The sequence below is a fragment of the Drosophila teissieri genome, chromosome X (assembly GCF_016746235.2).
Source record: "Drosophila teissieri strain GT53w chromosome X, Prin_Dtei_1.1, whole genome shotgun sequence".
Classification (NCBI taxonomy): domain Eukaryota; kingdom Metazoa; phylum Arthropoda; class Insecta; order Diptera; family Drosophilidae; genus Drosophila; species Drosophila teissieri.
Window position 1 is genome coordinate 10,171,083 of NC_053034.1, and position 121,095 is coordinate 10,292,177.

A 121,095-nucleotide genomic window follows, 5' to 3' on the forward strand; every position below is an offset into this window, starting at 1 on the left:
CGGAGACCATGAATCAGTTTCGCTTAGACACACACCAATGCTAATTGTCCCGGCTTCTGAGCCCCAACAATCGGCGAAAGGCGCAAAGATACCGCGACACACAATCACCAAAACACCAAATCGTCACTAGAACACACCAATTGATTTGAATTGAATTGAATAGTAGCATAATATCAGCGCGGATTCAACTCCACTGACTACTGATCTGATCTCCGATCTCCCAGCTATCACTGGTATCACTGGTATCATTGGTATCACTGGTATCACCACTGGTATTACCACCGCACGCAGTATTATGGATGGTGCCAAAATAGAACGTGATTCGGCCCCGAAAATGCGACTTCACAGTGAGTATTACTTGGTTTTTTGGGCTGGTGGCAAAGTCCCTGCGAAATTAGATCACCGCTCTCCCAGTTGGAAGATAACTTTCCCCGACCGCTTGGCAATTGTTTATAAAAAGATGATTTGCTAGCCGGAATTACGGAATACCTTTCGATCGGTTCCCATGATTAATGCTGTGTATTCAAGTTGGCCAGTTTGCCAGTTGGCCAGTTTGCCAGTTGGCCAGTTTGCCAGTTGGCCTGTTTGCCAGTTTGGCAATGTGCTAGTGTACTAGTGCCTGTTGCTTTCTGGGCTTTCTGGGGTGAATCCCCCTTTCCGGACGGCGAGTGATCGAACTGTTAATAATCGGCTTCGACGCTAATGCCAATGCTCGTGAATGGCAAGGTGGAATGTGTTGTTACCTCCAAAAGGGGCTCAATTAGAGACAAGTTAATTATAAACAAAGTGTGTAAAAATAGCTGCTTAAATTCGATAAAAAAAGTGCTCATGTTCCAGCCATATAGACTACCATTACCAATACCATTATCACGTATAGATAGATAGTTGCAAATAGTAGCAGTGAAATCCCCTCAATCAATTGGCACTCGCCACTTGAATGCCGTTTTCCCCCTTGTAAAACAATTGCAATATTTCTATTGCAAATATGACTTTGTAGATGCCTCACATGAGCAAGCGCCATCCTCGAAACTATGGCAGTGATAACAGATAAGGACATTCACTGGTTGAGATCGTCGTAAAGTAGCGATGATTAATACATCGCGTCGCGTTCAATCAGAACTCTTTTCAATATCTCGATTACCGCCCAATTAGTGTTTACGGCCTTGGCCAGCTGATCGACTTGGCCAAACGGCGACGACAGCAACAACAACAGCTAGTACTGCAGGCAGCACGTGCCTTATCGCAGTCGCAGAACCGCCGGCAGCGCAGTCGGCAGCTCGGTCGGCAGCGCAGTCGACGTCGTTATCAAGTCGCTGACCTACGACAACAGCGCCGTCGAGCGGCTGGCTGGCGATTGTTATTGGTCGCGAGCGAGCGAGTGAGCGAGCGGTCCGCTCGGCGGCACTTCCAATTATTCAAAGGTCGAGCGCGCTGCTAAAGTGCTGCTTGCTGTGGGCGGTGGGCGGTTGGTGTGTGTGTGTGGTGCTACGTCACCGTTTGCCGCCGCCGCCGCCGCCGGCGCGCAACGTCTGGGGCGCGTCTGGTCGGTCGGGTTTTGGTGCTGGTGCTGGTGCTGTTGCTGTTGCTGTTGTTGGTGAGGTCGGAAATCGTGAATCGAAATCCGAAATCCGAAAAAAACCCAAATACCTATGAGTAATCTTTCTGGTGAAATTCAGCCAAAAGGCGGCCGAGAGAGCGAGCGACGTGGGCCAGTGTGCGACTTTGAGAGCATGACAAATGCTCGAAATGCTCGAAAAAAAAACAACCATATCAGAAAATTGCTCAAGGCCTCGAACGTTGGGCTGCTGTAATTGCACTCACTCGCTCACTCACTTGCCACGCTCTCGCTCGCACGCGCACACACTCGCACACACTGGCACACACTCGCACACACTCGCACAGCAGCACTCTCGATCGATTGGGATTGGGAGATCGGCATGGAGAATGAGTCGAGTCGTCGAGTTGTCGAGTTGTCGAGTGGAAGTGGAATGCGTGAGCGACGCCAGGCGGCTGGCGGCTGGCGGCTTACAAATCTTCGAGCGCCGTTGCAGCGGCAGTCACTTAGCCATCAGCCGTCGAGCGGGAGAGACCGTGGAGCGACCAGCAGCAGCAGCAGCAAGCGATTGTGATAGTTGGCCAGCGAGCTAGCCAGCCAGCCAGTTAGCCAAGTTAGCCAAGTTAGCCCAGTTAGTGTAGTGTTAGTGTTAGGCGCAATGCCAGCCTTTACCATAAACGGTACGCCCGCTTTACCACCACCCAACACCCAACACCCACTTGCCACCACCCACTTGCCACAGAAATGATGAGCAACCAACTAACGCATCTCTCTGCCACTTGCAGTTAGCCAACAGAGCCAAAGCAGCCGGAACAGCCGGAACAGCGGGAACAGCAGGAGCACACACAGCAGCTGGAGCTGCCACAGCCGGCAGGTGACGGTGGTGATCATGATCCTCACGATCAAGATGCTGATGCCACTTACCCAGGCGCGTCACTTGCGCGACCAGGTGGCACTGGACTACGCCTACGACGAGGCATCATCATCCTCATCATCATCCTCATCGTCGGGTGGCGACATTCTGCCCGCCTTCGATGTGAATCCGTATCGCGGACTGGCCGAGAGCTTCGGCGAGGGCAGCTACGACAGCGATATGAGTCTCAGCGAGAGCAGCTACGAGGAGATCGCCCAGGCGGCCATCCGGGCTGCCAGGCGGGAGATGCGCCGCCAGAGGACGCGGCACGCCCGCAGCCACAACCTGCGGCTCTTCTCCGGCAAGTCAGAGATCCCGGAGTGGGAGAACCCCTGCGGAGGCACCTACACCGCCGACGAGAGTCTCAGCGACAGCAGCGCCGGCCAAGGACGTGTGATCAAGCGCAAGGTGAGCAGGGGATCTGATATAGATGGTGGATGGAAGATGGATGACCTACCTCAAAGCTAGCTATCTTAAGCTAACTTGAGAGCAAGGGAAGGAGGCAACCTACCCCAAACTTATCCAACTTATCTATATCTAGATAGTTGCAAGGCAACTTCAAAGATACTGAGATACTTAGTTGGGTGGGTCCTGTTAATATGTTTAGCAGCACAGCTTTTTAGGCAGTTAATTGAGCAAGAAACATTCGAGAAACCGCGTATTCTGTATTTTGTATGCATTACTCATCGATTCCCCCCTCCTTCCTCCTCCACTTGCAGCACCTCGAAAACTTGCGGAACATCACGATGAGCGAGTACCAAGACATAACCCACCGCGCCACCCTGGAGTACGGCAATCTGCAGCACTGGCAGCGCGAGTACAAGTTCCTGCCGAACATGACGAAGCCCACAAAAGCGGTAAGTTGCAGAGATCCAAACGGAGGCGGCAGCGACCGAGTGGAGCGGACCTGCTCCGCCCTGGGCGGCGCAGACCAGTTTCCCAGTTGCTCAGTCTCGGCCCGCCTCATTTGCATGCCCTTCCCAGCAGTGACCAGCAGTCAGCAGCAGTCAGCAGCAGTAACTGACGAGCACTCTTCTCCTCTTCAATTTGCAGGTGAAGCTGAAGACCTGGTACCGCCACATGCAGACCTTCGTGGGCAGCTTCTCGTATCTGGGGCGGGCGCAGTACAAGTTCCGCAAGGATCAGCAGAAGAGCCTCAACGAGGCGGTCACCAAGGAGCTGCACGACCTGCTGGTCAGCGCGCGCTACATGCTCTGCGAGATCGAGACGACCATCAACGCCTCCTTCCCCAACAGCAATGGGGCGAAGCTGAGTCGCGTCAGCCGGCAGGCGATGGAGGAGCGCCTGGACTTTCACACGCCCGCCAACGGCTCCATGGAGGCGGACCAGCGCGACCTGAAGGTCAGTAAGGAGCTGTACTTCCAGTATCTGGACAATGTGTGGAAGACACTGCATCGCGTCCTGCGACGGCCACGACGCAACAGTGGCGAGCGGCGCCACCTGGCGGCGCTACACGGAACTGCGGCGAGTGGCCTGCGGGCGGGCAGCTCGGAAATGCTCGACGTGGGCTCCTCGAACGGCTCCTCCGGTGGCAGTTCCGCCTCCTCCTCCGACGGCGGCTCCAATGAGTCCTGAGTAATGAGTCCCCAGCCCCTGAGGATGAGTGAGGACATCACGCCCTTGCAGTATTACAGCGAGTACTTACAGCTGCACATTCCCAAGCTTAGCAGCTTCCCAGCTCTGCAGCTTCCAAGCCAAATAGAGGACCACCCAACCGACCAATCGAGCGGGCGAGAACGAAGAATTTTTGTCGAATGCCATTTAGACACGTACTTTTAGTATTTATTTATTTATTGAGACATTGAGTATTGAATATTGAGTATTGAATATTGAGTATTGAGTATTGAGTATTGAGTATTAGAGCGCCTTCCATTCCAGTTGCCAAACCAAACCAATCTAATCCACTCCATTTAACCCCATTTTCCACTTTCCATTTCCACTTCCAATTCCATTTACACTTCCATTCAACGCGACTATTTATTTACCATTTAGGATATGGACCCTTTTTTTTCTCTATGTATAGTAACTTATTTATTTATTTATGTATATCAATATTGTATTTATACCTATTTATTTGTGCAACGGCGAGATAAACTAGCCAGCAAAAGCCCAACAAAAAACCAGCCACAAACAAAAAAAATGCTTAAATCTACTGTGATTTATTTTAAGTACTTTTTTTGAATAGTTCTTAGTGATTGTGAAAAAGAACACGAAACGATTGTGAATGAAAACGAAGCGAAGTATTGTACAGACATTCTTGTGCTTAGTTGTAAGTTTGTGCAAAATAAACTTAGAAAAGACAAAAAAAAAAAATGCTACAAATTCTTCTGGGGGTCTGTTAAAGTATTTTATTACTTCCTTGAAAAAATATAATGATTTTTGGAATACAAACGGAACAAGAGTATTCCTGTTCGTTTTGCCGAGGCATTTATCTACAAAGTTATGAGTTTATAAGCCCACCAATAAATAGCTTTCGATTACTCACCAGCAAAGAGGTTTACCTGCAACATGACGAAATTCATGTATATTCTTCGCTATAAAATCAATCAGTTTAATACAATCTTTACGTAATTGAAACATATTTAGAGTGTGTTCTTTGTGAGCTTCTGTTATTCAGATAGCTTAAAGAAATGTTTGTATATATGTACATATGTATGTATATTGGCAAAGTAAACTTAGTTGATACCTTATGCCATTGCTGAAATTTCTACCACTCTGCAAGTTGTCATTGTAGTTGTGTAAAGAACTATATTCTGGGTTTATTGATAACTGGAGTTATAAGTATATGACTAAGTTCAGTATAGTACAAATTCAAGTGTAGCATGCTATGTACCAACTTGCAAATATACCTTTAGACCAGGTAACTAAAAGGTCATAAAATAATCAGTCAGCTTGTTTCCACCATCGACGATAGCGAGCTGATAGCCCAGCCGATCGGTTCGATGAGAGCTCTTCACACTTCCGATCGGAAGCTGCTTATCGGCCAATTATTGAGCCTATCTGCGCCTTATGGCCCCATAAGCCCGCCACTTGGGCCACCCATCGGCTGCTAACCCAGATAAACGCTTTTCGAGTGCTGCCCCTCGAAGTGGCCATGAGTGGAGGCGTTATGGTTTCCGTTTGCACTCCATGGAGGAATCAGCACGTCCGCTGCCCGCATTCCTTATCGAGGACGCTCATCTTATCGGGCTACGGGCTACGTTCAATGCAGTCCGAGATCTTTTAATTAACGATAATCTGACAATCGGCCATTGGCTAGTCATAGTCGCACTGTCTGGCTGGCAGGCTGCAGTTGCATTCCGGGGGATTTTCACCGTCTCAATGGCTCACAATCGCTATCTCATGCAACGCATTACTCATACGACCCGTGGCCACTGGCGCACGATAGCGCCACCTAGCGGCGCTAGTGAGCTTTTGTCAGTCAGCACTTGGCGCACAAAAGTATGCAATAGCCATTTGAGGCATCTGCAGAAGGATGCTATAAAAAATGTTTGCCCACATAATGTCCTGCGTGAAATGGAAATCCAATTATCCATTTAATTAGCTTCTAAAAGTAGGTCAAAAATCTGATTCGCAATGTTAACACCATTCGGCAGCCAAATTCACTTTAATTCAATTGCATTCATTGCGGCTTAAATGCGGCAGCTACCTAAGTGAATTTACATGCACTCAATAGGTTAATTAAAACTTTTCCGTTGCATTTCAACAGATAGAAGGACAATAATCCCATATTGTTCAGGTTTTTTAACAATAAATGATGAACACATTGCCATGGGTGAAGTTACGTGACATGGACAATGAAGTGGAGTGCATAAGGTTGATTAAATTAAATTATTTGGTGGACTGTAAAATTAATTTTCCTTCCTTAATTATCAGAATATTTTAGCTCGTTAAAATGTGTATTGTTTGTTGCTTATTGGTAGCAGCGGAAAACAGAAGAGCTTAAAAATGAAATGCAGTTCTTAATAATTAGGTTACCATTCCATTTCAAATCAATTCCAAATCAAAATATAAAATTAAATAATGCACTATATATAGAAATACGCAGCATGACCGACTAAAATCTGTTAAAGTCTAACAGCATAAAATGTAAAATTCTTATAAAAGAATATGAAATAATTGAGTAATATTCATAAGTTTACACCCAAGTTCTTTCTAAAGCTTTCAGGCGAAAGCGAAATAGTTATATTTGTGTATTCAAACTGCAAAGGACATGTAAACATTTTACTAGTAATTTCTACATACTCCTTGCTGGCGCCACCTATATGCCATTTCCCACTATTACTGCAAATACAGGCTCTTTATAGCAGCTGCCCTTCAACCTGCGTTCAATCAGCTTCAACTGCCGTGCGTTGAACGCGATTGAACGGAATTCCCCAAGTTCTGATTGACCGAATTGAAGCGTTTTGTGTGCGAGGAACGTGTTATTTCGGCGCCGCAGGAGTGAGGGCACCATTCCCTTTGGTTTTTGGCGTTTAAGCCCGGCTTAGGAACCTCTTGGGGATGGTGGATTGTGGGAAGGGGGTTGGGGGGGGGAGGGGAGGTGGCAGCCAAATCAACCGCATGATGCGATGACAACGAATCTTCATTGCCCGCATTCGAGCGCAAAGTGTTCGCAAATCGTCCATTAATAATTTGAATTAACTTTTGTTGCCTACCCAAACACTCGACATATCGAATCAGACGGCTATATATATATATATATAAGAGGAAACCCACCCACACACACTTACACACACACTTAGACACCCATACACACCAGAGAACTGCAGCAAGCCACCGGCACCCTAAGTGCACCCGGTAACACCGGTATTTCAGCACCGGGTGTTTGTAGACACTCTATTTTCAGCAATGACAACACCCGGTGTTTGCCACCCGGTGTCTTTGCTACTTGCACAAAAACACCGGGTGCTGTGCAACAAAGTTTAGGGTGAGTGACGCGCAAGCAACGATCGGCCGCAGGTACTTTCTGTATGCATAAATTGTATGGGGAAGCGAGACGGTCTCAGAAATGAAGGGTGAAAGGGAACACCCAAGAAAAAGGTCGAGCACATGTTTTTGCGTTTTGATGTCTCTAATATCTTAAGAAAAAACAATCTTATATATTATTAAATAATATTTATACATTATTAACACTATTCTATTTCTATTGTTTTTTCGCTTGTTTTCTTATTATAAAATTTTATTTATTATAAAATTTTTTTATTATTATTTTAAAATTATACATTTATAAAGTTAAATATGGGAAGCCGATATTAAAAATTTTAACAAAACATATAATATAATATATAAACAAGAGAGAATGCTATAGTCGAGTTCCCCGACTATCTGATACCCGTTACTCAGCTAGTGGAAGTGCGAAGGAGAGTCTTCAGCACTGACAGTTTTTGGCGGTTTGTGGGCGCAAGAGTGGGCGTGGCAAAAATTTTTTTGGAAAATCGTTAGAAATTTACAAGACTAATACAAAAATTAAAAAATATCGAAACATTTTTCAAAAGTGTGGGCGTGGCAGTTTTGGGCGGTTTGTGGGCGTTAGAGTGGGCGTGGCAAAAAGTTGTTTGGCAAATCGATAGAAATGTACAAGACTAATACAAAAATGAAAAAATATTAGAACCTTTTTCAAAAGTGTGGGCGTGGCAGTTTTTGGCGGTCTGTGGGCGTTAGAGTGGGCGTGGCAAAAAGTTTTTTGACAAATCGATAGAAATTTACAAGACTAATACAAAAATTAAAAAATATCAAAACCTTTTTCAAAAGTGTGGGCGTGGCAGTTTTTGGCGGTTTGTGGGCGTTAGAGTGGGCGTGGCAACATGAATCGACAAACTTGCGCTGCGTCTATGTCCCTGGAGTCTGTATTCTTAATCTCAACTTTCTACCTTTTGTAGTTCCTGAGATCTCGACGTTCATACGGACAGACGGACAGACGGACAGACGGACAGACGGACAGACGGACAGACAGACGGACGGACAGACGGACATGGCCAGATCGACTCGGCTACTGATCCTGATCAAGAATATATATACTTTATATGGTCGGAAACGCTTCCTTCTGCCTGTTACATACTTTTCAACGAATCTAGTATACCCTTTTACTCTACGAGTAACGGGTATAAAAAGAAAAGTATATTTTGCGTTGTTTAAATTTCTGTAAAAAGAGGCTATCTTCAGATTTTGGGCATAATATATTTAGTTTTTCAGGAATTATGCTACCACAGTCATTCGAGTGTCTAGTAGACACCCGGGTGTTTGGCGAGACACCCGGGTGTTTCCGAGACAAAAATGAGTGTTTTTGCCACTCATCCCTTTTTGGGCACTTGCCTTTTTCTGCATGTTTGCCTTCTCTACCCTTCGTTATGAGTGGCGAGTGTGATCGGTACCCGCTACCTAGAGTGCCGCATTGATTCGGGTGCGCGCACACCAGGGTGCCTGCAGACACCCGAATATTTTGAGCGGGTGTTTGCAAGTCCCCGCCGTGACCGGCGTGAGTGGCACCCGATACCCAATTGTTGATGTATTAAGGTGCAAAAAGCTACCACACTTGATACACACACTCAGGGGGGACGCATTAAATTCAATTAACAAGACATTGTAAATATTGTCACACCTTTCACAAAAGTCAACACGAGGCCAACACTCGAAACTTGTCGTTGTTGCCACTTTATTCTTTGTGCATGCTGTGTTGTCGCTGCTGTTTGCATATGGATAAAGGCGGCCCAAAAGGTTCGGGCCGCGGGCGGGCTACACTGCGCGAAAAAAATGGGTTACAAACAAATAAACAAGAGCCCCGGCCTGAATAATTGAAATGGTATCTTTGCCACAAATAAACGCGGAGATAACAAACCCAATTAGTCTAGGAGTCGCATTTAAAAGCAGAAAGGGTTTGACTTCAACCACAAATCAAATTGTAAGCAGATGGAATCTTTCAGGAAGAGAGAAAAATATGAGTACAACAACTCAGCTGATGATGACCCATCCACGTTTATTTGATGACATTTCGATCATGATTTTCCAAATAGTAAATCGGATAAACCTTTGAGGCCTTATCTAAGTATCCAATTATTTCTGAATCGCATATCCCAACAGCCGCTTTTTCTCACTGCAGATAGCGTGGTAAGCAGCTAGGTAATGGATCAATTCGCGTCTGACAACTTGCCAATTTTTGATTCCAGTCCCTTTGCATTCGCTTAGGTGCCTATAGGTGGCCAGGTGCCTATGGGTGCTAAGGTTAGAGGTCACGCGGCTGTAGCATATTACGTACGTGAGCTGAGCCCAGACTTTTCGCGGGCTGCAAGTGTGTGCGTAATTGTGTCTATTTGATATGTTTGGCTTGTCTGCCACCCATTTCGATGATTGTCGCGACCAGATGGAGTGGGGTGTGCTGGCTGGTGGGTGCTGGCTGGTGGGTGGTGGGTGGTCTGGGGCAAGGAGGTGGTGCAAGTGGATTAGCGGTGCTATGGATGCATTCTGGAGGCGACAGGACTCCAGGATCGGGGATGCTTGACCTACATAGCAGGAGGGGCACAGCACAGAAGCAGACATCCAAAGCCACCCATAGCCACCCTTCATCCTACCCCCCTCCATATCCATCCACCCCCTTGAGCCGCACAACCTCCGCCCATGTAATTACGGAGCGCTTGGCGACCGACTGGGGGCCACTGGCGCCATTAACCCTAACGAGGCGGCGTCGTTTTAATGAATATCGGGTTAATGAATATTTTATAGAAAAATGTGCAATGCCCGCAAGGCCACAGATACTCAATCCTACCTGCACCGGTCACTATGCTCTGCTTTGCAACATCGTTTTTTTTTTGTCTTACTAGTTTTTCTACATTTTCTATTTTTATATACATATTATTTTTGTTGTTTTTTTTCTTGTTTTTTGTCAGCTGCACTTTGTGTGCCCTTTGTCGGCGGCACTCAATAAAAATTGCAGCGCATAGCAAAAGGGTCACGTACTTTAATTTTGCTTACTCCGTGAATGAGTGCAATTGAAATGAATAGAAGTGTGCAGCCGTTCGGTCGACGAAATGGAAAATGGGGAAATGGTAAATGGGAAATGGGCCGTCGCCTCCTGGATGCCCCTGAATCCCTCGCAATCCCCATGGAGTCCGCCGTGACCCGGCTGCATGTGAACTTTGGACAAATTGAGCGTGGGCGACGTAGTGACGATGCCTGAAATATTTGCCAAATGCCAGCGAAAAGGGTTTCCTGCTGGCCCATTTGCATTTGCATGCTGGCAGCCCATCGATTTCAAACCTGCCCACCGCCACTCAGCACATTGTCCAATAAAAAATGAAAAACTGGAAAAATGAATAACAAAAAACAAGCGACATTTAAATTATATGGGGCAATTAAGCTGGCAAGCAACGAGACTGACATATATCTATAATATATAGTAGATGTACATCTATTTATATCTATTTTTACAGCTCTAATGGAACCGTGACACATTTCTATTGCACTTTTATTATTTGTTCTTTTTTATTTGTAGCTCCGACAGCTCGACTTTCATTTTTGTGCATTTGCTTGGCAGCCTGGTGAATATTTAAAATGGAATTATCGCAAGAAAGTCCACTGGGGCAGCTCAGTTTCAAGGCTGGGCTCTGGCTATAAATACCTTGAATGTATTATTAATTGGCAAACGCATTAAAACCTTTAAAACCCCTGAGTTATTGCAATGGCGATTTTATTTTATTTTCTTTTCTGATTTCTAATTTCTGATTTTATGATTTTCGACTAAATATGAAGGGGACTAGCACATAAATTGAACATAATCGGTTTATAAGCAACCCTTTGATTTGGTTTTCACTTGGTTTTAACTTGGTTTTGACTTGGTTTGACTTCTCCTTTTGGGTGGCGGTGCCTTGGCTACGAGTGGATTGCTCTGTCCGGGACAATCGCTGGGCTTTGGGCAATTAGGCATTAATTTTCATTGGCGATTTGTCGATTTGGCCATTTTGGAGCCGCACTGTTTTGGGCAATTAGCCGAGTGCACAACGAAGTCGTCCTTCCAGTCAATAATAACTAAGGACGTGGCATGCAGGATGCCAGGATACAGCCGCTTGGCCACCGAGGTCTTAGGCCTCTAATTCGGTGGGGTTTTAAGTCATGCCATTGATTTGCTGCCAGGGATTTTGGCCAACGGGGAATCGAAGTTTATGCCGTATTCTCAGTGTTTCGTTAAGTTTCTTGCTTTTCCTGCTCAACCCTGAGAAAAGTCGCTGGAAAGAAAAGAGCTGGACAACATTTCCCTAAGCGGGCGAGAATCAATACAGCAGGTGAGCCACCAGCAACGCAACATAAATTATTCAGCTCGGCCACTTTCTGGCCGGGAATGGGCATGGCTCATGGCAGCCAGATGTGGCGCGGCTTTCAAACAGGACTCAAGGGCAGCTGCTGCCAGGATAATAAACGGGGGGTGGTCCTTTTGCGGAGACGGGCACTGAAACGGGAACTGAAACTGAAACTGGGCTCCAATCGCTCACGTGAATGCGTTTTGAGTTGACTCAATAGTCGGTGGTAAGCGACGACGACGACGCACATAAAGCCAAAAAAATACGACGAGCGAAATTGGGTCAACTTGGATTGGCGTTTGATGAATACGTTACGAGCCGAGGGAAAAGGAAAGTTGGCGGGGGGAGTTGCTCGCTTTTCTTGTCTGTCGACCGAGGCGACAGGAAGTTTTACTATTTTTGGCCCCTCTTATTCCTGCCTGTGTGTGGGTGCCTGCTTCTATTGCTGTATTGCTGTATTGCTGTATTGTTGTGTGTGTGTGGCCCCAATAGCCGGGGGAGAAAGCGGAACGAAGCACAAAGTACCCTATCTATCCTGGCCAGAGGATTCGGCTTTGCAACTAAAACTGCGTTTATGTACAAGTTGTATTTTGCAACTGGAAGTGTTTCTATGGGAAAATACAGTTTGCTAATCATGAATTCTTGTTTAGAGTAGGAATCAGCATCAAATCACGTAAACTTAGCTTGTTCATAATATGAATATTTCATGAATATTTCATTGAATGATTCAGAAACTTCAGAAAATCGATGAAATTACCAAGATCTTGCTTGAAAGTTGCTGAATATTTCATTGAATGCTTAAGAAACTTTAGAAGATTGATGAAATGACCAAGAACTTGAGAATATTAAAGCATAATTGCAAGAATTTCGTTTATCTGGAATTGACACACGCATGAACCCGAGTATACGAAAGATGGCAATGCAGTTTGGTTCATCAAAACTTAATTGAAAAATTCGCCTGCGAAGAGATTAACTCTAATGCTGCAGTTCCATTGTCCTGCTGCTAATTCAAACTGCCCATGGTATCACAGCATAACAGCACTTGCTTTGTTATGTAACCGAGAAAATTTCGCCCAGTTTTTGCCACGGTTGACTTGACTATTTCTCTAAAACGTAAGCTTTCCATTCAATTCTTGTTAGAAAAATAAATAATAAAAATCTAAGCATGCAGTTTTCAAAACTTAATTGAAAAATTCCCATGGAAAGAGATTAACTCCAGTGATGCAATTCCATTGTCCTGTACTTATTCAAACTGCCCAGTGCATCGAAGCATTTGCTTTGTTTTTGTCACGGTTCGCTTGACTATTTTTCCAAAAACCTAAGCTTCCCATTCAGTGCTTGATCCTGTTAAAAATAAATATCCAGCATACCCCACAGGTCCAGGGTATTAAGGTCCGAGAAATAAAGACAGAGAGAGAGCGCGCGTAAAGTCTGGAAGTTAGTCAACTCGCCTGAAGTCCTGTCACGCACGTGAGCCTTGAAAGCCGCGACCCAGGATCCAAGGATGAGAAGAAGGAGCAGGAGGAGGAGGAGGAGAAGGAGAAGGAGGAGGAGCAGGTCGTGGAGGCCCAGACATGGCTGCTGACCGCGAACAGACTGCCTCCACCTGGCAAGGACTCAATATCTCTCGCTCGCCGTCGCCCAGAAACCAGCTGCGAAACTGATTTATCAGGCAGGACGAGTTCGCAGCCGCTCGCCAGCTGCATTCTGATTAGGCCAGCAAGGTTAATTGGATGCGATGGCAGTTCGATTGAAGGCCAAAATGCCTCCGTCATCCCAAACCCAATCCTCATTCCCAATCCCCATTCCCAAACCCAAACCCCATTTCCCATTCCCATCGCCAGTGTCTCCTCCACTCTCTCTGTACTTTAGGTGTAGTGTCCCATTACCGAATCTCCCCTTCGGGCCAAACAAATTGCTGTCAACGACAAAAGAAGCCCATAAAAGTAACGCAAATAAACAATTTCACTTAAATATAAAACACGGAAGTAACCGCAGGGGTCGCCGCCGGCGGAGGAACAACAGAGCTCCATGTCGATGTCGATGTCGCTTAGACGCTTGATCGATTCGACTTTGGGCGGCCATGTAGTCCACCTCCTACTCCAATCCCAGTTCCCGGTTCCAATGTCGAGACGTGGGCAATTAGTTGGCAAGCAAATTGCCCGCAACGCCGAAAGTACCGCAATGTGGTTTCTCGATTGAGGGGCATTTGGAATGGGGGTGGGGAGGGGAAAACCACACTCAAATTAAGTGACAATGGCAAGCAAATACATAATGAATTATTCCATAAGCTGCTAAACTGGGTCAACTGCTCCTTAGTCACCGTTCTGGGCTCTGCTTCTGGTTCTACTTCTGTTTCTGGGTTCTGGTTTTGGGCTCTGCTTCCTGGCTGCTCCCAAATCGGCGGTGGTGGCTCCAGGGCTCCAGTGGCTCCACTGCTCCTTGGAGTACTCTGCGTACTGCCCCGCGGGCAATTGTGTTTGATATTTATCGCCCTGCAGTTATGGCAAAATAAAGCAGAACAGCACAGAACAGCCAGCGGCCAACGGGAATTGTTTGCGATTTGTGGAGAAATAAAAAAATGTGACAGCCGAATGGCAGAACAATGGCACTGCCAGACGCTCCTTGGGAAAGTGCACATATGTATGTAGTAGTGGAAAAAATCATATCCTGGTAGAAAATTCGAAGAAATCCTTCAGGTGGCTACAACATCTACAGCTCCATAGGCATGGCTTCCTTTCCCTTTCACATTTGCTATATTTATATACATTGTTAACCCATAATAGCACAGCAAATTGTCACTTTTATTATATATTCCACTCTATACCCTTTACAGATATTTGATATCTGCGATAAAAACGCCCCCGCCAAATGCACTTATAAATCGCTTTCGCACAAATCGACTGATTAATAGCCCAGATCCCGCATACTGATTACTCACTCGCACAATAGATGTTAATACCTACAGCGTCGCCATTAGGTGGCTCCACTCCACTCCACTCCATTCTGATCTCCGGTTTCGTGGCAGCCCCCATAGCCATCTCCATCTCCATTCCAAATCCCATTCCCATTCCCATTGGGGAACTTGGGGTGTCATAATTAGCCATTGTTCAGCTGAACATCAGTGCAAAAGCGCGCTGGCAGCGTTTTGCTCTGGATTCGGTTACAGATTGAGCTCTGGTTTCACTACCCCACCCATTCCTGCAATCCTGCCCAGCGCCAACAATCTCCCTCCTCCTGCCTTTCCACTGCCAGCTGGGGGCTGTCACGGGCTCGACAACAGCTGTTCCCGGCACCCGGGGCGTATGAGTGATAGGCGAGTGCAGGCGAGGGGCAGGAACGGGAGGCAGGAACGGGGGGCAGGAACGAGGGGCAGGAACGGGGGGCAGCAACTGGGGGCGTCTGAATAAATCATCCCTATTCCCATCCACCATCTTCCATCTCCATGCGCCCAACGACCCGCGGCTGCTGTACCGCTTCACGCCGAACGGCCCAATCCAATCCTATTCCCATTGCCATCGCATCCAAACCCATGCCATCCTAGTCCATCCCATCCAAACCCATGCCATCCCATCCAAACCCATCCAAACCCATCCCATCCAAACCCATCCCATTCAAACCCATCCCATCCAGTCGAGTCTCAGTCCAGAGGCTGAGACTGAGGCTGAGCATATGCACTTCTGGTGTATCTTGCCAGGACCTTAGGCCAATCCCCGACTAATGGGTTTTATCATCGCAGTGCATTAGCTAATGCCGGCCACTGGTTAAATCGCATAATTGATGGTGGCTGAGTGACAGGCGGCGCGAATTACGCTAATGGAACTGGACATTCGACATTGCCCATTGCAAATTGGACATGGGGCAAATTTACAGCGGCAATCGAAGCGCTGATTAATGACACGCTGCATTGTGAAGTTGTAAATTCCACAAAAAAAAAAAAAACAGAAAACAGAAAACAGAAAAAAACGTAATCCCTGCATGGGGAAAGTAATGGAACATGGCAATGTTTCACAATCAGCTAAAAGTGCTTAATCCAATTACTTCAGGCGAACATACTACTACTCCACGTACTTCACGTGGCACAGGCGAAAGTTCGATTTGAATAGTGAGATAATTGGAGTGCGTTATGAACAACATGATCTAGTTTAGTTTAATTAGGATCCTTTGAGCTTTCAGCTTCTGGGTCCCACATTGCCAGGCACCCAATTTGCTATTCGCAGCTCCTCCGCTGAATGGCTTCCGCGTCAGCAGTCCTCCTCATCCTCCTCCTACTTGGCCTTCCTTCCATCCATTCCGCCAGCGGGTCGATGTCAATGAACTTGGTAAACAATTTTTAATCACATGCCTCGACACCAGCGCCCGACTTGACGCCGATGCCAAATTAAATTGAATAAATCTCAGCACGCCCACGCGCCGCCAGCTCAACGGTAATGAAGTTGTGCCTGCTGTTCCCAAAGTCAGCTGCTGCTGCTTTTCGAGCGCTCTGCCAGTTTTCCGTTTTCCACTGCCACTCGGGTTTTCCCGCCATTTTTTTCCTTCTGTGTGCTGTTTTTTTCCTTCTCCGCGTGGCAGCGAGGCAAACAAAGGGCTGCGTGAATTGTGCCACGGAGGCGGAGCCGCAGGACGAGCCGCGAGTTCAAAGGGCGTCCTGCGTCAACACGCAATTGTTGACGATTTGCCAAAAGATTTGCCTCCGATTTGTGCTGGGCCTTTTGCTTTCCACCCACAAGTGGGAAAAACCGCGTGCTGGGAGAGCAGCATGTTGGACTCCACCTGCGTGCATGTGGGCTCAAGGTATTGGACTCCGATCTCCGAGCTCCGAACTCGGGACACCGGGCACTTGGCACTTGCCTCTGGGTGGCAAGCTCTGGACTGCGGGGTCAATGGACGAGCGATTGGCGTTGCGTTGCGTGTTACGTGTTGTTTTTAATTGGCAAAACAAACGTAATTAAAGCATTTAGCAGCCAGATTGAATAATGAGTAATCGCCGGCGAAGCGCCCGACAGCCACAACACGGCGAGAGCCAGCGAAACGGTAATTAGTGGTCACTGCGAGTTCTGCGAGGAGCGATAGCCACCAGCAGCACACCAACTACTACCACTACCGCCCAACTGGGAAACAACTGGACTAACAAGCTAACTGGCTTACTGGCTTACTGGCCAACTGCCTAACTGGCTAACTGGCATACTGCCTAACTGGCATACTGGCTAACTGGCTAAATGAGTGACTGACAGCGCTAGGACCTTCTCGGCCCACCCGGCGTATGAGTGATATAATGGTAATTGAAAGAAACCGAAACCATGCAGTGCCAGAAAATCTCGAAATTAAATTGAAATAATTAAACACGTCCCTCAACGAGAACAAGCTTAAATGTCATGCTACGAGTATGGGAAATAATCAAATTTGCAACTAATTAAATCTAGCAATGCTGGTGCAATTAAATCAAGCCGAGTATGACAAATGACAGTTGTCCGAGTTTTCTGTCACTGCACTTTGAGCTCGGCCATTATCTTCAACTGGCAAAAAATGTGATTATTATCGCAGATGCAATCCGCTTTTTAGCAGCACAAAGCGAAAGTTTAGCGAGATTTTTGGGGGATTTGGGGGGAATTTGGGGGAAACCCTTACCATAATTAGTTGACAATTGTCTTGGCCTTGAAGTCATATTGGCTTATTTCACTGCGATATAAGAATAGATGAGTGTAGCTAAGCGAGCGAAAGGCAGCCTTGAATTTGGAGGGAAATGGATGGGGGGGGGGGGAAATGCATTTACATTTTGGCTGCTCAACACGCTCGATTAACAATTCCAGCAAAGCACAAATCCTGATCAGGAATGCAGTGCCAAGGCTGCTCGCTTGCTCCTTTCGGGGCATTTGGAAAACTTTTGAATGCATTTCAATTATTTTGCATGTTCATCAGATATGCAAACTGGGATTCCAGCCCGGCGACAGCAACAGCGACAGCGACGCGGGGAGCATCTCAAAAATGCCAGTCACCAGGCAAAAGTGCATTAAACAACTCAAGTTACGAAACATGACGATGATGGGGATGGGCAGGGGCATGGTGATGGGGATGGGCATGGGGATGACGACGACGATGACTACGCCGAGGACATTGACAATGCCAGCACCGAACTCAGCTGAACTGAAGTGAACCTCGCAAAAGGATATGCGATGGGCGATGGGCGACGGATGGATGGATGGGCGAGGATGAGGACGGGGATGAGGACGAGGATGAGGACAGGGACGAGGAAGAGCCGTGGGAGTGGGTGCACCGGATTGGCCCGGAATGAATGTCAGCACACCGCATCGCACACTATTGATTTAATCATTCAAGCCAGCAGAAAAGGCCTCACTGAACTGAAATCGAATACCCTTTGCAAGTTATGCCCTATGATTTGTATAACGAAACTTTGGTTACTGGCTTTGAAAACGCACTGCTGCCGAATTTCGCTATTGATATGCTTGCAAATCATTTAATGTGATACTACAGTTGCCAGCATAGAACAAGGTCCTTTTCCAAAGCTGCCATATAGAGTGTATCGATGTGGATGGAGCTGGGGCAGGGCTAATCTAGAGTCCACTCCCAGAACGTAGGGCCCAGAGCACAGTGGCCAGCAGCCGTGGCAGGCAGCAGCACTCGGGAGGCAAGCAGCAATGCCAAATGTGGAACATGCTGCGTCAAGGCATTTTTGTGGCCAAAGTCACAAAGTCTGTGCACTGCGAGCAGTGAACGTAGCAAAAACGGGTGACTGAGCGCAACTCGGGCGACAATGGCTTGAGGCTTGAGGCTGGGGAGGATTGGCAGGACCTGAACTGAACTGGTGCTGTGCCACTACAACAATAAGCAGCAGCAAGCAGCAGCAAGCAGCAGCAAGCAGCAGAGGACAAGCAACAACAATAACTAACAACAAGAGCAATAACAACAGCCATCGGAGAAATGGGCATGTGGGGCGAAAGCGACACGGGTGGCGGTGTATATGGCACGGCGCACAGAAATTCTTTTGAAAACTCTTTCACGGCAATTTCGCCAATCTTTTCCCTCTTCTTGTCTTTTTTTTTCCCCCCTAGTTTTTCCTATTTTTTCCCATTTTTTTTCTATTCTTTCCTTTACGCTTTTGCAGCCCCATATTACATGTCTCGAGCTCCACGGCAGGAGCATCCAATTAAGGGGCATCCCAAGGATTCAGGAGCTAGTTTCCCAAGTGAGCAAGCTGCAAAACTAAGAAAATGCCATAATACGCTTAATATAAAACTTTAATCAGGCTATCGTTTACTTTCTTAAAGCAACGAGACTTGTTAACTCATGCAGACCAAGTTGCAAATGTAATCTATATAAATATCGAAAAGGATGCATTACTTTATTTACTACTAACGAGGCCCTATGTTGCATTTCGTGTAATTACGTGCCAAAAACGAAACTCTAGCTAAAATGGTAAACAAAAACGGAGTAACAACACTAATTGGACTTGGCTTAGGTATTTCAAGAAAAGAGAGAGAAATGCGTTGAGTGAAATTTCCCATCGGCTTGTTAACTGGGCCTACAACAATGACTGCTTATGAGCACTTGCGATACCCCATCGCCAATTTGTGTGGCGACCCTCGTGTCGCGAGCTTTGCCACTGACCTACTTACCAAAAAATGGCTGACTCGGCGGGGGCATGGAAATGGTGGTGGTTGGCAAAGGAGGCAAAGGGAGGGAAAAGGGGGAAAGGCGAATGGCAAAGGAAAGGCGGCGGAAAAGCGAGTCTGTCTGCTGAGCCAAAGGAGAGTACAGCACAGAGCACAATGCGCTTGTTTGATCTGGCTGGACGTGGAACGTGGACCAGGACTCATCGCAGGCATTTGGCCGATGCCAAAAGCTGAAAAGTCGCGTCGCAAGGCGACAATAATTGGCGCAAGGTGCCCCAGTCAAGGAAAAACACGCAGCCACACACACAGACAGTAAGACAGCCAGCCAGCCAGACAGACAGACAAACAGACAGACAGACATACAGACAGATAGAAAGATAGAAAGACAGACAAATAGAGAGACAGACACTTAAGGCGGCTCACGGCTCACTGGGGCAAAAAGGACGTGGCAGGGTGGCGGGGTGAAGGGTGAAGGGGTTCCGAGTGACAGAGATGACAATCAACAAAAGGACCCTCACACACTCATACACCAGCACACCATACACACAAGCACACACAAGCACACACAATCACACACATGGAAAAAATGACAGGAAGCAGCGACGACAGCGCTGACTGCAACCGAAATCAAAATCAAAATGAGAATCGCAAAATGCAAAATGTAAAACGCCGCAAATTGCTTGTAGGCAACACGGGCAACAACAACAACATCGCTGGCGACGGATGGCAAAATGGAAATAGAAGATGAGCGGAAAAGCTGAGCGGTACAAAACCACGATGAAAAGCGGTTACTCTAGGCAAACCGAGTGCCGCCACTGCAACTTTACTCATGTCCTAAAATATACATAAAATTTAAAAAGATTTTTGAACATCATTTAATGGATAACGGATAAATGCAGGATTACATGGATTTTTTAATCAGTAAAGCTTGAAATATGTATTTCAAGGCATACTCTTTCGATATTTAGGTTTTTGAAAAAAAACATTTCAAGCTTTCAACCTAGTGACTGCATTTTTGCTCTTCTTTCGTTGGCGGAAAGGTTTGGGGAAGGGCAAAAGGAAGGGGAAACTGCAGCGAGGTGGCGACCACATACACAGACACACACACAGAGCCAGGCACACACACACAGACACACATATACAGTGACAGTGGAGAAAACAGGGTGAAGGACAATGCGTGCATAACGCTTATTGAAATAGTTCTCAAGTGAGTTCGACGCTGGCGTCGACGTCGTCCTCATCGTCAACGTGGGCTTGCCAAATGGGCCGAAAAGGGGGGGAAATGGGGTCGGGGGTTTTGGGTGGGGGGGCAGGTGGGTGGTCTGTGCTAACTAGGAGGCTGCCATTTAATGCCCAGCGCCGAGAATCGAGTGCTGAGAACCCAGAGCCCACAATCAAAACCAAAACCAGAAGCAGAACCAGAACCAGAACCGGTTGAGACAGCTGATATTTGCAGGCTGTGCCCGCCTGCCACTGTCTGGGTATTACACGACTGTCTCCCGCACACTTCCACTTCCACTTCCCCTTTCACTTCCACTATCACTACCAATACCAATACCCAGACCACTACCACTACCACCAGCACTACCACTACCAGCAACACTACCTCTATCACTGCCACTACTTCCACTTTCTATTTTCCACTTTCGCCAGCCGCCTTTCGCTATATATCTGTTATATATCTGGGATCTGGTATCTGGTAGCTGGTAACTGGTATCTGGTATCTGGCTGCCATTGCCGTGATTGTCAATACGCAATCCGTAATCCGGCGAAGGCTTAGGAAACCGAAGGAAGATAAGCAGCAGCTTACCAGCAGCACGGCTGCTCCAGCTGCCTTCAGCTGCCAACTTTTCTGGGTGCTGGCCAAAGTGGGTGGCCATGGTTCTGATTCTGCTACTGACTCTGGTACCGATTCTGCTACTGATGCCGATTCTGAATATGATTCTGCAGCTGGGGCCAACGCCATCTCGTTGTGGTATTTATATTTGTTTTGATTTCATGCGCTGCTGGCTGAGCAACCTGGCTCACATTGTTTGCCTACGCCCCCATTCCTGGCTTACATCACAACACAAAAAAAAAGAAAAAAAATCAAACAAAACAATAAAAAAAAGAAGGCAAGGAACAGCAAACAAGCAGCTGCTGCAGCCATCCTGTTGATCAACCAGCTTGCACAAAAAGCTGGGAAATTTCAGCCCCACAAATTGTTCCCACTTTCCGATTGAAAGCCAACGAATGTGCCCGCTTTCAATCGGCTTTCAACTTCGATAAGAGGAGGTGCGCCAGCCAGCTGCCACTCAGTTGCTCGTGGGCAGTCGAACGGCATGGATGTGTCGCAGCAGCAGCAGCAGCAACAGCAGCAGCAACCGCAACAGCAACAGCAGCCGCAGTAGTTCTTGAACTGGCCAACAGTCCGCCAACCAGCAGCAACAGATCACACTGCCAAAGTCTTCTGTTTTTTTTTTGCATTTTTTTTATTTTTTTTTTCCTGGTTGCTGGAGGGCTTGCGAAAAGGAAATAGAAATTCAAAGTGTGCTTAAAGTTTGAGTGGATTGCATAGTACCGAACTTGTTAGTGGTATAAAAAATTTCCAAAAAAATCTATATATATATATATTATTCTAAAAACAAAAAAAGTGCGTGAGCTCAGTTGCATTGGCGACGAGAAAAGGGGATTAAAAGGCGAAGAAACTTTTTGGCGCACAAAAGTAGGCAACAGAAAGGCCAACTTTCCTTGCTGGGTGAGTCTATGTGTTTGTGTGTGCCTGTGTGTGTGAGTGTTTATGTGTGTGCGTGGCAATGCCTTAAGCCCTTTGCCAAACTGCAACCGCTGAACGCATTTAAGTGCAGATTTATGTTTTGCCTCTCTCACACAGATCCTCGCACTTCGTGCACCACCACCACCACCACCACCATCAAAGTCGCCCACCGACGCAACACTGCCAATTAAAGTTGCCACAGCAGCTGCCACACACACACAGAGTCACTGCCAAAAACGACAAAAAAAAAGAACGAAGTAAATCGAAATAAGAAGGAAACTAAAGTAGCTAAGGAGGAGGAAAAGACTTTGGCCAGCAGCTGAGTTATATTCACTAGTAGCGAATAAGTTTTCCAAGTTCCACTGCCACAGTAACAACTATAGACCAGCTTCAGCTACAGCAACACTACCAGCAACGACAACAACGACAACTACGACGACAACGACAGCAACAAAAGCAACAGCAAAAGCAAACGAAACAGCAACAACAACGTGTTGCTGCCACAAAACGCAGCAGCCGCAACGAGAGCGTCATCTCTGCCCTTCGCACGCCTCTGCGGGTAAGTTGACATTTCATTTTCATTTTGAGTGCATTTTCCCGCCAACGACGACCAGCCACCTTCACCCCGTAACCCCATGCCACGCCCCCCGCTTCGAGGGCGTTTATGTGTGCGTGCTAGTGCCGTTCTTAGTGTTTCTGTGTGTGTGCCGGGGTCAGCGCGTTATTACAAGTTATGTGCTGTGCCAGCAGCAACTCGTTGCTCGCAGCTCGCAGCTCGTAGCTCGATTCAGATTCAGATAGAACAACAATGGCCCTGGGGCGCCCTTTTTTTCCAGTTTCCAGTTGAGGAGCGAAAAACGAACCCAATCCACATACCAATCTCAAAGCAAAGTGGCGGCTAAAGTCACGTTTTTCGAGTGGCAACACAACATTATTCAGATGCCAGTTCCCAAGTCCCCGCGACCAGTTCAAGCTGACAAACTCCGGCTGGCAGCTCACAACTCACAGCTCACAGTTCTCAGTTCTCAGTTCCCAGTTCTCAGTTCTGAGTTCTCAGTTCTGAGTTCTCAGTTCTCAGTTCTGAGTTCTCATAAAATGTGTGTGGGTCAAATGTTAAACGGCCATCAGCGGCATCAGCTGGCAGCAGTTAACAGCGCTCCCCCGGGAAGCACCCATCGAAATATGGACTCCAAGTCGCCCGGGGACACAGAGAAAAAGGAGTCCCTGATCCTTGAAATGTGTTAAAAAGAAGAAGAAGCAATTAGGGCAGGGAACTGCAGAAAATGTGAGAGATGATTGTAATATAAATTCTCTCCTTCAAAAGTGATTATAGGTTAATAAAAGACGTCACGAGATTAACACTAATTTTTTATTAATATTTATTAAGTCACGAAATTAACACTTATTTATATATATATATTTATTAAGTCACGAGATGAACACTTATTTATTTTATTAATATTTATTAAGTCACGAGTTTAACACTTATTTATTTTATTAATATTTATTAAGTCACGAGTTTAACACTTATTTTTGTATTAATATTTATTAAGTGAAGAGTCCGTATTAACACTTATTAAATCAATTAAGAGTTTGGCTCCTTGAGACTATCTACATACATATGTTTTTCATGTGCGGAAAACTATCGACTCTTTGCCTACATTAATAAAGATATCCCAATGAGAGCTCAATAAGCAGCTGGGCCAGCAGTTTCTCCCCGTGATTGTGCATGTCCCTGCGACAGGACTATCCCCGCGACAGGACACTAAGGACACACACTTTGCATGTTTATCTCGCTGCGGGTGGCAGTCCCAGCGGAACAACGGCCATCGCCGTTAAGCAATTTCGATAACTGCCGAGCGACAACGTCAACTGGTCATGCCAATTTATGGCCCAAGTTGCTGTGCGCCGTGCTGTGCATACAAATGTAAATTTAAATTGAAAATTAATCGGGCAGCGCAGGCGCTGCGCGCTCAGCGATAAGTTTTCGATTAAAAACTCACAAGAAATAGAAGTGCCAAAAAAAAAAAAGAAGAAAATATGGCCCAAAGCAGCGAATTTTCGTGGAGTTCGAGAAGTTTCACTTTCGCTGGCCCGGGGGTTTTAATTAAAAGCTTAATTGGAGGGCGGAAAAAATTAAATAAAACGATTGCGTAATTAAAAGCAAACAAAGCCGAAAAAATGCCAGTCGCCAAAAGGTGGTCAGCAAACAGGAGCAGCAGCAATGGCTACAGCAGCAGCAATGGCCATGTCCTGCCAAGGAAATTAAAAACTTAATGGTCAGAAAGGACACACATGGGAGGCTGTCAACGCTCAACGACTTTGGCCAACAAATGGCGCAAGTTTATCGTGTCCAAGTGTGTGTCCTAGTGTGTGTCCAAGTGTGTGTGTCCAAGTGTGTGTATCCAAGTGTGTGTGCACACTTCATGGGGCCAGGATTGGTGATTAGGCGGCAGCTCCGCCAGATTGGGCAACTTTTCCATGATCGAAGTGGGAAAAGCGTGATTTAAAATTAACAATGAATATAAATGAGCGGTGGGTGACAAGGCGTAAACTCACAAAAGATTAAATTCATTTTGTTTGCTTCAAAAAATAAAACATAGCTTATACGTTTTTAAACTCCGCCTAAAGAAGTTGCATATAAGTGTGTAGTAATATATTTGCTATAGACAGGCAGCTCCTTCTTGCACCTGCAACACTTATTTTTTTCAGCACTTCTTTCCCATTTGAAGCCCACTGTACTTGGATACTCGCCTGCTCCCGGATTCTGGGAATCTACTTAAACTTTGTCTTGAGTTGATTTCCTTTTACAGTCTGCTCATTCTTGTTGCTGGAAAAACTTAATTTGCTCTCTTGCCCGAGTGTGAGTGTCCACATATCTGTAGCTGTATCTGTACTGTATGTGTATCTGTATCTGTGTGCGTGTGCACTCACACGAGTGTGTGTGTATTCCGGCTGACAGGGCTTGTCCTGCCTGCTAGCTTGTCACTAGGGCCACATCATTTTGTGTGTAAATTAAAGACCCGGTAGTCCAGAACCGCCCAGCAAGTAGACAAACTGTCCACACGCACACAGCGACATATGGCAGCGCACACACACAGATACACCGTTACACACAGATACACCGATACACAGATACACCGCTACACCGATAGACACAGTCACATGCACACATGCAGGGATATTCATCTATGTCGCACATCGTTAAGCGCTGCCAGTTTGACTTAATTTGCGTTAAACTTTTTTGTTAAACATATCATTCGCCTGCCAGGCCCCGGCCGCAGATCGCAAATATAGAGGAAATGGGCGGCCCCCTTTCCCGCCTTCCCCCCTCTGCTCCTGCCCCTGCCCCTCCCCCAAAAGAAAATAAGCAAACGTGAAGCGGGAAATGTAAACAAAGGCATTAATCATGCCAGCACACATGCGGCAGCAGACAGGGATAGAGATAGATGGATCGCTGTGGAAAAAAGGATACGAGAGAAGGCGGGAAAGCCGGAAAAGCGGGAAAAGCCCTAGCAGGTCCATTAAGCTACGCTTCGGTTTTGCCTTCTGCCATGGCTTTCCCTGATTTTTTGTCCTGCGTTTCGTTTCGGTGGCAAGATAAACAGGCCAAGTCACTCTCACATGGCGTTCCCACTTCCCCGAGCTCTTCCCCGAGCTACCCCCATGTTTGTTTAAATGACAAACTGCTGTTTGTTAACCGAATAAAATGGAAAGCCAAGCAGAAACTACCAAAAAAAGCAGCGTAAAATGTAAAACAAATCCAGGGTAGGGTAGGGGTGGATACGACCTGCCCACAAGCGAACCCAAACGAACCGAACCGATCCGGGCTTCTATTTATTCGCCAGGCAAACTAAACCGCAATAACTGTAAGTGCTCGGCAAACAGCAGCAGCGAAAGCGAAGAGCTCGAAAACCAAAACCTAACAAGCGACAGTTGACAGTCGACGCCCACGCACACTGAGCCACCCTAGAGCCACCCTAGAGCCACCTTAGTGCCACCCTGGAGCCACCCTAGAGCCACCCTAGAGCCACCTTAGTGCCAGTCGGCGGCAGTCGTGTGTGTCGCACTGGTCTGGCGAATTATTATGATAATCGCAGGCATAAATTATGCCTGAATCCGACTTCAGCATCCACAGCATACTCGGTGCAGGTGTGTCGCTGGTACAGTGAGCACTCAGCACTCTCGCACTCTCGCACTGGCTGGCAAATCCCCCAGCTGCTGCTTGCTTGCGATGGCTTTTATGTTGTGCCTTGGGGAAATTAAGTTTGTGTCATGTTTTGTGTCACACCACACACTCGCCACACACTCGCCACACACCGCAGCTCAAAGCCAGGTGTTCGTTTCGAGTGCTCAGCGCTCAGCGCTCCACAGTGCGTATGCGTGATATGCAAATATGCGCTGGTCCACAGTCCGCCGTCCGCCGTCCAACGCCCACTGTGCAGCCCACTGTGCAGCCGGCGCAAAAAGTGCTGCATACTTGCGGGCTGCAGCCCGAGGCTTACAACAACACGCTTTTTACCATTGCCATTCCATGCTGACACAAAGCCATTAACGGAGCACGCTGTTTGCCCTCAAAGCTCACTTTTTGTTGCCTACACTTGTGTGTGTGTGTATCTGCCCTCTACTTTATACCCCCCGACTCGGGGGCAATTTATCAAGTATTTTATACGAATTTCAGCTGCCTGTCAACGTTGATTTTAGCGCTTAGCCGCCGGCGTTCGCGGGGAAGGGGGGAAAGAGGGGTAAGGGGGGGGGGGGGGTAAGGGGGAGTGGTGCTTGTGGGAGTGGCGAGGCGCAAATAAAACACACCTGTTGCCGCAGCCCACACGTCAATAATAATACACAAACACATATGCGCGCGCGACGCAGACACATGAGTGTTCTGAATGTCCTGGGTGTCCTGAGTGTCCTGGGTGTCCTGGGTGTCCTGGGTGTCCTGGGTGTCCTGTGTGTCCTAAGTGTCCTGTCGCATAATAAAACACCGCCTGGCGAGAACAGAAGTGTGTGGTGTGTTGGCTGGGGGAGCAGACTTGTAACCTCATAACTCAGCATTGTTCTCGGCTCTCTTCTACTCTTTTCTACCCAGCAGATTCTCTGCAAGATGCAGCAGCATGCCAGGATTGCCAGGATCGCAACCAACTCTGCCCGGGCTTGTCACCGGCAAAGATTTTACGAACCCAATGCCGAAGTACGCTGGCAGCACTCCGAGCACTAAACAGGCTGAGCGGAGCCACTAGCACCCCGGATCCGACCAGGTGAACATCTCCGTCTATGCAGTACATACTTATATCTAGATATATATATGTTGATATATATATATAGTGTATCCTGATTTCCCCTGCTCAGCGCCTTTTTTTATGTTCCCATTCAACTGCCAACTTATTTACGGGCCGCAATTATTTCCAGCATTTTATTTTTACGTCTCCCTGGCAGTTGCTTTTCAATTTTTCGTTGATTTGTTTGTGCTGCGCGTCGGCAATCAAAGTCCCAATTGTTACGCCAACTGCCCCGCCCCCTTATCTCGTTCCCCTTAGTCAGTGTGTGTGTGTGTGTGTGTGTTTGTGTTTTGTGTTTCTTTTGCTCTTTGTTTTTATCGCACTGTGTACAAGTGAACGCTTCCGTTTCCGCTAGTCGCGTCACAGTCCGTTTGCGTTTGCGTTTGCCCAGCCACCCACTCTTCCTATTTAAATTACATGGCAATCGGCATGCCAGAGCCATTCATTCATGAGCCTGAAAGACTGAGCACCCCCCCCCCCCCCCCCCGACTATTTTTACACGCAATTTCTTTACTTACACAAATTAAACTCGCTTCGTAGCGGCGGCAACAGCAGAGGAGGAACTATGATAACGAGGCTCTACAACACCGAAGAGGATCCCGCCTACTGCTCGTTCATCTGGGGCTCGAATCTCACCAGCAGCGCCGATGTCCTGGCTGCCAATGCCACGTCCGTCTTCAGCAGCGACCTGAGGGACGACTTCTATCGGGTGAGTGCGTTTTTCCCCATTCCAATAGTCAATATTCAATAGTGCTGCTATTCCGTGATTCCGGCCCCGATTGTGTGCCCATTCTGGTCCGGAATAACTCGCCACCTTGGGCCAGTTAGTTGCGTTGGCCTTCGCAAAGGATGCCTGCTGCGCAGAAAAACTGTTGCCTACTTTCGGGCGCCGCGGGTAGTGCCATTCTGGAATGTTTTTAACCAAAAAAAAAGAAGAAACCAGGGCCAAATGGTAGCGAGTAGCTCATTTCAGGACACAGCAGGCTCCGCTGTTGTTGCCAGGTTGCCTTAACTCTTAACTCTTTAAAGTCGAGCCAACGCTTGGCCAACAAAATTAGGTTTAAAATTAAACGCTTTATGTTGACTTGGTTGCCTAAACTTTTCAGACAGAGAGTTGTGAGCATCAGCAGGATAGAAAGCATGAGCCACGAACTAATAGGAAATCCCCTTTGAATGGCATTTTAAAACTTCAAATGTTTTAGGCTGTAAATGCCGTAAAATTGCTACTAAGTGTAACACAGCATTTTTATTGTAGAAAATATATATAATTTATTTAAAAATTCTTGGACACAATTTTGCTAGTTCTGTTAACAACAACAAGCGTTGGTTTTTAATTTTCCAGCATGGTAACTTGAATATCATGTCATAACAAAACGCAGAGCGTTTTCTTGTCAGCTCGTGAAGGCCAAAAGCCTTCATCTCACTAATGCGGGGTACTAAAAGTTGACCTGGCTGACTGACTGACAGCCAAAAGCTGCTTTGTTCGCAACTCTGGCTCAAGGCTCAAGGCGAGCAGCTTGGCAAATGGGCGAATGCAAAAATAGAAAACAAAGCCTGCCACTGTGTGGCACATTGGGGTGGCACACACATGTGGCGGCAGCAAAGGAGCAAGTGACTCAGGAGCCAGAAGAATGCGAGGCATGCGGCATGCGGCATGCGGCATGCGTATGTACATATAGTATGTGTGTGCATAAAAAGTCACAAAATAAAAGTGTCAAGTTGACTATTGAATTTTTATCTGCGCCAGCCCATCCGAGTGCCAACAAAACGGGCGAAGCCACAAAGAGATGATTTACGAGCTGTTCCCATTTCCATTCCCACACCCCACACACACACACACACACACACACATGAAGAGAGCAATGCTTACACCCACTTGTTTACTATCCTTGCAGGATGTGGAGGATCCGCGGACGGAATCGCTGAGGGAATACTGCTATGGCCTGGTGCTGCCCATCATCTGCGCCATGGGCATCATAGGCAACGTGCTCAACCTGATTGTGCTCACCAGGCGCAACATGCGTGGCACCGCCTACATTTACATGAGGGGTAAGTACAAAAGCACACACATATGTATGTGTACTTCCTTCAGGGAGTCATCGACCACACCCACTCGAAACCAAAAAAGAGGCAAGTGCCTTGTGCCAAAGGAGCAATCATATCGGCTGGCAGCGTTCCTCTATTTCTATTTTCTAATTTGAGTGACTGATTTGAATTTGCAAACTCAGTGGTTGCAAATAACTCATTGGCAGGCATTTTCTTACACTAATTACTGCATTTATGATTGCGAGCCTTCACAGGTAATATTCCACACGAAAATGCAATGTGCCAATTATACCTGCATCCTTGTCGATAAACATCATGGCATCACTCATTTGACGAGCAATTAAAATGTTATTCAGTTTCAACTAATCAAAAAGCAGCATATTAGCTTCGCAATTAGCAATCCGATTTCTGCCATAAGTAAGGTGCTTTAACTATAATTTGGTAACTATTATTCGGTAGTCAGGTGTCCGTTTATTGTATAACCTTACTGCATTTGATTAGACCGTGAAAGCACAATTACATTTTCTGCAATGTGAGCAGTAGCAATTTTGGCTGTTAGCTCATTAAGCAACTGGCTGCATTGAATTTCGTTTGGCATTCTTGATTGCATTGATATGTGATTTATTGAACAATGGGCATGCCCATCAAATCTATACGGTATTCCATTTCCAATTAGTGCAGGCTTAAATATCCAGCATAATTCCACTGCTTGCCACATGTGCAACACAGTCAAATAAATTTAGGTTGCCTCTTCCCTGCTTTCCTCAACTCAAAAGAAAAGAGATCTTTTCACTTTGCAGAAAAAATGAAGAACAACCTAAATACCATGCTCATTTCCCATTTCGAGTGTGATTGGCGATAACCCATATTGGATTTTTGCCCAAAAAGAGACACACTCGTACGTCTTCGCCCACGCAAACATGGGATTTCCTCAGCTTCATTGGCATTCCGCATAAGATGGAGATGGATGTGGAAATGGATGTGGATCTGGATGCGGAGATGGAGGACAGGGAATTGGGCTCGACTCTTGACTGATTGCCAAATTGAGTTTCGCTTTAGAACATATGTATTTCGTATTCCCCATCGCCAACGCCATCGTCTCATTGGCCATTGTGCGTCAGAATTTATTCATTAACCTCGCCGATTTCTGCCAAAATTGAAGCTGCCACAATGCGGCTAATGTATGCGTACCGTCGTACTCGTGTGTATTTGTATTCCTGTGTGTGTGTGTGTGTTTGGAGCTTCATTGAAAGTTATTTCATTAGATGAGACCGGTTAACCCCGTGGAAATTTATGCAGAGCCACTAAGCCCCAGCCACGCCCATCCCCCGCCCATCCTCCGCCAACTTTCTGCTGTATTAGGCAGCATGTCAACTCTATTAGGCACTCGTTTGCTTTATGGCGCTTTAATTGATTAATGAGCACCACTTCCGCCACTTTTCGGTCGGGGGCGGGAAAAAAGGCAACTTTGTCAACGCCGCCACTTGCTGGTAATTTTTTAGCCTCGACTATCACTCATGGCGTAGGAATAGGAGGCTCATTCCCACACCTCTTCCCACCCACTCCAAAAAAAGAAATAGAAAAGTAAAGGCAACGCACAAGGAAAACAGAAACAGGCGACTCACTTTACTTGTCACGGGGAAATTCCGCCGAAGCCGAAGCGGAAAATACCCTGTGTTAAAAGGGTTGACTACACACTGGCATCTTTTGGTGAACTTAATTGTTATATGTTACTAAACGCGGTTCATTACTTCATACTTCAATGCTCCCCCAGCAGTTTGAGCTTCAATTTTAAGCTGTTTAATATGTGAGTTAGAGAACAGAATTATTTTTTTGTAAGAAATCCTAAACTTTTGATTAGAAACTGCTATCGCTCTGGGATCTGGATAGGCCACCTCGAGGCGCGTGCCCAATTACCGCCCGATAAATCTTCGGCTTTATGACCTGCCATGGGCCAAAAGTGTGTGGCCGATCGGACTGGAATTTTAGTGCCCCATAAAAGGGTATTGGTTGTGGAGGGTATTTGGCAGGATCCGGGTGGAATGGTCCTGGCAAAATGTGGAAAATAAAATGTAAAATGCTTCAAATGTAATACGGATGCTATGGCAGCATAATTGATTGCCCTTTCGACTGCTGCCTCAGCCAACAAACAAAATGGGCAAATAGGCAAAAAGGACCTAGCATCCTGCAGCAAGAGCGGTGGCAAGAGGGGACAAGTAGGCAAAAGGGGAAAGGAAAACCCGACGGAGGAAGCAAATGCAAAGCGAGACCCTTTGGCTGCTGACTGACTGAAATATCACCAGCCTCAGAGCTCCACAGTGCTGCTCCTCAAGTGGCAGTAAATAAAAGTTGTGAGCAGCCTCGACGGCATGAGTAATAATGACCGAAATCAGAGTACCACCACCAACACCACCCACACCACCATCGCCCAACTCTCGCTGCTCATTTTATTAAAATAACAAAAATATTTTGCCGCTCGCAGCCTTTTTACGATGCCCCACCGACTGGCGGCCCATTTGTTATTTGGCGGTCATTGCCACCAAATGGTGTCCTGTCGCACGTCCTTGTTCCTTGTCCGTTGTACGTTCCCTGTGCTGGGGCAACTCGTGTGTGTGTTTTGACCAAAGTTATGCAGCTGCGGATGGGCAAAAATGCTTTATTGCCAGCTGGGGAATGCCAAAGTGGCCAGCGGCTGCTTACCCGATCTTAGCTGTTTAAATAAATTTAAGAGAGAGAAAGATCTGGCTGGAAGCACTCCATCACTGGTCCAGCGATCCGTTAAGCCATCGCGAGTCCTTCGAATGAGTGGCCAGCGCTGACAGGGCAAACAAACTGGAGATTGGTATAATGATGGGCAGGACACTTGTCAGGCTTGGCGCAAACAAAACTGACATTTATATTGATGTGTCCCCGCATTAGATGTCCCAATTAGATGCCCATCATTATGAGAGCAGGCTATCCCTGCTCGCGTGTCCTTTTCCCCCTTCTGTTATGTTTTTTTTCGGCTCGGGGAAGTCATACATCGAACATTAGGCTCGGCAGAGCAATTTTGCGGGCAGCGGCAGCTGAAGGGCGCACATGATATTAGTAATAATGTAATTATATGGTCATAAACAAAATAATAAATCAATAAACAACACACACGCACACACACACACACGCAGGCGGCACACGAGTAAAAGTTATCACGGAAAAATAAAGAAGGAAAAATGGGAGGCAGAGCAGAGGAAGTGAAGAAAAGGGAACCGGAAAGCAAAGCCATTCATTTGGCCCCGCGACTCAAGTGCCGTTGTCTGCGTGTGCGTGTGTGTGTGTGTGCGTGTGCGTGTGTGTGGCAGGACTTCCTGTTGCCACATGGACGGAAACGGCGCCATAATTATGCCATAAAGCCAACCATAAAGGACATTTTTATAGATTTGCCCGAGTTAATCCCTTTGTTGTTCGCTCCTTGTTCGCCACTTGCCATCTCTCATGTCCTTTCTCATCCGCACATCCTTGCAGCTTACTCCACCGCCGCCCTGCTGGCCATCGTGTTCGCCATCCCCTTCGGCATCCGCATGCTGGTCCACAAGGATCGAGGCCAGTGGGAGGAGTTCGGCCCCGCCTTCTACACCGCCCACTTGGAGCTTTATCTGGGCAACGGCTGTTTGGGTGAGTCTCGGATTTTGGATTTGCCACAGGAAGAGCTTTCAGGGGTCGAAGCTCAGTTAACAAAAAAGGTTCAAAAGTTGGACTCAGCTTTAAATACAACCAAATTTCAGTTGCTACTAAAACAATATACTTATAAAACAATACGTTATGAAACAGTTGATGTGCCATTAATGGATCATAATTGGCTTGATTTAATAGAGGAGATGGCAGCAGTTCTTAAGCTGTAGTAAAAAGCTATTACTGGATACCTCTGTTAACTCCCATATTTCCCATATTAACATGCAACTTTATCCCATTTCCATAAATCTCACTTTATTGGGCGAGCCCAGGTGTTGGCGTAATGATGTTACTAGTCCTGACCATCGAACGCTACGTGTCCGTGTGCCATCCGGGATTCGCGCGCCCAGTGATGGGACCACCTGGGTAAGTCACTTTAACTCATGTCTGTACTCAACTGCGACTTCATTCCTAATCCCAACTAGCGTTGTGGTATTCCTCACCTGCTTGGCCACGGTGATCGTCTATCTACCGAGCATCTTTCGCGGCGAGCTGATCAAGTGCATCCTGGGCACGAGTGACGTGTACGTGTACTTGCGACGCGACAACACCATCTACCAGCAGACCATCTTCTATCGCGTCTACAAGATCATGCTGGAGGTGATCTTCAAGCTGGTGCCCACGCTGGTCATCGGTGGCCTCAACATGCGCATCATGATGGTCTATCGGCGGACCTGCGAGCGCCGCCGCCAAATGGTGCTCAGTCGTCCGCATGTCCACGGACATGGCCATGGACATGGACATGGACACGGCTATTTGAAGGATGAGGATCCGCGTAAGTTTGCGGAGGAGCGGCGCCTGTTCCTGCTGCTCGGCAGCACATCGATATTGTTCCTGGTCTGCGTCTCGCCGATGGCCATACTCCACATGACGATCGCCTCGGAGGTGTATCCGAGCTTCCCCTTCCAGGTGTTCCGCGCCAGTGCCAATCTGCTGGAGCTGATCAACTACTCGCTCACGTTCTACATCTACTGCCTGTTCAGCGAGGACTTCCGCAACACACTGGTGCGGACCATCAAGTGGCCGTGGCTGAAGGGCAAGTTCTGCCACCAGGCCGAGCACGAGGTGAGTGCCAGTCCACCGGCCACAGCCGGAACCGTAGCGATAGCCGGAACCGGAACTGCAACCGGCACTGGCAACGTATCTAATTTTCATCCGGCAATACCGGCGCTGACTCTCACCCCCGCAGAACCAGAGGACCGGCCCCGGTGTGCCAATGGCGTGCTTCACTAAGGTGGACGGGGGCCATCACAAGCACCACATAACCACCACCTCGGGCCTGGGACGATCGAGTAGCATTTAGCCAATGTCCACTATCCAACAACAACTCCACCACCTCCACCCATCCGCTACTCGATATCCGAGCTCCGTTCTCCGAGTACCCAGAACTCCCAGCCCAGAGTAACCCCACCACCATCCAAGTCCAACAACAACAACACCACCACCATCACAACCACCTCCACTTCCCCCCAGGTCGTCGAGTTTGGAGGGCCCCTTTCTCTCGCTTGAGATCCTGCGGCATTCGAAAGTGTTCAAGTATCGATAAGCGAAAAAAACGATATACGATTAACGATTTACGATTAACAATTTACGATTAACGATTTACGATTAACGATTAACGATTTACGATTTACGATTAACGATAATTGATATCCAGCGCCACGCATTGCGTATATAAGTGTCTGTGTATGTGTGTGTTCCTGAATCATATATATATTTAAATATATGGATAACAATTTTTTTTTGTAGCACTAGGATTAGGCATTTAAAACCCAAACTTAATCACAAACGCATCGGTAATCGTCGAAATAAATACTATCGATAGGTAAAACCAGTTCGACTTTCGATCAACACTTGCGCGCCAAACGACTTCATCACATACTAGGACAGCTTGCGGAATGTGTATGTCGCAGGATCGAGATCCTTGAACCGAACGTATAGATGCAGATATGATAGTTTCGTCAACGGATAGATTGCTTGCCACACTGACAACAAAAGAGCTCGTATACTCTAGTTTAAGATGCATTATGCAGACAGGAACAGGAACAGAAACAGAAACAGGAGCAGAAACAGGAACAGGAACAGGAACAGGACAACAACAGACGGACAGGTGAGACGGAACGACAGCGAGAGAGAAGGAGAGAGCTAGACGATTATGATATACAGACATACAATACTTATATACACACTTGCATACATCTATATGTGAACGATATTTATGTAAACGACGTATTTATGTATACACGCGCGTAACTTTAAGCGAATATATTTATATATGCATATATGTATCTATTGATTATAGCATTTAAGTGCTCGCAAGTGGAATCCTGATTCCGATCCCGGTCACCCCAGATATAGATTCAGATCGATGGTGTATATCTGAGCCCTTTCGTCTGACGAAACTGTATTGAATTGTTGCGCGAATTGAGATTGAATTGTTAATTGTTAAGTTAATTAGTTGTAGTCGCACTACATATAGTTACATATATTTTTAATTCTAGTTATAGTTCGAGGTCTAAGTTATCTAGTTAACTAGTACAATTCCCCCCGCCCTTGGTTGTCAGTCTGAAAGGGGAGGTCCTGATTCCCAAGGAGACCCTTGACCCCTGACCCCTGAGCCCAGGCCGAACGACCCCTTGCAGCACGCGTAGCTAACTTAACTAAATGTGTGTACCTAGTATTAAAACAAAGCAAAGCAACCGAAACTGTTCAGTGATGTCTATTTACCCAGCGCCCAAGGCAAAGCTACGGAATGCATTGCAGTTATCTCAGAAATATCTAAATGTTTAGCTACCCAAAGATGGAGCAGGATTAGCGATATCCTTAATGATGAGTAGAGGCTAGAAGGAGTGGGTCAAACCTTTCAAAATTCCCAAGGGAGGTTCGGGATTTCAAATCCAATTTGGCAACGATTTCACTGAATTTATCCGGAAACAAATTCTGAACAATTGTAGTTGAGACCTCCTTTCAAATTCCAATAACATGTGCAACTTCTTCGAGGTGTTTGACCAATATGCTAAAAATGATACGGTCTTGGGCAAATGAATAGAAAGTTAATAACTTCAAATGCTTTGAATACTAGTTTGAGATGTGAGTAAGCAAATTTTTTCACAGATCTACACACTAGTCGTTAGAAAAGAAAACAATATACTCGCCAGGATATCGACGAATATCCCTGCACTTGGCAACTACTCAAAGGTGAATAATCACATTGAATGAACGTAGAGATCCTTTTGTTTTCGTTTTCCAGAGCTCAGCTCAAAGCCAGGAGAGAAATTAATGTTTAGGAAATTAGATGATCGAATTGAATTGAAACAAAAATGAAGAAAATTAATTAGAAAATGTGAAATGAGAAATGAGAAAAGTCAGGCAACTTGTGGCATTTAGGACACCAAAAACCCGGAAATCAGAACAGGCAGCACGATGGCAAACTACGAATATCCATAAATAGAGTCAGAGCAGCGTGAACGAAGGCAGATGGAGTTTAAACGAATAAACGAATTCAATTCAATGCATAACTTACCCCATAAACAGCATTCAAATATCCGATACGAATAAACAATTTTAATTGGTGTCAAAGTTCAATGAATAAAAATCTTTAGAAAAGCATCTGCCGACTTTCATTCCAAATGCCAGCGGGGGTGAATGAAAAACCGCAGAGTGAGTAGTGTATGTAGTTTCCAAAAAAATCTTTATTACTTAACTATGTATTATTAACAGGAAAAAAAATAAAAGTCGGCTTGTAGAGGCGTGGGAAAATGGAAGAGCAGCGCGATCATCACACAGCAGCAGGAATAATACCGAATCGTCCTTAAAGCTATCCCTTAGACTAGTCTCAGTTCCCGGAGTTCTCTCTCTCTCTCTTTCTCTCTATCTATCTATCTCTCTCTCTCTCTCTCTCTGTTGGGGGAATGCCACTACCAAGGTCGCCACACCACCATTCGCTGCTGCACCAGCTCCGCCAACTGGCGCTGCCTCTGCCGCTTTCTCTCGAAGATCTGGTGGCGAATCTTCAGCAGGATGCTATCACGTGGCGCCTGCCCGGCTGCTCCGTGGGATTTGCCGGACGAGGAATGCTGCAGCTGCTCTATGAACTCCAGGTCCATCTCGTGCGGCGGCGCGGCAAAGTGCTCCTTCTCCGGCATCTGCTCCTGATCGTTATCCTGCTCGTTATCCTGATCGACCGCCAGATTGCATTGGTACTGCACCTTGAAGCGCTGACGCTGATGGCGAAATTTTGGCAAAGACTTCAATTAGATATAAAGTTTAACTTAATTATGATTTCTACTATGCTGTTTGACTTTCAGTTAAAAGTGATATTTAAATTTAATTATTATAGTCTCAAAGTTATGTTATGTGCAATATTATTTAAGGTATTCCTTTTATTTCTGCTTGAAAAAGTGCAATAAATTGGACACTCTTTGATTGAAGTATAAATTATAATGAAAGATGCAAAAAATACATAATTCGCAATGTTTACTTTTAGAAATGCTTACTTTACTTTACTTTTATAGAAATACTTTATAGCACGTATTTACTTTATAGAAATACATCATTACTTGGAAGTTTAGACTTGCCGCACTCACCTTTTTTCGCGCCGCATTCTCGGCTAGAAATCTGCAGAGCTGCTGCAACTGCTGCTCGGCCAGCTCCTCCTTATCCTTCTCGATGTGGCTCTGATTCTGGTTGTGATGCTGATCCTGATCCCGCTCCCTCTCCCGATCCCGATCATCCACCAGGTGATCCTCGAGGCGGCGCTGCTGCTGGCGCTGCTTGATGGCCGCCTGCACCTTGCAACGGGTGGCCGAGCTCAGGCTGAGATCCATGCTGCGTTGCTGCTTCAGTATCTTGTAGATGACGCCCATCGAGGTTGCTCTGCTGTGGGTCCTGCGATCTATCTATCCAACTCCGTTCTATATCTATATATAATATATTCCCGATATTCGAGCGCGTCGAGCGGCGGCGGAAGACTGTGGCGAACCACTCGCCTGCCACGTCTTTATATGCGCTCTCTCCGGTTTTGTTTGGAGATCGACTCTCCGGCGGATTAAAAATAAAACATAACTCGTGGGCCCATGTGTTACTGGTTCGGGGGTTTTCTTCTTTTTCTTCTTTTTGTATGATTTTGAATTGTGCGTTTGGTGCTGGTGCGGCACATTGCGCGCCAAACTCGAAACTCCCGCTTTATGGGACATTGCTCAAGTGGAGTCGATTCTATTTTCTGCTCTCATTACAATGCCTTTTAGCAGCCCAACAACACACAACACATGTGGCAGCGCACCAACGCCGCACAATCGCCCCAAAAATAGACCCTCTCACACAGCTGCAACACTTTCGCTGCTGCACCGACCGCTGCCACATGCAACATCCAGCGGCATCGCCAGCGGCGCATGTGGCCGTCGCGCAGTCAAAGTCCCACTTCCATCTCCACATCCATCCCGAAATCGAAAATCCGGGTCCTGCTCCTTCTGCTCGTACTCCGTCATACATATCCATCCATTCCCGAATCCCGAACCGAATTCTTTCCCGTGGCAGTCTGCTGCGAGAAACCGCATGTTTTGGCGCCTGTTTGCGGATTGACAGGGTAGCAGGGGTATGCTAGACCTGCTAGTTACTTTGGCAAGATATTAAGTATTTAGAAAGAGACTATGTTTTTGAATAATATGTATTTAAATAGAATGTATGCATATAATGATTAAAAATAAAAAAACAAAAAATATTAATATAAATACCATAAATATTATTCCGACATGAGGTTACATTTTCTAGTTAATAATATAGTAGCAACTAGAAATTTCATTTTTAAAACAGGGTACTCCGCGTTCGGCTAACTTCTCGACTGCCTCATCGTGTCGAGCGTCATAATCGCAGTGCCGCAAGATGGGATCCCATCGGATTGGATTGGATCGGATCGGTTCGGATCGGCGACGGGATACATCTTATAAATAGCGCCTGGGAAAAAACACTTTGCAGCGGCCACTCATCTGTGTGTGTGTGTGTGCGTGTGTCTGTGTGCGTGTCTGTGTCACGGCATGCACTTGAACTCTGCATTCACATGTTGTGTGTGCAATGCAACCCACTCGCTCCCTCTCGCTCGCACCTCCGCACCAGGGTAGCACTAGTACCACCGCATGCCTGACGTGCCTGCGCCTGGTCGGCCCTACATGTATTTATATATATATACATATATATATCTGTATATCAACGTATATTTTATTTGGATTTCAAGATGTTTCAGAGTGCACTTCAAGTGCGTTACAATTTGCGTCTATTTTTGGCCGCTTGGGAATATCTCGGGGAATACACATATCTCCTTTTTGTGGAAGGGATGGGATGGCTGGGAAAAGGGAGAAGGGAGTGGAGCGTACAAAATGCGTAGATAACGGGCATTTTATAATGTAAATCATTGCCGACAACCCCACATCCACATCCAGATCCACATCGGTGCTAGTTGCAAGATGGGCCATAATTGAAACATTTTTAATGAGCGACTTTATGGGCGTTGCGGCCCATTGTCCACGGAATTAGAATCCCGCGATGGGGGAAAGAAATGCCTGATTGTCGCACTGATAAGAGCGCACAGTGGGGCAATATCAATGCGCAACCAATGAATAATAATAAATAATAAGAATAATTTTACTAATAATATGTTATGATGTTATTATATACATATATGATGTATTTGTATACCATGTTTTTAAGACTTTTTCTTAACTAATTTTTTGGAGAATGGGAACTATGATATATGATGCAGCTACCCACAGTAAGATCCACTTGCGCGTGTGCGACTTCCCTGCTGCTTGAGTGCGCATGTTCTTGAATTTCAGATGAATCGATGTTCGTAGGTCCCATTAGCCGGGGATTGTGGACTAAAACGTCTGTTACAAATGTAATTTCGACATTCCAGTTCCAGCTCCACTCGACAGGGAAATCGAAGCCCTTCACTTGACTCGGATCGCTTGGCTTCACTTGCCCCGCTTATCTGTCGTCTGGGGAGCGCGGGGACAACCCTTGGAGTGACAATTAGCTGTTGGGTCTGGGAAAACATTTCCCATTTCCCACAACTCTCGATTCGTTTGGGGGATATATGTATGTACATACGTGATATGGTAGAGGGATCCTTCGTGGAAGCCAACAAGTGCCTGAGGTCCCTGAGAGGGTAATAAAAATATGTCTCCCTATCGCTCGTCTTGTCCCGGGCTAATCGATACTCGATACGATCCATAATTTATGTGCTATGCGTCTATTTCTACACTTCCGCCACTCCTGATCATCGCCTATCGCTCGATGCCCTGCGAAAGCTGCAAGTTTCGGGCTAGAGATGTGCAACTAAAATCCCTGTGACCCACTGATGCCAACGCATCGTTGGGCGCGAAATGTGGCAGAGTTGTGTCAATGCCACGCGGTGTGGCCCCCCGAAGAGCGCGCCAATTCTCACCGCCCCACGTCCCACCAACACGCATAATTTCCCACGCTCCCGGCGAGAATGGATCTTTGGAATGGGGCAGGGCAGGGAGGAGTGGGGGCTTTGGAGCCACGGGGGAATCCACGAGGAGGAAGCCCTGACAAGTTGTCAGCGGGGCTGTTAATGAGCTGCGTGTGTTGAGTGAAAACGTGATGAATCTACACTGCCTCGGCCCACTTGTGCCGCGTAAGTAATCCCCGAGTTCTCAAAGATCAGACGAGATCCCAACAAGATCTTAGATCCAAGTCACAGAACGCTTAGCCTAATAGCTCTCTACTTGGGAGGAAAGTATAAAAGCATTCATACCTCTTAAAAATGCGTTACTAAGTTAAAAAGAATAAGTTAATAATATACATTCATTCCATTAAATAAAACAGGTGTTTTGAGTAAGCTTTTGGTCTGCGTTGAGTAAATTATACCTCCTTAACAACCCATTGCATTATAGATTGTAGTAAAATTGACTTTATAACATACATATCTATGGTACAACATAGTTAACCTCCAAGCTCAAATACCCTGCAGTTAGGGCATGCAGAGCATCACAAGTTGCGCACGAGCAGACAGCGACTACTATGTGATGATCTGGGGATCGGAGCAAAGTTCTCTGGCACACAACATGTGTCGACTCGCCTGCCACGCCCCCCCTCCCCCCTCCCCCCACCGTCAAAGTGTCATGTGTGGCGTTTAATAGCGTGCCTCAGCAGCTTGCCGCACTCGCGTGCACCACGGTGGCAAGTGGGGATCGAGCGTGGGAAAGGCGCGCTCTTGCCGCAATCTCGAAAGGCCATTGGAAAAGCCCAAGACTCTGCGCAGAAAGATCAACAATAACAAGGCAGCCACGCAGATACTTCAGCTGGCGCGGAAGCCGTCGCAGAAAACCAAATAAACAGAAGCCGTCGGAACCAGCTTCTCCTCAGCTTTGCCTCCAACTGGAGTTGTATAATAGTCAAGTGCACCGAAACAAAAAATAGTTCATAGCGTGCATGTAATAAATAGGATACAAAATGCATTTATCACCACCACAGCACAAGCGCCTCTAAATTAAATGGGCAGTAAAAATGTAATATGATACATTTTAATATATCTTTTTGTGATTGAAATACAGCTAAATTGTTTTTATATGGCACAGCCTTTGATATGTCACATAAATCTATCTATTTTTTGGTGATTTATTTTGGAGCACACCATTTCAGCTTCCATTTGACCACCCAAGTATCCAAGTATCTGCAACGTCTACTATCCGCTTCCTAGGATCCCCAAGTTGGTGCCCATAGTCGGCGACCCATCAGCACTCTTTCATCAATGAAGCACGCATCATCTGCAATTGACGTCGCTGCTTTGGTTGCATAAGCTGTCTGAAATCGGAGATGGTTAATGCAAGGCATGTAAATACGAATGTAACGACTGAACAATACCTCGCAGTATACAGCTCTTTAGACCAAAACCAATGGGTAATGCTATGCACTATTTTAAATGGGATTAAGCACCCGATTATTCCAGGATAGCTATACAGTATTTAATCCTAAGCCAACTGAAGTGAAATAAAACTGCACATTCGGTTTTTGTTTGCTTTAAGTTTATCTTATTCTTTTCGCGATAATTCCAAAAACTTGTTAGGTATGTGTTTGTGTGTAGAATGTCGAATGTAGAACGTGTGTGTGTAGTACGCAGTGTGAGAATGAGTTTCCATTTGGGGGTTTAAGTTTAGAATCGATTTAATTGTTAATAAACATTGCTTAATGCATTCGAATGCTAAATTAAGTATTGCTTATGTTGAATATAATGCACACAAAGTAAGGTTTTCATCCGCTATCAGTATCATTAACGTTATCAATGTACTAGCTTACTAGATACCCAAAAAAAATATATCCATATCAATAGAGTAGTCGACAAAAGGGGTTTTTTTGAGATTATCGTTAAGCTTATTGGCTTTTATAGCAATACGTGTGAGTGAGTATGGGATTTTCTTATAGTCTATGCTGGATTTTCTTTCAACTTTTCGCCGTTGTATGTATGTACAATATATGTATGTAGCTCACAATAATTCGAAAGTTTGAGTGTAAGAAGCGCGAAAATTGATTGTTGCTGCAGTTGGTTTTAGTTTGGTTTTCCATCGACCTGTTGATTTGTATCTGTTGCACATATGTATAGGTATACTCATAGTTTCGTATATTTAGATATCGATATCTTCTCAGCTTCGCTTGATTTACTCAGTTTTTATTTATTTTTATTTTTACTTTTTTTCGAGGACAGAAAGGCATGCAATCTTGTGCAGTGTAGGTGTGAGTGTCTTCTTAAATTCAAATCGTTTCCAACAATAAATCTATGCAAAAACAATTTGCAAATTGCACAAGTAAAATACAAATGGGGACTTCTATATATATAATAATATATGTATATATAATTATCAATAGCTGTGTGTGTGTATATATATATATTTATATACATATATATTTCTCTCTCTATATATATTATATATATTGGTGTGTATATCAATTTATTTGGCCATTACCTAGGTATATTTAAATACGAGTGTACAACTAGAAATATGTATCGGGTGCTGGGCAATCAAAAAAATATATGGTGGAAACCTCGGAATCGGATTTGGAATCGGATTTGGAATCGGATTTGGGAATCGGATTTGGATTCGGAATATCGGTGTCAGAGAGGATGAGACAAGCATTATCTAGGGCCGATCCAATCTGAAACCTCAGCGACAAAGCAAAAGTCTTTGGCTAGCATATCGATTTCGGTTAAATTTTTGATTTTGGTTTTGGTTTTCTAAGCGGGAAGCTGAATTTCGAGTTTCTACAATGCAAACACTACGATTCGCGTTTAATGCGGATGAGGGCGATCGATTTTGGATGGGATAGATAGGAATAGTTGGATATGGATCTTATAAACGTGTTCAGTTGACTGGCTATTGAGATAATAATAATATGTTTACAATAACGCTTCCTTTACAATCTAAAGCTGAACCACATATAAAATATAGAAATTATTTTAGCATGGTGATTAGATGGCTCTTCTTGTGAATTACAAGCAGCAGAAGAAGCTCATCAAACGAAAAGGATAATCAAATCGAAAATCATACGTGTGTTTCAGAGAGAGATGGAGCGATAGAGAGAGATGGAGCGATAGAGAGAGATGGAGCGATAGAGATAGATGGAGAGAGAGAGAGAGAGAGATATAGAGTGAGTCTATGTTTACTTTTGTTTTTTGGGGTAAGGCATTATAGGGATATCCCCCATACGATATATTTTCAAGCTCTGGTGAGGTGTAAAAACAAGTACAAATACGAGTAGAGATACACAATTTGATATTATCGTTGCTCTGGTAAGGCATGCACAATAAACACATAGAAAAGGATTAAAGTTCTATCAAAGAGTCTTCTTTAAAACCCAAAGAGTGGCCTCCTCCTGTGCCGCCGATGACATGAAATCTTGAGGTGAACGGGTGAGTGGAACCATTAGATGATTCGCAGCAAAATCAGGTTGATTGTCAAGCTCAATGGGGGGGGAAAGATTGAAGAATGAAGAATGCAGAATGGAGACTAAAGAATCGGGGCATCCAAGAGGAGTACACAAGCTTCACATGCTTCATAGCGCTACGTTATCCACATGCATGTTTGTCCACTAATTTCAAGGACTCTTAAGGACTTTGAGTTAATAGAGTCGATTCGATTATCTTGTTTAGCTTGAGAGTAAATAGGACTGTGTGTCAGTGTGTGGCGTCTTTGGCTTAATTTAATAGCTTCAATTTCGATTATCAACAGTTAGAGCCAGCTGGCTGGGCAAATAAACAAATTCAAAATTAACAATCGAGGGGCGTCTAAGCCAATAGCGAATTAGTATCGGTACAAGTACCAGTATATATGTATGCAGATATTATAGGCATTAGTATCAGCTTAGTATTGTATTATCTATGATTTTGGTTTTCGCAACAAAAAAAATTGCAACTATTCACCGGCCTAATTAATCGCGATAGTTGTCAATTTGAGTTTCTCGTTTGCTTGGCAAGCATTTCAATAAAAATGCCTAAGATCATCATAGAGCAAGTGCCTTATAGTTAATTTATGTAGGTTTTTCATTTATTTAATACCCTATATTCATCCATGCTACCGCATACACAAATACGAGTTAAATGGGTTTTTAAAAAAGCGTTCTCTCGACTTAAATTGGTGTTGTTTTGTTTTCCATTTCTTTTACGAATTGTTTATTAACCAATTTTGTTTTTTCTTGTTTTTCTTTTCAGCTTTATGCAGCTGGGCTGTTGTTGGTTGCTATTAGGAAAATCATGTAAATATGCGTAAATAATTTGCTATTAGTTGGAATTTCACTTAAGACGAGTTCCCAAGGGGCTAAACTCTGTGGGTGTGTGTGTGTTTGTGTGTGATGCTGTGTGGGTGTGTGTGTGTGTGGAAGGGGGAGTAGGGGGGCTATCGAAGTGCCCCCGCAAAGGTCAAATGGCATATGGTACACGTGGGCGTGGTGTGTTAACGTGCTTGCGGGGCGACCTTTGACCCTCCGCATCCTTGATTGCTTAGTCACTATCGCTCCCACCCCAACCACTCCCCCTCCCCCTCCTCCGAGGCTGGACTACAGGTGCCGCGGTTAATCACCACCTAAACTTAACGCCTGCACTATACGTGGATCAGCTTTACTGCCCTCGCGGAACTCCTCCAGCGTCAGTCGATCGTCGTGGTTCTTGTCCATCTGATCGAAGATCTTGTCCACTCGCTTCTGCGGCGTGTTCTCGTCCTCCGTCTGCGGCTGTTGTCCCTGCAAGCGAGTGTTCACTGTATCTTACTATCGCTGCAAGATTGCAGTAAGGATACTTACTACCATCTGATAGATGGCGTCCACTATGTTGTACATCTCCTCGCGGGTTATGTAGCCATCGTTGTCCACGTCGTACAAGCGGAAAGCCCCTAGGGGAAAAGCAAATAGAATGCGTTAGTTATGAGGGATTACAAAATAGAAACTGCTAACTGGTATTTAATCTATCATAATGGGTGCTAATCTTTCAGACTCCTATCACAAACTTACAGTGCAGCTTCTCGTCCAGGTTTCCGCGTGATGTGATGGACAGGGCCCGAATGAACTCCTCGAACTCAATGGCACCATCCTGCGGATTCACAATGCACAAATGTGCAGATATGTAGATAAGTTATATGCACAGATATCGTCGCACGTCCGCATATCAGAGCGTACTTACATTATTCTCATCGAAGACGCGAAAGACCAGGGAGGCAAACTTGCTGGGGTCTCCGTCGGGGAAGAATTGCTTATAGATTTTGATGAAGCCCTGCGGACGAGGAGAGCGAGAGGGCACGAGAAACAGACAGAGAGGGGAGATGGGTGAGCAGAGCGGTTAGACAAGTAAATGTTTGCTATTCCCGTCAACTACTGGGGTTCAGTGCTCAGTGTTCAGCGTTCAGTGTTCAGCGTTCAGTGCTCAGTGCTCAGTGTTCAATGTTCAGAGTTGAGTAAGCAAGTCAGAACTAGACACATAAAATAGCATTAGAGTGAAAATTTCGAAATTCTCCAGTTAAGTGAAATAAACGACTTGGCTGGGTGGTTGGTTGGTTGGTGTATTTCGGTTTCATATGGTTTTTGCTACTTCGCCGGCGATAAGGTATGCGTTCGTTTACGTATATCAGAATGCAAGTGTTAGCTCGGATGTAGGGGAGAATTTATGGGGCAACTGCTCCTGCTGCTCCAAAGGAACGAAAATGCAGTTTATTTGCTGACGCTGCAGCTGTGAATCGAACGACTTGAAAATGTCAAATCAATGAATGGATTACCCCGCCTCCGGTGTCCACAGGCGGGTGTCCGGATGTCCGGGTGTCCGTATGTCCGTAAGTCCGGGTGTCCGCAGTACGGACTTCGTACTGCGGACACATGGCATGTATACTACAACTTGTATTTATTTTATTCAAGCCACAAAAGTCAGCCACAAAAAAGCACCGAACATTGAAAATAAGGACAAACCGCATTCAGGATTTCGGCCCAGAGCCGTGGCTTAAATATATAAATGTGTGTAAAATATACGACTATATGCACATATGTACATATACGAGTATGTATGCAGTTGGGCCGAAATGAGAGGATTCCGTTTGTGGTCGCTTATGATGAAAGCCAGGCAAATGGTTGGATAATGGTTGATGATGATGATGATGATGATGGTGATGATGGCGATGGTGATAGAGGGGGGATCAAATTGGAGGGGTACTCACTTGTTCGGTCAGCAAGCCATTCGGACAGTCTTTGAGAAAGCCCTTGTGCCTTCGGTGTGTCAGAGGTCAGAGGTCGGTATAGCGGATAGCATAGCACACAGAGTTCACAGGAAGAGACAGCGGGTATATAGAGAGACGGGGCGATATAAACAGATTAGCATAAAGTAGACAGAGAAAGAGAGATATGGAAAGAGAGAGACGGAGTAGGGGGAGGGGGACAGTGCGTTACCCAGAAATAATATGAATCAAAAATTAAATTAAAAACCAGTAATTGAGGCAGCACACAACAAATGAAAGATAAATATTGGCACCGCAAAATGTTTACCTCCGGGAAATCACTCGCACTCGCACTCGCACACGCGCACGCTTTTGCATTTTGCATTTTAAATTCTATTTACATTTTATTTCGTGCCGCCATTAATTTCAACTTTTCCCAGTTCCCAACCGCAGACAGCGAGCTGAAATTTGCTGCAATTCCACCATATAATTATAGCCACACACACTCACACAAAATACCCAAGCCTATCGGAAAATGAAACATTTAAGTCCTGGACGCGCGTAATCGAATTGAAAGAGTAAATGAAAATGAAAATGAAAATGCCGGAACTCAAAGGGATACGAATCGAACCCGCAATTAGTGCGAAAAGTCCATTGGAAGTACTCACCATTGACGAATTTCCTTTTCAGTGACTGCAACGAGAGGCAAATGGTAGAATTTCCAGATTAGTTGAGCATTTGAGCAATTGAGCAGTGGGAACAATAAAGCGGCAAACTAAACGGCCGCACTTAGTTGCGCCCCCAGGGGTCACGAGGCCATGATTCTTAATATCAACATTGAGCACACCAGCACACCGATATGAATATCCCCATCGCCATCCCAAAGTTTCCTTAGCAGTCCCAAAAACCATCGCAGCCGCTCTTAGGCAGCACTCAAGTGCCTTTGCTGAGCCGCAGAGTTATGGCGGCTTAAGTTCGTCTAAGGCTGGACTGCCCTTGGAGATTGATGGCGTTCACTTGACAGGCTTAGCGGACACGTCCCCTCTCCACCACTGCTGATTCCCATTCCCATACACATCCTCATCCTCATCCGCATTCCCATCTCCAACCCCATCCCCAATCCATTCCATCCCCATCCATATCAGCGCTTTTGCTGATGCTGCTGCTGATACACGCGCCACACTGCGTATGAGTAATATGCAAGCGCAATTTACGAGCAGCCAAAGGGGAAGTGCATCAGCCATGGTGAGTGCACAACTCATTTAATAAATCATTTAATTAATTACAGCCTTTCAGGGTTCAGGGTTCACCTCCTTACATGGAGGTGTGTTCGCAGTGGCAAATATTTCATTTAAACATGCATACATGCAACTATTTGGCTATCTAATAGCTGCAACAAAGCGGCAGTGAGTCGCTTGAAGCTTTAGTAAATATGCATAATTAAATGGTTGCAGGCTGTCATTAGGCCAACACAACTAAACCCAGCCAGCCAATAATCGCAAAAGTAAGCTTCAAACAAGCCAATTTAGTTATTCAGCGGTAACTGATAGGTTTTTGGATAATGCATATACTTTGGTGAATTCAACTTTAAACTTGATTGGCTTTTATTACGCATACTTCGCTCGTGTGTATGTATTTTTTTTACTTTTTAACCCACAATGTATTTTTTTACTTTTTAACCCACAATTATGGGAACACTCTGGGGCGCTGGCTTGGCCCAAAGTGCGAGATGTGGGCTAAAAGCACTTTGAAAATGAAAAAACAAAGCGGCTGCTGATGATGATGGAGATGGAGACGATGATGTTGGTCCTGCAATACTAGGTAGACCTATTTATGCCGGTTGAGTCCCAAAAATTCAGCTTCAGCTTCAGCTGCTGCACGCAATTGAAAGTGGCCGCAGCCTATCTAGATACATTTATTTATGCCTGTGTACGTACGCACGTACGTGTGTATCTGTAGCTGTATCTGTATCTGTATCTGAATAACCCAGAGATTGCCCCGCAGGCTTGTTAAAAGTCTGCGCACGCCAACGCGTCGGCTAAGTAAGCTCCAAGGAGCGTTATCCTTGTCGGCCGACGACTTTTACTGCGGCTACATGAATAATACATATGCGCTGCCTGATGTTTGCTGGTGTTTGTGTTGCGCCGCCAGCTGTAAGGCAAATTAGTACGTAGCCCCACACTGCCAGGACAGCAGCGCAGGTCCTGGGCAAAATTATTTCGATTTAAATGTTTATTTGCACAAGGCGGCGCTCGCTGGGTTTTTTTAATTTTTTTTTTGGGTTTTTTTGCCGGTTTTTGGCGGAGCAAGCTGTTTGTGGCCCGCAGCGTTTATTCAATCTTATTTATATTATTTTTTTTGGAGGCGCACAAAAAGAGCCGAAAATGCCGCCAGCTTGGCCTTTTTGTATTTACTTAATTTAATTTTTAAACTGATTTAATTTCAACTTTTCACAATCACACACACGCACGCACACACACTGAGTGCAAAAGGATGGTGACACAGCAAGGACCTCCCGCTGGGTGTGGCCACATGCTAATTAATGAATGGCTGGCAAAGGCACCACGCCCCTTCCCTCCTTTCTCCTTGCTGCTCGAAAGAGAAAAGTGCTGGGGAAAACGAAAAGTGAACTTTAAATGAGCTGCGAGCTGCATGCGGGCCATACACACACTTACACACACACACACACATAGTTACACACGCACACACTGGCATGGAGGGAAAATCACAAGGACCGTGCGTGTTTTTTGGCCACCAACTGAACTCAACTTAACCGAACAGCCTTGCAGGCAGCGCTCAACATCCACAAGGATGTGAGTCAGTCGTCGCTCCCCCAGTTCGGCTCAAATATTTACCAAACTTGATTAGATGCCAGCGATTTTGATTCCGAGGCGGGGCAACAAGTGACCTCGCCACGCGGCTTAACCCTGAGCACAGCCACATCGCATGTCTGTGGTGCTGTGGTGCTGTGGTTAACCCCTTGGTGGCCTCGCACGCAACTGAAACGCAACCGCTCACCTGGGGCGGTTCCTCCCCTCATACTTATATGTAGTATGGCAGTCATAGTCATAGTCATATACATAGTACATTCCACACACCACGAGCATAGACAAATTGGCCTGGCAACTGGTGCACAACCACCAGGCACACAGATCCTATCTCAAATTGGTTCTCGGAACGGGGCCCAGATGCCCTGCGCATTCGCCCACTAATTAATCATGATTCTATCTGAAATTAATTCTGAGAATATGTATGCAAGCAGGCACTTCACATGGCCGCAGATAACTATAAAAATATCTACGAGTAAAGCAACATTTCAGTTTACAGCAAAGATTATACGTTCGTATGAAATAGAATATGTTCCCTGTTTCCAGTTAAAAGCAACTAATTGAATTGAGTAGCATACGAGTATATCCCTGCAAACTTTAGGCCTTATTTCGCAAACCCTTTTGCAATTTGCGCCTAATTGGGCTGGCTCCTTTGTATTAATGGCCTGCTGCAATGGAAACCCATCGTATGGAATGGCATGCTAGCAGTTCAGTTTCCATTGATTCGATGCATTGCCTTGATTAAGTTTGAGTTTCATTGTATGCCTGCAATGCTGAAACACTGAAACATGGCTGCCAGCTAAAGTTGACTCAAAGCACATCATAATTTCGCATCGATTGGGAATTTTCGAATGTCGTTATACGAGGCAATATGCCCCCCCACACTTCCCTTCACCGCTGGCCGTTTCCCTGGCGAATCGCTTTCTGTTTGTTGCTCTATCAATTTGCGTCTATAAACGAGCAGAGCAGCCTGTGAATGGCAGCAACAGAATGGGGCATGGGGCATGGGGCATAGTGGAACTGAGCAGTGCCGCACCGAATAACTGATTCAATGAATGGACGACTGATGCAATGGCTCCCACTGCCAGTTAGTTTGATGCTCCACGTGGGTGTAGGGTGTAGGGTGTAGGGTGTAGGGGCTAAGGATGAGGGGGTGGTTGGGTAGTTGGGTAATAGGGTGATAGGGTGATAGGTTGCCCAATGCCGGCGCCATTAGTAAATTATACACAACATGTGTGTGCACAACAGTGGGAAATGTAGACTGGCTATCAGCCCATTGCCACAACCCTTCGATCGTCTTCTGATTTTTTCCTCTACACTCAACAAAAACTGCAATCACATTATCAAAATAATTAAAAGTTCCTTAACACATAATATTTATTATTATTAATTTAGTTTTTGAGAAACAGCAAGCCATAGAATCAGATTCAGGACCTTTGGTTGGGTCCTTTTTTCCCAGTGTATGCCCTTGCTGTTTTGCTGTGTTGTGTTATGTTCAGCTGTGCTTGTTGCTTGTACACATTTGATTTCCACTGCTAAATGCCAGACAAAATGTCAGGACAAGCTGAGTGCTCCCCCAACCAATCTCGAGAAGGATGGAAACTGGGAACTGGGAACAGGGAGCACAACAAGTGCAATAATAATTTCAACATTGAAGTGAATTTTGAGTGTCAGCCAATGCGTGCGAAATCAGCTGGGAGGTGCCAACAGGGCGGATGTGGAATGGGCATGGACATGGGCATGGACATGGGAATGGGCATGGGCATGGGCATGAGATTGCTGTGGTTGGCGCCACAGGACATAGCAGCTTTTTGCAATCCCCGACGGCAAGCGACTGCGATGCTGTGTCTGTTTGCATAGCGAAATGCATGTGCCAAAGCCAAATGAATGTGGTTCCGAATGCTATTGCAATATGACATTGCTGCAACGTGTCGTAAGCCATGGGTGTGGGTTGAAAAGGGGCAGGGTCCCTTGTCCCCTGTCCCTTGTCCCTTGGCAAGGGTCTTGCATTTTAGTTTTATAAGCGATTTGGCCCCAAGTCCCGCCATGCCGACATACCGTCATACCGCCATTGCGCCCCATACTGCGACTGTTTGTCGAAGCGTAAAACAAACAGAAATTGACATGAAAGCCATGTGTGAGGGGTGAAGAGTAAGGGCCAAAGGAGAGGGGTGCAGCCAGGGTAGAGAAGGGGTGACGAACGGTTGAGGAAGGGCTAAAAGGGCGAAAAGGACTAAAGGGGCGGCGAAAAGTAATCAAATGTTGCACACATTTCAACTTGTTATTCTACCACCCGCCATTCACTGAACTATGGCACTCTAATGCGTCCTTATAGCCAGTTCCTCAATCGCCCCTTTTTATCTCATTCCCTCGTTTCAATTAAGAGTTTTATGACAGAAACAATCAAAATGTGGTCTTAAGTGTAAGTAGAGTTCAGCGAAGATAAAGGAGTTTATTTACATTCAGAAGGCAATACATATACCCATTGCCAACTGCCAAATGCTCTGCATATAAATAAAAAGTAATATTTAATTCCTGCGTACATTTATAACACACAAGCCACATTAATGAACCGCACTCAACTGACCGCTAATCGAAAACTAAGCCGTTCAATAAAATATCGCACAATATGAAAATGCCATGAGGCGACTTTAAAAAGTTGCCGCTCTAAACTCACATATGGCAGTCGAGTCGAGTCGAGTCGTATCGCATAAAAGGAATGGAGAAAAGAATGGCGGCAAAAAGTATTGCCTACTTATGGGGGCACTTGAGGCAATAAACAATAAAAGAAAACTCTTAAAGCTCATATAGCCAAGCGCTTAAACTGCAATCGAAGCGCAATGGGCCAATGGAGGAGCCTCCAATGAAGAAACCTCCATTGCAGGACTCGCGCCAGGACGACTTGCTTCACACACACATACACACGTATGTACATATGTGTGTGGTCGTTGTTGGCCCCTCAGGGCGCTCTGGCATGTGCAACTATTAGAAAATATAAAACTGTATGCCACGTCGCTCGGTGGGTTCTTCACACACACATGCACACACACACACACGCACACTCACACACACACACTCACACACGCATGCGGATGCGGATGTCCAAGAGAAATTACATAAAAAATTAAATGGAACACAAGCCTTGAGGGGCCATAGCCTGCATAAAAAGGAGAAAAAAATAAGTGCAACGGAATCGAAAAGTGTTCAACGACCAACGTCCAAAATGGTTTGCAACCAACCAATTTTGCAACATTTTGTGGCAACTAAACAAATTACAAGTTCACAGTGCTCCCTGCCACATCTTAAAGCTGAGAAAAGTGCTTTGTTTTCATTGCTATTTAATTTAATACTAATTAAAACATTCCTCCTTTAAACCTTGGCACTTGCAGCATTTAAATAATGTGTTAATATTACTTTTCTTTTTAATATTCAATAATCATATTTAACTTAAGTAACCTTTTGAACCCCTTAAACTATTAAGCAAATATGTTAATTTCAAAGAACTATTTGAGCATCTCCACTGCTTTAACCATTAAGGATTTCGTCGGCCGTCCACAGCTAAGTGAAATGGAATTTGCCGACCAAATCCCAGAAATCCCAGAAATAATGAATGGCCAGTTGCGGGGCAAATGAGCAGTTGAAAGGATTGCGAGCACTGTGAGAACAACTCCACTGATATATGATGGTGGTGCCGTGGTGCAGTGGTGCAGTGGGCATGGGACATTACCGGAGCTGCCAAAAAGGCTTTCAGGCAACGACGACTCGTAACTCATTCCGTGGAGTTCAAGGCTGCCAACGCACTCAGCCGTGATTTGTGGCAACCACATGGAAATATATATATACAGATACCACTGCGATGCACGGAGATACAAGGAGAAACACGGAGATACACGGAGATACAAGGAGATACGCGGAGATAGAAGGAGATACGCGGAGATGAAGATGTGCGGATACTTACAGTATGTGTCCGTTGTCAGCCGATCGATGGTGTCCTGCTTCAATTTGGAGTTCTTCTTGCCCATGGTGAAGGTTCGCCCTGCTTCCGATGACGATACTTCAACTTTTCCTCGCTTTTTTTTGGGCTGCTGCTGCTGCTGCTGCTTCTCGAGCTAACTGGCCAAGTGGGGTGGTCAGTGACAGGTAATTGGGGGAGCGTGTCTTATCCCAAATCGGTCTCAGTTCGATCTGCAAGTACGAGCACAAGTAGCGGCATTAGATTCGAGATTAGAGTCACCCGAAAACTGAACGCTGTCAAGGCGAAGGGCGAAGGCGAAGGTGCCTCCACCTGCAACGTTGGGTACTTTGATATTTAAGCACGTCAGCGCTGGCTTTTTGTGTTTGGGCCTGGCCAAAAGGACTGCCACCCATAAACCACCCACCTCGAACATCACCGAAAACAAGGCAAAGAACAACCGCAACGACAACAGCAGCCGCAGCACAATGAGTGGGTGGCTGGGTGTTTCGTCCTTCGAGTCCTTCGGGCCCTCCACTGCCAGTGCCTTGCGCCAGTGCGTCATCCGACAGTCGGCAGTCGACAGTCGACTCAACTAAACTCAGTTGAGCCGAAACTTACGGCACGGGTATGAACTTGGCCCTGTCGTACCACCGTTCGCCTACAATTTTGGGCCAATTTCAAGCAAATTCCTCATTTCCATAGACCGAAATAACACTTCATTTTGGCAATATCGTTTCCCATAGCAAATGCAATGTCCGCAATTTATGTAAAATGCTCACACAAAATGCTATGAATTGCTATTCATTCGGGGATATGTTTGAATTTATTTTATCTTGCAACTGCGACAATGTGTAAAATGAATATATAGTTCAATGGTTCTTAGAGGCTGGTGCTCAAAGCTTCTTAAAGCTATAAAGCAGCTTATATTTGTTGCCAAATTTCGCAAGTACTGGGTAGCAAGTGTTCGTCCCCAGAATCACAGCGAGTCCCCTGTTTGCTTAACCTTTTGCAGGTTTGTGTAACGTCAACCGTGACGACAATGGCAGCGACGACAGAGCGATGTCTACAAGTTTCCCCCGTAGAGTTGCGTAATTAAAATTTTAATAATTTCCCTGCCAAGTTTTCCCACTTTCCCAGCCCCATCCCCATCACCATCCCCCATTCAATGCGTCCGTGAGCAGGGAAGAAAGTTTTTTAATTCTTTGTTGCCACTTGACAAGCAAATTGCGTGAGATTTTAATTGACTTTGAATTGCCAATGGAGGCAATGCTGGAATTTCGACCAGGCTCAAAACCCAAACCGAAAAGCAGCTCACGTGTGCGCCATAATAATAATTTATGAGCCAAAGCCCAAAACCCAAAACCAGTATCCATAATTAGGCGCGCGGAGTTCTCGGAGAAGAAATCATGACAAATTACACAGAAACTTGCATAACGCAATCGTAAAAGATCTGTCTGTGCCATTTTCATATTTCATTTTACGAGTTGCGGACAAATTTTGATGGCCATGGCGGAAGCCGGCAAGGAAAATGGCCCCGACAGCCGAGGCAACTTTTTTGATGGAGCTCCCAGTTCCCTGCTCCCAGCTCCCAGCTCCCAGCTCCCTGCTCCCAGTTCCCTGCTCCCAGCTCCCTGCTCCTAGCTTCCATCTCCCATCATCCCAGCTCCATCTGCAATCCACAGCGAAGTCAACGTGTGGACAGGCCACAACGACGACGACGACAACAATTCTCGACGGATGTTGCCAAAGTTAACTGCTGACAGTAGGAGAAATGGTAAGGGGATCGGGAACACGGGGCGAGGGAAGCTGGACACAGGACACGGGACGCAGGACTTGGAAGACTTGTAAGACTTGGGACTTGGACTGATGGCACAGGGCAGAACGGAACGGAAAATTAAACAGAGCCCCAAACCGAAATAAATTATTGAACAAAAGCAGCTTACAAATGCAGCACAATGGCATTGCAACTGAAGCGCAATAAATGGATAAATATTCAAGAGAACTTGAGTATGCGCCAGAGAAAACAAACAACATTAGGGCACTACGAATCGATTACAATTTACAAAGGTCAAGAGCGTGGTGCTTTCCATAAATGGCTTTATATTCAGTTATATTCTTAAATCACCAAAATGTCACTATCACCAATAATCACTAATAATGCCAAACACAACATTATCTATTACAGCATTATGCTTCAAAAAAGGGAACGCCGCCAACGAGGGAAATGAATTAAAAAATTATAAGCTGATGGGACAGCGCATGAATGGGAGATTTGAAAATTGATTCCCCCCTTGAAGATCATTTGGGGAGACATTTTAGGCAATGCCCAGCAGTCAGCGGCGAGGAAAGAATGAAAAGGAAGCAATTCGGGCTGAAAAGGGCAAATGTGGCAGGGTTGCCTCGCTGGCTGGTTGCAAGGTGCAGGGTGCAGGGTGCACAGTTCAGGGGTCACATGATGGTGATGCAACTGCTAACGAACGTGGAGACCCAGCGACGTGTCCAGTGCCACGTCCACATTCGAGTCCACCACCGTGTCCCTTTGAGTGTCCTGGCTGGCTGGCTGTCTGTCTGCATGTCCTTTCACCCGCCCTGCCGGAAACCCTTTCCCCATCCCCATTCCCATCCCCATCACCTTCTCCGAATTCCTGCAGTTTTAGCCCACTCCACGTCGGAAGTTGTTTGTGCCAACTGCTTGGGGCGTCTGTCTCGTCATCGTCGTCGTCCTCTGGCTGAGCCACATCCAAGTCCACGTTCACGTTTATGTCCATGTCCCAGTCCCAGTCCATGTCCCAGTCCATGTCCCCGTCCATGTCCCAGTCCATGTCCCCCTCCATGTCTGTGTCTGTCAGAGTCGGAAATTGAAAGGAAAGAAAATTGAGCATACTTTAAGGCGCCTCCGCCTTGGCCTTCGACCTTCTGCCTTCTGCCTTGTCTCAGTGTCAGTCATGGCTCTCTGATTCTCCGGCTCTGATTCTGATTCCGATTCTGATTCCGATTCCGATTCTGAATTTGATTCTAGGAGCAACTCCTGCTCCTGATTCCTATCCGAGTTCCACCTGGCTGTCCAAAGGGGCATTACGCGATTTCCGGCCAGCTCTAAATGCATTTACCCAATTGGCCCGGCAACTTTCACACCGCCCAGGCAGACAGAGCAGAAAATTATATAAAATGGCCAGCGGCGTTGCCATTGAATTGAATAATTGCCAAACGACTTGTAAACAAGTTGGCAAAGACACAGCAACGAGCTCTAATGCTAATTTGTTTAGTATTTTCGCCAACTTTTGGGGCCGTGAAACGAAACGGAGACAAAGGGCGTTTGCTTCCAACTTTAATTGCCTGGGCAGGGCGAGCAAACTCGATCAAACTTGAGCTAAGTAAATTAGTCAATGACTTGAATAGCCAGCCGTTCAGTAACAGGTCGAACTTCTGAATGGTGAAGCGAGCGAGTTGCGGAGCCCATAAATTAGCAATTCCCCAGTGAATACTCAATTTTCGTGAGTCCTGCGTCCTGCGAAAGTTGCCCGGACAAAATCATAATTTTCCACCCAGTCCAGGCGATAAGTTGGCCCAATAAATTAGGCTCTAAACAATGCCGCCCGCAATCCCTTCATTAAAGATGGTGTTGACCACATTACGGGATGCCTCAATTCGAGTGGCGCTCCTTGTGCGGCAGACACGTCTTGCTGTATTTCGCCTTTTAATGGAATTTTTAAGCAAACAATTATTCACGCCAGCTGGAGTGTAGCTACCAGCTACCAGCTACATCCCCTTTTTCGCTTCGCAACAAATCCAGGAGTTGCAATTTTCGGGCAGCCAGCCAAAGTCTCGTGCGAGAAAGTTTTGGCCAAAGAACGAAGGAAGTGCCAGCTTTGCTGTACCAGTTTTTACCAAGTTTTTCGCTTGCGTTAGAAATTGCAAATTGTCGCAAAAAAATGCAAAAATAACGAAAAGAAAAGAAAAGAAAAACTGGGAGAAAGCGTGCAGTGATTGCGGTCCTTTGTATTTGATTGAAGATTCATTCGTCAGCTGGCTTTCTTATCGCTGCAAATGTCCGATGTCCTTGGCAATTCCATTAGTCACCTGCGTAACTAACCATCTTATATCTTATCACTGTAATATTAGCACCCCAACTCGCTTTATCAGCAGCAGATAACCGGCAGCAACCCCACTTTCTTTTGGCAGCTCGAAAGTTTGGCTGGGCTCTCGTGTGTCTGGCTATTAACTTGGCCCTGTGAATTATGCAAATGGCGGCGGAGAAAGCAGACGAAGGCAACGGATTGGTAATAAAAGTTACTTTCGGTCGAAAGGAGCGTAACGGGATGGGCCATAAACACACGCCCTTGAAGCTTCGTTCATTACGTTTTCATCAGTGAATCACCAGCCAGCCAGCACATAATCAACGCTCAGGTTGTACGAAGACTTGGAACCCTTGGTGACCGTGGTCCGGACTCCATGGTCCAGGGTCCTGGGTTCCGGTGTCCAGGGGGAGCAGGGGCATCCATGGAGAGGGGTGCGCAGCCGCCAGTTTTGAGATATTTTTGAGTAGTGACGACTGCAGGGTCGCTGCCAGCACACACTCACGTACAACACACACACACGTGAGCGAAATTTACATAACCTCTTTCATTTTGATTTGATTATTTTCATTCAATTTCGTAAGCCACGCGAACAGGCAAAGGCGGCAGAAAAGCGAGGGGGTGGTGGCATGCTACATAGCAGGGGTGTGGGTATCTCTTTTTGCAGAGGGGATTGTAGGAGGGTGTTGGCTGGATTCGCTGACGTCGTCTGGCGCGTCAAAGCGCAACAGCGGGATAAAGAAGAAGCATCCTTTGGACAGCAGAGAGCAAAGCAGAATGGTAGGGAGTCCTTGTGGAGGTACGAAGATGTGATACCCTCGAAGGGGTGAGAATTAAGATATATCTAATATAAAATTATAAGTAAAAGGTATATAAATGAAATTGTATGCATATATAGATATATAGATATAAATGCTGAACATGCAAAATAGATCAAGAATTATATATAGATTATAACAGATCTTTAAACCTAAGATATACCCTTAATTTACCAATACTAAGCTTGATATAAATTTCAAAATAATTGTGGAACAGAAATCTTTCACATTATACAAAATACCAAGTATAAATCTTAGCATACCCTTTTTTACCAATTGCCATTAGGCTTAAGATAAGAGATAATAACTTTTATAATCTTGAGTGTAAACAAATATTTGATATACTGCAAGTAAACCTATGTCAAAGTGTCCAGCTGACAGCAAGTTGATGTAGGGTATACGCATGTCGGGCAGGCGGAAAGTGAAAACAAAAATTGAATAAATTTTCACTCGAGTTGGAGGTGTGGAGGTGGGGGGAGAGCGGGCGGAATGGCAGTTACAATGTGTTTTTGTGTGGGTGTGTGGCTCTCAGTTACCCTTTTATGGGCTGCCTGGGCAGTCTATTAGGCCAAGCCCCTCCCCCTACCTACCCCCCTCCCTCCCTACCCGTTCAACACTTTTTCGGGGGTCATGTTATTCTATGTCCTCGTACCTTTTCAGCAATTTTTTTCATTCCGTTCTTGCTCCCCCCTTTTTTTTGGTTCTTTGGCTAAGTAAGTCGTTAAGTTGTCAGACTTGACTCTTCCAGTGTACGTGTGTGTGTGTGTGTGTGCATATGTGAGTGTGTGCGCTGGCCCATTGTGTTTGTGTTGGTGTGGCTTTATCAATAAAGGAGCTCTTTGACAGGACATCAACTGGCAAAAGCCTCACACTTGGCTGAGCAATATTTGCCTGGCTTAAGCCCTTTCACACCAGGCCAAAACCGAAACCAAAACCAAAACCAAAACCAAATAAACAAACAACATTGCTAACGCTGAAAATATTTTCCAGAATTTGTCTTACATTCCAAGCGGATCTCTTGCCTTTTACCCCGCTCGTCTGCGGTTTGTCTTTTTGTTTGTTTTTGTTTTCCTCTTCGGTTTTTTTGCTTTTTTTTTGGTGTTTTTACATTTATTAGCGCTGCAACAACAGTAAACAACAACAACGAGAACAGAAAAAAAAAATATTAAAAGAGGCGGATGCGGCGACTCCGGCTGTTGTTTTTTCTTGTTTTTGGGTGGGCGGAACTCTTGGACTCGGGACTCTACGGACACGGATGCGGACACGGATACGGATGCGGATGCGGACTTGAGGACTCGGATGGCTCCGGCTCCGGACTCGGCTTTTCGTTCCGTTCGTGGCACGGTCTGAAAATCAACTGAAAAGCTTCGGTTCGGAGCGGAGCGCAATCAACAGTAGGTCGAATGTCCTTGCTGATACGAGCCGCCGACGAAGTTAAACGAGGCGCGTCCTCGTGGTTCCTAGCCACGGCACTCCCACTCCCACTGCCAGCACCATCTCCACTTCCACTCCCAACTCCCCCGTAATCCCTGAGAGCTTTCTGCAGAAACGCAATCATCATAGGCAGCAGCCGGAAGCCAAGAGGCTGTGAGGATGGCGGATGGTTGGAAGGCAGCTAAGCCAACACAGATATCGCTCAAGTAGTTTAAATAAATAAATAAATTCGTGGCTTATTTTAATGGCATCAAGTGGCACAGCCTCTGGTTCATTTTTTTTTCTTTTTTTTTGCTCCGCCTGCCTCAGGCACTCGCACTCTGGTCACACTAGTGGGAAATCCCCACGCAGGAGCTGCGCGTCCCAACAACAATGCCCGGGGGCGTTTTTGATCCTGCTGGCGAGATTGCCGTCAAATTGGTGAGCGGCCTGGGGCAGCTGACAGGCGAAATCTGATCATGAGCTGGGATAGTATTTAAATTGCTGCTTGTAGAATATACTTTTGGCGTTCATTCTCTTCAGTTTGGCGGCTAATGCACTTAATTACAATTACCGGATAAAACTCGGAGTCTGAGGCATCCTTTTTTGTAATTATGTAATGCAATTTATTAATTTCAATTTGCATTTGTATTCAGCTGCGCGCACCTGTGCAGGAAGCCCCACTGCCAGCGAATCCATGCAGCCGAAATGGGGGCAACGTGCCGTATGCGTAATATTAGCGCATTAATATGTGCCACACAGCCATGTGTGCACGTGTGTCTGTGCCAGTGTATATGTGTGTGTGCGAGTGTGTGAGTGACGCAGTGTGCGTGAGTCTGACAAGAAAAGGCAGCGGCTTAAAAAAAAAAAGAGAAAATATATAAAAATACAGGAGTATAAATGCGGAACGGGGAACGGCAGTAATTCGACATTACGAGCATTAACTCCCACGCCTGAGTGGCTGCCTCTCGCTCCCACGCTGTTGCCCTCTCGCTCGCACAAACTCACCACACGAGCTTTCCTTCTGCGACACAAAAAAGCTCGTTCTGCGGCGAAGCTTTCTTACTCGCGGCCAACGGACAAGTGAGTTTTTGGCGCCAGGAAAAATCGTATCGTATCGTATCGTATCACAAACAACAAAAAATCTCATCTAATCTAATCGCATTAAATCAACAATGTTCACGCCAAAGCCAACGCCACGCCCACCCACCCACCGCAGCACCTGACCGCCGACCGCCCACTGCGAAAAACAACAGCAACAACAAAGAATCGTTCGTCATAAGCAGCGTGGGAAATTTTTGTTGTCGGTTAAAGAGGTCGAAAAAGAAAAAGGAAAACGGAAAACATGCTGCCCCGAAATCAAAAAGTTTATGCAAAAAATAATTATGCAAATTGTGTTGTTCAACTCAACTGCAAGGAGGAGTTTATAATAAAATGAGGCATAATTCTTAAAGAAAAATGTGTGTTTATTAATCTACTTTAATCGTAATTGTTGTTTTTTAATCGATATGATTATTTGATGTCTTTAAGTATGCAGTTTAAAATGCATCTATTGAGAAGTTAGTCTTCCAATTTGATTGCAATTATTTGGGAAACACTTGTGCCAAGTGGCATTGATATATGGCAGCTCAAATGCCCATATCCAATGGCCAGGCGTCATAATTCCACTTGCAACCAGTTTGTTGGGGAAATCACCCGGGTGATATATCATACGCGGTGTGCTCAGGTGGCATTCCACCTCTCTCAATGTCGCTTATCAGTGCGGCTGCGAAACAACAATATTTATCATACGCAGCGTGGGCCGCCGAGCAGTTTGCACCCACTGACGTTGTTATTGTAGTTGCTGTTATATTGTTACTGTTATTGTTACTGTTACTGTCGGTGATGCAAAGTCGATTTCCACGAACCTTCCGGGCGTTTTGCACCTCTCCTCTCCTCGCCTCGCCTGAGCCTCATATCGTTTAACTGCCTCAAAGCCATTGTTAATTAGTGCAGCGACCTTGTCGTAATTAGTGCGCGCACTGCACATGGTTAGGGTTTTACGGTTTTAGGGTTTTTTTGGGGGGCACAGGCTCTGGGGAGCAAGGAGGCTTTGGGGAGCAGTGGAGGCTTTGGTGGAGCCAGGCCAAGCTCAAGCCGACGAGAATTTTGTGCATGCCGCAGGCGTTGCATGATGAAACCGAGGCAGCGATGCCCAGGAATGAAGCAGATGAGCTCTGTCTAAGGGCATGGTAAGGGGTGGCAGGGTGGCAGGATTGCAGGGTAGCAGGGTTGCAGGGTGGCAGGGTTGCAGGGTGGCAGGATTGCAGGGTTGCAGGGTGGCAGGGTTGCATGGGTCGAGGAGACAGGAAGACGAAAAAGGAGCGAATTATTTGCAAGGAGCTTGCGGCACGTAAGCCAGCACAAGCGGATAATAAGTTTTGCATTAGTCGGCCGGAGCCGGGCAAATGCAATTTTCGGCTGGGCGAATGGCTCCCCAGGGCCATTGCAGCATTGCTGGCCAGTTTAGTTAAATAAGCTAATGAGCCAAGCAGCAACAGCAGCAACAGCAGCAGCAGAAGAAGTTAAGCCCAGCTGAAATTCCATGAAAATTCCCCCCTTAAAGTTTGCCGGAAAATAAAATACCACAGAGCAGTGAGCAGTGAGCAGTAAGCAGTGAGAGGTGGCAGACAGGCAGACATTAGAGAAAATTGAAGTGGCAAATCCGGGCGCTTAGGTGCTAAGGCTAAGCAAATGCAAAGCACTTGCATGCGAGTGCGTGCCACAAACACTATGCTAATCAGCGGCCACATAAAACCGGCTTGCAGACGAACGAAAAACCAAAACGAAAAAAAAACAATGGTGGAGCAACCAATTGCAGAGCGAAGTGCATAAATCTCGCATGGAAATTATGCACACACACGCAGGGAAAGTGTGTGGCAGCCAACCGAGGCAGGGGTCTCGGAAAAACCAGGGGAAAATCAGTGAGGCGGAGAGAGTGAGACAAGGCGAATGCCAGCTGACGCCGCCAGCCATATCCATCTGGTGGGTGGAAATCAATCTCTGGCGGGAACTTGGAGTAGCTCACCCACTTTCGACACACAAACAGCCACCCCGAAAGAATTCGTTCCAGACGCGCCGCAGATGTCTATTAGCTGGCTCAGTGCTTGCCACATTTAAATACAAATTAAAAAACAATTAAACATTTTCCCCAACTTGTGCACAAGCCCAGCGCCCAACGCCCACAAATAATTAGGCGCATAATTATTTAATTCGACGAGTGTGTGTGTGTGGGTGTGTGTGTGCTGGGTAAATTTACGAGGAAGTGCCTCATAAGCCGAAAAATGAGCCAAAGGAACTGCGCGGGTATTGAGAAATGCTGGCGATATGAAAATTAATAGACGCACTTCGCAAGTGGCAGAAACAGGAACAAACAAGAGGAGGAGAATGGGAGTGGTTTGGAACACTTCGAGTGTCGTGTGAACGGGTGCTCGACTGGAGGCCATCTACCCAAGTCCATGCTCATACCCATGCCCATGCCCATGCCCATGCCCATGCCCACTTACCCATGCCCATGCCCATGCCCGATCCCGGCCAGAGGCGACAGCTTCCAGACACTTCACCGAATGCCGGCGCCAGCATCCGACTGAGCTGTAAAAGGGAGAAGGACGAGAAGGGAGAAGGACGAGACGAGACGAGATGAGATGAGACGAAAGGAGGCGAAAGGAGGCAGACACAAATGCGAGGAGCACTGGCTAACGTGGCGTATGCTTGATATTTGAGTAAGGATGCGAGCGCGCAAGTTGCAACTGATTTGGCACACTGTCAAAATATTAAAAACTCAGCACCAATTGATGAGTGGAGTGTGTGGCATGGAGGTGCGTAATCCTCCATCACCCAAAACAAACTATCCCATTTAAAGCGAGCTCTTTAAGCTGCTGCTATTTTGGTTTAACAACCAAGTCGGCCAGCCAACTCCCATCCGCGCCATTTGTTGTTATTATTAATTTTATGCGCCATATAAACGGTGGAAGGACCCTAAAAAGTCAGCAGCGTCAAGTAAACAAAAGCCTCCATCGCCGCTCCATTGACTACAACAAAAACAGTTGGGAATATACAAAAAATATAAATGGCCACTGTGTGTGTGTGTGGGGGGAAATACATATTAAGCAAGGGACAGGCGACAAAGAAGTGCCTTTCAGTAAATATATAAAAATAACCATAATATAAGACATAAAATCCGGCACAAGACCTGCAAATTAATTATCATTTTGAGGTCGTTGAAAACAATTGGCCATATTTGCAGGCACTGATCAACTTCAAGGTACTTGAGCAGTTGGGAAGTGCAATAGATATATAAAAGATAGGTATATAAAATATAATCTGGGTTTCTAATCTGGTTTCATACTCTATAAGTTATGTGTCTTATCTACCGGTTAAGAGAAGCAGAATAATAATATGCTCATCTTCCTATTTCATTTTGTTAAACATACATATTATATCACTTGTGTGATATTTCTGAAATTTCAAATGCACTGCAAGTTTTTTCGAATCATTCTCTACAATCTATCCCAAACCTATAGTGACACTTTGGTCGCCTGCCAACTATGGCACATGTGCCCTAATGTGTGTGTGCTTCTGTGGTCCATGCCATTGTCATTGCCATTGACTTGGTCCTCGGTGGATGCTCGGTCGCGGTCTTGGGACTCGCATCTTGGGTGCTGTGGAGCTGGGAAACTGGGAAACTGGTAAACTGGGGAACTGGGAAACTGGGGAACTGGTGAACTGGGAAACTGGCAAACTGTGGAACTGGTAAGCTGGGAAACTGTGGAACTGGGGATCTGGGTGCTGAGTCCTGGTCGACGTCATATTGTGTTTGGCAAATCGTTTGCGATAAAGCCAACTACATAATGTCTCTGTAGGCCGGGGCAAGGAGGCGGTGGAGGTGGAGGTGGAGGCGGAGGCGGAGGAGCAGAGTGATTGAGGGGTCGGGACACATAAAAATGCTAAACCAGCGCTATGCTGGCGTCGCAGCACACACGCACACATACTCCTACTCGTCCTCGTACATATGTATACTCGTACAACAAAATGGCAAATACCAATTTCCAACCCTCTGACCCTTGGCGGTTGCCTCCATATGTGGGCCTCGGGATAATGCGCGTTATCCTTGATTGCCTGCCTCGATATTGGGCCACAAGCCACGAGCCACGGGCCATGGGCTCAAGCTGAAGCTCAGGCCAAGGGATGTGGTATATGGCCTGGCTGCAAACAAGACGCTTAAACTTGCCCCTCGGTTCACCAGCGTTGGGCCACGTTTGATGCTCTTTGGGCTAAAGGAGTCGCTTAGCTGGTAGATCTCCCGCTAGATGTCATATTTTTGTTATGCAGAATAATTATTATTAGGCCATTTAAAGAATAATATTTATATATTTAATAACAGGACATATAGAGATCCCTCTAAACCTCAATTCAACTTATTTAGCTTAGACCATTTAATGTCAAACCCAAGAGGAACTTCGCTCGATAGAAATGAAATGAATATATATTATGATATACAAAAAGATTATTAATATTTAAAGTTTATAAATCAACCATTGTTATCCAAATGCCAAATAACTTTCCATTGAACTTAATATTTCTTACAAGTACATGCTGCACTACCAAAATCCTCTTGCAGATTGAGATTTAATAAATCTTCTTTATCCACCACTAAGCAACTTTAAAAGCTCAATGCGAAAGTTGGCACTTCTAGTGGATAATAGTTATCGAAACTTAAGTGGTGCCAACTCAACATGGCCATTAAAACGAATATGCCATTAAAGCGTATGGCCAAGTTCGGTTTTCTTCCTATTAACCGGATCCTGATTGTTTCACTTTTCTGTGTCTTTGCCATTGAGCCTATCGTGATTTGGCTCTTTGGGGCTTTCAGCTGCTGATTCCTGATGCCTGATTCCTTCTGGCTTCTTGCCTTTGTGCTTTATGCTCATCATCATTTGCCGGGGCGGAGAAATCGCAATGGAATCTGATTTTTGCCTCTTTTCTCGGCGGCTAATTGGTACCCAAATGCCGCCTGCCGAATGACTCTGTTTTCCCCCACCAAATGCGAATGCGAATGGGCATGGGAATGGGAATGGAAATGGGAGCAGGATGAGGGGGTGACCAGGGGGCGACGTCGTCCACGGGGCAACTAGCTAAACAACAATTTTAATTGCGACCAGGCAGAGTCAACGTCTGCGACTCGGGCCAAAGGCAAATGAGCGAGCGCTCCAAGAAATATGAACGAGGTCAATGATTGTTTACACTACCCTCGAATGCTGTTTACTTCGGGGGGATTGGTTGTGTGTGTGTAAGTATGTGAGTGTGTGTGTGAGTGTGTTTGTGTGGGTGTGGCAGGTGGGGTGGTGGCACGGTGGGGCACGGTGTCTAGTTGCCAGACACCTTGGAGACAGCGCCCGCAGCGAGTGGCAGATAGCGAGAGAAACAGGAAAATGCAGTAATTAGAAAAATACCTAGATATAATTATTTTTCTTATCTTCGTGGGACGGCATGCTGAGAAATATAATTCAGCGGGAGCTCTTTGTCTTACTACTTTGCATTTCCAACAATATTAGCTGAGCACAAAAAGTAAAACTTATTATTCAAATGTTTTTAAAGAACGGATTTTGATGGAAGGAATCTTATCTTATATATATTTAATAGGTAATTAATGTATCTATTCCACTGTGGCAACCATTAGGCCTCCGGCACGTGTGTGTGTGTGTGTGTTTAGAATGCGAGCAAGGGAGAAGGGGGTAAAGAACAAAAAGAGAGCGATGCTAAACACTTGCCTGTGCCACTACAGCTGCCTCAGTTGTTGCCTCATTTATGCGAACTGTTTGAGGTGCACATAACCTAATCAATAATCATGCTAGCTCCTAGAAAGTAATAATACCCAACTTCTGGACGGCCCATCCAAGTAGCCGACACGTTGGGACTCAGTATTGTCTACGTTTTCCACCTTTGCATAACCCAAATTAACCCCTGACAACCCGACAACCTGACACACTCCAAGATGTATCGAACTAACAAGCGCAGCATGTCGTGGGAGTTGCAACGCGATCTCTACGAGAGCTGGCTGATCCTGGCCACTGGCATGCTGTTCCGCTGGAATCGCTGGCGTCCATCGACCTATGCCATCACACTGCCACTGGATCCCTCCTACACCAAGTACACCGTGGGCGACAACGAGCGCTGGGCAGGCGTCTACTTTGGTTGCGGCGTCCTGCTGGCCATGTTGCAGTACCGTCCACTTTGGGTGCGACGGTGTCGTCATCCCGTTCGCATGCCGATGCTACTGTCGGAGGTGATGCTGCTGCTGCAGCTGGTGCACTGGATCGATGGCCAGCTGTGGCGCTCCTTTCTGGGCATCATCGAGGAGCTGCTGCTGGCCGTGGGACGCGGTCAATGGGGCACCTGGATCCTTCGCTGTCCCGCCGGAGTGCGCACTCTGCTGCTGCGCGGCGATGTCTTCGATGCGTTCCGCCTGCTCGCCTCGTTCTTCATCTTCATTGTTGCCTTCGACTCGACCGCCGGTGAATGGCGGGTGTCCTTGGACTTTCTGCTGATCGGCTGTTTGCCGAAAACTTCGCACAGGCGGCGGTTGCTCTGTGTGGACTACAAGCAGCGGGGTTTCGAGCGCAGATGCAATGGCCTGCCACCGAATCCGCCACCCGAGCTGCTCATCTACAGACGCATGTGCTGCCTGTGTCTGCAGCAACTGGAAAGCAGAGCCAATCGCCAGGAGATTCAGATTGTTGCTCCAACGGAGGAGCAGCGCCATTCTTACCTTGCTATTTTGTTTTCTTTGGCTAACGCTTTCAAATTAAATTAGTTTTCGCATGGAACTTGCAACGTTTTGATATCCATCAGTTACTAAGCCATAGTTGCAACTTGCAACTGCAATCTGCGGTGTCCTAATATGATTCACTACTGTCTGTGCCACAACACTTTTCTGTTAGCCAGAAGCTGTTATGACGGCAAACCGCAGAAGTCATCAACTAAGATGAAATCACCTTCAAGTCCCCCCGAAGACTAGCCAAGTCATGGGTCGCAGTAGCTGCAAAACTGTCGTATTAACCGCAGAGTTTGTGCCCCAAGATAACTGCAACCGCACGTGGACCGCAAATCGAATGCAACTGCAAGCCAATTCGCAATCGCAAACTACATACCACCCAAAATGCCACCCAATCAGGCCAACAAAACCAACGCTGAATATCTGCCTAATTATGGGGTTTACCGGATTCGGATTTGGATTGCAAATAGGGAATAGTTGGGAATGTGAGTTTGGGGTTTGGAATTGTGAGTTGCGGTTTGGGGGTAATATTGTTGATTCGGGGATGAGTAACGACATACCTGGCACTCATGTGTGTGGTCATCAAACGCCGCGGTGAGTCTGCGGATAGCTGCGTGTTTGCGATGACAGTAATCGACTGATTAGGCGTAATTATGGATGTAATTTCCACTCAAATGGAAAGCGAAACACTAACAAACAGCAGCCAAAGGGCCTTTTGCCTTTCACTTTGGCTTAAAAACAATTTGGCTAGCAGTTTAACGCATTAGCGCGCACTCAATTAGAATTCCCCGAATGTTTTTTCTTTTTTTGTGTTATTTGGCGTTGCTTTTGCTGGGCAAAATGGTTGGTAAATGGGGGGAGGCGATTTCCAATATGCACAGCGCACGCGAGCGGCCCAAAAAAGCAAACAAAAATTCGGTAAAAATTCCGAAAAATCGAGAAAAAAAATAAGAGAAAAAAAAAAGAAATTACAATAAATAGAGAAAACCGAGAAAAGCGAGAAAACAATGAGGAAACCGAACCGAATATCGAGTCGCGAACATGCAACTTGTGCGAATGGCAATCGAATGCCAGCAGTCGCACAAATGCCCTGGGCCTCAGTCGCAGTCGCAGTCGCTGTCGACGTCGACGCTAGCAGCGCAGTCGGCATGGGGATGGGCTGAGGAATTGAGCAATTGAAGAATTTACTTTGCATTTCTTGCAGGTGCCGCCCGTCGCGGTTCGGCAGTGACTAATTATTCCGCAGGTTCCTCTCGCTTCCTCTTCCTCTTTGGCCTCTGCCTAAATATAGTAAATAATAAAAATTCTGGCGAATAACAAATAACAAAAGCGGCGGGCAAATAAACAATAAAACGCCTGCCCTGGCTACGGACACAGACACAGATACAGATACAGATACTATATCTAAAGATACAGATAAAGATACGGAAACGGAGACGGGGCAGCAGTCAAATCAAACGAACCGTTTATTGGGCTGCTGCTGTTCATATATACAAATATATATGTGTTTAGATCGGTGGGATATATCGACACCTAGGCGAACTCCGCAGACACTTTCGCCAAATGGAACCAATATCTTTCTATCTATCTATCTATAAATTTAGACACTCAAATTGGCAAGGAAAAGGGTGAAAGTGAAAATGTTATGATAAAATGCAATTACTGAAACATTTGTTTACTCTTGTAATGCGAAATATGATACCAACCCACAGTTAATCAAATTTATGAAATATGTTTTATAAGTTTGCAAAGATTTGTATTACTTTCTAGAGTAAACTAATCACTTGTAATATTCATTTTTGATATATACCTTTAATGGCATATTTTTGTAACATTTTTCGTATATTTTCAAATGTCAAATAATCCACAGAAAATAAAATTACATTTTCTGCAGAAACGGTATCAATTTATTTAGCTTTTTATTGCCTTGGTTCATCCATTCGCTTCGCAAAAACTAGAAGACTCTTTGAGATATTTTTGGCACAGTCTTATCATCCATTCTACACTATAATTTAAATAATTTGTTTTTATATCAAGCTAGCCAGCGGATCAAAAGGCCGCCAAAAGCAACACTTTCAATATTATAATTAAACATTTGATTTTCGTTTAAATGCCTATAAATCTTTTGTATATACAGTGTTTGTTAGTTGCCTACAAAGTATTTAAGTTCGAATTCCCGCTAGCATCGAATGCTTTTCGAAAAGTAATCTATAATTAAATGCATTATTCGTCGAAGTGAACAGACAAGTTTATAGGCGCAGATACGTATATACGATTATATATTGATTGCCTTCTCAATTGCTCCATATTCTTGCAACTAAATGGTCTTCCAAGATATGCTTGCCACCGATTAGATTAGTTGAAGTATCCGATCTGACGATCTGCTGATCAATCGATCGACGATCAACTGGTGATCACTTGACGTAGGGGCAGCATTTCCATTTCCATTTCCCGTTTCAATTTGCAGTTCGCCAGCGAACGCGCGAAGAATAAATTCGCAATTATGTACGAAAGAGGGGGCTTTAATGGGCGCACCTACGAGGGGGGTTTTTAGGGGGGGGGAGGGTAACACCACCGCGTCATCGACGTCGACTGCGGCAACAACGCCCGTGGCGACTTACTCACTCCCATTGCCGCGATTCCGATTCCCATTCCGATGCCAAAGCCGATGGCGATGCCTTTGCCGATGCCGAAAGAATCGAATTCGAGTCCGAAACAGGCCAATTATAATTACTGTTTATTTATTCTGCTTGGGTAGGTCAGGGGCGTACCGATGGGGGGGGGAGGCGGCAGGTTGGGCCAATGTAAGAATTGTTAGTTCGAACGTTTGCTCATTGTTTTCGCATTTGTTGCTATTTTCTTGTATAGATACATTCGGATACAGATACCGATACAGATGCGGATACAGATACAAATGATGCAGCTGCAGATACAAAATCTATTTCGGTTCTTAATCTGGCAGCCTTTTATTATAAATAGTTGGGCTGCCTAGATAAACACCATGCCGACGCCTCTGCCACCGCCTCTGTCGCCGCCTCTGCCCGCTGCGCTGCCGCAGTCGACGCAGCTGCGGGCGAAATTCATTACTAATTCATGTCCAATTTCCAACGCCCGCGGCACGCACCAAAACCGCAAAAGGTAATCAAAAATGCGCACCCCCCAACCCCCGCTCCAAAAATGAAAAGCAGCCCAAATGAAAATGATCAAATGACAACACTTGTGGATATTATGAAAAACTTAGTGCTTAAATGTGAAATATTTCCAGTTAATTTAGTTAGACTTAGTCTTTGTAAATATTTCCAGTTGATTTAGTTAGCCTCAGTTTTGTAAATTATTCGATGCTCTCTAATAAATAAATAAAAATGTCACATTTTCCTAAGCTCCTCTCCAGTTATTTCTTCTTATTGAATTTTCTTTCTTTTTTGCGCAATTTCAATGGCAGTGAAGTGAATTATTTCATCATCAATTCGCCGGACGCACTCGAAGCCAACTCACACACGGCCACTGACATGTAAGTACATCAATTAGTATTAAGTACGACATCAATCCGGCAAATAAAGTTGACCCAACTTGCCACTTGCCACTTGCTACTGGCTACTGGCTACTGGCTACTTGCTACACACTGTTAACATGTCAGGCGGAGCATCTAGACACTTGAAGTTTGCTTTGTGCAAACATTATACATTTATGTGCTTACGCTGCGTATACGTTACGCTTTGGGGCCAAATCCATGTAATCGCCATGTAGCTGTCTCCGTTGATTGCGCATACGCCACGTGTGACTGGCCATAGCAGCTAATGGCCATTAAACAAAACGGCAACGCTTCCTCCCATTAAGAGCTCGACAATTAAGTTGAAACTTTCATGTACATACTTGGGAAATTCCCAAACGGGGGAGCACTTTTCGTAGCAGCTGCTCAACTCCCAGGGGTTGGGGTCACAGGTTACAGGTTACAGCTTACAGGTTACAGGTCACATACACATACTTACCCCTATCAAAATAATTGTCCAAATGGCCCATTTTTAAGTGAGGCATAAACGCAAAGACGCTGGTGCTCGCTTTAAAATTTTTATTTGAAGTAAGTAATATTTTCTGACAGTAACAAGATAAATTTTCCATTCCCCCTTAGGCGATTACTTAAAAAAAATAATTAAGTATTTTCCTTGGTAAAAGAATTTGATTTTCATTTGTATGTTCTATAAAGTTCTCATTTCATTTCATTGCATTTCATTTCTTGTTTTTTTCGTTTCTTTTACGTTTTGCATGTGTGTTTAGGTTTACACAATAATTGTTATCTGCGACGTTGCACATAGAATCATAATAATAACAATCGACATAATAATGATGGTAAGTAAAGGCAAATAGAGTAGTACACAGGATATATCGAACGAAATGAAAGTCGAGTCAAGGTAAATGGGAGAAAAAAATTGGTTTCTTTTTTTGGTATTTTGGTTTTTTTTGGTTTTTAGCATTTCATTTCATTACGTTTTGTTTGTTTGGTTGCATTTGTTCTTTTTTTTTTTTGGTTTTTGTAAAATATACGACCTTTCGCTTAAACTGATGTTATTTTCGTTACATTTTCGGTTTTCGGCTTTTGGTTTTGAATTCTTCGTGACTTTATACATTTCGTTATGTTCTTAGCAAGGAAATCAGATTCAATTTTGCTAAAGAATATCACTAAAAATGTTGTTAATTCCCCACTATCTGCCGCTATCATCTGGTTTTCAAACGCAATTATTCACGCAAATATCATCAGACATTTCGCTTGGATATCCGTGTATCTGCCATGCAATATTTTATTATAATTATTATGTCTATTTAGCCGGTCGACTCGACTCGTTATTGCGGAGTGTGTATATAAGTTATGTATATATCTTTATTATCGTATATTTATTTATATATATATTTTACCCATATATATATATAAGTATATATGTGTATATAATGCATGTATAAGTATGTAAAATATTGCTTGTGAAACGTTTAACTTGACATTCGTGTGGTTTGTCAACGGCGGTGGAAAGAAACTCATCTTCTTCTTCGACTTCTACAACTGCTTTTCACAGCATTTTCCGGGGAAAAGCCTCACTCGCCGGCCCATTGTAAATTAATATAAATATTTCATAATAATTCTCGTATTCGTATTTTGTCGGCTATTACAATTGACTTGATTCATTGCATACCCATCCAATTCAATCCACAAAAAAAAAATTCCTTGCTCTAACTTACTGTTGTTATGATTTTTTTCGCTGCTGCGTTTTTGCATATTTTGCATTTTTGCATTTTTGCATTTTTCGCATTAATATTATAATTATTTTTCGTTACTTAAGACCCGTTATATTTTGGTGTTAACAAACTTATTCGGTACTCCTCGTTTCTGTCAGTGTGCGAGTGGGTATGCGCGTGTGTGTGTGAGGGTGTGTCTTGTGGTGTGGTGTGCGTGATTCACTTAGTGTTATTTACAGTTTGATTTCCTTTTTTCCGCCTCAGCTTACAAAAAAAAAGAGCGGTCAACGTGAAAATTGCGTTGCGTTTTCCCCGTCGCCTCCAATTTAATCTGTCACATATAATAGTTTAGTTAATATTATTTATAAATTTCTTTTTTTTTCGTTTTGTTTTGTTTTCTTTCGTTTCGTTTCAATTTCTTTTAACTACTAGACTACTACAGACACATTTGTTTTGTCAGCTATATCACTTTCGAATTATTTAATTATTGATTAAGTTTTCGCATTACGTTTATTGTTAATATACTCGTACAAGTGTGTGGGTGTGTGTGTGTGTCAGTTTGCGTATGTGTGTGTACTATATCTCGTATCGTTCAGTTAATTTTTCTTTGAAGAATTTCAGTGAGGTTTATAGAAGCGTTTTGGTATTCGATTTTTGGTTTCGTTATAGTTCCTTAACTTGCTTTCGATTGCTGTGCTTACTATAAAGAGTATATATATAAGTTTAGGCATATATGTATATATATATATACATATACATATGGCTATGTGTGTCGGTGTTTTTTCGGGTAAAAGTGTTTTGGATTGCACGGCATTTTTTACTCTTGAATTTTTGTAGCGTGTTTATTCTTTTAGATCGGTGCTTAAATACATGGAAAGCATAGGAAAAGATAAACGTAAATCGGTCAATTGGGAATGTTCGTTCTCAAAGAAGGCAAAGCAGGCGAAATCATAAGAAATACTACTACATACATAGGCACTATATAGATATACAGTATGTGTGAGAGAGCGAGTGTTTGTGTGTGAGTTTGTGAGTGTGTGTGTGTGGGTGTTGGGTGAGTGTTAGTGCTTGTGTCTTTTCAGGGAGTCCGAAATCTCCCTAGATCTAGATTACACAAAGGCTACTAAACGGATTGTATTTTCGTTTTTTTTCTTTTGTTTTTTGTTTTTTGTTTTTTGGGTGGGGGGCGTGAGAAAGCGGGGATTAAGTATTTATAGATAGTCATCGGAATAGTAAAACGGTTGACTGGTTTATTGAAAAATCAATGCAATAATAAAGCTGAACCGCATATAGAATAGAAATTAAATCGTATGATGGATTTGTTTCATTGTTATACTCGTCTATATATATATATCGTATATGTATATATATAACTCCTAACTGCTCCAACTTCCTTGCTTTTGTTTCTTGTCTGCTGCGTCTCGAGGATATTGCATATACATTTGTGTATACATATATATATGTATATATATATATATATATATGTTCATGTTCTGGCTGTTGATGTGGCTCTGGTTGTAGCTGTGCGTTCTTTCATTAGCTTATCATTTATTAATGGCTTCGTTTCGCAGCTATTTCTGGACTTCTGGAGCTGTGCTTCGTGGATTTCATAGAATTGTGGATTTCTGGGCACTGTTCTCAAGACCTTTGGATATCCTTGTTCTCTGCTCATCCTGCTCCGCCTATTGTCAATATGTTCGTGTTGTTATTGTTGTTATTGTAAATATGGTTTGGTTTGGTTTGGATTGGATTGGTTATTGTTGTTGGGAACGTATAACGCTTAACGGAAAACAAGGCAAAGCAGAATATACAGATAGAGAGATGCAGACAGAGAGAGAGGGACAGAGGGAAAGAAATAGAGATAGATAGTTGAAAGAGAGACAGAGAGCGAGAGAGAGAGAGGGAGCGAGCAAACGAAAGCAAACACCTTGCTGCGCCTGTTGGGTATGCAACACTTTTTGTCTGCTGGCGAAACTCATCTGCAGATTCAATCTCTGAGCTGAACAGAAGCTGATCAAGGTGCGTTTCATGACTGTAGGGCAGCTGGCTTAGGTAGTAGAGCCTGAAAATAAACACATTCTCTGCTGGTTATGGCATTTGCCCATAAATCATCTGTCATTTCCCAAACAAACCCCGGTTAATAAAAGCAAATGAATATCGGATGTTTGGGTACCGAAATCTTAAGAATCTTAAGCAGGCTGATAATGGGGAAACCTTCTAGCTAAGCATTACTTTTACACTTGCAAAAACATTGGTGTTGCCGCAATTAAGTGATAAAATCGAATACATGAAGTAGTTGTATCCCATTATTGCTCATCTTCATTAATGCAAATACGGCCAAAGTGCCCAAGTTGCAAAGGTGAATGCACTTGGAAATGGGTAATATGTGTAAGTATCTCTCGTAATCGTTAAAGTGTTTTTTTTTCGTTTTTTTTATGATCTTTTCAAGCTAGCTCCCCTCTGCTGTTCGACGCCCTCTAAACTGTGAACTCTGAACTGTGAACTCTGTTTGTCCTGCCTGCGGCCACTTATCGGATTGATACTGTATCTATATGTATATATATATATATATTAAGTGTGGATATAGTGGCTGCTGTTGGCTGTCGTGAGTGGAATTAGCTGACTCGGATCGAGTTTATATAACTCAACTCAACTCGCTTTGCTTTGCTTCGAAGGCTGCACAATTGATGCGTAGGCTTAGTTCGGCTCTAATTGTATCGTTTAATTGTTTAGTATAGTTATGCTGATTTAATCGTAGGTTTAATTAGTTTACTCGTAATTGGTGTATGCTTCAAAAATTCATTTGCGCCTCTGCGCCATTCGATTTCATTTAAAATTAGTATTAGTTTATTTATCTTTCGACTTTTTTGCGTTTTTTTCTTTTTTTTCTTCGTTTTTTCATCATTTTGTTTTTCCATTATTGCTATGAACTGCGCTCTGACTACGCCATGATTTCCTATATATTTATATTCTGGTGTATATTTAAAAATTAATTTCATTTCGTTTTCCATTTTCGGTTCGTTTGTTTTGGATATCCACCTCGTTAGTTATTCTTTATCCATATATCAAAAAATTATTATCATCTTCAGTGTCGCAAGCGACGCGCGGAGAATCGAGAATCAAGAATCAAGAAACGAGAATCGAGAATCGGGAATTGAGAATTGAGAAAAGCGTGGAGAGAAGAGAAAGTGAAGAGTGGTGAAGCGAATGCAAACGAAGCGGTAGGGGGCGTGGCACCGTACCAACCCGCCCCCACCCACAAACTTCCATATTGTTAATTAAATTTTTGGTTTTTTTTTCTTTTTAGCGGGTTACGATCAACTTGCAGTTTCAATATCTTTTTATTTCAGTTTATTGCGCGCTTAGTTTTTGTGGAATTGGAATTGGGTCTGTTATCGGTGATCGGTGACCGGTGATCGGCCATTGTTAATCGATTTAACCACCACCTAAACTTAACGCCTGAACTATACGTGGATCAGCTTTACTACCCTCACGAAATTCTTCTAATGTTAATTTGCCATCGTGGTTTTTGTCCATCTGATCGAAGATCTTGTCCACTCGTTTCTGCGGCGTGTTCTCGTCCTCCGATTGCGGTTGCTGTCCCTGTTTTTTTAAATAAATAATATTATTTTCAATATTATGAATATGTTTTTACTTAGTTTTGTGTGCAACCAATTGAACACGACTCACTTGAGTCCTTGAGTTGCCACAACTTCTTTACTACTTAGTAAGGTGGAAAAGGAAAGGTGGAAAACCTGAGGTGTTACTCAACTACTTACCACCATCTGGTAGATCGCATCCACTATGTTGTACATCTCCTCCCGCGTTATGTAACCATCGTTGTCCACATCGTAAAGACGGAAGGCCCCTGTGGTCGAGGCATCAATAATAGTACAAAAGAAATCATAATGAAAATATTGATCGATTGCTGGGGTTTTTATGAACATTTTTTTTGTTTTGTTTTTTTGGGAAAAACATGGCACCACTTACACTGCAGTTTTTCGTCCAGGTTGCCCTTCGATGTGACGGATAAGGCGCGTATGAACTCCTCAAACTCAATGGAGCCATCCTGGAGACCCATAAAAACGCCAAGGGAAGGCCAGAGAAAAAAAGGAAGAGAGAGCACACACACACACACACGTAGCGGTAAGGACACAGAAAGACACACGCACACACACACACGCAGAGAGACAAAGAAAGCAAATCAGTGCAGACATCAGACAGTTGACATTCTGTGGTTGGTCAGAGGGGGGGAGGGGCTTAGAGGGGCGGGCCACGCCCATGGTCCATAAATAATAAAAGCGAGGAACAACAAAAGCAGCCAAAATTTATGATCACCCACACGATAAACAGGCCAACAGCGGTGAGAGTACGAGGCATTAACCGGCTAAAATCAGTTTATTTTGTGGCTGTCTCGCATTTTTAGCTCACGTCAGCACACTCAGAGAAAATGAAGCCAACTCTTTGTTGGAGAAAGGGAAGAAAATGGCAATAAAATATTTACGTAAATATTCTAACAAATCTGTATTTATGCTGGCATATTTTCTATTTTGTTGGCCTCAATTGAAAATTTACCTGACAAAAAACAGCAACTTTTCATGCAATGAAAAAGCCATAAAAGCTTTGGTTAAATATTTTCTGGCTACGAAATCCTTTTACATATTTATGTTTATGCAAACAAAATACCTTTCCAAATCAAACAAATATCTTTTGTAAGTATTTTAGGGCTGGCAATCGTAGGGAATGAAAGCTGTGTTCTTTTGAAAACTGAGCAATAACAATTTGTATCTTATAAATACAAATGATTCCGTGTTAAACAGTTTGCTGCTTTACAAATATTTGGTTTTTGCAAAATATGTTTGGTTTACAAAAGACGTGCCCCTGAACTATTATATATATAAATTATGGAAAACTTTTAAACGCAAATGGATGGGAAACTTGTTAGTTACTGGGCGTGGCCAGCCGCCCCTTTTCATTGGGAGATAGGATCGGGAATGGATGGAATACTCACATTGTTCTCATCGAAGACGCGAAAGACGAGCGATGCGAATTTACTGGGATCGCCTTGTGGAAAGAATTGTTTGTAGATTTTGATGAAGCCCTAGGGAAAGTGAGAAACAGATAGACGGAGAAGTGGAGAAATGGAAAAGTGGAGAAATGGAGAAGGGGGCGAAAGACAAATGTAGATGAATCAATTAGAGGCGTGCCACATATGTATGCGATTGTGTATGTGTGCGTGTTTGAATAATGCGCGCATTAATAAACTTCATTATCAACAAACAGCCGACGACGACAGCAGCAACATCAACATCAACAACAACAACTTCTACATCCACTTCAACATCCACAAAGGCAGTGTCATTAGCAGCCGGGGGTCGTCAACACATTTGGCCAACCCCTAACCCCCACTTGTATTTGTGTTATCCTGGCAAAGGACTCCTCACGGCTGATATGGCTGCTGTCGTGGAATTAGCAAACATAAATCGAGTGGGTGGCAGTGGGAGTTTGGGGAGTGGGGAGTTTGGGTGCAAGGCGGAAAATTAACTTAATTAACCGTTTGACTTAAATGAATTGGCCACGCTCAGGTGGCCAATTTACACACACACACACTCGACTGCGACTTTGGGCCCAAAAGCTGAAGCCTAAGGACATATACTCACTTGCTCCGTGAGCAGGCCGTTGGGACAGTCTTTCAGGAATCCTTTGTGCCTGGCGGGCGAGAATGTTTGATTTATATATTCAGTTAATACGCAGATATACGGGTATGGAAATATATCTGCCAAATATGCCGCCCGCTGGCATTTTTGCCAGCCAAAACTCACCATTGACGTATTTCTTTCTCTGTGACTGCAAATGAAAACAAACAGAAAAATCGAAGTGGATTAAATTTTTATGCGCTATTTGAAATATTTACAAGGTGCGAGTGGATTGTTTTGAGTTGAATTCTGCTTCCAAATATGCTAAACCGTTCAATTGTGCACACAAATTCGTGTGGGCCGTGTTGTTATTCTGTTATTCCAATGGTACAGTGCGTTTCAAACCTGCCATGCCAGCTCACAATAACACAATGGCTTTTTTTCGCCACCACCCCTCTCAAATTGTTTATTTACACACGAACTGTCACCAAATCCACAGAGCTGCAGATGGTGAGGGAATTACAAATAACATCGGAGATTAAATTCCAACTTTCGGTTATCAAAGGCTAGTCAGTCAGCAATTCGGGAATTACACAAAAATTGTACCTGCTGGCTGCGGATTTCGATGCATTTGCGTATTCAAAAGTTATTCGCCATGCTATTGAATTTATTATTTCATTTGCTAGTAAATACATACATATAATATTTGCACATTCTAACGATTTAAATAACATAAGCTAACAGTGTTTCGCATTTACATACATTCGGAATGACGTGTTCCTTCGTTATTAAAGAACATTGCATAGATTATCAAGGAATATTGCAGTCGCAATTAAAAGTAATTGTTGCTTGAGGGCGTAGTATATTCCATATACTATTCCATATAGTTGGGACTGCTAAATCAATTTGCTGTATGGCGCACAACTAATGAAATCATCGTTGCTAAATTATTCATTCATTATTGATTGGCGTTCGATAGGCGTTGGGCGGGGTGCTGAGGGGTGGGTTAGGTAGGGGGGAGAGGGGGCTAGGAGAATTCCCGGAATGACCTCCGCCATTATCCATTCCATTCCTATGTGCCTCCCCCTGCACACTGCAAACTCCTCGCATATGCAAATGCTGAACTCATTCGGTGCGAGTCCTGAATTATCTTTCATTGTCTTTCGACCACGCCCAGGGTTTCATCTGGACCTGCTCCTCCTCCTGTTCCTCCTCCTCCAGTTCCTCCTACTCCTTCTCCTCCTCCTCCTCCTCCTCCTCCTGGTGCTGCTCGCAGATTTTCCACCGCCTCCTTGCCCGCTATTCATGCATATAAAAATGTTCTTTGTTTTGCTGGCATAAAATGTTTCTCTGTTTGCTTTTTTTCCCCATTTTGCTTGGCCATCGCCATCGCCATTGCCGTTGGCCTAATGGCCGTTTACCGAACGTTTAAACGCTGCTCACCCCCCCGTCCTCCCATCCACTTCCCCCCCTGGGGAGGGCCACGCCCCCTGCTCGGCATTCTGATGGCGTCCAACCTGACCGGGCCCACGTCCTGATCCCAGGTCCACCGACTGACTGACTCCTGGGCGTGTGAATGGCGCACATGTTCCCTGACCAGGAGCACCAGGCAATTGGAAAACAGAAAATAATAAAAAAACAAAAAAAAAAAACAAAAAAAAGAAAAAAGAAAAACAGAAAAATGAAAAAAAGAAAAAAGAAAAACAGAAAAATGAAAACATAAATTCACGCAAAATTACACACATTCGAATTGCTTTTGAGGGGGCGGTGGGTGGGTGGGTGGTGCTGCGTGGTCAATGGCCGGCAATTTGGGCGGCGTGAAGAGGGGAGAAGAGGGGGGGAATCTCCAGGGAGTTGGAGAACTGGACACGGAGCTGGAGACGGGCTATTGACTCGATGGCTGCCAGTTATCTGCTGCGGTGGTTCATATATCATTTGCATTCCCAACCACTTGCAGCAATGAAACTGCACTGAAAGAAATGTGGCACAGCTGCGTGAAGGTTCCGAAACTAGAAACCTCTTTAACCATGTCTAACGTAGAAATAAATAAATAAATAAGTAAATTAAAAGCATTGGCATATTTTATTGCGCTTTCTGAGTGCCCAAAAATAAAGGCAAAAATAATGGCTAATATAGTTGTTAAAACCGCATATGATATATACTTAAATTTAGAAAATAATGAATTTTAATGAATTACCATTATAATTTATTAAAAATGTATGCAATAAATCGTTGAATTTAAGTGCATTGCTTTCATTTGCACCCTGTTTCAATCAGCTTGGCTATCATTTTTCATTTTGATTAGCTGCCTGGCAAAGGAATCGCTGCAGCATTTGCATTTTAATTAGCCGCAGAAAAAGGATCGCTTCGTGGCTTTTATCCCCACCTCCCCACCACCCCCCCTTGGACTTATCCCTGATCCATTATGTGTTGTCCTTATCCCGCAGGGAATGTCAATCCAGCGGAGTCAACAATTGGCACAGCCAGCGGCAGGAGCATTGAATTGATTGGTAATCGATAGCCTGGCTAAAGGACACGCAGACAGACAGACAGACAGATGGGGGGAGGGGGGAGGGGACACCCTTCCGTTTGTGTATTATTGACGTGTGGCATGTAAAAATATAACGGCATTTACGGGGCAGCATTGTGTGTGCCTTTCATTTTGTTCCCCCCTTTTTTCTTTTTCTTTTTCCTTTTTACTTGTACGCCTCTCTGCGGCGTCACTTGTTCGCCTGTATTGATTGTAAATAAAGAGCATATTGCGCATACGACTTGTTGCCATCGGTGCAAGTTTACCCCACCACCCCCAACCACCCAACCACCACGCCCCCAACCCGAAATGCATTGTCATTCGCATATAGCACGAGTCATTCTGTCAGCTCAAGTTGGCTTGAAAGAGATTGCGGATCAGCATGAAAGGATATGGATAGTGGATAGTGGCACCTTTTGGCAAGGATTCCCCCCCCATTTTCCATACCCATGCCAATCGATTGATGACCGTGCATAACATATTCATTTCGCTGGGCGCAATTGTCGCTGCCATTTGGAGTTTACCCATTGCAGATTTTCCGCAATCACAGCGAAGTATAAACGCATTTAAAACAACCATTTTTCCCATGGCCGAGTTAATACTATTGTACAAATGGCATTTCCACATTTCTCATGTTTTAATTGCCCGTTTTTTGCCATCATGGGGCAGAAATAAAATATGCATTTAATTGCTATCAAATTCTATACGCAAATGGCATCGATGCGAAAGAAAGAACGAAAACAATTTACTGCCGGCGAAATTGTTATCATTTTCCAATCGTTTTGTGCATATTTTCCGCTTTACATGGCGTATTCTATTGTTTCTTAATTAAATCCAATTTGAATAAGTAATAAACTTGGTGCACAGACACCACAGTTTGGCGATTAAAAATTGATTCTTTTCATAATATTGGAACAATAATGTTGAATGAAGCAGCTTCATAAATTGGCTACCAAATTTACAAACGGGTGGAATACACATCTGAAAACTCTTGTTTTAAAACCGACTTAAAATTCATAATTTAGGTAAAACTTTATGCCCGAAAATCCCGAATATGCAACAATAGAATGTCACACCTGGTTGGGCTCGCAATCGAATTATGAGTAGATCGAAATTGATGCCAACCAAATGGGCAAATTTGTATTTCAGCACAATATGAGCCACAAAGCAGATTATAAATAATGTGAAACTCCATCGTGTTGTTACCTTTTTTGGCATTTACAATGGAAAAGAGTTCCAATAGGGCCAGTAAGCCGTAAGTCACATTTTGTATAAATTGTGCCAGAAAGTGTTGGGCTTATTTGGCTTAGACAAGTAACAGCAACAAAACGACGAAAACCCTTTACACTCCGAACTGCTTTTCAGTTAGCCAAAGGGACTGCTGCTTTCGACCCTAATTCGAGCCTTCATGGATGAATGTGTGGCCTAAACGCACTGGGGAATTTGCATTTCCTCCCTCTCGCCTGAACTAATCAAATTTCTGTGCGTTTATTTATTTATTTATTCAGTTTTGGGGCAGAAAGGTGGCGTAAGGGCTAAGACGACGGGCGATGGGCGATGAGGGTTAGTTTAATGTCCAATTGATTGGCATGTCAATGGACAGGACAAATATTGACGCAGGCCGGCAGAAATTGTACATACGACCCGTTGGCAATAAATTGAGTCCTTAGTTGATTCATTTGCTTTGCTTGGACAAGCAAAGCTCAGCCAAACAGCAGCAGCTGTTGCACACACACACACACACACAATGTTGCAAGATGGGGGAGCTTGCGAGGCAAGAGGATTACAATTATTGAGTTGCATATTTAAGCAGAGCCAAATGAATTCCATTTCAGCGCAGCCAAGACAAACAACTTCAAGGAAAAGCCATTAAAAAACGGTGAAAACTTTGGCAGCAATCTGTCAACACTTTTTCTCGCTCCTCTCCTTTATTTTTCAGCTGTGTTTTCTTTTTTTTTTTTTGTTATTTCTGTTCGGCCAGGTGCCCCCAAATGCCCAGCGGTAATTATTTATACGCCCGGCGACCAATCCCCTCCAGTTTAACCCATGACCTCGGTGGGGGACCACAGAATGAGAAAATACAGGGGACGAGGCAAGCGAAAGCAATTAGTCACAAAAGTTTTGGGCTCGAAAAGTTTCTGACTTGCATTTTTAAGAAGCCCAAATGGCCGAAGCCCAAAAAGGACCTGGCCCACTGAGGCAGCTAAGTAAATGTAATGTCCTGCTTAGCAGTGGAAGCAGCAGATGAAAAGGTGAAACTTCTCCTGCAGGAGATACAAAAAAACGAGCTGCAAAATGAGCTACAATACGAGATACAAAACGAGATACAAGGCGAGATACAAAACTGGATACCAAACGAGATACAATACGAAATACAAAATGAGATACCAAACGAGATACAAGGCGCGATACAAAACTGGATACAAAATGAGATACAAAATGAGATACAAAACAAGATACAAAACGCAACGAAATCGGTAAGGGGTCACGTAAAGCAAAGGTTGTAACTAATAGTAACAGTTAGCACAGCACATTGTATGGGCCACAAGAGGTTGCCACATTGCCACATTGCCACAACAGGTGAAACGGAGCAACAAAGCATACAATTAATGTTCAACTTTGTTGGCTGAAGGGGTCGTAAAAGGTAAGTTCAAAGTAGCTGCGTTACCATCAGCGGAAAGTGCAGTTCCAAAAGTGTTGCCGCTCTCAAGATGCTATTGGAATTGACTTTTGCAGTAGGGATATCAGAGAAGCTATACCTTGCAATTAATACTATTAATAAAATCTTGATTGAGTTACGTCTTTGTATAGACCTTGATTGCTAGACTTTAAGCCATTTTATTTATAGCACAAAGTTCTAACATCCTTCAAAGTATCTATGCCAGTGAAAGCGCAACGCTTTTTTAAGCCAAGCTAAACTTGAAAGGAGCAATAACTGCAGCTGTCAGTTTCAGCAACAATAACATGTCAATTTATAACAAAGTAGCGGCAAAAGTGGCTACGGGAAAAAGCGATAAAATTAAACCATAAATGTCAAGTGCTCCCCCCTCCCACTCCCACTCCCACTACCAGCACTCACTTTTTTCCCGGCACGGGGTAACTCAATAGCCGCAGGACGAAGGATCCCTGCGCACTCCATTTATGCACCGAACTTGAGCTGGCTAATCCCAAGTTTCTCAATCGACTCCAATCGAATCGAATCGAATCAAATCGAATCGGTCTCAGATGTTCGCCGTCAGTTGGGGGCGACTTTATTGCCAAGCGGGCCATGACTGATGAGTCAGTTAGTCCGTCCGTCGCCCGCGCTGATGAATAAGTTGGATGGGAAAACACTTTTGAATTATGCATTTATCTGGCTACCATCTCCATCTCCATCTCCATCTCCATCTACAGCTACATCCCCATAACTGGGGATATATCGCGGGAAAATGTCTGCACCTTTGCGTATTTTGATTGATGCTCGCCAAACGAAAACAAAAACAAATCAAAATGGGGAAAATGAGTAAAATGGGAAAATGCCAATCCGGAGGAAAATGGCAAATGGCAAATGAGTTCGGGGGAAAAAAGGAGAGAAAGGCATAAATGCCTCGGCAAAACAAACAAACACATAAATAAATAAGGAGGTAAATCAAAGGGCGGGGCGGAAAAACACGCTGCCGACATTGTGAATGGAAAAATAATAATAAAATGAGGTAGACGTGGAATTGATATAGTGTTTATTATTAAGCGAGCTCAGTTCCCAAGGGCAAGTGCGATTACTTGTAAGCAATCCTGGCGATTAACAGAACAGTTGAAATTCTGGATTTTAGGAGAAAAACTATTATAAATTTATACCGTGTAATTTAAGCTTATATTATTAGTACTGAGTACTGAGTAGTAAAATTAATAAAGAATCAAACTGAGACTTTGTTTAACACAGTAACTTTCATGTCCCTCTATCTTCATATTTTTCCCACTCTATGCCCATTTAAAATAGCACCTATATCTACATGCTGCTGCTGAAACGCACTGTACCACCAGATACTTATGTTTATGGATTTAAGTTGTGCATTTTGCGGAAGCTGCGATTTACTTACAGTATGTGTCCGTTGTTAAGCGATCAATGGTATCCTGTTTCAACTTGGAGCTCTTTTTTCCCATGTTGTTCTTGTTGCGGCTCCCTTGTTGCTGTTGTTGTTGCTGCTGTTGTTGTTGTTGTTATAGTTTTACGTCTTCCTCTTTTTGTTGTTGTTGTTGTGTGGTATTTGTTGTTGTTGCACTTGACTGCTATTGCTTTTTAGTGGCAAACTTTTTTTGCTGCGCAAGTTCGTTTTACTTTGCAATTTTTGTAGTTGCTTTTGTTTCGGTTATTCAAAAGTTTGCCATAAGTATTTTAATATGCTTTATAATTTTGCTATAAAAAAAAAGTGAAATGCGAGAAAAGTAGAAAGTATGGAGCATAGTTCATGGCATATTTGCTGATATTAAATCTATATATATATATATCGGTATATATATGGGTACAATTTTTGTTCCATCTCAATAACTGGCCAAGATAGTTTATGAAAAGTTTGCCGCACTTTTTCTCGGCTCAAAAACTTTTCGAGCAGCGCTTAAAAGGAGTGTGAATAGATCTTAGCCGAAGGATGCTTCAAGTCCAGTTGGATTTCTATTTAGACCCCCTTTCCCTCCACCCACCCCGCCCCCCGCACAGGAGGCTCATCCATCAAAACCCCATCGATAATCCCCCATGTCCTGTGTCCTTTGATTAAAAACTATTTTTAGTTTTTTAGTCTTTTTTTTGGCACTGTTCAATTAGTGATTTTGCACACAACAACAACGGCGCACTATGATCATAACGAGGCCAGAGGCGTGCCGAAAAAGGGGGCGGGGGGGGGGGGTCTTTTCCACGGGGAAGGGGGAGGGATGGATTGAAAGGCATAAAAATACACAGAGCGGCACTTTTCAGGTCAACTCTCGACTCGAACTTTTCATGACAGTTGGCAACACAAAAAAAAAAAGAAAAAAAAAGCGTGTAGATGGGGGCGAAGTGGGGGTGGTGGGCACAGAGGCGGAGGCGGAGGGCGTGGCCCGCTGCAGAGGATGCAAACAAAAGCGCATAAAAAACTTAACCCTGTGTGTGTGCCAAAGGGGGTGGAGGTGGGCGGTGGGGGCGTTTCCCTGTGTTGCCTTCTGCGGTTGACGCGAATGGCATAAAAATAAGTTGCCTTTGTACTTTTACTCCCCTCTTCCTCCAGAGAAAAGGAAAAGCAAGGGTGGGGAAGGGGAAGGGGAGCAGGGGGGTGGTATGCAATGAAATAAATTCTGTTAATTTCAGATGCAGTCCCGCCGAGATGTCGCATGCAAAACGGTCGTATCAAGTGCAGAAACGAAACGAAACGAAATCAAAAACACTCAATCCCCGGGGAAAAGTCAGGAGCTGGTTGGTTGGACGTGGACGTGACGGAACTGCTGCTCATCGCCAGAAATCCGAGATGATCCCTTCCTGGAAGCGGGAGCACGAAACTTCATTTTGTACCAACTCACAGCAATGCATCGGGAAATCTCAGCTCAGCTGGCATTTAATCAAGTGTTATTAGCTCATAAGTATTATTATCTCTCAGAACTATTTCTATCCACTTCAGACCTACTTATCAGTAATATATGTATCTTTTGGATGAAATATATCCAAAATATAGCTAATTATATCCTTTATTCCAAGATATTTCAAAGTTCGTATACCTAAGAACTGATAACCTGTTTTCCGTCTTATTTACCCATTAACTATAAGGAAAGCTGCCTTTAAGGAGAAGCCTTGGCATTAAGAGCCCGATATGACTGCCATATCCTTTGCGCAGGATAAACGAATATGGAGAGAATTACTTGAGGTAATGGGGTCACCTGCTTTCATTTCGCTTTTAATGAACTCTTTTTATATTGTAAGGCTGGGCACAATTATGTAAAGGCTGCCTCGCAGCAGAGAGGCCCTCCAATATCTTCGCTCAAGTCGTGTCAAATTCTTGTTGCTTTTGACTTTGTTTGTTTACAAAACTGTCGCACACACCCACACACACACACACACCCACACCCGCACACAGACACACAAACACGCTATGTGATACACCCACCCACACAAAAGTTCTCTCCCACTCCCCCTCTCTCTCTCTCCCCCCCCTCTCTCTCTCTGTCTATCTCTCTCTGCCCTGCGAACATGAGCCATTGGCATTTGCTAACTAAACACAGTTTGTGCCTCCGTGTGTGTGTGTCTGTCTGTGTCTGTGTGTGTTATCATGTCAGGTGTGCTCCTGCGTGCGCGGGTGTGTGTGTGTGTGTGTGTGTGTGTGCGTGTCTGTGTGCGTTTGTCGCAGTGTTTCAGCTTCATTCTGTGTTGCCTTTTACAACAACGAGCGACGAGCTGAAATTTGTTCACACTAAAAATATTTTTACGTTTATTTCGTTCACAGCTGGCTGCTAATGCAGTGCCAACGAGCGGGATGGCACTATTTAGACAGGGATGCAGATAGCAGCAGGTCCTCGCTATCTTACCTCTCCCCCCTCTCCCCGCTCTCCACCCCTCCCCACCTCTCCCCTCTCACGGTGGCCCAAAAAAAGTCCTGGCTTGTAACTCGACTCGTTTATCTGTCTGAATGTGTCTTTCTTCCCTGCTTCTCTCTGTCCGTCTGTGTGTGTGTGTGCGCGTGTGTATGTGTGTGTGCTTATTTTTCATACTGCCTGCAGTTGTTGTTGTTGTTGTTGTCTTTACCGCCCCCTCGCCCCCTCGGCCACTCCCCCTCTTGAGCCAACCGCCTGGTTTTTATCCTTCAGCTGCGTGTTCATCTCGCGTTTAGCCCGCGAGCATGCAACACTTTTCTCGCACTCATCTACACTTGCCAACAAAAGTGGGACCGAAAATGGGAAAATGCGAAAAAGGGGCGGAGAAGTGGGCGTTGAGGGGTTGGGGGAATTGGAATGAAAATGGATGTGGATGTGGGCATGGCCAGGGGGATCGGAACGCAGCGAATGGAACGGAGCTACGCGCAAACTTATTCGAATGAAATGGATTGTAAACGATACCCGAAAGCTGGGCTGCACTAAGAAAAAAAGCCCTATATATTCAATTGATCAGAATTCACCTAGGTTTGCAATCATTAAAAGTTGTGTCAAAAGGTTGTGTCACATAGGTTTCCAATCATTAAAAGTTGTGTCTAAAGAAAAGTCGTGCTTGTGCAATGATTGAGTGACTTTAAAGCCCTATCTTTTGCCATAAACGCTTATAGAGAAAGAGTTAAGTTGAGGTAAATTGTTTATAAAGCGAACATACATACATACTTATAACTTATTTATAAGCGATCAAAATTGTTGGAAAGTTTGCATACTGCAAGAAAAGTTGATGAATTTCAAGGAGCTTTATGCTTATTTTTAAGCGGAGCTGCAGTTGGTTTGTACTCGCATGATTATTACTGTTTGCGCTGAAGTACTTGCTTTTTTCTGGCCGTGTAAAAATGCAAATGAAGATTGAGCTGGCGGCCGTCGGCAGGCGGCAAGGAGGATGGAACCCAAGATGCGGAACCCACAAAGGCGGCGCCGTCACCCCGCATCACCAGCGGAGGTGGTAAATTAATTTTTACACCCACAGTCAGCCACAGTCGGCGATATGGACGATGACAGGAGCAGCACCCACCCACCCACTTGGAATATGCGGCGAAAGTCTCGATGCAAACAATGCACAACTGGAAGATTTCGAGGACCGGCAAAGGATGGCGAAGGATGGCGAAGGTCCTGAAATGGCGCATACCCAGATGGCCAGCTACCCAGATGGATGGGGCAGCGCGGACTGCAGCCAGAGTGCCGAGGGATTGCCCAAATGTCAGTGCCGCCTACTACCTTAAGGCGATTGGATTAGGCCGGGCCAAGAGCGAGTCGAACAGCGGGGGGGATGGGAAGGGGGGGGCCAACTCATCTTGGCAATGGAAATTCCGCAGAGCATTTAATGTGGAATTCCTGGGAGGAAAGTGTGATTGGGGGCTCAGCAAATAAATGCTGCTATCAAAATTGAAATATTCATGGCAACGGGCTGAGTGCAGTGTAACATGAATTTCGAAATTACGAAATCGGACAGATGCCAAAAATCTTACTAACAAGTAATTGAAATTAACTCACTGGGAATAGAACGCTCTGCTAATGTGAACATTTATAATTGATTTCATTTGTAGACTATCATTACGAACTTAACGTAAATAGAGAAATTGGAAGCTATACTGAAACCAGTGAAACTAAATACCTGGACAATTAAGCTGGAAATTATAAGCAAGCTGGAAATTATAAATTGACGCAACTTGCTAGCTTTTGAGCTATGAATTTAATACGGGCAATCAAACGAATCCCTGAAGCAATTGAATTCGCAGTAAACTGAACTTTCAAATATATCCGTCTTTAATACCGCAAAGACATGTAAAACACAAGTATTTAAACACTATAAAAGCACTTGACACCTTTAAATTGGGATATAACTTTAAAGGGACTTGCCATCTACTTAAAAGTAATATGCTACACTATGAATAATTATGAACATAAATAATAGGTGGTGTCAAAACATCAGGATTTTTGCATTAAGTGCTCATTTCTTTCGGAATCAAATAACTCAGTTAGCAGATCCTCAAATGGCGAAATAGATTGCATCTATTAAGATTGGCCAATTTGGTGGCCAATGGGAAAATGGGAAAGGCGGACGGATAAGATCCGTTTTGAATCCGGCTATTGCGGCTATTTTCGTGCCGATTCCGCGATTTGTGCGACCGTTTTGGCCATGGCCAATTAACAAATAATTGATGCAAATTAAAATGCATTTTGTAGCGCCGTGTTTCGATTTGTTCTCTCCCTTATTTTGTCACTCGGAAAAAAGGAAAAAAAGGGGAAAAAAAAGGAGACTAGGGGAGAAAAAAAACGAGGAAATGACACGCAAGGTGAGAGTGGGCTGCATTTGTGATTACGGACGGATTGTGTGCGGATGATTGCGGCCATTGATGGATGCTAGAGGGGAGGGAGGGCAAACGGTTGGGGGGGGGGAGGCAGTCGGTGCCACCAGCCCGTGCCACACAGAAGTGAAAAACAAGAGAGAACGCTATAGTCGAGTTCCCCGACTATCTGATACCCGTTACTCAGCTAGTGGAAGTGCGAAGGAGAGTCTTCAACACTGACAGTTTTTTTTCGGTTTGCGGGCGTTAGAGTGGGCGTGGCAAAAAGTTTTTTGGCAAATCGATAGAAATTTACAAGTCAAATACAAAAATGAAAAAATATCAAAACATTTTTCAAAAGTGTGGGCGTGGCAGTTTTGGGCGGTTTGTGGGCGTTAGAGTGGGCGTGGCAAAAAGTTTTTTGGCAAATCGATAGAAATTTACAAGACTAATACAAAAATGAAAAAATATCAAAACATTTTTCAAAAGTGTGGGCGTGGCAGTTTTATGCGGTTTGTGGGCGTTAGAGTGGGCGTGGCAACATGAATCAACAAACTTGCGCTGCGTCTATGTCTCTGGAGTCCGTATGTTTAATCTCAACTATCTAGCTTTAGTAGTTCCTGAGATCTCGACGTTCATACGGACAGACGGACAGACGGACAGACGGACAGACGGACAGACGGACAGACGGACGGACAGACGGACGGACAGACGGACATGGCCAGATCGACTCGACTACTGATCCTGATCAAGAATATATATACTTTATATGGTCGGAAACGCTTCCTTCTGCCTGTTACATACTTTTCAACGAATCTAGTATACCCTTTTACTCTACGAGTAACGGGTATAATGAGAAAAGCGAGTCCTTGGAGGTTAAGTCTAAGCGTCGCGACACAAGTTCGCTGGGCAGGGAAACTTATTTTTGTTTACATAATCCTTCCACGTTGTCTCGCTGCCTTTGCCCCCTCTTCTACCACCTCCGCCACCCCCGCGGGCGTTTGCTTTTATTTCTATTTATTTCTTTTTTTATTTAGCGGCAGCTGCTGGACCGCAAAACGTAAATTTGGGTCAAGTTTTGTAAGCATAACGAATGCCTGAACCAGAACCAAAACCAGAACCAAAACCAGAACCAAAACCAAAACCAAAACTAAAAACCCCAACCAAACCGAAGGCATCCCATATGCATAAATGCGAAAGTAACCTTCGTCGTGCCCTCTCTTTCTGGCCACGGCGCCTCTCTTGCCATCTCTTTCCCTGTGTGTGCCTGCGGGTGTGTGTGCGTGGGTGTGGGTGTGTGTTAGTGTGTGTGTGTGCGGATCCCTTTTGTGTAAATTAATCTTTGACTGCCGCACAAAAGTATGCTACACAAATATAAATAAACACTTGATCCCTTTGTTGATTGTTTCTTTTCTCCTCTGCGGCACAACTAATGTTTTCATTTAATTTTCACACATTTGCTTACTTTTTTGTTTGTTGTATTTGTTTTTTTGTTTTATTATAATTTATTATCTTTTGCTTTGTTTGCTTGCTTTCGTATTATTTAACCGAAAAAAAAATGTCAACTTTTTTTGCAGGATTGGAACTTGGAAAAAAAATGAAAACAAAACCAACTATTTAGGTAATTGCTTTATTTTGTTATTGTTGGTTGTTGTTTGTTAAAGGTGCCACTGGTGGCTAATATTGTTGTTGTTGCTGCCGCTGTAGTTGTTGTTGATTGCCGTGGACCGGACAACGCGCTTTGTCCTTTTTTTGTTTTTTTTGTTGTTGCGAACCAACCAGCGATTTCGATTTGATTGTAAAACTTAAAAACCTGCCGAGCTGCGTTGCGTTTGTTTGGCGGTCAAATCAGCGACTGAAAGCGCCCTGCACGCTCCACGCTCGAACGGAATACGGAATACGGAATATGGAATACGGCGGAATGTGCGGCAGTACGGCCAAACGGCTGGCTATATGTGTGTGCGCTATCAACAACTGAGAACTTTTTTGGTAACATTCTCAATGGGTCGTGGTGAGTTCGAGTTCGTTTAGCACACTGTGTGTGTGTGGGGGGTGATGGTGCGGCTCGCGACTCATAACCGACTTATATAACCCACACTAATGCAGGCATTCCAGCGAACTCACCACACGAAACGATGACGAAGGCGCAGGCACCGAAGCTTCTCACCACACTCACCAACTCACCAACACACACGCTCGCTCTCCCGCTCTCTTCGCGCGCGTTTCGTTGTGTGCGTGTTAAGGCGTCTCTGTATGCGTGTTAAAAGCTGCAAGAACTTACAACAAAAAAAAAAAAAAACTCGAAGAGTTTAGCAGCTGCGGAGGACCAAAAAATAAATGTAAGAAGAGAAGAAAACCGAAAAGCCAGCGCAAAAAAATTGGGACAAAAAACAGAGACCCCTGCTGAATATTGAACTCCGTGGAAATGTGAATGGAAAACCCGTGGACACGAAACTCCTGCAGCGGCAGCCATCGACAATTACCAGATACCAGAAGCTGGCAATGGTCTTAGATAAGAGCCCAAATACCAAAATACCCAAATCGCCATGGAGCTGGGGAAAAGTCGAACAAGAACTGGGACAATCAGCCAAGCAGTTAGCGATAAATTTCCCCCCGCTTTTCAGCACACAGCGAAAATAACAGCACAGCCCAATGGAAACTGATGATTTTCCGCGAATCAAGTCATATCATATTCCAGCTTAGGTAACTTTAGTTTGAAAATGACAATCATGAAAAGTAATTCCACAGAACTATTTTATAATTATTTATTAAATTTTTCCATCACGCTGTGTTTTCCCTTTATACACATTTGTGTTCTGAGTTTTCCATATTAATAATTTTTAATTTGAATAAAAGGATTTTACAAAAATTCCATCAAAGCATTTAAAAACTATTTAGGCCACAGAAGTTTTCATATATCAAAACATTTTGCATTTTATAAAAAGTATCAAAAGGGCAAAAATAGTTCCTTAAAAGCTCCTAGTTTAATCACAAAGGCAGAGGATTAGATTCTCCATTGAAATTAGCTTTTAATCAAAAGGGTAGTGTAATATAAATAATAAGTTTTCATTGTGTGCAATAAATTGATTTAAGCAAACAAAATGCTTCCTCTCATTGATAGCTTAAATACATAAATATTCCAAAAGTAAAACGCTTTAAGTAAATTCTAATAAGTCGATTAATAAATTCGAAAACGCTCATAAAACGAAGTGTGTTTCGTTCTTTACGACCCACATTTTCCATTAAAAAATGCTGTGTTTATTCAATCAGTTGGAAATGGCCGATTTATCACAATCCAAGGTAATTCCAAATATTTTCCAGTTGCAATTAAAAAGAGCTAGACTTTTTTGAAACTGATGGATATCTGTTTGCTTTTACTTCGGTTTGTGTGTTGGGCTATTTGTAAACTTTTTTTCTTGAAATTCCTGGCAACGATATATTTAATAGAGTTATACAAACAATCAGCCTGTTTTCGCTCAGTGTATGAGCAGCAGTTGGCGGGGCAAAACTTTATCACCAGGGCGCTAGATACGCGAAATCGCAGAGCCGGGGGGGGGAAAGTGCGTACGAGCGACAGGAGGCGCACCTCCAGAACGAGTCCTTCTCCCCCCAGGCAAAACCACCCCTCTCCACCCCTCTCCAGCCCATCTCCATCACTTAACTTTTTTGTAGAATCCGTACGCTATGACGTGGCTGGGTAACAATCCGGCAATCCAGCAAACGAACAAACAAACAAATACATGGCATAACACGATAATAATAAAAATACAAACATTTGCCATTGCGTGTCCCTCAATGACGTAACCCCCCCCGAAAAAACACACAGAAAGACAAAGACCACTGGAGTGGGGGGGTGAGTGGGGGGTGCTTGGGTGGTGGTTGGGGCTTGGAGGCGCCCCAAAGCGGGCGGACAGGGAGGGGCAGTGAAACCACATCCAAGTGGGTGGGCTATTGCCTGTACGAAAAGAGCGAGTTGCTGGCTGAAAATTTACATTTTTCTATGTGCGCACAGTGCGGCACAGAAGTGTAAGGCAAATGAAACAGGATAAGAACTATAAATATTTATATAAATTATATAAACTATAAATAATATAAGGAATTTAGAGCGTTTAATGTAATGGCTGATCACAACAGCTTATGTATGTACGATTTATAGTAGTAACTCGGAAGTAAACATTACCATTGCTTAGTCGCGTTGCCTTGCACCACCGAAACGCACTGTACTTACACACATCCCATTGGCGGTGTGGTTGTTGTTGTTACAGTTGTTGTTGCCATGCCCGTTAATTGCCCAGCCAATGGCCGCATCGGTTTTTACGGCCCTCTGGAGGACCGGGAGGTGTTAACTTCGGGAGCGAGACATCTGCGGATTCTCGCCGATCCAAAGGCCAGTTCATTAAAGACGACTCTGCAGATCGCTGGTGGTGTATGTGTGTGGTGTGTGTACTGTACACAGTGGGTGCGTGTTTATCCATTCAGATGGAAATGGGCAATTTATCAAAATCCCAAGCAAATCCAAATAATTTTCAGCTGCAATTAGACGAACTAAACTTTTATGAGTCAGACGCATCCATGTTTGTTTTTACTTCTGTTTGTTTGTTATGAAATTTCCCAACCCCACACCACACCACACCACCCCACACCATCCCAATTGAGCTCCTGCCCAAGTGGAAATGAAAATTGAAATGGAAATGGGAATGGGAATATTTCTGCTCAGTTTATATGTCCAAGTTGAGTGCAGTGAAAGAAAACAAGCGGCAAACAAAACTCTTTGCCATCAATCAAATTTAGTTCTTTTTCGTTTCGTTTCGTTTCGTTTTTTCGTATTTTTGTTTTTTTGTTGAACAGAGTTTTCCATTTCCATTTCCGTTTTTCCAGTCGACTCGATTGCGTCAGAGACAGTCGAGAGAACTTAATTTTAAAGTTCCTAGAAGTTGCTAATCCTCCAACTCACCCTACCCCTCTCTTCCACTTCTTGCCACTTCCACTTGCCCCAAGATTCGGCGATATAAAAGAGAAAAAAGCAATGGAAGGAGCAGGAGCAAGAAGAAGAAGAATGAGAAGAAGAAGACATTGCCGAGTTGTCGTAAGCGCTGACTAATCAGCGTCATTATCAAAAAAGCCACAAAAGCAGCAGCACAAAGTATACAAGAACATGGAGGGTTTTGCTCGGTATACACGCGGCAACATTTTGTGATTATCATTGCGAGGCGAAAGTGCTTTTTAATGTCGCCGAGCATTTTAAATAATTAGCTGATGCCGTGGCGGCATCCAGCTCCCTCATACCCTTCCCCAAATACACCCCACTCGTAATTAGCTTTGGCCGGGGGGTGGGGAGTGGGGGGTAGGCACCAGAGAACTGCAAGAGTGGCATTCTTTGCCACCCTGATCACACTCAACAAATTTGAACACCCGCTCAAAATATTCGGGTGTCTGCAAGCACCCACCAAAAATCTGTAGATAGCCTCCTTTTTTGGCTTAATTTTACAAAAATTTAAACAACACGAAATAGATATTTATTTTTTATATATTATATTATTAGCTGTGTTAGGTACTCACCCCTTTCCTCGAGCTCTTTCCACGTCAGAGCTGACAGCTGGTTGTAGCTCCTGGAAAATAGCTAGCTCTGGCACTTCCTCCAGTAGGTCGAAATCACATTGTTGATATCCTCTGCTGCCATATATCACATATCACTGCACCACTCACTCACAATTAGTATTTAAAAGAAAAACATCGAAAAAGTGGTTTGCTTACGTAGGACTTTTGAGAAGCGCAGAGGAGGGCACCTATATTTTGGTATTATTTAGTATTAAGTATTTAGTGTTTTTTAGTATTTAGTATTATTTAGTATTTAGTATTATCTAGAATTTAGTATTATTTAGTATTTAGTATATAGTATTATTTAGGATTTAGTATTTTTCATTATTTCCTATTAATGTAACGAAATACTTTCAGCTATCTTACTTATAATTTTATAATTGCAGGCACCCGGGTGTTCCTGTGCAAGTAACAAAAAACACCCGGGTGGCAAGACTCTTAGAGTGCCGGTGGCTTGCTGCAGTTCTCTGGTGGGTACTGCTATCCGTCTTGGCTCGGCGGAGAAGCCAGCAAATAGAAGAGTTATTTCGCCAAGGATCCTTGGCTGCAGGGAGGTGACAATCCGAACAGGCTGCCATCTATAGCAAAACAGCAGGGACAGATAGTCCACGTGGAGTAATAAGTGCCGCCCACATGGCGTATACGCAATGTTGCCCCTTTTACGACTGCCATGCCAGCTACTTCAGTTACTTCCTTGTTTTCCACATCCTGCGGTGGCCAAATTAATTTACGGCGGCTCCCGGCCTAAGTACCAAATAAAAATGGGGAAAGAGGCGCCACCCTCCCACCGGAGAAAAAAGGAAAAACATGAAATAATAATAAATAATAATAAATAAATTCATTAACATAAAACACGAAGAACAACTTGGGGGCAGGGGGCTGTGAGAGGGGGGGAGGGGCGTTGGAGTGGGTGGAAATTGAGGGGGTGTCGAGCAGGAATGCGTGACGGCAGACGGAAGCGAGGACTCGCTGGCAGGACTCGTTACCTGCCTGGAGATTATCATCAGCGGATTGTTATTGTTTCGGGGATTTCCATTGTGCTTCCCTTACTGTTTTTTCCCCATGTTTTTCCTGCTTTTTTTTTGTGGTTCTCCAACTTTTTTCCATGGTTAGCATCGTTAGCGGCATTTGCATAATTTTTTATGCCACAAGGGGTGTCGAGTGGCAGTTGTCCCCACTCAAGGGTTCCATCGATGGGCGGCAATGTTATCAAATGTATAGGTATGCCTCTTGTTTTTTGTTCGAACCTCAAGCTGGAGTGTGCGTGTGTCTGAGTGTGTGTGTGTCTCAGTGTATGTGTGTGTGCGAAGGGTTAAAACACTTTTATGCCTCATCAACGCAGTTTTACGCTCAATGCGCGCCGTCAACTTTTATTAATTGAGTTTTGTATGAAGTGACAAGGGAAAACGGGTTGAGTGTAAAAAAACAGCGGACAAAGGGGCTTATGAGATGATGAAGCAGAAATAAAGGTACTCAGAGAAACTTCTGTAAAAGTAAACAATAAAAAAGTAAGCAATAAGTAGATTAAAATAAATTAACTATACAAAAAAGTGGTAGTTTCAGAGGAATTAAGAGGAACTAACAATATATTTGAATAATACCATTTAGTTAGTTACCTGGCATGCTGGTCACTTAGGAACGCTTGACTGTACTTGAATATTCTGCAGCTCAGAGGTCCGTTGAGGAAACAAAGTCATCCCCGGCTGATTGAGTTGAGTGGGTGTCGGGTGGCCATAAATCAATCGAAGCCACTAAATCATTAGCCATAAATGGCCGCAACGCCGCATCATCAAAAAGTTTCAATTGGCCGAGAATTTGTCGGTGGGAGTATTCCAAAAAGCCATGGCCAAGAATGATTTCATGTGCGTTGAGCATAAAACCTTAACACTTTCCTTGATTGGACCAGGCTATGCCACAGCAATCGAGCCGCAGGCCGGGTCATGTTATGTACATAAATATATACATATACATATATATACATATATTATATTTATGTTTGATAGGTACGTGCATAGGGTCCACTTCCTCGCACTCCAAATGCGAGAGTGGACAGCCATAAAATATGTGGCAGGAACCGCAGAAACTTTAACCATAACAAACTCCCTGCCGCAAAGGACGACGACTGCTTATCAATTGCCCATGAAAGTATGCTACGAAATTCCTGCTCGCTCCTGTGCACACTTGCGTGTGTGTGTTAGTGTGTGTGTATGTGTGTGTGCGAGATTTGCGATAGCGAGCTGAATTCATAAACAATATTCTACATGAATTGTTGCGCCCTTCGACCCCGCCCCCCACCACCTCCACTTTTCCTTCCGCCCTCTGAACGGCCTTTGCCTTTGTTTTGGATTTTCCAACTTCAGTTCGGGTAGCTTCGATAACATGATTAACTTGATAGCGAAACGAATCCCGGGAAATCACCAGTGAAACTCTGACCAGTCTGTGCCAAATCTCTGTACTTTATGTTCGTTTTTTTAAGATTAACAGCATTACAATAGTAATAAATATATCCTTCTTTATTGCCTTAAAGTAATACTAGTTGTTGTCTTGATATTAATTATTTTTCATTTATTATTTTAAAACTTAAATCAGAAATGGATCTTAGACATCTAGCAATCATGTGCCACACACCCTTGCCAACAATAAAATGCACTTTGTGATGCCTCGAAACGGAATTTAAGATCAGCTGGAATTTTCCGTGGCTCCGCTATGTGTTTAATTTTGCCCTTGCAGCGATTTCCATATTTTCCCCTGCGGAAGGCATCGTCCTGGCGACTTTTTCTAGCCCGCAGCTCTTGGGTTCCGCACTTTTTTAGTGTCTCCCCAGCTGGAGGCAACCTGGTCGGGAGCGGATTTCGCCGGGACACCTTCGTGGATCCCCCGGTTGCTCAAACTCAATCTCTCAGTTTCTCTGGCAGTAGCTCCGGTTTTTTCTCCCATTTTCCTGCTTTCCATTTCCATTTCCCCAACCCACTTTATGTAGCAGCACTAATGGCGCTTTATTATTGGCAAAGTTGCCTGGCCCCAGTTTACAGGATGTGGACATAGGGGCATGTGAAGGGGGCAAGAGGGGGGATTGGGGGGTTTGGGGAGCAAATCGGGGGATATATAGGAGGAGCAGTAGGTAAACGAGGGAAGGAAGCAGAGCCGAGCAATGGATGCTTTTGGTTGAGCGGCAGCCAATTTATATGGAAATAGATGCGCGGCACATTTTCAATGCGGATTTTCCCTATCCCTCCCTGTCTTCCCTATTCTCCTCATCTCCCCCTCCCGTTTTTCCCCCCCCTGTAAACCTCAAGAACTCCCTGGAGAACGGGGGGCGAGCGGAGAACGTTGGGGGGTGGGGACAAAAATCGATGCCCCCGGGAATGAGTATAAAAATGAGAATCTCAATCGTTGCGCCCGACACTGAGACTGAAGATTACTTTGGACCCACTCTTTTGCCCCAATCTTCGCCCCTCTTCGCAAATCGCCATTTTTACGGGCCTTCCTTTTCTTTCTTTTCTTTTTTTTTTGGCGCCTATGACCCGCCTTAGTTTGGGCCACGCCCACATCCATTGTTTGGGCCGCATCATATTCGAACAAATTACGTGGCAAAAGGTCGTGCTGCCATGGGTCAAGCTCTTAAGCGGTAAAACGGTCAAATGTTCCAAGCCTATTCAATGGCGCAAATGTCTAAAAATAGAAATAGAAAAGCGTCGGCCAAAGCGGCCAAAAACAAATGAAGTCTCGAACAAATAATGCTGGAAACGCTCAAGTCGAAGAAAGAAATACTCATTCGGATTCTTAAAGCTATGCTTATTCTATTGGAAAATTCCTCTATTCTTAAAACTATCACTATTCACTATGATTTGCTAAATTATACTCCTTCTTCTAATTAAAATAATCTACATACATATTATGACCACAAACTAATTTACAACTTAGTCACCTATTTTAGCCTATTGGTAGATGCTATAAGCTGATTATAATTTAAATTTAAATTTTAAGAGGTTATATTAATATTATATTCTGATTAGCTTTGTGCTTTAATTTCCGACATATGCTCGGTCAAAGGTGACCGCAAAAAAACAGTGGAAACCGAATTACCGAGCGTACGTGCGTAGATTGCCTCAAGTTGAAGGCACTCCTGCTGCACCTACTTGCTATCCGTTAGCCCACCAAATTGGTTTTTCCTTCGCCAGCAAATCGCAAAGGCAGCAAATTTTCCACTTTCCACTTTCTACTACTTTCACCCTCATTCGCCGCCGACTCTGGGCTTTCTATTGATCAAATCAATTACACAATCATATGCCAAGCCAGCGGCACGCCTTGCCAACCGATATCGTATCCCATCGTATCGCCCGCATGGGGGAATCCCCCCCCGCAATTTCCCACCCAGCACCACCCAACACCCGCTGAGCGGCACTTGCCTCCGTTGCAAGCCATTCTGACACTTGCCGCACGACTTTCAATCAAATCAACCGCGCCAACAATTACCCACACACGGACCACGCCCACGCCCATCGACGGCCCAAATGCCGCCCCCAATGAACGCATTTAGCCAAAGCAAATGAAGGTTAAACCGGATGGTTTCGACCAGGGCCGAAGGATATTGGAGGAGCTGGCACCTGGGACTGGAAACTCCCAGGTAATGATACCTACCATATATATATATATATGAACTGATAGAAATCTTTATACAGATATATTGGTTGCTGTAACTTGGCCAAACTTACGTGTTAAGTAACACACAGTTGGCAAACTCATATCATAACTCATATCAAAAATTATATGCTATACTTTGAAACAGTTCAAAAGAATTACTGAAATAGTAAATAAATGTATCTGTGATATTTACAAAAATTCAAGTTAGATGATATTAAATATCACATTTGATATCATTGATATCATATCACTTGTCATAGCAACAAGTAACTGAGATAGATAAGCCCCATTAATCGAATACATAGTTTTAATTAAATTAATATTTTATTGATCTAAAACTCACACGATTTCAAATCGATGGCCATTCCAACCCTGGACTTTGCCCACGAAAAACAGCAAGGTATTTGCTTCACTCAATTTTTGTCAAATTTTTGGCGTTGTTTTTCTATTTTTTGTGGGTGGTGGAGACAAAAGTGTGCGTATTTGTGTGTGTTTGTGTGTGCGAGGGGGTGTGGAGTGGGGGGGGAGGGGCATGAAGTACCCAAGAGGCGAGTGGCGTGGGTGCGAACATTTTAAATGAATTTTACGCTTGATTTTGGTTTCAATTTCGATTCCGTGAGCTATCGCCGCTTGACTCAGGTGCATTTTCATTATACCCCTTGCTCTTAGAGTAAGGGGGTATACTAGATTCGCTGAACAGCATGTAACAGGCGCATCTACCTCAATATCTCGGGAACTATAATTAAGTTTGAATCAGTTAATAACTAGAGGAAATACAAATGTTAGCACCGCTAGGTGGCGCTTCTTTACAATCCTTAAAACACTGGCTTTCATACTTTCTTGCCTCCCTTGAGCTGATTAACGGGTATCGGTTAGTCGAGGATATCGAATGCATTTCGATATTTTCATTTTGGGAGGAAGGGTGAAAAATGGGAGTGGTTCGGTTTGGATAGAGACGAGTGTAGAAATGGGAGAACGAATTCAATGGGCCAACAAAAAGTTGCAGCAAATAAAAGTTGCAAGTGTTTGCCAGCAGGAACAGGACGGCAGGACGCAGGACGACAGGACGGCAGGAGCCATGGAAGCTGGATGGAAGCAAAGTCAGGTAGTCAGGAACTAAATCTGTGACAGGCACATGGGTGGCGATGGCTCCAGGAGGAGGGAGGCGGTGGGTGGCTTTAGTATCGAAGGGAAATACTCGGTCGGTTGGACGGCAAGTTTAAATTGAGTGACATTTTGCCGCAATTGACTGTGCCGAAAGTTGTGTGACTCCCCCGCGCCATTCCATTTCTCCATTTACTCCGACCGATTGTTGGCCCAACTGGACTGGGACCATCCATCATGGCCACAATTTGTAAGGAGGATTGGATGGCGCAGATAAGGCTGGAATGGAAACCCTGTTGCATGTGCCAGCTGTCACACAGGCGAATGTTGCATGCACATTATGCCCCATTGGATGGATGGAGGAGGCGGATGGTGGTGCTTCGAAACTAGATATCAATTACACAACCTCCTCGGCGGAATTCAAAATCCATGTACCCCCCTCACTAGCACAGCAAACTTCGGTGGCAACAAGCGCCAAACTCTATTTGGGTTCACAAGTTAGACAGATTATTTGTGGCACAGCCAGGATTAAACCAAATACAGACTACAGACTACAGACTTTTGATCAAATTTCATGGGTTTTGAAGAGCTCTCGAGTTTTCAAAGTGGTGAAATGTATTATTTAGTTTAAAATCAAGTATTGCAAGTATACAGTGGTTACCCAGTCAAACTTGCCTAATACTCGTATTTATAAATCCCAGGCTATATGTGAGCGAAAAAAGGGACCTTCACATATTCCGAGTGATTTGTGGCTTACGACGTGTGCATGGGGGATTTTTCAGCTGTCCAATACGCATTTTTCGGGGATTCAAACTTCCCTCACTTGGCTTGCGTCCGTTTGTCTGTTTTGTCCGTATGTCCGCATGTCCGTATGTTTCTGGTTGTCCGTATGCGCGTTTTTGTCCGTGACGCGGCTTGCACTTTTGCTGCTCCATTTCCTTTCGGTTTTTGTTTTTTTTTTGGCCATAGTCCCCAGCAATTATTGATTGGTTTTTTTTTTGGGGTTTCTTCGGTCTAGTTCGGTTCGGTTCAGTACTATTTGGTTTGGTTTGGTTTGGCTTAGTTGGGTTCGCATTGGTTTCGATTCGGTTTCCTTGGATGTCCTTGACTTTTGCCTGGCTCGCACTTTGCGAACACTTTTTGGCAGCCTCATTGCCATCGACCCCCCGCCCCGCCTCTCCCGCCCAGTTATTGTTGGCTGACCAAGTTGGGTGAGAGTTTGAAAATAGTTTGCTTTCTTTTGCCTTCTTTTTTATGTTTTTTTTTATTATTATTTTTTTTTGTCTGTTTTTTTTTTACACGTTTTGGCCGAGTGACTTCTCTTTGTGTGTTTGCTCGAGAAGGTGGGGAATAGTCAGCTTTAAGACAGTTTTTCGGCTTTGTTTCGCCTGCAGTAAACATTTCATGTTGTTGTTGATTGTTTGAGGGCCAAATTCGCCTTTAAACGACGAACGGGGGCGTGTGCCAGTGGCAGTGGCAGTGCCTTTGTCTATTTTGGAAACTCTTGTCGAATTGTTTGGGGGAAATTTTCAGCCGAGTTCAGGCGAACTAAAATGCCAGTCGCACAGTCTGCGGTCAAAGTCAACGCTCCACGGGTAGCCAAAAACTGAGCATAAACAAGTTCGTCTTCTGGCTATAATTGCCCATACAATAAACACTGCTGCGCTGCTCAGCTCTTCCCTTTTAATGGCGAGTCAAAGTACTTTGATCATTTTCTTTATTGCTCCTAGAGCTTTTTTTATTACATGGTTACACTCGTTGTTTGCAAAAAAGGCAATTTAAAAACTTTATTTATTTAGTTTACGGCGCATACGCTGCTTGTCACGGTCAAATCTCAGATTATATCGTTTCCATAGAAAATATCATATAAAATAAACTACAAGGATGAGTTGGCAGACTTTCAAAAGAAAGGTTGCTAAAAAACTAAACATAAAATAAAATAAATATCAGATATGCCTAGGCTTGGGAAATATTAATTTTAAAATGGTACAATTTTCGTTGAACTTCGTAGCCTGAAGAAGCAATGTAATATCTTTTACTGCACACTTTTAGATAAAGTATCTGCCAACATGCAGATACTTCTGGCCAGCACTGTATCTCGCACACTTTGCTAGCTCTGACTTGCAACTTTTGCCCCATTTTGCGGCCCTGCTCCGCGTATTTTGGCTGTTTTGCTGCTTTATATTCTCAAAGACATATGCCGCTACTGCAGGACTCGCAGATAAATTTTTTCTTTTTTGGTTTTGGTTTGCGTTCTTTTCACTCGATTTTTTTGCCGTTTTTTATTCCTTTTTTCTGCGCAAGGAAAGCGTTTCGCTATGTGCGAGTGCGGTAACTTTATGTGTATAGATGTACATTTATGCATGGTGCTGCCCGTGCGCGTTTTGTATTAAAAAATTATCAAAAATAGCGAGCTGGAAAGGAAAGGAAAAGTTTTTGGCAAAGTTGACCCGGGTCACACGTGTGCTGTCCGTTTTTGCCCTTTGACCCTTCGCCCTGCTGTTTTTGCCCTTATTGTTATTTATTTCATTACGCATTTCGCTCGTTTTGTGACCAAGATTTGGTTTTCCCCCCTCCCCATTGCTAATTATTGAGCTCATTTCGCTGGCCTTCTATATGCACACGTGTGCGCGATTGTGTCCTTGTGTGTGTGTGTGTAAGAGAGTGTGTGTGTTTGTGGGAGATTGTGTGTGTGTGTGCGTGGCATGGTCCCTAAAAGTATGCTGTGTAAATGGGAGACGGCTGTCTCATAAATCTGCCTGCGCATGTGGACAAATGTCCAAACAATTCGCACACAACAAATTCATTTGCCACCGAAATGGGCGGTGAGGCGCGGGTTAGGGCGTGGTCATGCCGCAGGCATCATTTGTATTGCATAATTACTTATTTACACACACGGAAAGCGGAATTAATACAATCGGTGGGCGTTCTAGGAACCTGTTTCGAGCGAAAGCCAATTCCGCAACATCAATCAATTACATGAAAAAGCTGTTGAGTAGAGCAAATCGTCATTGCAATACGATACCATTAAATTTCATGTGGTAATTACAATCAATTACAACCAGGTTTATATCTACCCAAGGTAAAAAAATATTAAACATCTTAACTGCAATTTTTTAAATTAATATTTGTTATTAAGTGAAGTCTCCGTCCATCATAATATTGTATCTTTTAATTTCAATATTTTTGATAACTGTCTTGTAAGATGCTATACAAAAGGTATTTCCGGACTTAAATTCGCCGCATGCTTTCGAACACCTAAGTGACTTTGTGCGCCTTTTCGGTGACATTCAGGTGCCATGCTATCCCTTCTGTGTCCTGTGGGGAATCAAGGAGCAGGATGAAGTCGGCGGGGCCACACTTTCCCAACGAAAGTGCGTGGGTTGCCCAGAAAAACTGGGAAAGGTCAGAGGGCAGCGGGCGGCGGGGGGTCAGAGGTTAGAGCAAGACGACAGCCTCAAGTTAATTGCTTAATAGTCGAGACATCAATAAATCAAAGAAAAATGCGCGTAAGCATAAAGCAAAAAGCGGCGTCGACAACAAAGAGAAATGCTTCTTTGGGGGCGAGGTGTTTTGCGGCTGCCTGCGCAAATGCAAACAGACTGATTGATGGCGGCAAGTGATTTATTTATGTTAATGCAAAGGACTCGCGCGGGGGGGAGGGGGGTGAGGCAGCGACATGGCATCAATGCCAACGAGTGCTGACAGGACCCTCAGCGGAGCATAGGAATCCAGACAAATATCACATTCATATTCCCAACTTGCCTTGGTACTCCATTGTAGCAGTCGACATTCTAAATTCGATACAAATGCTTTGTAAATGAGTGCTTATACCAAAATAAAATCATTCCTACAGTCATTGGAAATTCAAAATTCATCAAAATCATCTTTACAAATTGCAGAATTCCGATCGACGATAACCAAAAACGATAAAAATGACGTGCGAGTAACTAAAAACTTATAAAACTCAGTGCAAAACGAAGTCAACCTTACATTAGTTAATTTTAAATCAAAATGTTATAAAAATGTTCATTTTTAGGGAAGCTGTTCCCAAGAAAACTGTTCTAGAACCTCGATAACCAAATTCGATAAGGTTGCCCGTGTTTGGCGGAAAAATGGCCAAGACGCCAGCTCTCAGATGGGAGTGGGTCCGAAGCGGAGCTTATCGTTGCGTAGGGCTTCCACACACAAACCCACACCCTCATTTAAACCCAAACCCACACTCTCATCCAAATCCAAACCCACGCCATCCCATTCCCATTCCGCGGGCACTTTGGTATTTTCACCTGCGACATTTGTCGCTGTACGTGATTCGACCGACGATTAATCAACTGCGTGGGCGCCGGCGGGATTGGGATTGGGATTGGGGGATGAACTTCGGGACTCCGGCGATAACCGGAGCCAGGAGCCCGGATCCTGGAGCCAGGAGCACACGCACGCTTTCGATGACGATGTTTGGCAGATTGGAGAAGGAGCCTGGCATTCGCAGCTCTCATTTAAATGAGAAAGCTAAGAAAGTTACCCATTATCCTTAGCCAACTGCTCATCATTTTATTAAGCTCTTCTTGGTTTTAGAACGAATGACAGCACTGTTTGAACAACAATTTCGACAAATACTTGTAGGACCCCACTGATTTAGGTGCATATTTGATTTTGTTAATTCGACGAGCTGGATCAAATGCCCGATAAAACAGAATAGGGGACAGCCAGGCGACAAGAAAGACATCAAATGAATTTTAATACGCGCCAGGGGAGCCGTCAATAATTAATCGAACAAATGGGCAGTGGGCAGTGGTCCGAAGTTTTTGGGTATCCCGAAACTCAACTGGCTGCTTTATTGGCGGCGCTTCAATAATTGATTATGGCGAAATGGACTGTGGATCTGCGGCTATGGCGGCAAGTTCATTCAATAATAATTCCAATTCGCCTGCGACAACTTTGTCGTGTTGGTGGCGCCTCCACGACTGCCCCCGAAAATCGCTGCAAAATAAGATTGGGACGGAATGGGGCATGAATAAACATCAATAGGAATTTTATTGTGAAAATATTTGTCGCTGCCGGTACGGTAGGTCAACAACTACAACAAGAACAACAAACAGATATGACGAACTCTGCACGCAAAGCAAAGAAATTTAATATTGAAAACCATTTTCGAGTTTTAGATTTTGATTTACGTTTTTAACATGCTGTCATAAGGATTTTCTTACGATTTATTCGATTTATTTATAAATAAAGTAAAGTCGATATGCTTTTGTTGAAGTGTACAGATTCCAGCCTGCCAATGACCGCAGAAATACAGAGATACAGAAAAACAGCGAAAGGAAGGAGAAATTATAGCGCAAACGAAAGTCATGGGAATTTATTGCTGTGCTGTGAGCAAACAAAAAGAAAGAAATATCATACAAACAGTTCACTTTAATAGCGTACACTAGTAAATAATTCCCAAAGCCATATACATACATACATATGTATGTATCTGTATGTTCACATGTATATTAGTACATATGTATTTATATTCAACTTTTCTCTACGCTTCATCTTTAAATTTCTAGCAAAAAATAGTTTCATGCCATTCAATTTAGTTTACGAATAAGCGCAAACTTTGCACTTTACATATTTGCTTTTTCTCTTTTCGGCCATTAATTATATAAATATCTTGTGTTTATTTCAATGAAACGTTAAACTTATAAAACAATATTGCAGATTCACTTGCGACTCTTTCGCCATAGAAAAGTGAGTGCAAACGATCTCGTATTCTTCTTGTGCCTTCTGTGCCTTTAGCTTGACCTTTTTTTGTGGCGACGCGTGAACGATGACGTATACGCTCCGTACGCCCGGCGGCAATAAAATTGATGTCACGTTTTTATGACGCCGTTGATGAGTCGTTATCTTTGATTTCAGCACGCAGGCTCGGTCTCCATTTCCGTCTCCTTGCCACACTCCGCCATTATCCTGCTCCACGCTTGTTTTGCGTCCGAGGCGCAAGTTTACAAAGCCGCATCCCCTACACACACAAGCAGGACACCCGCACACACACACACACGAGCAGGACACGCACACACCCACGCAGACATCGACAATCGCGTCAGGTGGCCGCGGTCTTGTGGTCATCATTCTTCGCCTCCGCACCGCTTGGCTTTTGTTGCTGTTTTTTTGTCCTGTTTTTAATTTACGCCCAGTTCAATTTGCGCTTTTTGTTTTATCTCCCGCTCATAATTTATTGTCTTTGTCTTCTCTCCTCGTTTTGCTGGCATTTGCAAATTGAAAACAAGAAGTGAGGCTTAAGCTGATCGTTCCGACTTAGGGATACTTGGTACTTAAACACCTTAGGCAAGACAAATACCACTAGAGTTAAGATTGATATGGTATATCTGGTATATCTTTAAATACTTGACAAGCAAATGACTTTTAATACTTGATAACTGAGAGGTTTGCATGTTTTTGTTTGCTTTCTGACAAATGCTATAAAAATGAGTTCAATGAATCTGTAGAGGGTATATCTCTGTTTGGACGAGTACGATTCACCCATATTGATCCACGAGTAACCGGTATAAACAGATGCGCGACCTTTGTCGTTGGCAAACAACAGCAACAATTCCTGCCGCCTTTTGGAAACGGTTTCTTTTTACGCGTTGTTTGTGCTTTTGCTGGCAAGCATGCTTTACGAGCACGGCAGACAACTATAAAACGCAGCAGCATCATCGGAGATACAGAAAGCAAGTTCGAGAGAAAATATCACTACTTTGCGGTTGATTGCCCGTTTAACTTCATTTCGGAGAAAAACTAATTAACTTATCTATTTCCGAAGGAAGTAATCAAACAAACGATTTATCGCTACTTAATCCTTGAAATTCATTCCAGTATTTTGATCAGAACATTCGAAATATTGGTCCAAATATGGAAAGTCATATCTCGTTGAATTCGTAATGAAATTTCCAATCGAACTGTGTTTACCAAAAAAAATGATTTTTTTTTCATTTTTTATGATGATTTTTGGATTTTGGCCGGAAATTGATTTTCTGTGTTTTTGCGATTTAAATATCAGTATTTTGATCATAACATTCGAAATATTGGTCCGAGTATGGAAAGTCATATCTCGTTGAATTCGTAATTAAATTTCCAATCAAACTGTGTTTACCAAAAAAAAATTATTTTTTTTTCAATTTTTTCCAATTTTTGATGATGATTTCTGGATTTTGGCCGAAAATTGATTTTCTGTGTTTTTGCGATTTAAATATCAGTATTTTGATCATAACATTCGAAATATTGGTCCGAATATGGAAAGTCATATCTCGTTGAGTTCGTAATTAAATTTCCAATCAAACTGTGTTTACCAAAAAAAATGATTTTTTTTAAAAATTTTTTTTTCGTTTTTTGATGATGATTTTTGGATTTTGGCCGGAAATTGATTTTCTGTGTTTTTGCGATTTAAATATCAGTATTTTGATCATAACATTCGAAATATTGGTCCGAGTATGGAAAGTCATATCTCGTTGAATTCGTAATTAAATTTCCAATCAAACTGTGTTTACCAAAAAAAAATTATTTTTTTTTCAATTTTTTTCCAATTTTTGATGATGATTTCTGGATTTTGGCCGAAAATTGATTTTCTGTGTTTTTGCGATTTAAATATCAGTATTTTGATCATAACATTCGAAATATTGGTCCGAATATGGAAAGTCATATCTCGTTGAATTCGTAATTAAATTTCCAATCAAACTGTGTTTACCAAAAAAAATGATTTTTTTTTTCAATTTTTTTTCATTTTTTGATGATGATTTTTGGATTTTGGCGGAAAATTGATTTTCTGTATTTTTGCGATTTAAATATCAGTATTTTGATCATAACATTCGAAATATTGGTCCGAGTATGGAAAGTCATATCTCGTTGAATTCGTAATTAAATTTCCAATCAAACTGTGTTTACCAAAAAAAAATTATTTTTTTTTCAATTTTTTTCCAATTTTTGATGATGATTTCTGGATTTTGGCCGAAAATTGATTTTCTGTGTTTTTGCGATTTAAATATCAGTATTTTGATCATAACATTCGAAATATTGGTCCGAATATGGAAAGTCATATCTCGTTGAATTCGTAATTAAATTTCCAATCAAACTGTGTTTACCAAAAAAAATGATTTTTTTTTTCAATTTTTTTTCATTTTTTGATAATGATTTCTGGATTTTGGCCGAAAATTGATTTTCTGTGTTTTTGCGATTTAAATATCAGTATTTTGATCATAACATTCGAAATATTGGTCCGAATATGGAAAGTCATATCTCGTTGAATTCGTAATTAAATTTCCAATCAAACTGTGTTTACCAAAAAAAATGATTTTTTTTTTCAATTTTTTTTCATTTTTTGATGATGATTTTTGGATTTTGGCCGGAAATTGATTTTCTGTGTTTTTGCGATTTAAATATCAGTATTTTGATCATAACATTCGAAATATTGGTCCGAGTATGGAAAGTCATATCTCGTTGAATTCGTAATTAAATTTCCAATCAAACTGTGTTTACCAAAAAAAAATTATTTTTTTTTCAATTTTTTCCAATTTTTGATGATGATTTCTGGATTTTGGCCGAAAATTGATTTTCTGTGTTTTTGCGATTTAAATATCAGTATTTTGATCATAACATTCGAAATATTGGTCCGAATATGGAAAGTCATATCTCGTTGAATTCGTAATTAAATTTCCAATCAAACTGTGTTTACCAAAAAAAATGATTTTTTTTAAAATTTTTTTTTTCGTTTTTTGAGGATGAATTGTGGATTTTGGCCAAAAATTGATTTTCCGTTTTTTTGCGATTTAAATATCAGTATTTTGATCAGAACATTCGAAATATTGGTCCGAATATGGAAAGTCATATCTCGTTGAATTCGTAATTAAATTTCCAATCAAACTGTGTTTACCAAAAAAAATGATTTTTTTTAAAATTTTTTTTTTCGTTTTTTGAGGATGAATTGTGGATTTTGGCCAAAAATTGATTTTCCGTTTTTTTGCGATTTAAATATCAGTATTTTGATCAGAACATTCGAAATATTGGTCCGAATATGGAAAGTCATATCTCGTTGAATTCGTAATTAAATTTCCAATCGAACTGTGTTTACCAAAAAAAATTAATTTTTTTTTCAAATTTTTTCCAATTTTTGATGATGATATTGGATTTTGGCCGAAAATTGATTTTCCGTTTTTTTACGATTTAAATATCAGTATTTTGATCAGAACATTCCAAATATTGGTCCGAATATGGAAAGTCATATCTCGTTGAATTCGTAATTAAATTTCCAATCGAACTGTGTTTACCAAAAAAAATTAATTTTTTTTTCAATTTTTTTCCAATTTTTGAGGATGAATTGTGGATTTTGGCCAAAAGTTGATTTTCCGTTTTTTTGCGATTTAAATATCAGTATTTTGATCAGAACATTCGAAATATTTGTCCAAATGTTGAAAGTCATACCTCGTTGAATTCGTAATTAAATTTCCAATCGAACTGTGTTTACCAAAAAAAATTAATTTTTTTTCAAATTTTTTTCAATTTTTGATGAAAAAAAGTCCTTGTGTGGCTTTTAATCGTATTTACACGTTTATGCAAATAAAAAACTATACATTTTAATAAATTCCCAGAAGGGTTCTGCTGTAATTGAATTGGGCAGCACAGAGTGGCGTTCCGTGTTATGAAACTTGGCAGCAATTATGGCGTGCCTAATGCAAATTGCAATTAAATCCTGAAATGCAAATTCGAACCGAACTGTGTGCCTGCATAGGTAATGGCCAACAAGCATACATATGTAATACATATGTATACATAAATATATATGCATATAGTGTAATTTAATCACAATTATATGCGATGACTGGCTTTTAGTGACAACTGCCTGGTATTACAATTCATAAATGCAAATTGCTTAAATGCTCCCAATGGAGTGGGTGCGTTTTTCAGCTGGTTTTTTTGTGAGGAAAAAAAATAATGCAGCCATTCATGCGCTCAATGCATTCGAAACATTTAACTCAATTGATTGAATTATTATCAAAGTGACAGTTTCAATATATAAAAACAATTGTTTCCGTTATACATAGTATGTTATTCGAGTTATTCTGTAACTGCCGTCATGTAATTTTGTACTTATTATTAAATTATCGTAAAGGTAATAATATTTATTTCTGTGTAATGAGGGAAACGAAAAACATCATCAATTGTGTTATTGTTTAGTTTAAATGTAATCATACGCCCGATCAATTTTATTACCATTATTGACTTGTTTAAATTGTGTCTGCTGTATTTTTTTGCACGATGATTAAACCCATGCAATTGGTTGTTTGTTTAAATATGAATTTGAAGATTTGATGTTAAATCGTATCAGCGGCACAATATTAGGGGCACAATATTTGGGGCACACAGTGTCCGCGTTCGTCGCGGGCATAACCCCTCGCACAATGGCAACCCGTTGGGTTTTTCCAGCAGCGCTGGCTGAACTCCTGGCAGAAGGACTCGCAGCGGCAGATCGGATTGCTCAGACGGCACTCGTAGGGCCCACATCTTCCGGATCCGTCCAGGTTTCCCCGAATGGTCACCACCATTAGAAGAAGGAGAAGTTGAACTGCCGTCGAACGGATATGCATTATGACCGCATTCTGATTAAAGCAGCCAGCTATTTATATTTACCTAAAGTCACAAAACAACAGTTGTCAGGTGTTGCAATAAAAATATCATATACTGTAGCATAATACCTTTAGTGAAATTAAATAAGGCGCCGATTGCCAGTGCAACTCTGTTAAAATCGATACGAAAGTATTGATGCTATCGATGTTTCCATATCCATACCAATATCAGTGTGCACGTTGACAAATGTAGTTTAAGTAACGGTACTTGGGGACGGTGAAAAATGGAACATTTGGGGTTTTCCTAGTTTAAATTTCTCTCTTCTTCTTAAATCTCTTTCATCTACATATATATATTTTTAACGTATCTAGTATATGCTTTGACTGTATGAGTAGAGGGTATAATTATAATTATACTATTCATATAGGATTCCGTTTTTTTAACGCCTACAACCTTGCTGGAATTGCATATTTAATAATTAAAAGCTTTCGTTTATTTCAATAAGGTTTGTGTCACGGCTTAGTATTTGACAATGTGGTTCGTGTCTTTGAATTTAGCGCTTCTGATTTTGGACTGTAAGTCGATTTTCTCAAATACTGTTTCTGTTAATTTAACGGAATTTTCAAGACTGTCTTATTTTTATAAATAAGCTGAAAAATAAAACAATAAGCACTCATAAGAAGCTTAAATGTTTCTGAATCTACTGTTTCGCAGATGCAGATAAGACATCGACGCTATTTTGACGCATATCGATAGCAATTGAAAATAAATAGACGATTCAACGGAACGGCTGATGAAACAGGCGGTTATCGGAACGAAAGTAAATGGGAAAAAAGCACAAACAGGCGCACGCAGCTCTCTTTCGCACACACTTTACTCCACTGTGCGAGCGCGTGTGTGTGTGTGTTATTTTTTGAGAAAAGCAAAGAGAGCAAGTGAGAACCAACACCGATGCAAATCATTTTGTTGGCTTTATGGTTAGTTTTCCGTGAAAATTCAATTTAAATTGTGCATTGCAACTGAGCTTGGCGTCGAAGTCAAGCCCGATTTGTGAAATAAATTAGTGTTTTCCCCTCATCAAAAGTGCGTAGAAAGACAACAAAAAGTCATAAGCTTTTCGAATGTGCCTTTGCGTGTGTGTGCGTGTGTGTGGCAATACACACGTTGTGTGCGCATGTGTGTGCGCAGTGTGCTGGTGTGTGTAATTACCTTGAAAACAAAATAATCTGCTCTGAAAGAAAAATGCATTTGTGTACATAAGTTTGTTGTTTTTTTTTTTTTTAATTTTGTCCTATCGACTTTTTGCCGATTTGACATGATTAAATAGTGCGGGCACACGCATACACACATTTAACATAGTGTTATTTTGGCTTTTCTCTGTTAAATCAGCAGTTTGCCCATGTTAAGCGTGCAGATCAGTGTGGCCGTCCTGCTGAGAAATACCGCCGCCAGTATGACCGCGACACGGCCCAGCAGGCTCTCCTATTGTCATTAGAAAATCTCACATATGCATTTTTCATTTACCAATAAAAACAGCCAGCACGCAGCGTTTCCAACCAGCAGAGAATAAAACAAGTTAGTGCACAAAAAGAAACAGGAGCTGTGCACAAACTGCACCGAGCAAACGCAACTGGCCACGCCATTGTGAGGGCAACAACAATAACAACTGGCGAAAAGGGCTGCGCAAAAACGTAAACAAAAGCAAGTTGAAAACGGGGCAAAGAAAAAGGCAAAAGCAAATGCAAATGCAAAAGTAAAACCAAAGGAAAGCCAGTGGAAAACAAAGCCTCGAAAGCTGAAGACAAAGAGGAACGGAAGTGGAGCGGGGAGGCCAACGAGCGCAAGAGGAACAGGAAGAGGAAGAGAGAAGAAGGAGCAGCAGAAGCAGCAGCAGCACCAGCAGCTGAAGCAGAAGCAGAAGCGCAAAACAGAATCCGAAAAATGGACTCGGACAATGACAATGATTTCTGCGATAATGTCGATTCGGGCAACGTTTCCTCGGGCGACGACGGCGATGACGACTTCGGCATGGAGGTGGACCTGCCGAGCTCCGCGGAGCGCCAGCTGGACCAAGATGACTACCAGTACAAGGTGCTCACCACCGATGAGATTGTGCAACACCAGCGGGAGATCATCGACGAAGCCAATCTGCTGCTAAAGGTATGTCAAAGCCAAAAGCTAGCGAGTACAGTGAACGCCCGCTAGTACAACTGTGCATCCATAACTCTCATAACACATGACTCTCAATCCTAGGTCAGCCCTAAAGTTGCATTCTTTACCCAGTGCAGACAACAACGATAGGCCAGCAGTCACCTTTAGTTGCTCATACAGTCAGGCCTTCCTAGCACAGATCTTGCAAAGAATATGTTCACTTCCGCTTTCGTTGGCGCTTGCGGATTGCAGTGAAAGCCAACCTGTACAACCATCTGTTTTCGCCCCTTATACAGTCTATACTTTGCCATAGTTTAGCAGAGTCTGATCACTTCTAGAAATGTTCACCTATCAAAAGCATCACTGTGCTGTTGCACACAGTGCATTTGGGCATGTGTATCCGCGCATCTCACTCCCCACCCCTCGCTCTTGCCGCCCACCGCCCTGCCTGGGATCTGGGATGAGCTGAAGGTCGTCCGCTGATGACTGCCAGTGCCAGTGAAATCGGAACACAAACACCCAGGCGCACCCAAGGTCGCCAGATCCGCATCCCATATCCGCATCAGCAGATGACTTGCCAAAAGTTCACTATCAAAGTTTTCACTTTCCCAGCTTTCGGGGGATTCCCTTGGAAGAATAGAAATTCAGGAATTGTATTTGTAATGAATTACTAAGATCTAATTGAAAAATTTCCTATAATCCATGTTTCATTGACTTTAGAAACATCTGAAAATCTTACATTGCAATAATAAGCGAAATTCACTTAGCTCGGGTGTTAACTTTCAGCATTAACACGCCTTCGATTGATACAGATAAAGTATCTAATTGTTGGTTAAATAAAGCAGCTTTGAGTACCTCTTTACTCTAAAAAATGTTACATATGTATGTAATTTTTTGTCGATTTCCAGAAAATCGTTTAGATAACCAATTGGAAATCCAATTGCTCCATAACGCAGATTGCACTTTATTGCTACTGATAGTTATAGTGGTTCAACCATCCTAATGTACGTACATATGTATGTAGCTTCTGCTGCTGATCGCAAATGATTTGGCATTGATTTCGAGGCCAACTGGGATGCAGCCGTGCTCCTTTCCCTCATGCCAGACCCATATATTTGCCCACATTCACTGACATTCGCTTTGTTTCGTTCTCTATGGCCACAGCTACCCACACCCACTGCGCGGATACTGCTTAATCACTTCAAGTGGGACAAGGAGAAGCTATTGGAGAAGTACTTCGACGACAACACCGAGGAGTTCTTCAAATGCGCACACGTCATAAATCCTTTCAACAACGCCACCGAAGCGGTCAGACAAAAGGTGAGCCAAGTGATTAAGACTTTATTTGATGTCTCATCTAATGCATTTTTTCCGATTTTCAGACCACACGAAGTCAGTGCGAAGAGTGCGAAATATGCTTTTCACTGCTCCCGCCAGATGTAAGTTGCCATGGAGAAGGGATGGGTGCTGCCATGACCTAATTGTAGTCTAGAATACATTTCCCGCTGACCAACCGCAAATATTTTGGGTGAAATTCGATTTTGTACCTAGTCTATGGTGTCTTATCTTGTGCTTGGCTGCACAAATCTATAATATTCTAAAAGTACTTGATTTTTGCTATATCAATTATTTTATTGGCTTACGTTATCAATAATTTACTTGATTTATAATTGTGGATTGCTAAGGGATATACATGTAGTGGCCTAAGTATATTTTATATTATAGACTAGCAGCAAAGCTGACTAACAAATACTCGGGCGTGGGCGTATCAAAAGTTTGAAATTACCCTGAGCTGTGTAGGTGCTTTTAAATTGTTGTTAGCTTGCCCATCAAGCTCTTATAGTTCCAGAGATCTCTAAGTTTATGCAAAATTCCGAATAATATATAATTTATATATAAACAAGTTGAAACTACAATATTACCTACAATTTGGACTAATCACTCTTTTCTCTTTGTTCAATTTAGTCCATGACCGGGCTGGAGTGCGGACACCGCTTCTGCATGATCTGTTGGCACGAGTATCTGTCAACGAAGATCGTGACGGAGGGTCTGGGCCAGACCATTTCGTGCGCGGCGCACGGCTGTGATATACTGGTGGACGACGTGACCGTCACCAAGCTGGTGATGGACGCACGGGTGCGGGTCAAGTACCAGCAGCTGATCACCAATAGCTTTGTGGAGTGCAACCAGCTGCTGCGCTGGTGTCCGTCCGTTGACTGCACCTATGCGGTGAAGGTGCCGTACGCGGAGCCCCGTCGCGTCCACTGCAAGTGCGGCCATGTCTTCTGCTTCGCCTGCGGCGAGAACTGGCACGATCCGGTCAAGTGTCGTTGGCTGAAGAAGTGGATCAAGAAGTGCGACGACGACTCGGAGACGTCCAACTGGATCGCGGCCAATACCAAAGAGTGTCCCAAGTGCAGCGTGACCATTGAGAAGGACGGCGGCTGCAACCACATGGTGTGCAAGAACCAGAACTGCAAGCACGAGTTCTGCTGGGTCTGCCTCGGTTCCTGGGAGCCGCACGGCTCCTCCTGGTACAACTGCAACCGCTATGACGAGGACGAGGCCAAGACCGCCCGCGATGCTCAGGAGAAGCTGCGCTCCTCGCTGGCCAGGTGGGTAAATCGACTGGGAATTGTGTCGCAGGATTAGAATCACTTGTTAAATGATAGTAGTTGTGTACTATTTGTTTTGCTTTTCGCACTTCGCTGATAATGCTTTTTGTGCTTGTTCATTAACGGCGTATTTTATCTGTCAATTTGTTTTTTTTTTTTTAAAGATAACGATCAGCTGATGAATCAGCTAATATTTGTAATTAAATTTTATCACTGATAAACCTGTAGAGCCATAAATGACGAGCAATGTTAAAAGTTGTCAAGGCAAAACACTACGCTAGTACGCATTAAAGTGAAAGTCATTCAGGACTTCAACTGATATATTATCTTCTGCTAAATCCACAGATATCTCCACTACTATAATCGCTACATGAACCACATGCAGTCGATGAAGTTTGAGAACAAATTGTATGCATCTGTGAAGCAAAAAATGGAGGAGATGCAGCAGCACAACATGTCATGGATTGAGGTAAGTGGTGAAAATTCGTGACCATAACAATGCAGATTCATGCAGACTTATTGCAATTGCAGGTGCAGTTTCTGAAAAAGGCTGTCGACATACTTTGCCAGTGCCGTCAGACTCTCATGTACACGTACGTGTTTGCATATTACTTGAAAAAGAACAATCAATCCATGATATTCGAGGATAATCAAAAGGACTTGGAGTCGGCAACCGAGACGTTGTCGGAGTATTTGGAACGTGATATTACATCCGAGAATTTGGCTGATATTAAGCAGAAAGTGCAAGATAAATACAGGTAAGAAAAAGCAAGCCATGTCTCCGACATACAAACGAATCATGCTCCAAACATTTGTTTTCATTCGATTAGGTATTGTGAAAAGCGGTGCTCTGTTCTGCTGAAGCACGTGCACGAGGGGTACGACAAGGAGTGGTGGGAGTACACAGAATGACGAGAGTCATGGCTGGATAACTAAGCTAAGCCTAGCGGCAGGCAATCGGAATGTAGTGCCCGCTAAACGCCTCCACATCCAGCATCCGAAATGCACCACACACTGTCCCCATCCACATAGCGACCAATACCCACCCACCCTCACACACACACACCTACTCCCACACCCACACCGAAATCGAAGCCGAAGAAGTTGAACAGAAGTTAAGGATAATGCAGAAGCTACACAGAAAGGCAAAAGGAAGGAAACACGGAACTCCCACATGATAAATCCCCCCACACAAGAGTTGCAAAGCAAAATTGAAGCCATTTCAGAAACACTGTGAAGCCAGAAGGAAATCAACATAAAACCGTAATATATATGAATATATATAATGATATATATATTTCTTCGTAAAGAGCAGCAGCAGCAGCAGGACACGAAGCAGGACAGGATCAGATAGACACTACCACACACATACACACACACACAGAGAACCAGTCACAAGGATCAGCAGCAGCATATATATATAGTAAATAATCAACAGTTACAAACTTATTTGATGTTAACCGATTGCAAAGAGATCTTCATGTTATCAAAACCTAAAGAAAAACGAAACAAAAAATGAAAAATTAGTGAATTCAAAGCTACACGAATGAGAAACCAACAATAGAACCTAAACTTATGTGAAATAAACTACACATGTAAGAAACACTCGCCCAGCTTCCTTCCCACCTGCCCAACTTCCTTCGACCTTCTACGTCCCGTTCTAAACCCGTTTAGGCTTGAGGTTAGCGTTATTGTTCTTTAGTTTCAATCTCAGACCCAGTTCGATTTTGAATTTCGAATTTCTTCCAGTTTGTTAAGCTTTTTTTTTTTTGTAATGATTTTCCCTCTTTTTATTTTGTTTTCTGTTCAATAAACAATTGTGCCTAGCATATATGGAATGAAAATGTTTGCAATTCGATCGGTTAGGCCTTGTTTTCGTGGCGGGAGCAGACCTCTCGAATATTGTAAATGCCTAACGGAGCCGGGTGGATCGGCGCATCAGTGCTCCCAGCTCCAGCCGCGATTCAAGTAATTCAAGTGAACGTTGCTCCAGCACAAAGCGAAGAACATGCCGAAACCCGAAATCCGAAACACACACACACTAAGTTATATATAGACGAGGAGTGTATAGTTGATGGGGAGGGAGATGGGGTCCCTGGATCCTTGCAGTGTCCTCCTCCTCCTCGAATCGTTGTATATAAGAGAACAGTTTTGTCCATGGTTTCCTAGCCCGCCCACAAAACACACAAATTGACGCACGTACATTACGTGCACGTGCGGTACGTGCAGCACACCCATAGAACATAACTCGACTTGCCACGCCCCCGCTACGAAGGCGTCGGAGCCTTTTACCATGTTTCCGTTTTCAGCATTCTCTATATTCTTAACAACAATAAATGAATAAATGAAGAAACAATTATATTTATAAACAAACTAAAGCTAAATGGAAAACTCATTGACATTAAATTGATGTAAAAAGTTAAAAGTTGTTCGAATTGAAAGAAAATGAAAAAACAAAAAAATACCATAATGTGGAATACAAAAAAGATATATAAAAAAGCTGTAAAAATTATGAGAAACTATGTATGTATAATTAAAGATGAAATGTTGCAAAAATTAGTGAAAATAAAAATTTAAAAAATCTAGCCACCTGTTTTGATGTGATTGCATGTACATACGAGTATGTACATATATGCATAATCGTAGTATATAAAAAAGCAACCCCCAATAGGTTCATTTAATCGTAAATCACATACTTATTATTATCACTGAAACACACATAAACCGCTGGTCGTTTTCCAGGAATTCATACAATTTCTTATTTATTTCTTTATTTGTTTCTTACTTATTCAATTCTCGGGGGCAGAAAAAGCTATAAGAATGGGCCACAATCATGTTTCAAAATCATTTGTAGTCGACACAGCCGCCAGCACTGCAATACAGATGAGATGAAGAGTAAGCCTGTTTTGGTCATAACACATTGTGCAAATAATACTCACTAGTTCTCAACTTACTCGCAGTTCTCGGAGTTATAGCCCTTTTCGTCATATGCGCATGTGCGTTTGGCTTGCCACAGCTGGGACAAATCCTTTGGACCAATAAGTATCCTCCTGGCTATGGCCCAGTAGTAACCGGCATAAAGGCAGCCATCGCCCTAACTCCTTGCACTCCCGAGCGAACTCCCAGTACCTATAACTTCCGCTCGAATGACGAATGCAACCGGAAGTGTGCCGGACATTGTGCCAGCTGCAATTCGACGTGTATCTTCAGCCACCGATGCGTCTGCGGAGCTAGCACCTACTGCACCTGGGATCCCGACACATCCAAACATCGGCCAGGAGCTCCGATCCCACAAGTATGCGAGCCCATTGAGAACTTCATAGGACGCTATTAACGTGTACTAATAATTAATTACAAAACAATTGAGTAATAAAATCCACAGCATTCTGTATCAACGGTGTAATCTCAAACTCTTGAGCTACGTCGAGTGTCTCGACTATTAGATACCTGTTACTCAGCTAATGCGCTTGTTTCCGAGATTTTGCATGAACGTCACCTGACGGCAGTTACAATAACATGCAAATACGAAATTCCATTTACACTTCAACAAATTCTTACCAGCGCCATACAGATCTCAGCGCTATGGATGTTGTTGAGTTTTCTTCAGAACTAGCGATGTACATATGTATGTATGTACATATATCTGTATTTGTTTATTTTTAACTTACGCACAGCTCTATGAGAATGGGCCACACTCTACTTGTTCAGATCAGTGGTAAAAATCATTTACAAAGAGAACAAAATTAGATGTTTAGTAATATATGTGAACCATTATTTATTGGTATGCTTCACAATACAGTATCCATTATCCTCCTTTATTAGTACCATTAAGATATAGATGGTATATGAACTGAACATTGCGTAAACTTCTTATAAGTATAATAATTACTCGGAATATAGAGACAGATAAGAGTATCCATCGCAAAATGCACGTCACAGAAACTAACAAACAATTACTTATACTGATAAGCAATTCACAAAAATGCAGTCTAATAGGAATATGCTAGAATATATATTAAATTTACTAAGAATACATTTGAATCTACTTTTCTACGTAATGAACTTTACGGTCACGCGATTAATATGAAAACATTGTATTAGTATGCTTGGAATTTTGCCTATACTTTGTATGCAATGCGGATGTCTATAATCTAAAAACTTTCTGGCATTTCAAGCTGGTTTGAATTTTCAGATAAGTGTGATGGATTTTAATGAAATTAGAAGGCACTGAAACTGCTAACAAAATATTTGTAAA

At 43.8% G+C, this 121,095-nt stretch overlaps 9 protein-coding genes across 14 annotated transcripts; 5 read left to right on the plus strand and 4 right to left on the minus strand.

The window, feature by feature from the left end:
* Nucleotides 1-2,213: 2,213 nt before the first annotated feature.
* Nucleotides 2,214-4,064, plus strand: LOC122624849. The gene is made up of 4 exons (XM_043804581.1): nt 2,214-2,235; nt 2,341-2,876; nt 3,188-3,325; nt 3,522-4,064. Exons 1-4 carry the CDS (start codon nt 2,214-2,216, stop codon nt 4,062-4,064), a joined length of 1,239 nt encoding a protein of 412 aa, XP_043660516.1.
* Nucleotides 4,065-28,009: 23,945 nt separating this feature from the next.
* Nucleotides 28,010-35,745, plus strand: LOC122624330 (probable G-protein coupled receptor B0563.6). 5 transcript variants are annotated; one of them, XM_043803830.1, is made up of 7 exons: nt 28,010-28,153; nt 29,340-29,493; nt 32,992-33,141; nt 33,471-33,564; nt 33,624-35,023; nt 35,084-35,642; nt 35,700-35,745. In XM_043803830.1, exons 1-5 carry the CDS (start codon nt 28,010-28,012, stop codon nt 34,429-34,431), a joined length of 1,350 nt encoding a protein of 449 aa, XP_043659765.1. In that variant the 3' UTR covers nt 34,432-35,023; nt 35,084-35,642; nt 35,700-35,745. The 5 variants fall into 5 exon arrangements, with proteins under 5 accessions (XP_043659765.1, XP_043659766.1, XP_043659764.1 ...); XM_043803831.1 differs by having other exon boundaries at nt 33,624-34,888; nt 34,948-35,642; XM_043803829.1 differs by having other exon boundaries at nt 33,624-34,884; nt 34,948-35,642.
* A 1,370-nt stretch (nt 35,746-37,115) lies between these two features.
* LOC122624924 lies at nt 37,116-38,063 on the minus strand. The gene is made up of 2 exons (XM_043804701.1): nt 37,785-38,063; nt 37,116-37,421 (listed from the first exon to the last, which is right to left on the minus strand). Exons 1-2 carry the CDS (start codon nt 38,061-38,063, stop codon nt 37,116-37,118), a joined length of 585 nt encoding a protein of 194 aa, XP_043660636.1.
* A 4,073-nt stretch (nt 38,064-42,136) lies between these two features.
* Nucleotides 42,137-68,850, minus strand: LOC122624196 (frequenin-1). The gene is made up of 8 exons (XM_043803667.1): nt 68,362-68,850; nt 53,685-53,911; nt 47,567-47,591; nt 46,902-46,950; nt 45,881-45,970; nt 45,712-45,790; nt 45,505-45,593; nt 42,137-45,444 (listed from the first exon to the last, which is right to left on the minus strand). The coding sequence occupies exons 2-8, from the start codon at nt 53,746-53,748 to the stop codon at nt 45,277-45,279; spliced, it is 564 nt and encodes a 187-aa protein (XP_043659602.1). The 5' UTR covers nt 53,749-53,911; nt 68,362-68,850; the 3' UTR covers nt 42,137-45,276.
* LOC122624195 lies at nt 66,954-67,841 on the plus strand. The gene has a single exon (XM_043803666.1). It carries the CDS (start codon nt 67,022-67,024, stop codon nt 67,838-67,840), a length of 819 nt encoding a protein of 272 aa, XP_043659601.1. The 5' UTR covers nt 66,954-67,021; the 3' UTR covers nt 67,841.
* Nucleotides 68,851-72,287: 3,437 nt separating the features above from the next.
* LOC122623115 (frequenin-1) lies at nt 72,288-85,580 on the minus strand. Its single transcript, XM_043802059.1, has 7 exons — nt 85,270-85,580; nt 78,850-78,874; nt 78,688-78,736; nt 78,039-78,128; nt 77,018-77,096; nt 76,807-76,895; nt 72,288-76,630 (listed from the first exon to the last, which is right to left on the minus strand). The coding sequence occupies exons 1-7, from the start codon at nt 85,331-85,333 to the stop codon at nt 76,463-76,465; spliced, it is 564 nt and encodes a 187-aa protein (XP_043657994.1). The 5' UTR covers nt 85,334-85,580; the 3' UTR covers nt 72,288-76,462.
* Nucleotides 85,581-111,686: 26,106 nt separating this feature from the next.
* Nucleotides 111,687-112,094, minus strand: LOC122624779. The gene has a single exon (XM_043804478.1). It carries the CDS (start codon nt 112,092-112,094, stop codon nt 111,846-111,848), a length of 249 nt encoding a protein of 82 aa, XP_043660413.1. The 3' UTR covers nt 111,687-111,845.
* Nucleotides 112,095-112,898: 804 nt separating this feature from the next.
* Nucleotides 112,899-118,671, plus strand: LOC122623032 (E3 ubiquitin-protein ligase ariadne-1). Of its 2 annotated transcripts, none has more exons than XM_043801921.1 (8): nt 112,899-113,051; nt 113,611-114,234; nt 115,390-115,545; nt 115,608-115,664; nt 116,191-116,840; nt 117,186-117,309; nt 117,372-117,598; nt 117,671-118,671. In XM_043801921.1, the coding sequence occupies exons 2-8, from the start codon at nt 114,016-114,018 to the stop codon at nt 117,750-117,752; spliced, it is 1,515 nt and encodes a 504-aa protein (XP_043657856.1). In that variant the 5' UTR covers nt 112,899-113,051; nt 113,611-114,015; the 3' UTR covers nt 117,753-118,671. The 2 variants fall into 2 exon arrangements, with proteins under 2 accessions (XP_043657856.1, XP_043657857.1); XM_043801922.1 differs by having other exon boundaries at nt 113,021-113,157.
* A 987-nt stretch (nt 118,672-119,658) lies between these two features.
* On the plus strand, nt 119,659-120,214 carry LOC122624773. Its single transcript, XM_043804471.1, has 2 exons — nt 119,659-119,735; nt 119,801-120,214. Exons 1-2 carry the CDS (start codon nt 119,729-119,731, stop codon nt 120,172-120,174), a joined length of 381 nt encoding a protein of 126 aa, XP_043660406.1. The 5' UTR covers nt 119,659-119,728; the 3' UTR covers nt 120,175-120,214.
* The last annotated feature ends 881 nt before the right edge of the window (nt 120,215-121,095 follow it).

What these genes read in the sequence shown, in the direction of transcription:
- LOC122624849 (XM_043804581.1), top strand. Translation starts at nt 2,214, where the DNA reads ATGCCAGCCTTTACCATAAACG. An exon ending in GCCAGCCTTTACCATAAACG is followed by an intron (nt 2,236 to 2,340) that starts GTACGCCCGCTT and finishes TGCCACTTGCAG; the next exon opens with TTAGCCAACAGAGCCAAAGC. An exon ending in GACGTGTGATCAAGCGCAAG is followed by an intron (nt 2,877 to 3,187) that starts GTGAGCAGGGGA and finishes CTCCACTTGCAG; the next exon opens with CACCTCGAAAACTTGCGGAA.
- LOC122624330 (XM_043803828.1), top strand. Translation starts at nt 28,010, where the DNA reads ATGATAACGAGGCTCTACAACACCGAAGAGGATCCCGCCTACTGCTCG. An exon ending in CGCCTACATTTACATGAGGG is followed by an intron (nt 29,494 to 32,991) that starts GTAAGTACAAAA and finishes ACATCCTTGCAG; the next exon opens with CTTACTCCACCGCCGCCCTG. An exon ending in TCTGGGCAACGGCTGTTTGG is followed by an intron (nt 33,142 to 33,470) that starts GTGAGTCTCGGA and finishes GGGCGAGCCCAG; the next exon opens with GTGTTGGCGTAATGATGTTA.
- LOC122624924 (XM_043804701.1), bottom strand. Translation starts at nt 38,063, where the DNA reads ATGGGCGTCATCTACAAGATACTGAAGCAGCAACGCAGCATGGATCTC. An exon ending in AGAATGCGGCGCGAAAAAAG is followed by an intron (nt 37,422 to 37,784) that starts GTGAGTGCGGCA and finishes TTTCGCCATCAG; the next exon opens with CGTCAGCGCTTCAAGGTGCA.
- LOC122624196 (XM_043803667.1), bottom strand. Translation starts at nt 53,748, where the DNA reads ATGGGCAAGAAGAACTCCAAATTGAAGCAGGACACCATCGATCGGCTG. An exon ending in GCTGACAACGGACACATACT is followed by an intron (nt 47,592 to 53,684) that starts GTAAGTATCCGC and finishes CTCTCGTTGCAG; the next exon opens with TCACTGAAAAGGAAATTCGT. An exon ending in GAAAAGGAAATTCGTCAATG is followed by an intron (nt 46,951 to 47,566) that starts GTGAGTACTTCC and finishes GACACACCGAAG; the next exon opens with GCACAAGGGCTTTCTCAAAG.
- LOC122624195 (XM_043803666.1), top strand. Translation starts at nt 67,022, where the DNA reads ATGTATCGAACTAACAAGCGCAGCATGTCGTGGGAGTTGCAACGCGAT.
- LOC122623115 (XM_043802059.1), bottom strand. Translation starts at nt 85,333, where the DNA reads ATGGGAAAAAAGAGCTCCAAGTTGAAACAGGATACCATTGATCGCTTA. An exon ending in CTTAACAACGGACACATACT is followed by an intron (nt 78,875 to 85,269) that starts GTAAGTAAATCG and finishes TTTCATTTGCAG; the next exon opens with TCACAGAGAAAGAAATACGT. An exon ending in GAGAAAGAAATACGTCAATG is followed by an intron (nt 78,737 to 78,849) that starts GTGAGTTTTGGC and finishes CTCGCCCGCCAG; the next exon opens with GCACAAAGGATTCCTGAAAG.
- LOC122624779 (XM_043804478.1), bottom strand. Translation starts at nt 112,094, where the DNA reads ATGCATATCCGTTCGACGGCAGTTCAACTTCTCCTTCTTCTAATGGTG.
- LOC122623032 (XM_043801921.1), top strand. Translation starts at nt 114,016, where the DNA reads ATGGACTCGGACAATGACAATGATTTCTGCGATAATGTCGATTCGGGC. An exon ending in AAGCCAATCTGCTGCTAAAG is followed by an intron (nt 114,235 to 115,389) that starts GTATGTCAAAGC and finishes CTATGGCCACAG; the next exon opens with CTACCCACACCCACTGCGCG. An exon ending in AAAGTGCAAGATAAATACAG is followed by an intron (nt 117,599 to 117,670) that starts GTAAGAAAAAGC and finishes TCATTCGATTAG; the next exon opens with GTATTGTGAAAAGCGGTGCT.